Consider the following 104,352-nt stretch of genomic DNA (forward strand, 5'->3'; position numbering starts at 1 on the left):
TTGACAGCCACACTTCCACTGAGACCATTTCTGATGAGGCTTCAGTGAACAGTATGAGATACATATTTTTCTTCCTATTTCTTATTAGGACACGTGACGTTCAGATACTGTTCATCTGCCGTAGGTAGCTTTTGAGTCAGCAATGCCTTCTTCTGTCCTCTATTTGTCGAGTTTCCTCAATGTTTTAAACACATTTGACACCATGCTGAGATATAGCAAGTTTCTGGGTAAAAGCTCAGCTTGTTGGTGCAAAAATACTATTGTACACCCGTCAAACTGTGTTTTATCTTGGACATTTTTCATTCAGTGAACTAAAGAAATGAGAACAGATTAAAAACAAACAAAAACAGGCTGCTCGTAACAAAATGCCCAGAATCTACAAGATTTTGAAAGTTATGTTATGTTGTGTAGACACGACACTGGCCAATCCTTTTAGTTTCATAGGTCCATGTTAAGTGGCTTAAACAAAACCACTCTTCTGAAAATGGTCAGGTATGAGGACTGGACTGGAAATGAGTGATCAAGCAGCCAAGAAGAACCCTGCACAGTATTGAAAGTCTGCAAAGGAAGAAGTCTGAGACAAAGCAGAGTTTCTTTTTTACTATTTTATTGCTTAAACTGCCATCTGGAACAATCTATACCAAAAGGATAAACATCTTTGCACATACAGGAGGTCAAACTAAATACAGGACAGAATAGAAAAAGAATGGTCCTCTTATAATCTGCAGCTCTCTGTGCTGCAGGCCTAACAAACTCACTGAAGGTCGGGCTAGCAGGAGTGACTGACTTCTACTGTAAGCCCAGGTTAGGTAAGCTAAGGCAAACTGGGACGACTGCAGTGTGGCTAAAAACGTTTTGGACTCAAACCAATGATGCAGCTATTTACACGAAAACAATATTCTGACAGAAAGGTGAAACCCTCACCCCTAACGGAGCCATTTCCCAGATGTGTTGTCAGTGGACACAAATCCACAGGTAAGCCACATCCGCAAGGTTTAACCTGAGGGTTAGGGGCATGATGATCAGATTTAAGCGTGAAGAAACATACACTCACATCCATGAGGTCTTCTCACCAACCTGACTACCCTGCAATCGGCACATAAAACCAAACACACATCTCAGCTGTAAGCGAGTACAAACGCTCTGAATGAGAACCAAAAGAAACATGATTACAGGTCATCTCTGCTAACAGACAGTGATGCAGGAATGTAGAGTCCAGAAGTCAACATCATGTGATTTGGTAAAGGTTTTTTTTTTTGTCCGTTTGTTTGTTTTTTTTAAAAAGAAATATTTCATTTTATTATGGCATCTAAATAGTTGTGAAGCAGTTCAGCTAAGGAGTAACAAACCAAATATTCGACAGGGTTCCTGCGTCTGCAGGACTTTTTTTCCTTTCTTTTTTTTTTTTAAATACACACTTCCATTCATACCAGATCACTGGATGCCTAAAACATCATGCCAGGTAAGCATAGAGAACAGGTCACAAGCTACTCTGATGAAAAGACAGCCACCTTTTCAAATAGGCAATAAGCAATGACACTAGTTTTAAATAAATATCCGCTCGCTCTGCCTGTCAACTCGCCTGTGCCGAGCTGTGAAACAGAAATACTTCAGATGTCCTGAAAAGTCCTTTAAAACCGCTTTGTACTCCCCGCTTCGATAAACCTTTAATTATCCCTTTGATCTATTTAAAAAAGTTTTTACCCATGACATTTTACACAATACAATTACATACTGTTTCATCAGTTGACAAGAAGAAGCATTTATTTTTACTTTGTGGCACTGGACACCTAAAATAGAATTTATGGAAAAATAAGTGTTTACAAAAAGACAAAGTTCAACATATTTTTTTTTAAACAATCACCATCACTCCAAACCATAAGTTTATCATTTAGTCAATGATAATAATATAACTAGGATCATTTTAACTATACTATAACATTTTGATTACAAACCATAGCAGAAGAGTGACCAAGTTATTTGGTATATACTAAAGAAACTGAATACTGAAATACACTTAATACTCTTTTTTTTTGTCTTCCTTTCTTTTTATTTATTTATTTATTTTCCTCAGAGTAGTCAAGGCAGTTCTTGTATGGTCGTCCTATTGATTAAGATGACTACAGGGTGATAACTACTTCCTGTTTGGAACAGAGCACGCATTGCATTCCCACGGCTATGCATCTTTGCATTGAATGACAGTAATCAACATTTGGCACTAGCCTGGTAGCTGCACAATAAAAAATATTTGTTGTACAAGCTCTCTCGAACTAAAAGAGACATTGTTTTCTCGTCGTACCAATCAAACGGTAACCAAAGTCGAGCATTAGATCTTCACGCCCTCTACAGTTTCTCAGTTCTGCTCTCTCTCTGTGTAGTCAAGCTAATTGATGTCCAAAAAAAAAAAAAAAAAAAAAAGCCCGACAACAAAGGAAACTTTTCTTCACTTCAGTCTGCAACAAAAAAATAATAATTTTACTGAAAGCGCAATGTAAAGTCTGATTGTCTGTCTCATCAGTCTGAGAACCTTTCAGATCTCCCGCTTCGTATCGAAAAAAAAAGAAGCTTAATCAGCAAATATATATATATAACATAAGTTACATGTGGTGTAACTGTGCCTACAAGGTAGCGTACAGCAGCTGGTACAAGCGCTGGTGAATGGCTTAAAAAAAAACAACAAAAAAACAAAAACAGTCACAGCAGCGTGACCGGTGGGAACAATAAAATGATTTGTGTGTGAAATTAAGAGTGGGAATGGGGGAACTGAAATCAGAAGAAGGTGACAGAAAGCAAAAAAAAAAAAAAAACTAACAAAAAAAGAAAAGCACTGGTGGACCCCTGGGTCTGAAAGGAGAGAAGAAGAGGTGGAGAGGGTGCGGCGGGGGGCGGAGAAGTGAGTGTGAGGAGAAATGCTCCCTCAGACAGACAGCGACACAAAGCTGTTGTACTGTTGGATGTTGCGTTTGAGGATGTCTGAGCAGGGACCCAGGACACGCTCAAAGCGAGGCCGATCGAGCTTGACGCACTTCAGGGGGCCGCGGGCAACCACGGTGGCGGCGCGGGGGCGGTTCATCAGCAGAGCAATCTCACCTGGGGAAAAAAAAAAAAAAAAAAAAAACAAGTGTCACAGACTTAAAATTCAAAATTCATGAAAACATCCTTCAGTGTCACACACAGAGACATGTATACAGAAATAGTGTTGGTCATAGTCACAAAGATCTGTTTTTCCACCATTTTTAATGCTCCCTATCTTTTTTTTGTTACTTAAAATAAAAAACTACTGAGTTAATGGCATGACACATACTTACATACATGCATATGGGGCTGCTCAATTATGGCAAAAATGATAATCACGATTATTTTCACTGAAATTGAGATCTCGATTATTTGACGATATTTATTTAACAATAACAATGTATTGAATAATGACTTTAAAAATTGTCAAAAAATAATATAAAATAGTGTGCAAATACTGATAACAGTGCAAATGTTTGCAGTATAAAAAATAAATGAAAAATGTAAAGATCTATGTTTAGTGAACTTTGCAGTGTTGCTCTGTGGTGCAGCTACGACACTGTAGCAAAGTTTACACACTATGTCTACTTGATCCACGACTGACTCCGCGAACCCATAATGTTTCCACACCACTGAAGTTTTTTTTACCTCTCTTTTTAACCAGCAGCAGTCACTTTCCTCTCCAAATAACTTCTGCTTAGCTTTCCGAGCTTCCCTCGGGTCCTCTTAATCAGCTGTCCCCAACCCCCGGGCCTCGGACTAGTACCGGTCCGTGAGTCGTTTGGTACTGGGACGCGAGAGTTGAGGCTCAGGTGTGAAATGTATAGTTTTCAGGGTTTTTATCGGTTTTCAGCGTTATTTTGTTATTGTTTTTATCGTTTACTCGGTTTTCCTTGGTCTTTTCACTTGTGTTATGCATAAATTTTCTTTTTTTCGGTACCTGTACTAATTTTATTTTGTTGTATTTATCCGCGACATCTTAAAGGCTGGTCCATGAAAATATTGTCGGGCATAAACCGGTCTGTGGCGCAAAACAGGTTGGGGACCGCTGCTCTTAATTGTTGTGACACGTGTTCGAAATGCAGAGAGGTGCGCTCGATTTGCCACACGGAGCAGCGCGAGAGTAAAGCACGAGGGAGGGGCTAATAATCGGCTCAGTCATTTTTAATGATCGTTGAAAGCCCAGATCGTAATCGAGATTAAAATTCGATTAATTGAGCAGCCCTACATGCATATATATGTAAAAGACTCCTATGTAACACTTTAGTTCTTACCAAAGTAGTCTGATGGTCCTAATCTCCCAACTTCCACAAACTCCTCATTCTCTGAGCGACGCTGCAACACAGCTGCAGAGCCCTGAAAACACACAAACATCAGCTTATCATAAAAGTGCTTTTAATACATTGATGAATCAAGACTGCGACTAATGAGGGTTTCAGTTGTTTAAACCAATGCTTATTTTGTTCAGTGGTACATTTTTATAAAAACTACAGTAAAGAAAAAACAAAAACGTTGTAACAACTTCATAACAACCTTAAAGCTAAATATGTTCATGTTGGAATAATGCAGATAAAGAAAAACTAAGCTGGAACTGAAATATTCCACAGTGTGGGATTATTCCATTTTTTCCTGTGAATTAACTTTCTGACACTAACCGATCATCTGTCAATCACATGCATGACCACAAGAGGGAGTGTGTGGAAAACAGAGGTCAACAACTGTAGAGCAGCTTTGCATGATTCAGTTTAAAATTAGTCATATTTATGTTATTTTGTAGCTTTGTGCGGCTCATTAGTTTATGTAAATATGGCAGAAAACCAGGAAAAGCAGAGCAGACAAGGTAATTCAACTCATTGACAAATGTTTGATAAAGTAGCCATTTACATTTACAGAAATGTAAAATATTGCTTGCTGCCAGCATTACAAGATCTAGAAACCAGGTAACCAAAGGAAGCTGAGCAAAAATTCACCTATGATCCTACCCTCTCGCTGCTGGCATGCTGCTAACACTAATGCTAAACATACTGGTGTGCACTACCAGCAGCAAGACATACTTTGGCCAAAAAAAAAAAAAAGAAAAAAAGATTTCAACTGCTGGATATATTTAAAGTGTTGTCTGGGCGTACGCTGCTGTCACACAGCTCTTTCTGAAGAGGAACTGAAGCCTCCATCTCTCTTAAAGTCGTCAGACTTTGATGAAAAAGAAAGCAGTAATTTAACACTGCTGAACACAAAGCTGCTGAAGTTTGTTTGTGTGACTTTAAGATATGAGCACAATTATTGAGTATCGCACTAAAAGCTGTTAAACATCAGAGCTGCACAGGAAGCCAGTGTTTGCCAAAGTTAGTTTGGGTCATTTCTGGAATCTGGTTGCTTAAAATAAAGAAAATATGAAAAAAGTCTGCGTGACACCAAGCAAAGCGTTGAAAATACAGCCCACAACTAACCAAACTAACACTTTCATGTATTCCTGTCACCTTAACAACTGAAAGCTCAGTGAATTACATTCAGCCAATCATGTCACCATAGGAAAAGGAAATCCTGTTGTTTCCTAGGGAGGGCTCATGTGACCTAATTAGTACACGCACAGGTCAGAGGTCTGGGGGCAACATAACGATGAGAGACAACCACAGAGTGTAGAAAAAGGGCTGATTCATAACCAACAGAGAAGTAGAGAAGTGCGTGTTCATGTCATTTTACGTGTTTCCGTTACATTCAAATGCTGAACAGAAATCCAGCTGAGTGTGTCTTCTCCTGTCCTGCACTTCACACTCATGTACATATTTATCTGTTTCCGTTTCCAGAAAACATTGTGATCAGAAAATATTGAGTTTAAAGACACTAACTACAAGGGGAAACTGCTAACATAGTAATGCACTGCACTGCTGAAATTTAGATTTTTATAGCTGCGAGGTAGTCGAACAAACTCTGCATTCACAAACACTGTGCTGAGAATTTAGCTCTATTCAAAAGTGAAATATCCACACACAAAGAAAGAAGCCACAGAGTGTCTCGTGCATGAGTGTCAGCAGCCGTGCACTCTGACCTCACTGAACTGAATGAGCGCCAAACCACAGATATACAAACGTGTGGCTCAAAAAACAAAATGACACTTTGAAACTTGAAATATTCTGGAGACAAGTGAGACTAATACTAATATGTCATAAAGCAGTACAACACGAGACCTTTAATGTGTGTAAAAGGAGACGAATGAATCAAGTGGATACCTCTAAGATGATGAAGAACTCATCTCCGGGCTCTCCTTGCACAACAATCTTTTGTCCATCCTCAAACTGGACAGGCTCCAAGGCATCGGCGACTGTCAGACGCTCCCATTTGTCAAGCGACTCTGAGGAAGGAGAGCAGAGCAAAGTTTAATAATGAGACATAATGATGACAGAATAAAAAACAAACCAAAAAAGAAAAAAATCTTCTGAAGGCCTGAACCTGTTACTGTTTTTCTTTTAAAAGTGAGATATTTTTAAAGTTCTTTTCAGGTTATTTTAATCTCAGCAACAGACACAGGTAATGTGCTTCCCTTCCTCTGCTTTAATTTCTGATATGGTTAATTTAAAAACAAGTAACCCACCTAAAATGGAGACTTTTCTGAGGAATTCCTCATACATCTTCCTCTTTCTCAAAGTGCTTCCCTAAAAGAGAAGGACATTTTTTAAAAGTGTAAATGCTTAAAAAGAAAAAAAACAAACAAACATAGTGTCAAGAATATGCTGGTGGATTAGAAGTGTGAACATGAGAACGATGGCACACCTATAAGAAGAAATTAGCTCAATACAACAGCAACAGAAAAAAAGAGCAAACAGTGAATCTACAGTACAAGAATAGATCAAAAACATTTCAACTTCAAGCTTTAGAAACGCTGGTCTGCAGCCGCACATCTCCTCACCATAAGTATTCTCCTGTAGCTGTCTCTGTCGATGCCCCACAGTTTAACGTTGGTCTTGGCTCTGACAGTAGCCGCTCTTGGGGTGCCGTAGATCAGTGCCAGCTCTCCAAAGCTGCCACCTTCCCCTATGCTGGTCACCCATTCATTGTTCACATACACCTACCGGATTGGAAAAGGGACAAACCAAAATAAATACTTGCAAATGTTAAATGTGATTTTAAATGAGTCATTTAACAGAGCTACTTGACAATCCAAACACTCACATCCATCTCTCCTTGGTCGATGACGTAGAAATTGTCACCTTCGTCACCTGAGGGCATAAAGCCGAGTCAGTTAGCATGACAGAAAGCAGTGCTATGATTTTGGTTAATGCTTTTTTGTGATCAATGCTGACAAGCTGTAATCATACCCTGCAGAATAACTGTTTCCCCAGCAATGTAGGTGACTGGAAACATTGCATCAAATATGTCACTAAATAAAGAAAAGAAACAGAGAGGTGAGCCAGTCATCCAAATCATCCCCACGAATATACTTTTTGAAAATTATAAAAAATATTAAGTCTGGTACCTCCGCTCATTGTCATCCAGGTGTGAGAAGAGAACATTCTTTTCAATAGCTTTGGCCAAGGCAGCCATTGTTTTGTAGTCTTTTGGAATGACCTTAGGAATCAAAAAGAAAGCAATGTCAGGATGCTGGCACAAATAGAAATCATATGTGCCATAGCGTCGTATCTGCTGTATGCATTTACCTTTCTGACATATGAGGCGGCATCCTCCTCTGTGTAAACCTCTGCGCTGAAGGCGCCTCTCCGCCGGCGGCCCTTTACCACGGGGTTCATGGGCGGAGACACCTCTTCATCACGAGAGTCTGAACGGGAACTGCTGGCCTTCTGCTGGTTCTGAATCTGCTTGGCCTCCTCCTAAATAGGAGGGACAGGACTGAGTCAGTCAGGGAAACAAGATTTATACAGTCACAACTAATTGTATGATAGAAAGCAACGCATCCTACACTCAGGACTCATGGTAATGTTTTCCTCCAGCATGCATCAGATGGGTGTGTTCCTCTATTGCAGACACTACACTTTTGATTTATATGCAATTTATTTGGACAGCAGTTCACATGAGGTGAAATCAGTTTGTTGCATTTGGTTGAATCTGAGCACACAAAAAGCCACTGTGTACCCCTACACTCATCCTGTTGTTTCTATGAGCAGTGAAATGATCAATACGTTTTATTGTCCCAGTTCCACTGGCAGTCACATGTGCACAAGCCACACTTTCCCCTTTCCATCGTTCTGAGGTCGATTTTTGCTTCATCACTCCATATAACACTGTGAAATCTATGAGTTCCACTCTCGCCCTTTTGTTTTTGTAATCTGGACTGTAGCCTTTATGTTGTGATGATTTCACTGGGTCTGAAAATTTTAATAAATCCTGAGAGGTTTTGGTGCAGCCCATTATCCAGTTGTTCCTGTGTACGTAACAAGATTTTTAACGTTTTTTGTTACAGGCAGTACAACTTTGAAACATATGCATTTCAATAGGAAGTATGTTTCCTGTTTGCACCATGCATGCTGCTGAGACTCTTCAGAAGGAATTCATGAAACCACATTCTTTTTATAACAAACACTAAGTATTTGTATTGCCCAAAACTGAGGCCCCTAGTGTATAGAAACACACAAAAAAAAACCAGACAAACAAATTGAGTTTAGAAAACCAACAAAAGTAATTAATATTGTAACTATTTTATGAAATTGTGTTGTCTGGTCTTATTTTAATCATGTGCTGGACAGAAATCTAGACTAGCCATGGAGTTATTTGAAAAAATAAACTAAAAAGAGTCGTCTTTCCCATGCAAATTACATCAACAGTTTCTCTTTTAGATCTAATAGTTTATTTGCATTTGGCTATCATTATTTTGTTACTCTTCATATTGCCAAGACAATTAAACTCATTCTAGGTCGAATAAATCATCTCTAAATCACCTCTGGGCTACTCCTGAGCTCTTTTCAGCAATGAAAACAATGAAATGACACGGCTCAAGAAACACTTTGGAGCCAAGCGTCCGATTACTTTTTAACCTTTTATAATTCAATATTGACAAAAGCCTCATGTGACAGACTGGCGACCTGTCCAGGGTGCACGCTGCCTCCCACCCTGTGGCAGCTGAAATAGTCCACAGCCACACTGCCATGGTGATTTGGATAAGCAAAAGAAAATAGATAAAAAGATGGACGAAAGCCTCAAATGTTCTGAATGTTGAACGTAAATAACTGCAAACCTGAAGAAGAAAAAACTCTGAAACTGTCCATCTATGTATGATCATGACTACAGTTGAAGAAAATAATAATATAAGATAAACAAAATAGTAGCTAAGGTATTATTTCATTTTCCTGTCTCTGGAAGATAAAAATCTGCAAAAGATCTGACAGTAACCAGACTACTAATTAATTGTTTTACTTATTCTCTGTTCCTTCATATGAGCTATTGCTGACTCTGGCTGGCAATATTTTACTAATATTTAGAGTAAACTATAGCATCCACTTCTCAAAGAGTTTTCTGGAAGTCTGTTCTCCAAGTGTGCACGCACATTTGGTGGGTCTAAATATTTTTCCACAAGATGTGCTTTGAAAAAAAGAAAGAAAGAAAAGAAAGGGGAAAAATGTATAATATAGGGCTTGTCTGTTTTCCCCCATTGCATGCTGAAAGAATTAAAAATCAAGAACCAACTGTAAATAGAAAAAGGTCAATGTGGGAGGTTAAGTGCTGTCAGCCTGCTGGACCAATAGCTAATCATTCTGCTTTAAAGTGCTATGAATTTTGGCGTCACTGTAAGTGACACAAATCAGAAGGTAGGTTACAGTAACTGGCAGTAGTACAGTCCAATACAAGGGTATAAGATGCCCACCCATCACTGACAAATGGCTTGCATTTGTCCAAGACACAAACATACATTAGCACACAAACCTTCTCCAGCCTCTCAAAGTACTCCCTGAGGAAAGCCATGGGCCTATCTGGCCTGGAGGTGCACAGCTGGACAATGCAGTCCTTCAGCAGCTGTTGAATGTTGTGTTTCTGCACGTACTGCTCACACTCCCTCAGGCTCCGCTCCTCCTCGCTGCTCGTACTTCCAGATGCCATGACGACAGCCGCAACCCTGCTCTGTGACCTCTAACCTTTGTGCTGAGAGGAAAGGAAAAGAAGCATGGTGTCAGATCATCAGCGCACAACACTGAGGACAGAGAGTGACACGGGGTAAAAGAGCCTGAGCGTCTCAATGTGAACTGGACACACAGAAAAATGTGAGAATGTGAGAAAAATGGAGCCGGAGTGAGAAAGCACAGCATGTTGTTTTTGTCACTATGGAACCCGAGTGCTCCTAATTGTCTGGAGCGAAAAATGGTCATATGATGTGATCACACACAGGCAGACACAACAAAACTAAAACAAGCACACCGTTTTTCTTGGTTTTATTTACACAAAACAGTTCAAGTTTTTTTCCCCCAGACTGAATTAAGCCCTCTATCAATGACAGAGCAGCTGGCTAGGGCTGAAACATTATCATAGACAAGGCCTAAATTTAGACGAATGGTGAAATGTGAAACAGGCCAAAAGCAAGCGCACATGATTGAGGTTTCAACATTTCACGCCACAATACTGGTGCTGAGCAAGACAGCCTGACAGCTCCTTAGATCATCTGATCAGCCTCTGTGATATAAGTTTCTTCAGACAGCTCTGAGCTTGATCTGGCTATGTAGTCTAAATCAGGAAGGCCTCTAAAGTCCTGATGTAACCCATCTCTGCCATTTAGAAGGATAAATGAGTAAACAAGTCCTGCGGAGTGAGAGTACAATCTATTCTGTGCCTGCAAGTGTATCGTGCATGTGCATCAGTATAATAGGATTCGGATAATTTCTAATCTGACAAGGCCCAGGGGAGATTACTAGCCATGTTATCAAAGATGAAGCTCGCACAGCCGTTATGCACAACTAACTACGCTTGTAGTGGAAACTTGGCAGGCTTGCTTTAATCTAAACCCAGCACAGGAATAACTATGTGGTAAACGATACTGTTTTCGGACCAGGTGGTATAAATTAAGAGCTACGGCAACCTCTACTAGGAAAGCTCTCCTGTCTTATGCAATAAGAAAGTCTTACTTTATTTGAAATGTCGTAAAATAGTTATTTATATTTAAATGTCGATTCTTTGAATCAGCTACTATCCTGCAGCATCGCCTAAAACTAACTATGCAATTAAACAAAACAACAGCGAGGCACAATGACCTTGCTAAACAGCAGACAAATGAGCATAGCTGATGATGGATTGTAATAACGCATTTAATGGTTTAAAAAGTGGTGAAATACTACCACCGTTAGAGTAAATATGAAGCAGATGCCCTGTCTGTAACACTGTCTAGGTCAGGAAGGCTTCGCGAGAAAGCTGACGGCTGCAGTCAAGTAACTTACACGAGCAGATTAATGCTAATAAAACGAGCAACCCGACATATGAAGAAGCAGCAGAAAACTCCTCAAATGAGCAACACGCGTATCAGAGGATTGCTAAACTACCTTCGGCCTAGTTTATGTATGTCAGGTTTGATGCCTAGCTCGCTAGCTCCGTGCAAAGGCAAAGCGCTCCTCCAATGACGCCATCTTGAGTTCTAGCATAAACAAACGAGAGACGGAGGAAACAAATTTCACCTATACAGAGGTCATATGTTCCGCGAACCAAAACAACACGAATACTCACAAGAAACGATAAAATCCTGCCGAGCCTTTAAACGGTGACTCGGAATGTAAGATATTTCTCAAAGCGCACCGTTACCAGATCTTCCTCCTCTTTTCGATTTTTTTCCCCGAGCCCTGGACCGCTGCCCCACCGGATACGGCTGAGAACCAATCAACAGCCGTCACTGACGTCAATTCTCTTCGTTCTGACATGTGAGCCGGTAACCCGTGGCAACCTTAAAGGAGACCGCACGGAAATCGTGACGTCAAGGAAAAGGCAAAGAAATTGATTAATATTTGATTTCAAAAAGTGGTCGTGGTGGCAAAAGCAACAACACTACGAACCCCAACTACAAGAACAAGTCTTTCATTTAACTTGTAACGGTAAACAACTTTAAAGAAGTAGTATCAGAAGCTGAAGCAGCTACTCATTAGGGAGAAAAATGTCTCATATGAATGTCATTCGTTATTTTTTACAGATATAGTGTTATACCTTATTGGGTAATTCAGTAATACTGCATGTATCCACAGATGATATTGTGATAGTGATCTATGGTGAGATTAGGGAGCAGGTGGAAAAGAGCACGGAGAGGTGACCATATAATCTGGAGGAAAGGGGAATGAAAGTCAGTGAATAAGAGGACAGGTGTAACAGTGAAGCTGCAAGGAGCAGAGATAGTGAAGGTAGAGTGAGTTTAAATAGCTGGGGTCAACGATCCAAGGCAAAGGACAGTGCACAAGAGAGAAGAAGGGCAGGGTGGGGTGGGTGGAGATGAGTGTCAGGGATGATTTGTGACAGAAGGAGCAAGAGTGAAAGGGAAGGTTACAAGATTTCAGTGAAACCTGCTGTGATGCATGATTTTGAGATGGTGACAGTGACAAAAAAGACATGAGACTGAGCTTGATGTGGCAAAGGTGAAGATTTTCAGTGGGAGTGATCAAGATAACCTAAATTAAATGCTATTATATGCTGAACATGGAGGTGCTGCTGGGCAGGAAGAAAAGGAAAAGACTTCAGAGGAGGTTCATGGATGCAGTGAAGGAGAGCATACACAGGGTTGGTGTGACAGGACGCTAGGGATAAGGTACAATGGAGGGAAATTTATTTTATTTATTATTTATTTAACAAGATTACTGCATGAATACATTGCCCTGAAATAAAATCAGTGAAATGTTCATACATGTTTGGGTACTGACATCACTTTCAGGTCACATTTGTATATAGGGCTTTGGAGTTGAGGTCACGCAATGCATTGTGGATATAACCCTTATTTCAATGGAACCGTGTGTCACTTTAATGCGGTTTTTTTTTTTTAAATAAGAAATGTATTAATTAATAGGCTTCCTGTTTCTAAACTCTGTTGCTGTTTCTTTTGCAAGACTGGGCTATTTATTCACTATTTCAACATCAGTTAAGTATTTAAAAGTCTGAAACTGATGCCAAGTGTGCCACTGAATTTGAAAGCTATTGCTGTCAAAAAGAAAAAAAATCCCTTATTATCATATATTAAATTAAAGCAGGAAGTCTGCACTTCAACTTCATCTAGACGTGGCTCACAGAGCCAACAATAATGACTCAGTAATGTATTGCACATCCAAGTTTTTAATTTACATTTTTATTTTTGTAAGCATGACAAACGAACATAGACACGACATAGATGAACAGCCACCGCAAGTACGAACTGAAAGAGGAAAGACTTTCTTTGGGTCACAGTTTTAGCTTAATAGTAAAAGCTTTAAACTACTTAATCTTTTGTTTGTTTTTATGGTTAATTAGTTGTTTTAAAAACCTGAATTCACGTCAGTGCTTTAAACCGAAACTTTGAAATAGAAATATTTTCGTATACGAATAAATTAAAAATGTTCTTACATAAAAATATTTTTACATAGATATTATAGTAGTATATTTAATTTCATATTACTTTGTTTAAAAAAAAAAGTAAACTATTACCAAAAATTGCGTACTGTAATTTAAGCTGTTTGCGTGTCACTGGGTTTTCATCCAATCAAATCATCAAAACAATTCCTCATGACAAGACTGAAAGCAAAACTGGCCAATCACCAGTTTTTCCTCTTAAACAAGCCGCTCGGTTGATTGATAGCTGTTTGCTAAAACCATTCTTGGATTTTATCAACTTGACCAATAGAAAAGCCAGAGAGGCGTGCAGACGTATGGTTGGAAAGCCAATCACGATGTACCTCAGGGTGACGCATCCTCCCATCAGCTGTTTTTGTTTTCCTGTGTGGACACTGGAAGTTAATAACACAATAATAACAACGGGAGTGTAGCCTCTCCGAAGTAAAACGGTCGTCAGTGAGCTGTTCCTGTTTATCTTTGCTCCCGTTCCGGTTAGCCATAGCAGCTCACGCTCCTGTTTACGATGTGCACCATCTGAGCCAGCCTGCCCGGACATTCCTGTCCCCGAAGAGTGTGAGCGTGGCGCTTACAGTCGGGGAGCAGCAAAAGGGGAAGCGGGTTCCGGCGGTGATCGACCCGGGCCCAAGGCCTCCGACCTCTAGAGGAGGGGGAATTCAGCTGCTGGGATGGAGTCACCGGACTTATCCGACGACCCCGGAGTGCATCGAGGTTTCATCTGTGCCTCGTTTAACCAGGACACCACGTAAGCGACCTGCGAGCTGGGCCCTGCATGAACTCAATCTCCTTATTACACCTGACCGTTGCATAATTATTTTCAGCTGCATTTCTATAATGTGGTTTATTTTCTGATGGGACCTGCAAAGTGAGCGCATGCAAAATGAAGTAACCTTTTTGTGTGCACCATTTAAACTTCTAGACGAGAGTCCCATAGAGCTGGATATGAAGTAGGCCACTGTGTGGCCTATTGCACTTTTGAGTAGTCTTTTAGTATTCTAACCAAACTTGTAGTAACACAGTTTAACAGTCTCTTGACAGTCTCTTGCTTACACTCCCAGTCAACGTGCAGTGCTATTTGTTAATAATGAAAATAAAGGAGCTTTAAGAAAAATCTGCTTTACAGTATCTCATACTGAACCAAGAATTCACAAACTCTTGATTTTAATGTGTGTTTCCTTAAACAAACAACTCCTTTGGGTATGCTTCAGGATAAACAGCCAAATAAGCCTGCTGACCACAATGCTCCTCTCATCTCCAGCTGAGCTAGGAAGGCAGGCATCTTTATGGAAATTAACCGCTTTTAATGGTAATTGCTTTAAGGCTTTGTTGCCTAAGCATGATAATGACTCAGGTGCCAAAGACTTATGCACATAAACAGATGTTTGCCTGAAATTCTTTGTGGCAGGCTTAAGCTGCCCTAAGCCTAACAAAGTAGTTCTGTGATCTGATAACCATGTCCTAACCCTGTTGTCAGTTATGGTCATGCTACTATTGCATCATGGACAATGATGGGTTAGTTATCAGTAGAGCTGTAAGGAAGTCAACTGAGGCCACAGTGTATTATTTTCTTGCTTAGAAAGTAGCTATTACAGCATTGGTATCTATGATCCATTATAACCATTCGCAATGGTTTACAGTATTATACTAGTGACCATATGTGTGTGTTGGTGTATAATACTAAAGACATTATTTTTTTAAGGTATTCCAATGTATCCAACTTAAATTAAAGGCCGATGGTATACTATGTAACTACAGTGTTACTAAAAAAAGTATTTGGGTGTGCTTCCATTGTAGCTCTCTATCAGTGGGCACTAAGACCGGCTACCGGCTCTTCTCAGTCACAGCTGTGGACAAACTGGACTGCATCCATGAAGGGGGTAGGAGTGACACTGTTCTTCACTCTCTTTAATCAGCAAACAAACCAACCTGCATTCTGCCCCCTAAATATGACACGAGTACACAGTGACAGAGGTCTGCACAGCATAGTTTGAGCTGTGGTCATGTTCAACTTAATTTAGGCTGTTCAAGTCATGTTTAGTCTGATGTGCAAGGTAGGTAAACGCAGACGGAGGCACTTCTTTTTTTTTTGTACCAAAAGGCTGCTGCGAAGACTGGCAGCAAGTCTGCTACAGGTCAAACCATTCTCACAGCTCACAAATAGATGGGATACTGTGAATGTACTATGAATGAATTTTGACATGAGGTACTTTCCATAACTTCTCTGAGTAGAAGTACAGGGAGTGCAGAATTATTAGGCAAATGAGTATTTTGTCCACATCATCCTCTTCATGCATGTTGTCTTACTCCAAGCTGTATAGGCTCGAAAGCCTACTACCAATTAAGCATATTAGGTGATGTGCATCTCTGTAATGAGAAGGGGTGTGGTCTAATGACATCAACACCCTATATCAGGTGTGCATAATTATTAGGCAACTTCCTTTCCTTTGGCAAAACGGGTCAAAAGAAAGACTTGACAGGCTCAGAAAAGTCAAAAATAGTGAGATATCTTGCAGAGGGATGCAGCAGTCTCAAAATTGCAGAGCTTCTGAAGCGTGATCATCAAACAATCAAGCGTTTCATTCAAGATAGCCAACAGGGTCGCAAGAAGCGTGTGGAAAAACCAAGGAGCAAAATAACTACCCATGAACTGAGAAAAGTCAAGCGTGCAGCTGCCAAGATGCCACTTGCCACCAGTTTGGCCATATTTCAGAGCTGCAACATCACTGGAGTGCCCAAAAGCACAAGGTGTGCAATACTCAGAGACATGGCCAAGGTAAGAAAGGCTGAAAGACGACCACCACTGAACAAGACACACAAGCTGAAACATCAAGACTGGGCCAAGAAATATCTCAAGACTGGTTTTTCTAAGGTTTTATGGACTGATGAAATGAGAGTGAGTCTTGATGGGCCAGATGGATGGGCCCGTGGCTGGATTGGTAAAGGGCGGAGAGCTCCAGTCCGACTCAGACGCCAGCAAGGTGGAGATGGAGTACTGGTTTGGGCTGGTATCATCAAAGATGAGCTTGTGGGGCCTTTTCGGGTTGAGGATGGAGTCAAGCTCAACTCCCAGTCCTACTGCCAGTTTCTGGAAGACACCTTCTTCAAGCAGTGGTACAGGAAGAAGTCTGCATCCTTCAAGAAAAACATGATTTTCATGCAGGACAATGCTCCATCACACGCGTCCAAGTACTCCACAGTGTGGCTGGCAAGAAAGGGTATAAAAGAAGAAAAACTAATGACATGGCCTCCTTGTTCACCTGATCTGAACCCCATTGAGAACCTGTGGTCCGTCATCAAATGTGAGATTTACAAGGAGGGAAAACAGTACACCTCTCTGAACAGTGTCTGGGAGGCTGTGGTTGCTGCTGCACGCAATGGGCGATCGTGGCTCAAGAGTTGGGAGTTCGCCTTGTAATCTGAAGGTTGCCGGTTCGAGCCCCGGCTTGGACAGTCTCAGTCGTTGTGTCCTTGGGCAAGACACTTCACCCGTTGCCTACTGGTGGTGGTCAGAGGGCCCGGTGGTGTCAGTGTTCGGCAGCCTCGCCTCTGTCAGTGCGCCCCAGGGTGGCTGTGGCTACAATGTAGCTTGCCATCACCAGTGTGTGAATGTGTGTGTGAATGGGTGGATGACTGGATATGTAAAGCGCTTTGGGGTCCTTAGGGACTAGTAAAGCACTATATAAATACAGGCCATGTTGATGGTGAACAGATCAAAACACTGACAGAATCCATGGATGGCAGGCTTTTGAGTGTCCTTGCAAAGAAAGGTGGCTATATTGGTCGCTGATTTGTTTTTGTTTTGTTTTTAAATGTCAGAAATGTATATTTGTGAATGTGGAGATGTTATATTGGTTTCACTGGTAAAAATAAATAATTGAAATGGGTATATATTTGTTTTTTGTTAAGTTGCCTAATAATTATGCACAGTAATAGTCACCTGCACACACAGATATCCCCCTAAAATAGCTAAAACTAAAAACAAACTAAAAACTACTTCCAAAAACATTCAGCTTTGATATTAATGAGTTTTTTGGGTTCATTGAGAACATGGTTCAATAATAAAATTATTCCTCAAAAATACAACTTGCCTTATAATTCTGCACTCCCTGTAAGCAAGTATTCAAGAGATTCATCTGTTTTTCTTTCCCCAGTGGAGTGTCCAGATGTCTATATAGTGGAGCGACTGTTTTCCAGCAGCCTAGTGGTTGTGGTCAGTCTGTCCATGCCACGACGAATGAACGTCTATCACTTTAAGAAAGGCACGGAAATTTGTAACTACAGCTACTCCAACAACATCCTCTCTGTCAGGCTCAACAGACAGGTAAAGACAAGAGTGACAGCTTTGCATACCCCTTTATCATCCCAGTTTGTGCTGATAATTACATGTCCTTGTGCTCGTGTCTCTTTCAACATCAGCGGCTCGTGGTGTGCCTCGAAGAGTCGATCTACATCCACAATATCAAAGACATGAAGCTCCTTAAGACGCTGCTCAACACACCCACCAACCCCTCAGGTAGACTACAGCTTTTGGAAGAAATTAAAGCTTTGCCTGCTGAAACATGACAAAAAAACCCCCAAAACTCCCAACTGTTAGAGAGACAGCCTGATGCCCAGATGTTGCCAAGTTGTTCTGTGGGCTAGAAGACACTGAAGCATTAATAATAGTACAGCACCTTTAAAATCTCTTTAGAAAGTTTTTTAATGAAGGCAAAAGAAGGATGCTTAGAAGGTAAAGCCAGTCTGCAATCGCAAACAATAATAGATTAAAAAAAAGAAGATATAATTGATACAAGGAAAAGGGGCATAGAACTGAATGCAAAATGTCAGTAGAAAAAGAACAAAAAGCAAAGTAATATCAAAAAGACAAACAGACACATCGCATAAAACCTGGTCTATAAAAACATGTTTTCAGAAAAGATCTAAGGGAAGTCAATGAAGCTGCGAGCCACAATAGCCGAGAGGCCCTGATGGCAGACACATGGTCACCTTAGAACAGCCAGAAAGGGCTCAGCTGAGATTTTAAGGTTGCCATAGTGTTTATGAGGGCTGCATACAGTTCAGATGGGATCAGCATGTCTTTTACGTAGCCTGCCGGAGATTCCAGTTGGCTTTAAAGGTGATTAAGTGATTAAAGAGAGAGTTAGAAGTTACTGTGTGCAGAGAAAATAAATGCAGCTACAATTTGATTTGACATTATGCTATCCAATGCAATGAAATTTATGCATTTTGTGCATTTGGGGGACTGTAAGGAAAAGTAGTATCATATACATGTGTGTTAGCTGTGTATTTAATCATGCAAGTGGAATTTACATTACTTTTTTGACTGGAAGCCACTGTGGATACATTTTCAATTTACAAAACAAGCAGACAACAATCATAAAGTCAGCAAATGGACTCTGCTATATCAATACTGATTAAATGTGACAAGGCGCTTCAGTTCCTGTAACAGTGATAAGAATTTTGCATTTCATAGGCTTTCCAAAGCACTGTGTTTAAAAAAGCATGCAACAGTTGCTTGATCCAATGTATTCACAGGCCTAACACATTATTCTTTATAAGTAATAAGTCAGATTAGATAATGCATGTTAACTCCAATAGGCAAAAAAGCCAAATCAGTGATTATGAAAAGAAAAAAAAAAGATAAAATAGTAAATAATCCTCTTGTCTCCTTTATAGGTCTCTGTGCACTCTCCATCAACCATGGCAACTCCTTCCTGGCGTATCCTGGTAGCGCCACCATGGGAGAGATCACAGTCTATGATGCCAACAATCTGGTGAGGCAACAAAGGAAAGAAATGCAGCTGTTTTCATTTCACCTGGAAACCCCATGGGGGAAAAGAGCAGCCTTGTGTTAAAGAGCATTGTTGCCCCTTTAGAGCACTGTGACGCTGATCCAGGCCCATGACAGTCCCCTGGCAGCTCTCACATTCAACGCCTCCGGCACAAAGCTGGCTAGTGCTTCGGAGAAGGTGAGGGTTTGATTTCCTTTTTCACCTTCCTTCTCTTTTATTACACATCAGTCCCTCCTGACCACGCTTTCCTCCACAGGGTACTGTCATCAGAGTTTTCAGCATCCCTGAAGGACAGAAGCTGTTTGAATTTCGCAGAGGCATGAAAAGGTTATTATTATTCTTTTCACGTAGTTTAGGCATTAAGTACTGACCAGCAGTCAGAATTGAAAAGAAAAAAAATCATTGAACAAACATGATTCATAATGTAGGAAAGAGGTTTAATAAATTTCTCGTGACATGAAGGTGAGCAGTGCAAATAAATCTGGTAATATTCACCACTTACATGTTTTGGTGAGTAAGATACTTTACTGCTCTTCCACTCAACAGCCAATGATACATGGCTGTGAATGTGCTGAGCAGGTTCCAGTGTCAGTGACTGACTAACAGTAATGTGAGTGGTGGGGTCATGGAAACATTACACTGTAAGATAGCATGGAGGCTGTCATACACAGCATTTCAACACTCACACTGCTGTGACCGGACTGTGTCCAAAGGTTTGCAGAGTCATTTCTTATCTCAGACAAAAATCCTTAAAGGCAAAGTCGTGCACGGGCTTTAATAATACATCACTGTAATGTTAGTTTTGGATTACTTAAAAGAAATTAAATCTCACTGTTTTGTTTCTCTTTCTATTTCCTGTGTGTGTTCCAGATATGTTAGTATCAGTTCGCTGTCCTTCAGTGCAGATGCACAGTTCCTGTGTGCCTCCAGCAACACTGAGACGGTCCATATCTTTAAACTGGAGCAGCACAGCCCAAGGTTGACTCTCTCTTCCTTTTTCAAGCTTCTTTTTTCAGTTACTCACTATCTAATTTTGAAAAGAAAATTGTGTTGAGAATAATATTAATCCTATTATATAAAGTCATATGTTAATTAATGTAAATATTCACAGTCACTTATTAGGTGCATCTATAAAAGTAGTTGGCACTGGATTGGACCCACTTTTTCTCTTCAGCATTAATTCTTAATGGCAGAATTTCAACAAGGTGTTTCTGTGTGGGGTTTGCATGTTCTCCCTGTGTTTGCGTGGGTTCTCTTCAGACACTCTGTCTTAATCCCACAGTCCAAAGACATGCAGTTAGTGGTTAATTGGTGATTCTAAATTGTGAATGCAAATGGTTTTCTGTCTCTAAGTGTTAGACTGGGGACCCTGTCTCTTGCCCTAACAGCTGCAGCCTTGTATTGGATAACCAGAAGATAATGGATGGATGCTGAAAATATTCCTTAGGTCTTTTGGAGCATATTGACATAATAGTATCACACAGCTGCTGCAGATCTGCCTGCTGGTCAGCTGTAAATCTCCTGTTCATCAGATCCCAAAACGTGTGAGGCTGGAGGCCATTTGAATATAGCAGACTCCCTGTCATGATCAAGAAAGGGATGGCTTGAGCTTTGAGATATAGGGTGTTATTAGACAATGGTGCACCGTGTATAGGGATGTGCATGCTCAGTAACAATACTTTGGTAGGCTGAGTAGCATTTAGATGATGCTCTGTTGTTTCTAAGGGACCCAAAGCTAGCCAACAAAATACTCCTCCACACCATTACATGTGTGGAGGAGTATTTGGCCAACTTTGCCTAAACCATTGATAAAAGGTAGGAGGAATCAATTTTTTCATGTTGTTTATGCCAAATTCTGACCTTACCATCCAAATATTTCAGCAGAAATTGAGACACGTCAGATTATACAATCTTCTATTGTCCAGTTTTGAAATGTAGCCTCAGTTTCGTGTTCTTAGCTGAAGGAAGTGGCACCTAGCGTGGTCTCCTCCTGCTTCATGGTTTGATGTGTTTTGTGTTCAGAGATGCTCTTCTGCCCACCTTGGTTGTAACAAGGGGTTATTCGAGTTGGTTTTTTTCGTCCTGTCAGCTTGAAGCAGTTTAGTAATTTTCTCCTGACCTTCTGACATCAACAAGGCATTTTCACCCAGAGAACTGCTGCTTACTGGACATTTTCTCTTTTTCAGATTTTCTGGAAATTCTAGAGATGGTAGTGCGAGAAAATCACAGCAGATCAGCAGTTTCTGAGATGCCCATCTGGCACCAACAACCAAGCCTCATTCAAAGTCACTTAAATCATCTTTTTTCCTCTGATGCTCGGTTTGAACTTTAGTAGAACTGGTGTACCTAATAAAGTGGCTGGTTATAACTGATAATAAACCATTATTTAGATGAGTATTATCCTGCTTCACCATTACTATTATTTTATTTTGCACGGGGGACTCACTGACAGTTGAGATGCTTTTGTCTCAAACGTTGCTCTTCCTAACCAGAGTAAATGAATGCCTCGGCCTCTCTGCTGTGTTATTATTAAAAACAGCACTTTTTTCTAACTCTCATTGCTCCATTATATTATAAAACTGTTATCTTTAGTAGTCTTTTATTCATGTTAAATGTTTTCTTTCTCTTTAACTACAAAGCATCTTGTTTGATTCCAGCCAAGAGGAAGAGTCCCCTACATGGTCAGCATATGTGGGGAAAATGTTCACAGCAGCCAGTACCTACTTACCCACTCAGGTATCTGACATGATGAATCAGGACAGAGCCTTTGCCACAGTGCGACTCAACATGTTCGGTCTGAAGAACATTTGTGCCCTCGCTACGTAAGAGAACTACAACTATACAGGTATATTGAAAAAACACAAGTCTGTATCTGTGCAGGTTCATTTATATTGTGTGTGTGTTGTTTTTGTTGATGTTGTTGTCAGGATTCAGAAGCTTCCTCGCCTGCTTGTGGCATCTTCAGATGGGTTTCTTTACATCTATAATGTGGATCCACAGGATGGAGGCGAGTGTGTCCTTGTTCAAAAGCACAGGTGTGTATATCTTAGTGGGATGTACAGGTTATAAATATGGCAGGAAATCCTCATTCTAAATTAAAATGTATACTTATTTTGGTTCCCCTTGACTTACTCTAACTGAAAAGTTAGACATCTTGAGGCAGATAGAAAGGTGAAGATGAAGATGTAATCATTAGAGATGGACCGATCCGATATTACGTATCGGTATCGGTCCGATACTGACCTAAATTACTGGATCGGATATCGGAGAAAAATAAAAAATGTAATCCGATCCATTAAATATCACGAAAGCACCTCACAAAACTTGCAACACGCCGTAACTCGCCTCAGAACGTTAGCACGTCGGAGCAGTATGCATCACGTGATAGAGCGGCTGTGGCATGCGGGAACTGTCGGTGGTCTGGATAGCATTTGGAGCTTCGCTAGCAACCCGGCATTTCATCTCCGACAAAGTTATCCCTGAGAGCAGTAAAGCAAGTGTGTAAGTCCATCTCTGAATGTTTGTAAAGCATTCCTGCGTTAAGCTTAACAAACGATATATGGAGCAACTGCCTCTTCTTGCTGCTACTTCAATCATGAAACTGCTTAATGATCAGCTGATCGGCTTTTCTGTCGCAATTCCGTCTCTCTGGTTTGTTTTTAGCCCACTTCGCACCAGAAAGAGGAAACCAGTGGATAAACAACAGCAGCACGTTTAAGCTTGATAAGCTGTTGTTAGAATTTATTTAATATTACTTTCTACACCAGGATCTTTTTTTACGTAGCTGACGCTGGTAACTGAGCAGGGGCGGATCTAGCAAAGTTTAGCCAGGGGGGCCGATAGGGCATTAACAGGGAAAAGGGGGCACAAAGACATACTTTTCTTTCTTATTCTCATTTAAAATGTCGAGCTTTTAATAAATAATTATCTGACACCCAAAGTTTTAATTTGATGCAAAATAAATAGAAGTCAATTACTGTATATAGTAACTATTAAGTCTAATATATATACCCTAGTAAGCTATAGTACTTTTTCCTTTGGGAAGGTACCATCTGTGCAGTCTGCAATTTTGTTGAAGAAAGATGTTGAATCTATTTAATATTTCTTGAAAAATAATTGATTTCTGTGCATTTTTTTTTCACACTGCATCAAATTAAGGTTGATTACGTCGATTAAGCATCATGAGGTGGAGCGTGAGGGGTGGTTCCCTATTTTTTATTTATTTATCTTTGTTGTTGCTGGGAGTTGGAACCCTATTAGTTAGGTTGCTTAATATTTACGCTAAGTACTCTTTAAAATACCAGAATAGGGAGGATGGTGTAGGTTTAAGTTTATTAGATTGATCAGTATTGCTGAACTATGAAATTTATTTATTTTTTTGCATACAGGTATAACAGAATAGCTTTAGTGTAGTTGTTGTTTTAAACTTGAGTATGAACTTATACAAAATGCAGCAAGATATTTAAAAAAACAGTTTTGTTGATTAAAAAACACTATATCGGATTCATATCGGTATCGGCAGATATCCAAATTTATGATATCGGTATCGGTATCGGACATAAAAAAGTCGTATCGTGCCATCTCTAGTAATCATGTGCACTATAATCACATGTAGGAGCTGAAAACGCTTGAATGCTATTTTTTTGTATCTGTATGCATTTAAACAGTTGTCCATTTCCTTACTTCCATACTTTTCCATCTTTTGTTGCTGTTTAGAAATCTCACATTGTTGTGCATTCCTGTTGTCGCATTATCTTAGGTGTTAAATCCTATTCAGCCCATTTCTTCCATGCTTCCTCAGGCTCTTTGAGTCCAATGAGGAGCAGGTGGACCAGAAGGAAGAGGAGAACCCCGAGAATGTCCCTCCACAACCACCTAGCCAAACATATGCTGCCACTGTGGCTCTCCCCACGACCGCACCCTCCTCCACCACTCTAATGGGTAAGATTTAAGGCTGACACTTTAAAATGAGCATAGTCAGTATACTTTATGTTTAATGGCTATTAAACACAGCTGTAAATAGTGTGTGTATGTTCAACTCTTAGTATTGTTGTCAAGCGACTCCTGTTTAAATGAAGCTTGTTTCTTTATAGTTAAAACCCTAGCCATCCAAATATGATCAGAAATATTTGAAATTTTAAAATGCTCTTTCTTTGCTTCTTTCCAGGCTACTCCGAAGACGGTGGAGCCCAGAAGGGTGAAGTCATCCCTGAGCACGAATTTGCTGAGGGCCCCGTTTGTCTGGATGATGAGAATGAGTTCCCTCCGGTTGGAAACCAGAATAACTGACCAAATTCCCCAGGGTACCCTCCCTGCCCCTGCCCCTGCACACAAACCAGACTTACCTGTTTCTAGTAGGAAGGTTGGACAAAATATTCCTAATGTGTTGCGACATTGTGGCTTCCCAACCCTCTCACAAGTTACCCTGCACACCTAAAGTTAAATCTTGGAAGGATATTACCTTCTTGTATTTCTGTATTTTGTGCACCCATTGTTATTTGTAAAGGATATAGAAAAAAAACACTAAAACAGAGCAGAAGGTCCACTCATTCTAAAGAAAAAAACATCAACAGAACATTTGTTCTTTAAGTCAAAGGCTGTCTGAACCATCCTAATGTTAACTCCCATATACTACCACTAACAACAGTGTTAAACATGTTGAAATAATCACTGTGCACAGCTAGAAATTCTGACTTTTATACTACTGTTGAATATATGTATTGTCCAACGACAAATCATTACTATGGTAGCAACCTAAAGAGCAGGTAAGTAGTATGAGCTGACCGACAATACTTAAGCTCAATAATATCCAGGGGTTAAAATAACAAAAGTGCTCCTATGGCCTCAGTCACACTAGGAAAAAATTGGCAATTGGCAAGTTTTTTTTTGGGACCAAATACAAATTGTTGACCAACTGGTCACCCAGAGGTTGAGTGTACAGTGCCCCCAACCTCTGAGCGATTGCTTTTGATTGCAAGGCATTTGCACAGGTCATCTGGGGGGAAGCAACCTGCCTCCAAATTATTTCAGTTATTTCAGATTTCCAAATAATTGCCAGCTTATTTATAAATGCAAATAGAACGCCAAAATGTTGCAGTAAGTTGCTGCAACCCGGAGTCAGTCTGCGTGGATGAGGATCTCGTCTGCACCATCATGTTTATTTCTCCAAGTGAGGATACAATGAATCACGTCAGTGTCAGTTACAAAGATTTGTGGTGGGCAACTCACTGCAAGCTGCACTGAATTCAATGCTGCAAAGCATGTCTTATGTTCAGACTTTCAGAAGGCTGTAGGAGAACCACATATGAGTATACAGCTTGTCATCCTTTTTGCAGTGAGTTACAGTGTTTAATCACATTTCAGCGTTGCCTTTTCTCAGCAGCGTGCACACAGAGCAAGATTCATTTTTCTTTCTTTCTCTTTCTTTCTTTCCCTCGACAGACACTAATACATACATTACATGTGTCTTTCAAAATTGAGCTATCAGTGGGACTGTGCTAGTGTATTATAGCAGTGTCTGAATGTTATAGTATGTTAGGATTAGTTAAATTAATATTTTATGCTTAACAGATGCCTTAATTCAAGGTTTTCTAACTGTGGGATGTGAGACAGCAGCCCTGGTGCATAACTCCAATTCAGGTTCACAAAGTGTACATAGATTTCAGGTATATGAAGGAAGTGTTTGCAGTGAAGTAAATCTCTGGATAAAACCTGGGCTCCGCCTGAACCTCAGTTCTCAGGGCCACACAGTCCCCAGTTATTCATAACAAAATAAGAGATCACCGTTATCCTTTTAAAGTCTGAGCAATGAAATTAAGACAGAAAATTGAGTGTTTATTGACCCTTCTAACGCTTTAAAATTAATTAAATATTAATTTTGATATATGAGTTTTAACTTGTATCATGCTTACCACATCTGTGTTTTTCTTTGCAATTTATTTCTTAAAAAATGTGTTTTGCAATTTTTTCAGGGGGGAAAGAAATCACACTGATGATGTAAGATTCTCTAAAACTCATGTATCAAGTTTGACACACTAGAAGTTAATGTGTTGTAGCATAAACATGTTGATTCTCCTTCCGCCTTCTCTCACTTTTCTCAACTGTCCCACTGTTTTCAGAGCAGAACGTCCCTGAAACCTGAATTCAAACTGTATCGTGTTGTTATTACATTTCTGGTATCCTCATTTTTGAGCCACACAGTTACGTTGCTCTTGATATAATGTTGGTCATTGATGGAATGAATTAGCTGCAGCTGTTTGTTTATAAATTTATAAAGTTTTCCCAGTCCACTTGTGCTGAGTCCACCCTTGGCTCTGGTAGGACTGACTGAGGACTGAGGTAGACGGCAACAGATTTCAATTAGGGTATTATTGCATACAGCGCTTAAGTGCCAACTTAACCCTGTTTAATCAAAAATTTATAGCAGACTGACTTCGTCTTATTACCGTTTTATCCCAGTTTTATTGCCAAATTGACGCACCAAAGTTGGTTTAAAGACAGCAGCTGAGCATTGCTTCAAAATGATCTGTCTTTGAAGAGACCATTTCAAAGGCAATACCACTGCAAGTTAATTGCATACAGGCATAATTTTTTTTTTCCGCACAGCAGTCTCCGACCGCTGTTTTCCCTAGTGTGACTGGTCCCTGGGAGGTATGCTTAAAACTCACCTAAGATTTTACTTCTTAACAAGCCAAGTGCAATGTTAAGTCTTAGGACATTTATCAGGGCCATTCCTGTGTATGGGGCTCCAGAACATTTCAATCAGTGGTCATAAAAATGTATGATACCTCAGGAGAGACAAGCAGTAGTTCACTCAGAAAGAAATTATACATAGATATTATACAATACACTATTTAAATCACGATACATGCCATAAGTATCATATGACTTGCCGATGCAGCTGTGATACTAATTATGGTAGCAATACACGAGACTGAAAAATCCTGCAGAGTCACAAATGTAACCTGATGAAATATTTTGCTCTGTAGGTGCAGCAGTCGACAGCTAAATGCAAATCCTGGGACGAGCTGTACACGACAAAGCTACAGGTCCATTGTTTTCAGTGCAAGCCTAAAAAACGTGTTATTTACTTAATAATTCTGAATATGTTAACATATACGTCAAGTTATTTTTACATTAATGCATTAAGTATCCTTTTTGTGTAATGTGTTACACATCAACACATAGACTTAACATTCGTAAAATATATGTTAATGGGTTTTTACAGTGTATAATGTGTATATAACATTTCTTTATAGTACTGTTGTAATAAGTAACATAGTAATATGACTTGCCAGAAGGTGGCGCTGTTAGGGCACCTGTGAGCTGCATTGAGCTGTTCAATACTGGACATTTACACCAGAGACTCATTAAATCTTAGAAATGATTTGACCTCTGCAACAAGTTTTGTTTTGTTTGTTTTTTATTTGTAATTATATTATAAATGTTTGAATATTATAATAAAAGCCATCAAATATTCAACAAGATAACAATAAGGATCTATTTTCAGATGTTTGGTCTCCAAAATTTGATTGTCGCAACAAAAGTCTCTGCCCTAAGCCCAATCCTATCCACTAAATTTAGTATGTCTTATGATCTGATATAAGATGTGTTATTTTTCTAAAATTACTGAGAATTACTCCAGCCACTGTTTTACTAACAGGCCAAAGTTCATCCACCTACTTCTCTTTGCCCTCTCATCTTGTTTGTACATGTCCTGTAGCCTCTGGCCATTGAACCCCTTCACTAATGGCTTCTTCTACAAACAAAGTGCTAATCACATTTTTTTAAAGAGTGAGACTTGTTTCTCCAGCTGTGAGCCTGTCTTATCAGCCTCTTGTGTGAGTGTTTACATGTGAATCCCACCCTCAACCCAGCCTGGGGCAACGACAAACAGTCTGTGTCAGGTCACAGCACGGTGCTGCTGACTCGTCTGTCCTGTAATCTGCGATGGACACTGACTTGTCAGTGGCGATGTCCCATAATAGCTTCTCCCTCCTCCGAGCGATCCTCTCCGCTACCACCTGGTATTCAGTTGTCTTGACATCCAAAGGTGTTTCCTCAGCCTCATCACGCTCAAGATCAAATATTAGTGGAGGATCGTGGACCTGCTGCTTTCCTGTTTCTCCACCGCATGCTTCTGCTGCACCTATAAAGAAACAGGAATACATGCATTCCCCATAAGCCCCTTTTCGCCTACATTAAATTGAAGAGTGTTCTGAAACGCTGCTGAGTTACTACTTTAGTTCAGGGTTTAGAATTATTTAAATAAATGCAAAGATTTTTGCAAGATGATGCTTCAGGATGAGAATGAATCTGCTACAATGTAGCCTTTAGGGTTGTTTTTCTCTTTTAAACATCTGTCTGCAGAGCAGGGTCACCAGTCTGGTACCACCATGATGACATTATGTAAACCATCCACCACAGTGGTAGGGCATAACAAGCAGCACTGCAAACATATGTGAATAAACACGTCATCAGCATTAGAGAAGTTTGTTTCTCAAGCTGTTTTAATAACATGACATCATGCCCGACTGTAGTGTAATGGATTGTGGATGGTGGGCACGCGTGCCCTCCATTTGACCAGTACCTGTGATGTAGAAAGCTTTGTGTCTCCCACTGCGAACTGTCTGAAGGTCACCAAACCTCCCTGCAGCACCACTGTTAGGGTGGAAGAGAAACTACAGAAAAGAAGGATTGATGTCTGCAGGCAACTCAAAAATACAACATCACTGTGAAAAGTACACTCGCAGGCCACTTGGTAATACAACTTGCTAATACCAGGCTAAACCCTCTTTGGGATTCAGAACTGCCCTAAATCTTCACGGTATAAATAATCAAAGCATTCAATAAGTTGTCAAAACTCTCAGAGATTTTGGTCCACGTCGACACGATAGTGTCAAATAGTGGCCCAGATTTGTCATCTGCATGCCCATGATGCAAACTGCTTGTTTCACCACATCCAAAAGGTGTAAGAGATTGTGAGGTTTGCGACATGGCATTTTATCCTACTTGAATGAGCTATCAGAACATGGGTACATGTGGTCATAAAAGCATGGATATAGTTAGCAACAATACTCAGGTTTTGGCATTTAAACGACTGGTACTCAATTAGTTCTCAGAGAATATAAGAAAGCATCCCTCACACTATTACACTACCAGCAGCAGACTGAACCATGGACACAAGCCAGGATCGTTCAATGCTTTTATTCTATTCAAGCCAAATTCTGACCCCGCATTTAGAGATGCTCTTCTGATAACCCCGGTTGTAATGAGTGGTTATTTGAGTTACTGTTATCTTCCCATCAGCTGGTCATTCTTCTTTGACCTATGTCATCGACAAAGCAGTGTTGACCAAAGAACTGTCGCTCACTGGATATTATCTCCTTTTCCTGGACCATTCTTTGCAAACCCTAGAGATGGTTGTGCAGGAAAATCCCAGCAGATCAGCTGTTTCTTAAATACTCAGACCAGCCTGACTGGCACTAACAACTGCTGAACAGGTGTACGTAGCAAAGTGGCCAGCAAGTGTATACAGCTAAATATAAATTCAAAGTGAATTTTTTTTTCACCTCATGGCCCAACTGTTCACCATGTAGGAGGATATTTGTGGCATCAATGCCATCATAACGTCTGTCAGAAGGGAGTGTTACCCCCGCCAGAGACAGAACAGTTGGGAAGATGTCCATACCACTGCACAAAGAGATAAGGAGTGAGTAAGCACTGTTTTTAATGGCTGGTAAAAGACTGTTGGGTGAGTCAGTAAACAAGGTTCTTCTGTACTCTTTGGCTTTATGACCGTGTAGGGTAGTCATATATTTTATAGGATCTATAAAATTGCTCATTTATATTCACAAATATATTGTATGCATACTGTATACCTATTTAAATGATATAAACTAGCCTGTGCACGCTACTAAAGTGGTGCACCTGAGCAGGGACGAGCTGGTGGTATTTGCAGGAATCCTTCCAGGCCAATAAGCCACTGTAGGCACTCTGTGACCACCCTCCCACGTAGTCTGCTTAGCTGAACCGCCACCTAGTACACAGGCAGAAAAAAATGTAAATATGATGATGCAAAGCAATAAAGTGGACGTTATACTGCTCAGGAAGCTTATTTTATTTACCTTTGCTGGTCTGCCATTTGCCTCTGAAGGGCCCTACGCTTCCTGCATACTGGCATTTCTGTTCCCATGGACCGTTGTCACCTGTAAAGAGTGTGCACACAAGGCAAGACATTCAAGACAGTATTACAGGCTTTGTCAGAATATCAGACATGAATCCAGGTGACCAACCAGTGAACCAGATGAGTGTATTGTCTCTGTCTGTGGCCTCAGAAGCATTCTTTATTGCCCCAACCAGACTATCCAGCTCTCGCAGACTGGCAGCATACACTCCACTATTTGGGTGATTATCAGTGGTAGGGGCATCTGGAGATAGTGGAGGGGCCAAGGGGACGTGCATATGAGCAAGTGCTATGTAGAGCAGATAAGGTTGTCCTCGCTCACTGAAAATACAATTAATAAAAGGAAACTGTGTCAAAAAAATAAGGCTGGCGGATGCTGCATTGAAAAAATAAACTATTGGCTTACAAGCAGATTTGTATTAAAGGTAAATGACCTGACAAACTCTTCATTCACTGACTGCCAAATACTATTTCAGACACTTGTCACAGCAACATAACAGTAATCCTGGACAAACACAGTTATGGGGTACTTGGAGAGCAGCCATCAGCGGTGTATTTCCTGCTGATGATGCCTCAGGATATCTGCCATGCTATTGTGCTGTATTGTGCTTCATTCAAAAGCTCCAAACCAGCTTCTACATCAGAATTACCCATTTTTACTCATGCTTAATCTGAAACAAAACCATGTCTGTCAAAAAACAAGCAGTTCTGTGCTTGCAATTAAAATTTTCCATCCAAAACACAGCATTATCAACTTAAAAGAGCTTCACTGATAAAAAACAAACAAACAAAAAAACCCTTCTATGTCTTTACAGCTCATTACTTACAATCACAGCTACACTCGTTCAAATGATGCAGTCATGTAACATAAAGGCATGTTTTTTGTTATGTTTGTAAATTTAATATAGCATATTTCAAAAATATATACTCTACTGCTCTGTTAGCAGGCTATATTCTGTTATTAACAATTTCCATCAGGAATGGTTCAGAAGTCATAATGCACACCACAGAGCCATACTAAAACATTGTGGTAATGTTCTTTCATTACGATAAACATAGACAACTGTGTAGACTGCAGCAGTTTCTCCTTTTGTCATCCAAGGCAATCAACTACAGATGTCTGCAAGAGCTACCTGGTTTCACCCCCCCACCATGTGTCGACAGAGGATCCACAGTACATGCATATCCTCAGGCAATAAAGCAGCATTTTGAAACACTGTTCAGATCAAGCCGATGATAAAAGCCTCACGTGGAATCATTCAAAGAGAATCATATGCACAGACATAGTAACAGACAACAGTTTCTATTGTTGTGGAAGTAATGCGTGAAACTCTAAATCACATCAGATTTCACTTCTTAACTTTCACACACACGCATATTGTCTAAAGAAAGATGTAACATACCTGGCTGTAGGGAACTAGGGCATTTTTGGCTCTGACACATGGTTGCAAAATAAGGCTCAGGAAACGCTGTGCTGCTTTAATGTACATTTTTTTACAGCATATTTGCACTACAGTAACCTTTCTAAACTTAACACAGGTAACTCAGGAGGTGCAAATATGTTTTTAGCTCATACAGTTCTGTACTGGGTTCAACCCAGTACTAGGAAGGTGTAAGGTCTGTGTAAATTAGTGCAACCTCATTGTACCTTGCATTGTGTATAATCCGGAGTGCAGCAGACTTGTATTGCTCTGTTAGTGTCCACAGGTCAAGCGGCTGCTCCACAATAGTGCTATTTTCAATCAGAGGAAGGCCGATTCTGGAATAACAACCTCCATGTATGTTCCTCTTCAATCTAGAGCACAAAAGCAATAGATTGTAATAAAACTACATTTCGCTTGGTGAGGCCTTGGAAGAAAGAACTGGCATCCATTCATGGTTGTTATAGTATAGTAAAAAAAAAAATACTTCTAATAAATAAATAGCTACTTGCAAAGTATTGCTAGTCACTGTGCAACCTATACTTTCATTATTGTGTGACACTGTCACAGTACTACACCTGATCACTTGTGGTCCATGTGAGTCACAGGGGAGGCACTGGGGCAGGTTATATCCTGGGATATCAGTACATCCCATGTCATTACTGAAGGGAATACCTAAGTAGTAGTCAAAACCTGCACAAGAGATATAGAAAATATTGCAAATATTGATCAAAGTATCAGCATGTTATCACCTTACCATAAAAAAGGTCTTATCTCTCAACTCTCTACACATGTCCTTATGGTAACTAGAGTAGTCAGGTATTTTTCCCTGCACTACCTGTTTATACCTGCCTGAGCACAAGGCTAGTCAGTGCTTTAAAGATGCTGATGTGAAACTTTTGTGGTTGTGGTGCAGGGAAGGGGATGGGACAGGGGCAGTTGTAAGTCTGTCCTGTGTGTTGTCAGGTGCAAATATGTTGTCTCACTAGACACAGCTGGTTGGAGGACGTGATTAGTGACCCTGTGCAGTCTGCTCCCTGCAGTGAGGTTGGGAAATGTTTCACAGATACCAAACAACAAAACTTAAGTGGAAAGATACAGCATTGTGCAACAGGAAAACTGTCTACATTAACCCACTGATCACTGTTTTATGTGAAACACACAAAAAGTATCGAATGCTCAACTGCTAGATAAATTCCTGCACATTAATTTTTTCAGCATTTCTTCTGGCTGTACTGCTGCCGTTTTGCTAACTCTTAGCAGCTCTTAGCAGCTGACTATACACTCTTATACTTCTATAAATTCTCAAAGTATAGAATAGCTTGTGGTTTCCAGTTGAAACATACAATTTACTGTGATTTAGAACAGAGTTTTTGAAACCTTATCAGTACATTTAAATAAAATTGCGTATCAAATTGTGTATCAAAGGTTTACATATTGAAGTGACAAAAGCAAAAGTCTAATATACTGTCATGGTAAAAGAAAGCACAGTGTGTGTCGTTTCAAAGGTTTTAAAGGTAGAATGGTTTAGTTTTGTGATGTTAAATGTGAACAAAGACTTCTGCATTGATGTACCAAAGTATTGCAGAGTGAAATGTGAGGCCATCTGTCTGACAGCTTGTCCAACACATTACAGTGATCCCACATGTAGCAGCATATCCACATCAGAATGACTGACAAAGACAAAATCAAGATGTTATAATGGCCCAGTCAAATTCCAGACCTCAACCTGACTAAAATACTATGTTGGGGCATTAAAAGAGCTGTGCATAAACCTCAGCAACCTTTGAAAGCGAGGGAAGACAACATGGGGGACAAAGTCACACAGAAAATGAATATTTAAAATTATTGCTGCTAAAGGTGATTCTATAAGCTATTAAACCATGGACTACACTTATTTTTTAAACACTGCTTCCACATTTTGGCTCAGTTTTTGTTAAATGAATAATGACACAGTGTAATATATCATTATATTATTTTATTATATTATATTATTATGCTTATATTTTGCACTTAAATAGTTCTTATCTAAAACTAACTGCTATTTTTTCCACTACATGAAGTTGACAGACACTTTGCTTAAATGTCCCACATACCTCTGTTAGTTGGACTGTATAGTCCATTGTGTCCAAGATGCCATTTCCCAATCATGGCAGTGTGATATCCTGCCTTGTGTAGTAGCTGGGGTAAGGTAACTTCAGACAGAGGCAGGCCAGCTAGAGACTTCACCCCGAAGTTGTGAGTCACCCCGTTTCTTAGGCCATAACGACCTGTCAGGATAGCAGCACGGGACGGAGAGCATGTCGAGGCTGGGGAGTGGAAGTCGGTCATTCTAGAGAATTAAAAACATAAAAATATTTTATCGTCATACCATCTTGTGGTTTTGTGTTATTCTTGAATTTTTTAAGTTTCTGTTTAGTTTTCATTATTATTCTAACCACATCAAGCTTCACTTTTTCTTTATTTCACTGTCATTTTAGTGAAATTTTCTTGCAAAATCACTGACTTCTGATTTTATTATTCTATTTCCCAGACTGTGTTCCCTGTTTTGTTTATGTATCTGTGCTTCATAACTTTCATTGTCTCTTTCATCTTGGTTAATGTGCAGGAGTCTTCTTGTCTCAATATTATCTGACTTTTGGTTGTTGGCAGGTTTACAATGGAGAGTTCTTTTTAGTGTCTAGTTCTAGCTATCCTGCATGGCTTTGTGACTGTATGCATCTCTCATACTGACTCCTCTTGTTATGAACCGTTTCCTTGTGTGTTCTGCTCTGTGTTATCTGTGTAAATACATGATCAAGATGCTTTTATGTCCTGTGTTTCACGTTTTCTGGATTTCTGTTTGTTCCGGTGTTGCCTGATGCCTTCTGTCATGCTTTCTTGTTGTTGTGCTTCCACTTTTGTTCCTTTTCCCATGGTCTGTGTGAGAACTTTGTCTTTAAAAGGACTCACAAATAAAGGCTCCACTTGTAACTTAACTTCCTGCCTCAAAGTCTTCCTCTAACATAATATCCCATATATTTTCTCTATGGACTTCAGGTCAAGCAAACTGGCTTGCTAATCAAACAGTAATAACATGGTCAACAATTTATTTGGTAGTAGTTTTGGCATTGCTGCTGTGACGGCCAAATCCATGGCCACACTCTAAAGTCGGTAACGCTTGTGTATTTTCATTTCTTCATTTGAACACAATAACACATTTTAGTTTCCAATAAGTTTATTGATTGGTTTGGATACATTTGTTCCATTTGCAAGCGCGCACATTTAGGTTATGTATTCATACCAGTTCATTATTTTGTTTGACTTCTGACTAACTACTTACCTGCCATCATCCCTGGGAGTTGCCGGACAAAAGGGGGTGGACATGGTTTGAAACCACTAAATACAAAGAGCGATAATTGGACCGCACCACCACTTCCTGCTGAAGGGGAGAATGTGTATTTTCTTTAATTTAAAAAAAGCTTTTGTATTTGATTAGATATTTGAGTTTAGGGTTCAGTGGTTTTGATTTTCTTCTTTGGTGTTTAGTTTATAAACAAACCACGCAGTACTGCATCATTTTTGTGGTTTATAATTGTGTTTTGTCTAGTTACCCCTCGTGTGTCATAGTGGTCTGATCAGCCATTATATATACCCTTGTGTGTCATTTCCTGTTAGGTCAGTTATGTTTGTTTGGGCAGTTGCTTGGTTTGTTAAATTTGCAGTCTTTGCCTCAGCTTCGATTTGTTTCTTTGATCTCTTTTATGAGCTCAACATTTGGTATTTTTGTAAATATGATTTTTGGGGTTAAATAAATGGAAACCCTATTTTCTATTCATTCCTTTGAGTCCTCCTGCTTTTTCAACTTGGTCCATCACAGTTGCCATGTGCTATGCCTTGTTGGAAAAGGAAATCAGCATCTCCATAAAGAATGTCAATAGATGGAGGGCTCAAAAATGACTAAGCTGATTGTGGATTTCATCAAACACACTGAACCATCCGCCACCAATATGAGAAGATAGTATGGCACTCAAAATCACAGACTCCCACCGGACTTGTATTCTTAATCTCTCTGGTGTTCCTCTAGAGTGCAGGTCCTCGATTTCTAAACACAATATTGACTTTTGTCTAAAAAGAGAATTTTGGGCCACTGAACAACAGTCCGCTTACTTTTCCCCTGAGCTCAGATAAGATTAGACTTAATTAGAAATGCAAAGGTCACAGCTCTTTTTCAGAAGACAGCAATGTGTGCTACCTCTTGATGCACTGACAAAATCTTCACTCCACTCCTTGTAATGCTCTGGAGGTTGGAACCATCCCTGTTGCTTGTACATCTTTTCCTGTGACACTAATTATTAACTAATTGTGGTAGTGTGGTTAATAATAATTACTTATTATTAATCTCTAGCTCAGTTCCAGAGCATGCCTTCATCCTGTGTTGCTCACCTCAAACCCAACCGGCCGTGACAGATGGCTGCCCCTCCATGAGCCTAGCTCTGCTAGAAGTTTCTTCCTGTTAAAAGAGCATTTTTCCATCCCACTGTTGCCAAAGCGCTTACTTAATTGAATTGTCCCCTCCAGTCCACCTTCCATTAATATTCTTTGATACAGTACCCTGTGAACACCAAGCCTTTTTAGCCTTAATGACTGTCAAAGCAGCAGTATTCTCCATCACTGAGTTTACTAGTACTGAACTATACAGTATATGCTGGTGTACTGTGCCTCAGATAATAGTATTGAAATACTGACATCAAAAACACCCAAGGGTAGAAACATCCGTCTGATACATAATGAATATAAAATAAGAAAAGGTTCATAGATCTGAATCAAATTCTGTACCGTAGTCCTTGCAGGGCCATCAGGTTGAGGTAAGGTGTGTTGTTTGCCCTCTCTTCGAGCTGATTAGCATCCAGATCACCCCAGCCAATGTCATCTGCCAGTATGATGATGAAATTGGGTTTTTCTTTGGGTTTATCAGCTGTGGGTCCATGCTGGGACACTGTGTGGAGCAGCAGCCCGAATAGCAGCATTGCAGCAGGAGGAAGCTGGGGTGTGCCCTCCGCCATTTTGAATCAAAACCTGCAAAAGATTACTTGCAATTATAACCTTAATTCCCCAAAAAGGGATGCTTTGTAATAATAAAAACAGAAAGCAATGATCTACAAATCTAAAAGCCCATATTCTAATCACAATAGAAAAAATAGAGCAAAGAAAACATAGAAATATTTCACAAAGACTGTTTGTTCACTTTGAATTGTATGGCAGCAACACAGAAACTGAAAAGGAAGGAACAAGACTGAAAATCAATATGCTCGTGATAGCTCCTCCGTCATGGTCGTGGATCTTTTCACTCAGCATTTTCAGTTATGGACTAAGATTTATATTGTTTAGTATTCTGAGTTATTAGTTCTAATTTTTTTATCCATGGATTGTAGATATCAATGGTGTGCTGCTTTGTTTTTATCCTTAGGCTGTAGTTTAGTTCTTGGTTTTAGTTTGTTTACGTTCTCTTCCTTTTTGTTATGTCTCCCTCTGCATTTCCTGACACCTAACACAGAGAAGTCTCCTTTTCTGCGTTCAGTGTTCTCCCGTTTTAGTTACTTCCTGTTTTATTTTGGTAAACTTTGTCCCAGGTGTTTAGCTTTCGGCTTTACTTTCCCAAGTCTTGTTTCCGTGATTGGTCCCAACTATGCTCCCACCTGTTTCCTCTTCTTTGTCGTCGTCTGAATGTCCCCTTGTTTCTTGTCATTTCTTTCCCACTTGGTAGTGTGTTGTCCTTGTTCCACGTCCACTAGTGATTATCGGTTGTTGATTATTAGCTCAGCTTTTGATGTAATAGTTCCATAATAAACCTGCCTCTGGAGCTTATTTTCTATCAAGAGTCCTACATTTTGGTCCACATACTTCCCACCACACTGCCAAATCGTGACAGCCTCAGGAGGAAGTGCATTAAAATCTGCATATGCAGGTTAAAGCTCTACTGTACAAAGTAGAACCAGTGTTTGCACATGATCCAGAAACGCTGCTGTCTGCTCTGGGCAAAAGTGAAATTAAAATGGACTCAGGCAAAGTGAAAAACTGTTCTTTGGTCAGACAAATCAAAATTTGAAATTTTTTTTGGAAGACATGGACATCAAACAAAGGACTATCTGGCTTGTTATCAGTGCTTGGTTCAAAAACCTGCAACTCTGATGGTACATGGATGCATCAGTTCTTATGGAATTGTCAGCTTACACACTTTAAAAAGCAGCATCACTGCTGAAGGGTATATACAAGTTTTAGAGCAACATCCAGATGACATTTTTTTCAGTGAAGTCTTTGTATATTTGAGCACGATGAAGATAAACCACGCACTGCAACGATTACAGCAGCATGACTTCATAGGAGAAGAGATCAGGTGCTGAAGTGAAGACCTTTCACCAGCTGAAAACATCTGGCACACCATGACAGGAAAAATGTGACAAAAACGACCCAGTACAATGTGACCATATTTCTCTCTCAAATGTCCAGCAGCTGGTCTCCTCAGATTATGAGCTGTTGTTAAAAGAAGACTTGATGCTACAGAATGGTGAAAATGCTAGACATCCCTGTGTATCAACACAGCACATCAATAATACAGCTTTATTAACTATCAGGCATTGACCAGTGCTACTAGTTTTAAATCTGAGTGTTTGTGACTGTTGTGCAGTCTAGGATCAGAGTATTATAAACTAGCATGGACCAAGATGCCGCTATGTTTAAGCTTCTATGGAAAATTACTAACTACATTTCAAGATTTTGCAGAGTAAGCTTACACAGAATAAAGAGATCAGTCGATCCAAATTACCTTAAATCATTTCAAAACCTGTTACATATCCTGTAATAAGAGACGCGATCTCTCTAATCATGCAGGTAGTGTTCCTGTTGCAACCCACTTTTTATCAAAGCAGCCTAGTTTGTTGAGGGCAAATCAGTTAGCCTCTGATCACGACCCGTGCTCAACTTTCTGCTTCATCACACCAGCACGTGTGATGTTTGTCTAGTTCCTAACAGTTTTAAGATGGTGTCAGCATTTGTGGTTAAGAATTAATCAACAAAAAAGCTGAAATTTTATAGGTGCATCAAAAGAGTCGTCAGTAAGCCCACTGGGTCAGATGTCAGTGAGTAAAATCTTTTGGCATAGAGCAGCAGAGTTAGTTCCTTGGACAGTATTTGTTTTTTAAAGAATCCTTAAGAAAAAAACAAGTATTACATTATGTATGAATGGACAATGTAACTGTAGAAGGATACCCTAAAAAGTGCAATCCTTAATTCAGGTAAATGGCAGTCATCACTTTTTAACCAAACAAAGTTTAGGGATTTAAAAAACAAACAAACAACAAATCTGTACTTTTCTGATTTGACAAAACGTTTTTCAAATATTCAAGCCTGAGGTTGGGCACAAACTCCCAGTCTGTCTCTCTCTCTCTGGCCAGCTATTAACTCAGAGCACCGCTCAAACAACACCCCAAGTTAAAGAACTTTGTGTGTGTATGTGTGTTTAGTTTGCCGGTGTACTATGAAGAACTGGCTGCAAACAGATCTCTTTAACCCCTTCTTCCACCCCCCACCCCGTTCTCGTTCATGAATGTCAGCTTTTATCTGATACAGCATGCTTGTACACGTGCTTACATATATGTAATATATGTCAGTGTGGGTGTCTGTGTACACGTGTGTGTCCTTGTGAGAGAAAAAAAACGCCTGTGGAAATATGTGCACCATAAGTTAGCTTAAGTTAGAAAGACGTCGCTCGCGCGCCACTTACGGGACTATAGCAACGAGCGAAGACAGGACCCTCTGAAAGTAGCTTCTTACAGGTGAGACAGCTCACTCCGACTTATTACAGCCATGTCATTACAAACGAATACGTTCGCTTTTAATTAGCTACTTCAAATAATTATCCGGCCAACACGCGACGCACAAATACTTACAAACTATTTGTGAGCACTTATTTAGACGTTATTGCCCAAGGGTATCACGCGCCCCCGCAGACGGACCGGATTGCGTCAGTCGCACGAGAACGGACCGTTGGGGTGGGGCACCCAAAGGTTAACATTACCACCCGCGTCTCTGGCTCTTAATTTAAAGTTATTTCTTTACAGCTAAATATTGTTCAGTGGTCAATTTCCGGCTGTAATTAAACCGTTCTATTTTATGTTATTTAATTTTAAAGCACATATATATCATATTTCTCTATTAATTTGGATCCACACAAAGACGATAAAGGTAGAAAAATTTCAAACGCCTGAAAAAACCCCAAAAGAAAAAAAACAAAACAAGCTGCAGTCTGTGGTTGTCAGTTAGTATTTTTCAACGCCTTAAACATGTCTATTATATCCTTCGGGATTAGTTTCGTCTTGTGACTACTTTCCTTGATGCATTTGATAATATTTAAGAAACGGATCACTTAGGTTATGAAATGATACTTTTAAAGAGCCGAACCATTTGTGCGTACTGATTAAACATTAGTTAATTTGTTAGTAAATTAGTTAAATGTTGACCTTTAAAAAACAGTTTATTAAAATCAGTTTTATTTATATATCACCAAATCACAAAAACAGCCCCCTTGAGAGGTTTTATATTGTAGTTTACCCTACAATATATATATAATGTATATTATTACAAGAATAACAGAGAGAAAATCCGAACAGTCAGACAGTGGGAAGGAAAAACTCCCTTTTAACAGGAAGAAATCTCTGGCAGAACCAAGCTCAGGGAGGGCAATCCATCTGCCACAACTGGTTGAGGGTGACTCACCAGCTATTTTATTAGGTACACAAGACCAAAAACCAAAAACTATCCCCCACACCATTACAGTACAACCACCACCAATCTTTTATGTTGTTTATGCAAATTCTAACTCTACCATGTGAATCAAGACTTATCTGACCTGGCAAAATTTTTCCAATCTTCTATTGTCCAGTTTGGACATGAGTGACACCCAGTGTGGTCTTCTGCTGCTTTAGCCCATCTGCTTCAAGGTTTGATGTGCTGTTCATCCATAGATGTTTATTTGCATACCTTGGCTCTAACAAGTGGTTACGTTATTGCTGCCTTCCTATCAGCTCAAAGCAGTCTGGCCAATCTAATCTGACCTCTGTAAAGCCCAGAGATGATTGTGTGGGAAAATCCCTGCAGACCAGGCCATCTGGCACTAACAACCATGCCAGGATCAAAGTCAGTTAAATCAACTTTCTTCTCCATTCTGATGCTCAGTGACCATGTCTACAATCCTAAATACACTGAATTTCTGCTATGTGATTGGCTGAGTTAACAGCCAATCACATGTTCTACTGCTTGAGTTAACAAGCAGTTTATCTAATAAAGGGATGTGTAAGCATATGTATAAAATTAAAATGTTAATGGAAGATTCACTGAACAGCTTAGTAAGTGTCACAAAATATATGTTAAAATGTTTTTATTTTATTTTATTAGTCCTTTATTTATCCAGGTAAAAAATCTCATTGAGATTAAAAATCTAATTTTCAAGAGAGACCTGGCATCATGGCAACAACAGTCAAAATGTGATCCATTGATGTGCTTGTGTGTGTTTGCTTTTGCATGTAATAATAAAGAATATGCATGATGACAGACTTTTATCATTCTGGTCATTCACTGATATTTACATGTTTTACAGAAAAGAATACAGAGTAATTGTGTGGCTCAAGAGTTGGGAGTTCGCCTTGCCGGTTCGAGCCCCAGCGTGGACAGTCTCGGTCGTTGTGTCCTTGGGCAAGACACTTCACCCGTTGCCTACTGGTGGTGGTCAGAGGGCCCGGTGGCGCCAGTTTCCGGCAGCCTCGCCTCGGTCAGTGCGCCCCAGGGCGGCTGTGGCTACACACATCACCAGTGTGTGAATGTGTGTGTGAATGGGTGGATGACTGGATGTGTAAAGCGCTTTGGGGTCCTTAGGGACTAGTAATAGTAACTGGCCATTTACCATTTAACTGAAAATTTACAGCAGGTGTACAGAATGCCATAGTTGTTTGTTTGTTTGTTTTTCAACAATATATGACATGTAATATGAGAAGCCTGTATATCAAAAACAGGATTTACACTATGCTTAACATACCAGCACAGCTTATGAAGGCTAGGTTCAGAAATTTTACAAAATCTGGTAGGAGGGGGATACTTACACAACAGGTTTGCAGCTCTGGAGAGTTATGAGGTCAAACAAACCACGCTGGAGATTATAAATCCAAACACAGGTAGATTGGGAGACCTGGGAATCCCATAAAAAATACTCAGATGCATGGAAAATGTATAATTCCTGCACATAATTTCACAAAGGAGCTGTATTTCTATATCACCTGGTGGTACATTTAAGGATTTAGGATTTAATCTGTCATTATTGCTTCACTTTTTTCTCCCGTTCTTACAAAAATAAAAACATATTTGCTCAGCTTCATTAATAATTGATCAGGGAGAATGGAGAGACTGAACTTCAGCGGCTGTTGCCTTTCCCCCTCCTGACCATCTTTTGTTGCAGCACTGCCAGTGTTTGTACATTAAACAGATGTCCGTAAGAATGTACAGAGAGACTTTATTTAAAAGGCAAGCAGCTAAAGAAAGACCGATATAAAAGAGGGTGTAACACTATATGAACTTCTACTGGAAACACCAGCCAGTTATCAAGTCAGCTGATTTGAGTAATTTGACAAGGATCAGGCTTACCACCTCTTACTCAGACTGTCTGTGATCAGAAGAGGAACACTTCAAAAAGCTGTGACTCAGTCCTCACAGAGCTGAAGCTGGCTTTTGTGCGGCAGGTACCTACAGCACCACAGCAGCGCGTGCGCCCCCTGATGCTGGATCGTTTATTGCTAGAAGAAAAAAAAAGGCAACTCGCTTCTCCTTACATTTACCGCTCAGGCTGCCGAACGAGAGCAATTTCCAGTTTAAGATGAATTTTCCCCGAATGCGTCATTAAAGTATTCCTGCCGGTTTGTGTGAGCGAAACGGAATTGTGGGTTTGATCTGTAATTACTTACAGCGAGTCCCGGCCAGTGTCCTGCGGCTATGGGCGCATTCTCGTTCCGCTCGTGTTGACGCGTCAGAGCGCCTCTACAGTAACAGTCCAGCATTTGTTGCCACCCTACTTTGTGTTTTTGTCTTAATTCGATCATCCATTCAAAGTACTCACATTTGATTTATTATTATTATTACTTTTTTTTAATTGATTACTTTGCAGTTATGCTAATCCGCTGTTTTTCTTTCCAGGGCATGGGATTGAGTGGTTTCTTGGGGCCCAATGTGTACTCGGAGGTCCCCGACGGTGGCTGGGGATGGGTGGTGGCTGTGGCATTTTTCTTGGTGGAGGTGTTCACCTATGGCACCATCAAAAGCTTTGGCATCTTCCTCCAGAACTTGATAGATGAGTTTGGAGAGACCAACAGTCGAGTCTCCTGGATTGTTTCCATTAGTGTGTTTGTCATGGCATTCAATGGTAAGCACATGTGTTGTTGCTATGTGGCTGCAGCTTTAAAAAACTTAACATTACATGCGTACAAAAATAACATTGAAATAATGAGAATCGCTGTACCACTTAGCACCTTTTGCTTCCATGATGACCAACCGCTTTGGCTTTCAACTTGTTGTCATGACTGGAGGACTGCTTATTACTTCTGGCACCATCGCCACCATCTTTACCAGCTCCATAAACCAAATCTACATCACCTACGGATTAGTTGCAGGTATTCATTTAGTCACTTTTTCACTACTTTTCCACTTCAAAAAACTTTGCACACAATGCTGTTATTCTTTGAATTTCTTGTACATATTTATTCAACTGTTCAGGCATGGGTTACTGTCTGACCTTCCTCCCCACGGTGACCATCCTTTCTCAGTATTTCAACCATCGGCGATCTCTGGCCACTGCTGTCGCTTCTACTGGAGAGTCCCTGTCAATGTTTGCTTTGGCACCAGGTGGGATGTTTTTTATAAAGATGCTTTAAAGACAAGTGTGAGTGACAGGGGTTAGAAAAAACGTGATTAATATTCCCAAATAATATCAAGAAAAGATTACAGTTTGCAACAGTTTCAACATCACATTTTCATTTCATAAGCCAGATCTTGAACATTACATACTTAATACTCATGCAGATTTGTTTGTGGACACTCATGGAATGCCTCTTCTTCCCTCTTAGCCTTTGCAGCATTAAGGGACCATATTGGCTGGAGAAATACCATGGCAGTATTAGGAGCTTTGCAAAGCGTCATCATCATCTGTGGCGCATTGCTTCGGCCAATAATTATTAAACCCAATGAGGCGCTGAAACCAGAGGCTGACACCTTAACCTTAAAAGATCTGAGCAAACATAATGACTGTACAGAGGGCACAACTTCAGGGGTCTCTGTGACAAACAAGGCATTCTCTGATCAAAATACCTTCTGCAGTTTGACTAACGAGCTAACTACAGGCTCTGTGAGCACTGCAGACTCTGGTGTTCAGTCTCTAAGTGACACTGACAGCGGCAAGCAACAGGAGACATCTTTACCTCACAAAGAAGCAAAGGTGGAGATTGAACGGGAACAACTGGAAGAAAGCAAGGGAGAAATAAAAACATCTGAAAAAGAGGAAAAAACAAGCAGAGATGCAGAAAAACAAGCGATGAAAGAGGAACTAAACAATGCAGCTGACAAAAAGTTATCTGAAAACAATTCCAAACTCTTGGACTTCTCCATCCTCAAAGAGTGCAGCTTCATTTTCTATTCTCTCTTTGGACTGTTTGCCACTCTGGGCTTTTTCGCTCCACAGCTCTACATCATCCAGCTGAGTGAGAGTCGAGGAGTCGAAAAGGACCACGCGACTTACATGCTCTCCACCATAGCCGTGGCTGAAATCTTAGGCCGATTCTCTATTGGATGGATCCTCACACGGAGGCAGTTTAGGAAGAAGAAGCTTTTGGTGCTTTTAGCCTGTGTGATTACACTGACTGTGGTGCTGGTGGGATTTACTTTGGTCACAGAGTTTTACGGCCTAGCTGTGTGCTGTGCTCTCTACGGGTTCTTCCTGGGAACTGTGGTGTGCACCCACATTCCTCTGCTGGCTGAGGATGATGTGGTGGGCATAGAGAGGATGACTTCAGCTGCTGGCGTCTATGTTTTCATCCAGAGCTTTGCTGGGCTGGCAGGACCACCACTTGGAGGTACTGAGGAATGACATATTTACTGGACATAACCTCCAGGATCAACTTTACTACAAATGATACTATATCTTAAAACAATATATATTTTAGTAGTGAAAAACACACATGTTCATTTATGGGATTTATGGGAATCTTACACTTGTAGTTACAACTCATAATCTTGCAAAATACACACAAACCAAAAGTATAAAGTTTGGCTGGATCATCTAGATCAGGATATTTGATTCAGTCCCTGCAGAACATGACAAGACACAATGCAATTGCTTCCAGCCTTTGTTTAAGATGAGTACATAGACCTTTTGACAAGCTGGCTTTTTAGTTCTTACTTCTACCTCTATTCTCCTTTGCTCCTCAGGCATGCTGGTGGACATGACCCATAACTATGGATCAGCCTTCTACTCTTGTGCAGCTGGCATGGCTCTGAGTGCTTTGTTCCTGGGTTTGGTGAAGCCTGCTAAGAGAGGATTTTCCTGTATGAGGAGAAGACGCTCTGAAAGCAATGCAGCCCACAAGGAGGAGAGTGAAGAGCAAACTGAGGAGAACTAGAGATCCAAATGATTTCTCTGACTTTGACACTAAGTGATGTAGAGGGTGTTTTACCTTTTAAGCTGATGTAAAATGAGAGTAATAAAGGGTTCAAGCCATAGAACGGTAGTTAAAGGCTAATGCTGATAAACTGTAACAGCATGAATACACTGAAGAGAAAGACGCTTACTAAGTGCTTAAAATCTGCCTTTGTAGGTCTGGTTTCTGAGAGCAATCTCAAAAATTTTTAGACCACAGTATCTAAGTAATAATTGTGCCTTAATTACCTGATATACCAAACAGTGTTTTTAACAGTGTCAGTACCTTTAAATTATCTTTGAAGAAGCTTCATTTAGTCTTGCACTTAATGGATGGCAGTGACAAAGGGTACACTCAGAGTGATTAAGCGTTAAGGGAGGTGTCTTAGTTTGACAGGAGACTTTAACACTGACGCTCAATAATTACCTCAGTGATCAGTTCAGTAACAATAGCCAGACAAAATGTGATGCTAATGTTGCAGCAAGAACAATCAGTTGCACAGATCTTTGTTACACTTGTTATGGGAAATACCTGAAGCTCAGGACAATTTGATTATATGTGTTTTACTTGCAATCAAATCAAACTGTCACTTAGTTAACGGTGCACTGCTATTTAATACGGGATGTCAACCCGCAAACAATTTTTGTATCAAAAACGTGTTTGTTCGTAATAAAGCAACACTGTGAAACAGACAGGTGAATGTGGTTTATTCTCTAAAACCCAGCAGACAAACTGACAACATGTTCATTCACTGAACACAACATTTATTTGAAAACATGCAAATTAATCCCAGAATGCACAGATACACTGACAGAAAAGAAATTTGCTGGCTTAGTCTTCCAAAACCTGTAAACCTATAAATGCTAACATTATATGATAAATCTTATATACATACTACATGTTTAATTGAATTTACATTGTGCAAACACAGGTTTCCAAAGTGCTACCATCACGTTATTAAGTAAAATAGAGTTGTTTAGTGTTTTAGTCTATGATTTTAAGTGCTTTCTAAGCATCACATTGCACTGGGGGCAATATTTTTCAGATTGAAGGAGCTGAAAAATAAACCACTGACCTTCTGATCAGTAGATGACCCACTCAACCACGCAAGATGCCCATTACATATGGTTTTGGGCTTTAATCAGCACAGTTCAGTAGACCGTTTACAGTGGCTAGCCAATACTTAGACTTTTGATACATAAAATCTACTTTGATAATCAAACAGCAACACAAATGTTAAGAACAGAAAAAAATTGGATGGAGGGTGTAAGAAAGCACTCTCAAGTACCTTCATCAAAACACCAAATGACGGAGGAGGTACGGCTTTCTATTACTCCAGTAGTGTTAGACCTGAAGAATAAACATTTTTGGGATTGTAAAAAGTGCTTGTATGACTGAGTGGATGAATGCAATTTATAAAGTGCTCAAATAGAGTAAAAAAGAACTATTATTGATCCTTTTCCAGTATTTCCAAACACCTGCAGACCCAAAGTTTGGATGCATTAAAGGCTTCGGTGGGTTTTGTAAAGTGAGGTGTGGTATGACTGGCTGATGCCTTCACTGATGTTTGAGTCTGATCCTCGTCCATCCAGTGAAGTAAGGCCTGATAAACAGTAAAAAAAAAAAAAAAAAAAAAGGTTAACTGATGTTTATTATATTATTTTATATTATTCAAAATATAAATATTATAAATATTAAAAATAAATATTTATTTTTTATGATTTTTATTTGATGTATTTCTGTGTATCTTTCCATTTTTTATTTTTATATGCATTTTCAATACTGTGTGGGAGATTCTTGCATTCTTGCTTTGACAGTGACTGTTACCAGATGCTTCATAAACAACAAATAAGTGCAGTGTGATGACATTTCCACAAAACGTGGAAAACAAAATAAAGTACGAGAAAAAAAACGCCAAGTTAAAAATCAAGCCGGCACTGTGAAGCAGCCTGTGTGAAATATGTTTTTTACTATCTACTTGCTCAGCGCATTGGGGTCAAAATTCAGTCTGATTTAAAGGCCCACTGTGAACTCAAGCATGTCAGGTAGGCTGAGGACACAGTGCAGCGCATAGATTTAGCTAGAAATCTGAAATAATCAATATTTTTAACCCATGACCCCACATCAAATAAGTACTCAGATGAACTCTCACTATTCCAGCACAGAGTATACAAAGACTATATCTTTGTTAAAATACTCCAATTAATGTCTTGCTGGTGCTGTATTTATTCAATAACCAAATAGTAAAGAGAGTAAAGGGATTAATATTGTAATTATCTCCTTGTCTTCAGCAATCAATGTGTCATTACCTTGTATCTTTCAGCTATATTGAAGCCGATTGCGAACTGCAGTTTGCGAAGGCAGATGGGACAAAAGTCCAAGGGCCTTCGATCAGACTCATCGAGGTGGTTGGAGCCTTGCATGACACAGCTCAACCACTGGCAATGTGAGATTCCAAACATGTGGCCGATCTCGTGAGTCATTGTCTGGAGCAGAAACACTAAAGTTACAATGAAGACTAAAAACAGACACAAGAGTGAAGGTTTACAAGGGTCTATGGAAATAAGTGCTTTGATAAGATATGTTGATACAAGTGGGCAGATCATGACCACTGGCAAACCAACAATAACTAAATACATTAAGTAAACTGAGATGTTTCTTAGTAACCTTGCAGGATCGAAGCAGCAGAGAGCTAGTGATCGGTGGAGTGTAATAGCCGTCAAACACAGAATAATCCTTCTGCCTTGGCTGAAGATGCTTCTTCAGCCTTCCAGCATAACTTCTCTTATAGAAGTTGTCATCATATCTGGCAAAACTGAAAACGCCCATTCCTGTACACATTTAGGAAAAATTTGAGGAAAGGAAACAGGAAGCTATCTCCCCTCTAATGTATTTCACTTTAGCACTATCTAGTGGCTACTCAGTCACATTGCATCACACACAAAAAAACTAAGCATCTCCTCCCCAATGCTCATGGAACAAATTGCATCAAGACGGATTTGTGTTTGAATAACCTAGTGCTTTGCTTTTAGAAACCTCACCCTCTGTCAGAGAAGCTTGTCCAAAGACAAAGTTCCATGAATCTTTGGGGTAGAGGTCAATCATTGTGATTCCAACAATACAAAAAGCATCTTTTGGTTTCCTCTTCTTCAGAAATTGTAGCAGATCGCCTTTAGTTAAAGAGAAAAACAGTACTGACAAAGAAAATTGCACCAACCCAGATTGACACTGCAAGGAAAATGTCCAAAGTCACTAACTGATATGGAAAAATGTTAAATGTACGTTTTTTGTTTTTATTTTTAAGTCATTACCAGTAAGGATTTGAAGGTTGTAAGAGTTACTGTTGACCCTGAAAGAGCACTTTGTTTCAGACACTGCAACTGCTGGAAGCAACTTCACAGAAAGCCCGTAGAAGAAGGCTTGGCAGTAATCTCGCAGCCACTCCATATACTGGTCTGTCTGGGCAGCAACTTCTCCAAAAGAACCTACAACAAACAAAGTGCAGAATTAAGCCTAAGCAACCAAGTGGCATGCTGAATTTGGAGACCACACCCTTTTGTTGCACACACTAGACATACTTTACCCATTTGTAATGCCCAAAATTAACTGACTATAGTTTTTTCTTTCTCATTTTTTCTTCTCATGCTCTCTATGTCCACTGCTAAGGGCATCAACTGAAAGCTACTGAATCCTGTAAGAAACATTTCACAACACATACTCCGCTAGAACTGAGAGAAATAGAGATTCTGAGTACATGATATGCAGATATGCACACCTATGGTTTGAATATAAATAGTACTCTGGCTTTCATTTGGGGTCTTGCGATAAGGCTTTCTGTAAAAGGCCTCAAAGTCTTCGGGCTCCTCGGGGTGAGCGAGGATCCAGTCAGAGTCAGAGTGCACGGTGAGGAGTTGGAAAAGGGAACCCGGCTGCCCAGCGTGGAATCCTTCCTCCAGAAGGCGCTTTTCTTCTTTTGTGTACTTACTATAAACCTTAGTTAAATACTGAGAATTGGAGACCAAAGCTGTATGGAGTTTCTCTGGAGTGTACTGGATCACCTTCATCTGCAGGAGAAATGCATTGCATTAACTTGAATTACCCTGCAGACAAGACAATGTTTTTTCCCATCTTTTATCCCCCCATCACATAAATTGATTCTTTTTACTCCTTTTACATGGATGTCTTGCTCTCTTTGGATGCATGTGGCAAGGAAAAGTTTGACATTTTGAGAAATGTATTTGTAAATGTTTTTGCTTTCTTGCCGAGAGTTAGATAGGAGGACTGATCCACTCTAGTGTTTTGTGATAAACATTAAGCCACCAAGAGATCAAAGTAAGCTAAACTAAAATTAAAAGGGAGTGACTGCACCTGGCCAAAACAATTACAATTACGGTCCGACTACTTTGGATTCTCTGAAGGGAGGTACTGTGTGTAAAATGGCTGTACTTCCTGAACAGTTATTCTAACTCTTTTGTCAAACCCCTTCAATATAAAAGCTAAATACTTATGCACTAATTGTAGGCTAATTATATCAGGTCAGTCCAGTTCTGTCAGCAGCTAAATAGCGGAGACTGGAAGAAGAGAAAACCATTATCACACATTAATAGCAGCTACATTACATTACAGTAAATATAAACTCACAAGCTAGCTTAATGCTATATGATATTTTCTAAAGAATAGTTAGCAAACGCGTTTTTGCACTTTTGTTCGACACACAATAAAAAAACACTTAAAACACTTAAAAGTACAAATAAGGCAAATGGGTCAATAGGGAAGGATACAATAATGAGAAAATACCTTAACCGACACTTCTATTTGTTCACACCGGAAGCTATATTTACGTCATGTAAACAGAGGGGCGGGGTTAAAGAAAAAAGAAAGCTCGCAGTCGCGATTGTCTTCCAAAAGACTTCGGAGTATCACGTATTGTAGTGCAGACATTAAAATCAGATTTATCGTAAACTTGCCGGTCTGGTTTCTCGTAGCGGACTGTTGCAAACTAAAGAGAACAATTCAACACGCTTATTGGCAAGTAGACGTCATACGAAAGCGGAAGAACTTTCGGTTAGTGCAGCTAAAGTTAGCTAGATAAGTGGCTACTCAAACGGTAGCAGGTAGCAGCTAGCGGGCTAGCTTGCTTCTTTGCTGTCATGACCGGGGCTCCTCGAGATTTCACAGCGTAAACGAGAATACCTAGCAACTTGCTTGTTAGCTTTTATTCGTTCGGCTAAATTTGTGGCCCCGCCGAGACGCTGGCAGAGCGGAGATTTTTTGCTTTCCTGTGGCTACCGGTGCTTCTTCAGCCGGCTGAAGATAGCTCGTTTTACACACCCTGGACTTCCCAGTGAGATGAGAGAGAGCAGCATTGCCAAAGCATTTAAATAAGACATCTTAACCCGGCTGACAAGGAGTGTCAACCTTTCTGTTTGCCAAAAATAAGCATCCGATAAGACTGGAGAAATGCTGACTGACAGCAGGTAAAGACGAGAACATACATTTTCACAATATTTCACAATTATTTATTATAGGATCATCACCATATGGAAAAATACACTGAGTTATTATGTCATTGTAATTCAATGTTATGACTAAGTCACATTTTTCAGGCATCCAAGTTCTAGTCATATAATATAGCTTCATACAGACCCCAGTAAAGCTGTGTAAGTCTGTATGGTCTCATAGTACCAGTGCCACATGCCTGTTCATATAACTGCTTCAGCCTGTGTTGCTATTTTTGGTTCCTCGTCATGTACTCTCTTTCTGATACTCTTGGCTTCCTCCGCCCAATCTGTCTCCCCCTCCCTGCATCATTTCTGTCACACAATCTCTCTGTTCCTTGCATCGCTGTTTTGTACAGGAAAAGGCACCATAGCTGCGACAGCGAGGAAGACCAACAGCTGAGGCCTCAGGCCAAGAGGTCAGGAGGGGGTCCCTCGTTGCTTGTATCAGATTTGGACTCAGAGGTGAGACACATACATAGATTGTGGATTTGCTCCTGATTGTCTATAAAAGTTGACGTCTTTTACCTTATAATGTAAATCTTGCTGCATTTTTGCAGATAGAGCACGTGTCTTGGGATCACATACAGTGCGCCGCTGTCAGAAAGAGCTTAGACAGTCTTTATTCACAGGCTGTGCATCCATCTGTGAAGCTGCTGTTCAGACTCCAACTCTGTTCTGTGTTTGCAGTCTTCCAGCAGTGACAGCAGCAATGGGATCAGCAGTCCAGAGAGAGCAATAGTGGCCACCACCAGACCATGCATACACAGCCAAAACAGCTGCAGGACCCAGGACCCCGTCAGCCCAAAGCCCGAAGTCTCTGCCAGCTCCTTGCCGCACGGTTTCCATGGTGACGGAAGAAGTGTCTCATATGACTACATCAACAGAGTCCTGAGGGAGGCGCACTTCAGCAGTCTGCAGACCAGAGGACGACCAGGGTCGACATGACCGTGACCTCCGGCCCTCGCCCGACCTTGCCTCCTGACCATTTTGTCCCTCACCTATCAGTGTCAACACTGCTGGCATGATGGTGCCTCCCAGAAAGCCTCAATAACACCATGGGGTCAGGTGTAAGGTGATGATGTGTAGGGAATAGGGTTGCAACAGTATGAGATTTTCACTGTCTCTGAAAATATTATGGTATTACAAAGTTCTTATCATTATTATTATTAATAACAACTTTTTTATTGATTGAAATGTATGTGGCATGATAACTTTCAGTTGTCGTACCATCGCACACGACATATTATGAAAACAGCATACAGCTGCAACCCCACTGGGGAGGTTTATGGATCCTGGGCTCATCCCCACCTCGACATGTACCATTTGTCAAGATCATAAGCACATCCGCCTTTCCATGGCCCAGCCACTGTGGTTTTCTGTGCAGTATCGATGTGTACGTGTGGATTTGTGTGTATGTGTGTGTGTATGCATGCACCCCGTGCACTTTATGAAGAGGTCTCCTTCTCTTTACATGCGTGCGTCGATGCGTGGACATTTTCATTGGTGCTAATCACAAGAAAAGTGTGATGATGATGATGATCCAAAGTGCTTGCAGAACTAAATAAAGCTAAGCACTTTACTCTGGAAGTCTTTCTGTTTACTCTTGACTGGGACAGTCGGTCGCTTGTTTCCATCAGAGAAGTGGGAGTTATTGTGATCCCATATGGAGAAGGCCAATGGATTCACTCCTAAGGAGCACGATCAATACAATCCATTAAAGAATATTTTAGGCTTTGTTTTCTCTAACCAAAGCTATAAAGTTAGAGCATTCTACTTTTTGCAGTCACTGGCTAAATGAATCTAAAATGTCTAGGTGTGGTTGGTCAGTGGGTTTAAGAGGATGGAACAGAGATCCTCATAGACTTTTTGGCTGAAATCCAACCTTAGATTAAACCCTGGCTAATTATAGGTCCTTAAGAAGGCACTGTGGAAAGTGCAGGTCAGGCAGCACTCCGCTCGGCACAGCGCTTCTAACAAAAACAGACTCTTTAAAATAATTTAGAACCCAGTGTTTACTTGTTCCACATTTTCCACATTGTGTATCTGTGTGTCATAAGCCGGTCAGCCATACTTGTTTATGGGTGGTTTAATATGACCAGTACACTGTGTTTGGAATAAAATGAAATGTAAAAGTGATTCATATGTAATTTCCCTGAATCATTTGAAATAAAGTGTTGCCAAAAGTGATGTGTGCAAACATGTCGGATAAAAAAAACAAAACAAATCACATCAAGACTGCGTAGTGGTTAGTGCTGTGACAAAAATACAGCATGCTTTATTGTCCTGCATGTTGAACAGCTTGGCTTGTGTTCACTGAACTGAAACACATCAGTGGCGTTCATTATAGTACAATTACGCTGAATTACGATTTAGGCGTGTAGTTTGAACTACATTCCACTGCAATAAATATGTAACTGAAACAATGAAGGCAAACCTTTGCTGAAATGAGAAATCCTTTATGACTGCTTACATATGATCAAACAGTCGAGACATTAGTTATGCACACACAATAACCCAAAAATATTAATTCCCCCAAGTTTTTTTTTTTAAATCATGCACTCTACAAGTCTCATTTTAGTCAACAGAGCAGACATAATAAATAAATTTCTAAATTTACACTTGGAACATTTACAATGACTTAATAGCTTAGTACCAAAAATAATGGAAGACAACTCTCTTTTGATTTGAGTTCATAAGAAAAGCGACTGTAGTGCAAATTTCAAACAGAGGTTCTCCCCCTCAGAGGTTCAGGCCGTGCTGCAGAGGTGGAAGTTGTTACATAAAAGAAATCCTGAGAAAAAGCAACCACCAGTGTGCCCCGCAAAGCCAAAACACAGTAACTGCGTACTTTATTAGATTTAAATTTAGGCCTACATCTGTCATTTTACTATTTAAACATTATGATTTCACAGAAGTGTCATTTTTAGGGAAAATGGAAAAGTAGCAGGTTGGAGCATTTTTGTTTGCAAATGATGCAGGAACTAAAACTGGTGCTGCTGAAGACTAGCCTCACTTAGACTTTGGTTTGGACTTTTATTTGATCAGCCTTCCAGATATTGAATAAGCCTTTTCATAAACCATGATTTTTTTTTTTAAAGAAGTATTTATTCATTAGTTCTTTTTCCCCCTCATAACACATGTCAAGGCTGTGCTTTCCTTGCACTATGTAGAAAGGGGACCCATTATGTTTTTTATTTGCTTAAACAGATGGAAGTTTCAAATAATGAGGTCAGTGTTTGCTCAAGTAATTCTTGTAAACTAAAAGCTCAGGCTTCAGATTGATCGAAACATTTTTTTCCTACCCGTCTCTGTATGACATCAGTGAGAGCAGATACCCCTAATGAGACCACCTCAGGTACACAGATCTGGCCATGAGCACAGAAGAGTAAAAGACAGCTCGTTTCTGACGGTGAGGATGAACTGATGAGCTGCACTGAGGCCCAGTATGACATAAATAAATGTGATTTTGAACTGTAATGTCATGCAAAGCTGCACAAGAGTCTTGGATTAAAGATACGGAGGTGGAAAAACAGCTTAAGTTTTCTAAATTAAATGTTACAAAGATCTCTCATTTCATGTTTTCTGCAGTTATTGTCCTGTAACTTTGTAAGGCAGAGTAAAGACCTCTTATCCAAGACAACTTCAGTCATTAAATACTTTTAAAATACACTGCAGCAGACAAAGACCTGTCTTTAAGAAGACAAACCATCCATAGATGGACATGATCTGCAGGCTCTATTTATGAGTCCCAAATCTCACTCTTGGCCCAATTTGCTGTTTAAAAACAGTTTCTGAAGAGGCACACAGATAAGAAAAGAAACTGAATTAGAATCTGCTATCCACTTACAACTTAACTGGTTGGATCTTGGTTTGGAACATTAAACAGGTTTCCAAAAGGATCAACGCATGATGACATCATTGGTTTAAAGTAGAACAGCTCTAAACGGTTGCCTGCAATCAAAAGTTGAGAAAGGAGAAAGCTGATACTGACTGGCTGCAATTAGATGCAGAGGAACTGCAAACTGAGGGAACATCCTCACTGGTTTTACTGGTGATAGATGAGTTCACTGAACAATCGGACTTATGCACAGCGTCCATCTCCTTTATCCTGTCGCCTATTTTGTCCTCCACCTCTTCATGTGATGTTTCACTGTTACACAGCGGCTTTCCTTTGGTCACCAGCTCCATGCCACTGAACAGAGACAGTCTGCTCTGGGGGTGTGGCTTACTCTGAGGTTCACATGAAGCAAGGGTGCTTTTATCTTGAACAGTCTCGGAATCTTCAGCATGCAGTCTCACCTCGCCTGTCCTTACTGGTTGGACCTGATCTTCTGCTAATTCGTGGCTCTGAGCCAGATCCTGACTAGGAGGGGGAGATGGGTGCTTTGGTGGTTGAATGACACCTGCAGATGAAGTGTCCGGCTGTTGAAGTTTGAAACTGTCAAACAAGTGTGTTGGCAGTAAATTGCTGCTAGAGGTGTGAAGCTGATTCACTGTTGCCTGATGGCTGTTCACTGCATCCTGCCTGGTAGCATGCAGAGATCCGCCCATCAAAGCCTCAAACTGTCGCAAGATCTAGTCAGAGGAGATATGCAGATTAAAAAAAAAGAAAAAGAAAAAAAAGCACAAATAAGTATTATTGGGTTTACTACTTGTCCTTAAGTAGTAAAGTAGTCTCCCTCTGCTTCGTTTACCTTGGTGGCTTTATTTGCCACCGGTCCTGGAGGGCCCTCGCTCAGCTGGCGAAGTCTGTGCTGTGTGGCTCCAAACATTTGTTCCAGAGAGAGGAGGTCAGAGGTCATCAGGGATGCGACAGCACACAGCGCCCGCTGCAAGAGTAGACAAACAACACTATAATCAGAGTAAAGTTGAAACAAAGAATTCTGATTTTCGATGTCTTCTCATTGTTACCATCTTAATGGTGTAGGAAGGATCTTGAAGCTTGCAAGACAGCAACTCCACCACAACCTCACAGTTAAGAATGGAGCACCTGACAGAGTTTAAAAAAAAAAAAAAAAACAAAGAAAAAAAAAAAGAGAGACTGAAATCGTGCCACAAGTACCAACAATTTACTGCATCACAGAAACCAAAACAACCAATAAAAAAGCTTAAAATAGAATAGAGTAAAATAGTTGAATTAAATAAAAATAACACAAAAGCAGGAGCACAAAAATGTATAATAAGATGAAAATAGCTCAATTAATAATATTAAAAAAGGCAACTGAATACAATCAGGAGTTTACTAAAAAACTAATTAAAAATGAGAAACCAGCTTGTAGAAAAGAACCAGCCCAGGCTGTTGTGTTTTAAATGGGATTTTGGTGCACTGACTCTTTGATGAAGTGTTGGCTCTCCTCTCTGGAAAGGAAAACTTTGGAGCCTTCAGTCAGTTTATTGATGAGTGCCATCTCCTGACCACAATCCCCTAGCTGCAAGGCCTCCACCCTGGAAACCACACAAAGTATGAGAGGAAAGTAACAAACTTAAAGAAAACACAGGCTTATAATGCTCAGGAACATGGCTTACTGCATAGAAAAACTGACAATCCTGGCAAAAGGTTTATTCTTAGGTGACCAGTAAACAGTAAATTGTACAAACTGCACACAGAACATTTGGAGATTATGCTACAAGCTCCTAAATGTGACTGCACTGGAATAAAAACAGCTGGTTTAACAAACTACAAGCCCTCTTCAAACATGAACAATTTTCTGATGTTTCCTTTTCTCGTGTGTCACACAACAGGAGATTAAATGCACTGTCACTGTACAGGCATTGGGTAAAGTCTGTTTAAAATCCAGTACTTGCTCTCAGCTAATGCATTAAAAAGAAAAAAAAAAAAGGCTCGAGGGCATGATGTGTTAAAAAGGTTAAACTTTTTTGACACTGACCGATCTGATAGGTCCCCACTGCTCTCTCTGCTGGCCCCTGATTGGCTTCCTGTGCCAGCTGACTTGCTGCCCACCGACGCCCTGCTATTGGCAGCGATGTCCTGAGAGGAGTTGTGAGAGGAGCTGTTGCCACTGTCCGTCTCTTCCCAGCCACCTCCTACCTGCCCCGGACACCACTTAGTCACTGGTGAAGTGAAGACACATGAGGAAAACCTTAATTTATAAACATCTGTTCGCTACTAAGGCTTCAGTTGATACTTTTTCCTCAATCTTGCCTCAATAAAATGCGTAATTGTGCCAGCTTCATTTCTGACCTTTCGGTCTACAAGCAGGCAGATTATAGGCACACGCTGGCACGGCCACCTCTATGGGTGCAGAAGGCGCCACCACGGCCCGGTAATGGTTGTCATGGAGACGGATCCCCTGATGCTCAGTAGGGGGAAGGACAGCGCTCGCCACCACCTCAGCTGCTTTCTGAATCTTATCCAGAAGTGAGTCGCTGCCTGCTGCAAGGCACAGGTCCAGAAATTTACACACACAGTAAGTTTGATTTGTATGTACTGTGCAGCTCGGCTTCCCTCACCTGTCCCCTGCTTTCTTGGACTGTATCCAAAACCCTGCATTCCTGATCTGTGGGAAGTGGCCGATCCCATACCTAAAGAGAATGAAACAAATTAACTATTGTACACACAATGCAATTTAATGACTACTTCTTTCATCCCATCTACAGATACCCATTCTCTTCTATTACTTGTTTATTACATGGCGCTAAAGTCAAACCTGATAGCAAAGTGATGTACAATAGTTTGGCATACAGGACGTAGTACATATATTTGGGTCTTTAAGTCTTTAAAGCTTATATCTTTCATCAGGAAAATTATACTTTCTAATTCATTTTTGAGTTATCACTTTCACAAACTTTGGTGTCCACGTCACCCGCCCGCCTGCCCATCTTTGAAAGATGAGTGCCGTTTATGGTCATAATCAATGTGTGTTAGCACTTACCCATTGTAGGGGGGGCAAGGTTAGTTGAAGTGATACTGTTTTTGGAGGGAATGACATCTGTGAAAAGTAAGCGGGCCACTTCCTGTAAATGGATGAACGGCAAAGAATAAAAGTTCTTATTCAAGCCACCTTCCCTTTCTGTGTAACTAACTATATTGAGATGAAAATACAAAACAACCCATGTCGTACCTGTGCTGTATTCCTCACTTTCTCATATAATGCTGTGCCATGGATGGGATCAGGAGGGCCGCTGTAAACTTATCAAATAAAAATTACCCAAAGTGAATATGTATGAACGATGGCAGCAGCAAAATAATGAAAGTTGAACGCACAAATGAGAAAAATCTAACCGGATGCTTGCTGGATGAAGGTGGAGTTCCTTCTGAGTTCTGTGAGGAAATGGTTGGACCCATGACCACAGAGGTGGACAAAAATCTTCAGCACCTGATACACCAGAAGCAAGAACAGAACCCACACTTACTCGTAAACTGCAATCAGCAATGTACAGGTCCTTTAAAGAGACAGAAACAGTAGCAAAAGCAATTCTCTCACCTTCAGTTTGACATGACAGGACTCCACTTGTAGCCTCTCCAGGAGGTATTCCAACAAACACTGACCACAACCTGAAGACTCATGGGAGATTTCTACAGTGTGCTTAGAATTAAGGATATAACACTTCATCACACAGATATTACTACTCCCATGGTTTAGCTGGTATAAACATTTGACTGATAACCCACGTGAGACCTTTTCTTCACACACACACAAAAAATATAATTTTAACCTATCCTATCCTAGCCATGCTCAAGGTATGTACCCATCAGTGATTATGTAGAGTCATGGCCACAGCCTACTTATACAGCTCTAAGATGCAAAAGAGGCCAGCAGGAGTAGGAACTTTTTGCAGTCAACAGCAGAAGCAGCTAAAGGATACTTCCAATCTCCTGGAAAAGGTAGCCAGGACAGGGGTTTTCATCATCTGCTGTAGCCTTCATCAGGGTGGGCACCTTGGATAGTTAGACGAAATTGTGGTTTACCACTTCGGTTGACCGCAAACTGACCCTTAAACCAGTGTGCAGCATTAAGTTTTAACGAAACAACCTGACACGTCCAGTGAAAAACAGAAAGTAAAAAGCCAAAAGATGTTGGTTAAGGATGTTAGCTAGCAGGCTAAAAGAAAGCTATGGTTTCGCAAAAGCTAATAGATTTAAATAAGTACGTCAACGTTACGTGACATTTAACATGTTCGTTTCGGCTTCTCTGTGTTCTTTTTTTTAAAATAACGACTGTCGATATTACTTACTTTCTGAAGAAAGGCTAATCGTTCCATAAATGTTGCCATGATTTAGCAGTCCCAGCTGCGGGTTACTCATCTTCCTTCGAGGTGTACGATGGAAAGGCGGGGCTTGAGGTGACCGCTAGCCAATAACAAAACACTAAGCAGCAATCCTCGACTCTATTGGCGTTCTGGTTAAACCAGGAGTTGGAACATGACGAATCAACCTTCAGAAATGTTTTTTCTGACAAGGAAATGAACGAATCATAGTTCAGATTTTTTTATGGGCGTAAACAGTCGTCAACATGGCGCTGCCCAGGGTTTTCACCGGAGCTCCGTCTGTTAGTTGTATGATAAAAATAATTTCGGTTCTTTTGAGTTGTCAGAGGTTTTAAGAAACTATTTGACACGAAAATATTGCTGCTTCGTTTTTTTTAAAATCGTTGACTTAAAAAATTTACCAGATATTAAAACAAATCTATTTACGCCTGAACAGCATGTCTGGGTCAAATGTCTGGAGTCGCACTAGGGAGAAAATGAGACTTTTCCCGGAACTTTTTGCACAGTGTGCGAACGAGGTAAGTACATGGTGGAAAAATACTGCTTGGTAGATTATCCTTTGAACGGGTTCAACTCTGGAACCTCTCTTCTTCTCATTAGATATGAATAAACTTAGCTGCCTCTCCCATCAAAGCCAGCTGCCATCTCTACAGCAGCTCCCAGTAGGGGACATCCAAAATATTTCCTCATTTAAGCTTTTAACAATATACACGTGCTGCCATGTACTTTATTATCTCAAGATGTAGTTTACAAAAAGACCTACCAGTTAATTATTCTTTAAAGCACACATAAGCACTTGTTTGTATTGTATTATTATTTTTTATTACTAGATTTACCTAGTTAACATTTTAGAGCATGGTTTAGCTTCTGGTGAATTTTTGGCAATAAAGTTAATGTGCCAATTCTTAATAAACAAACAGTGGAAATTAAGTTAATAAAAATGGGTACATTTGTTAATAAAACATTGGTCCAAGTAATGCAGTTATTTATTACATTAACAAATGTGCTTCATGTGACGTTTTAATTTGTGTGTTATTCAGGCAGCAGTGTATGGAAAGTGTGTAGCTGCTACCACAACAGGCACACAGGAGCTGAGGAAGGATCTGTGTGCCAAAGAGTTTGAAGCACTGAAGATCTGCTTTACCAATGCAGTAAGTGCCAGTGTCAGCAACTGTCACACTGAAAGTTCTGTTTAATGTTATCCATTTACCTATTTATATATTTGATTTTATTACAGGCCAAAAAAAGAGCCAGATGAATGGAAATCATCCAGGCTTATCTGGACCAATCTCAAGAAGACCAAGTTGACTGACTTTTGATGCTAAGAAGTTTTTCACGTTGGTGTGGTTGAGATAAGCCATTAAGAACTGCCGTAGTCTTTAACGTGAAAACCTGTGCGTGTCTGTGTGTAAATAAATAAAACCCTGACTTTGATGTTTCGATATATGATCTTTATTAATTTTTATCAGCAAAATGTACAGAAATAACATGCATGTAGAAAAATAGTCACAAAAATAGCCTCTTTTATAAAGCAAAGGTCCAATATGTTGAAGTGCTAGGCAATGAAAGACAATACAGAAGTCCAAAATACCTTCCATTATTATATCTTCAAATAAGATCATTTAGTGGAAGAAAAAGACCAGATATTGAGGGGAAAAAAACACATTTTGTTTGAATAAAATATACGCTGTAGAATGTTAAGTGAAAGGCACTAATAAATCAACCTGGAAGAAATACTAGGAATAAAGATGGAATGATTAGAAACTACAGGTATTGATCCAGGTTGTCTGGTTCGAGCTGCTCTGCTGTCCACAGTTTATGGAAATAGTAAGGCTACTCTATATCTCAAAACTCCAGCGTGTAGTTAAATACCTCATTTTGAAAGCATGAAGCAAAAACACTATCAAAGGGCCTGAAGCCACAGTACATTAAATTTGGGGTAACTGGGTTCTATAAGAAAATACATGGCTCACATTTAAAAGCATTTACAACATTTACAAAGACCAAGGAACAACTGAATAACAAAAGGAGTACATGTGACTCAAATACGAATAGCGTCCTTTTCAAAAACACTCCACAGAAAGGTAATTGCATAGATGTATGTACACTTTAAACAATGACCTCTTCAAAATTTTCTCTGGAAACAAAAATAAGTTAATATTTACATTCACTTTTGCTCTTTGATAAAGACTTTGGCTTCCTGGCAGATTACACAGTATCAAGAAAAACAACACAGTCCACTTCTTAACAACTCCAAAGGCAAAAGAGAATGTAAGGCAGCAATATCACGGTCCACAGTATTAGAGGTTCTGCAGGTCTACAGTATGTGTTTGACCGCTAAATAAGAATGTGTGTGTGTTATTTAGCTTCTTCATCCTCTGAGGCCTGTTTAATCTGCCGTGTGTGTAGCCTTGCCCCAGCCAGTAGCTGCCCCTCCAGGGCTGCGTGCAGATCTTGCCCCCCCAGCTCCAGCAGGGGCTCCAACCCTGGAACCCCCCTGGACGCCTCAGTGTCCTCCAGGGGCCCTCTAGCCTCTCCAAGTGACCTACGCCTCCGCTTCAGATCTATCTCTCCCTGCTTCCTAACTTTCTCGTGGGAGCCCTGGGGGTGAACCTCGCCATCTTCCTCCCCTTCTCCGGGTTCTGGCTGAGCAGCAGCTTTCTCTTTGAGGTCTCGTCCTCCTTTCTTCAAAGCCTCACCATCATCTGTCTTGCCCCCCTGTGCAGCTTTTCCAGCATTTTGAGCTTCTATGGCCTGCTGCAGCTGAAGCAGCCTCTCCTGAGCCTCCTGCAATGCCTCCTCTTTCTTTGCTTTATCAAGTATTTCATTGTCCGCTTTCTGCAGCTCCTGCTCATATCGCTCTTTTGCAGCTTTGTCGCGTGCAAGTTTCTCTTTTAATGCTTTTTCTTTCTCAAGCTCTTGCTCTCTGATCAGATTCTCTTTTATTTCCCTTTCCAGTCGTTCTTTTTCCAGCCTTTCTCGAACTTCTTTCTCTATCTTTTCCCTCTCCAACTCTTGTTTGGCCACCACTTCCTGTCTTTCCTTTTCTATCCTTTCTTCCTCTAGCCTTTCCTTTTCTTTTCTCTCCATTTCTAGCCGTTCTTTTTCTAATCGTGCCTGAACTTCTTTCTCTATCCTTTCTCTCTCTGATCTTTCCCTCTCTAACTCCTCTTCCCTGGCTAGCTTCTCCTTCATTTCCCTCTCCAGCCGTTCTTTTCCTTGTTTTGCCTGATCTTCTTTGCCTACCATTTCTTTCTTAAGTTTTTCAATTGCCTCTTCTTCTGGTAACTGATCATTCTGAGCTACAGGTTCAAGTTTTTGCTTCCCCAATGGCACTCCCCTCGCCCCGACCTCACTTTCCTTATGTGATTCTCCTGCGAGCGCAACATTTGCATCCTCCTTGTAAGCTGCTGGTACGGCTACTTTTGCAGGGTTAGCTTCAGCACCTTTATCTTCAACCTGAGCTTGATTCTGGGCCAGAGCATGAGCCTCATTTCCTCCAGCCTGTGGAGCTCCAGCTCCCTCCTTGGGCTGCTCCAGTCCAGACTCCTTAGGTTTTGCTGCTCCACCTTCCATCATCTCTGGTTGTCCTTGGATGCCTTTCTCACCATCGCCTTCAGCAGCGCCCCCTTTAAATGCAAAAACATTACATTTAAGTTAAGGGCCACCACTTAAATGTGGCCCTTAACTTAAATGGGCCACATTTAAGTTGTGTTTTCTTTACAAGTTGTCATGACTACAAAAAAAAAAAAAAAAAGAAGGTATATACACACCAGCAGGTTGTTTCTGGTGGATTTCCTTGTGTTGTTCTTCTATGACAGCCAATAGTTTTTCCTGTTGGTCCAGAAGCCTTTTCTGTTGTTCTTGTTGCTCCTTAATGACCTGCAGAAGCACCGCGTGGTCCAGCTGACCCTCTACATGGAAACAAACCATTCAAAAACATTTAATTAAAATAAGTAACGACCTGTTCAGAGAACAGGGCATTAGTTAGGAGGCTTAATAAAACTAGGGCCAGACTCTGGGGGTGAGGGGGGCAGACAGGAAACAGTTAATAATCTACTACTTCCAGTTAACACGCTCTTCTAGACTGTAGCCTTAAACAGGCAGGTGTGGACACAGATTATGTTAACAGGCAATGTGAGTGGGTGCTTTTAGTTTACTAGTATTAAGTTTAAATATAAACACACACAAACATAAAACACAACTGTATAAGCAATAATTTAAAAAAAAAAAAGATGAGCCATTTTGTAAATGTTTAAAAATTTGAGTGACAGACAGATTGAGATAACCTGAAGAAGAGGCAAGAGGGAGTTCATACCTGCAACCAGCTTTTTTATCACTGCGACAGGAGTCCAGCAGAGACAGAAAGAAAAGATGGAGAAAAAAGGAAGAGAAGGCAAAAGTAAACAACAGAATAACAGAATGAGAAAGTCAACAAAAGCCAAAAAAGAGGATCGAGCTAAGTCAAGAAGTGAGAGGAAACATCTGTACTTCTTTTTCTTTTTTAACACCATCAAACAGGGAATAATAGGCAAGAAGGGATCATTAAGATAAAACAAGCGAAGCAGGAGAAAAGAAAGAGGAAGTGGGCTACATAGCAGTCTAAATTAGCCAATAAGAGGAATACTGCACTCTCCCACCCAGAAAACAAAGAGGTTAAATTAAGTGTTTGTTATTTATTTATTTATTTATTTATTTATTGAGCCTTTCCTGTAACCTGACTTCATATTTGGATTTTTTTTTAAAGTCCAGCATTTCATTTTTAAATAAAGTCCTCATATATCACTTAGTTAAAGTTTCACAATTTTACCAGTTTGACATTTTTAATGTTCAAAAACACATTTTTTCACATGCTGATTTTCCTGCAGCAGGAACTCTGAAACAACGTTTTACCTCCAGTCTCTTCAAATCCTGCCTCTGGAAAGCTCAGTCTGCTCTGATTGGTCAGTTGATACCACATTAGCGAATCAACATTGGCTACATACCTCCAGTACAGCTCTCTAAGAGCTGGAAACTGCTAAAAACAACAAATCGTCTTCTAAATATAACCAACACCAACACACCTGCTGCCTTAAACACGTCTTAACTTCAGCAAAGTGATTTTGTAAGAAAATATTTGATATTTGAAAATTAGAAGAATATAAATATAAAGATAAATGTACTGGGATTTTCCCATTAATGTTGGGACAATGTTGTGGCCATAAAGGTGATTCACTAGGTCTTCAGCTTGTCAGATGCAGTGAATGCATGGAGACTCTTGTATTGAGTCTTGCTGGAAACAAGAGAACGTCTCGTATGTGTTTCTCATAGCGGAAGCAATTTAAAGTCAGAGTTGGCGGAAGTGGCTCTAGTGGGACAATTAGGGTGCATCTGGATTCCATTCAGGCAGCAGCTCTTTCCATGCTTAGCAAGCTCTGCTACAAACTTAGTATGTCAGTGTTACACAGTGACACAGATAAGGAAAGCCTGGACCACATTTTAGCAAACTATTAATATAAAATAAAAACCCAAGTCTGTGTCTGCACAAATGTGAGGGCATTTCCCCCGACCGAGAGCAGGTCATGGTTTACAAAAAAAACTATCAGCCACTATAAATGCGAGTGCAAATTGATTTAGGCTGATTTTTAAATGTGGACGTGATTAAGGTTTTTCACAACATGCTGAAAAAATTGGCAGCTACTAAATAAATGAATTTAACTTTGAATTTTATTGAACATGTCTACTCCACTTACCTTCCATCTTGTCATCTGCTGCATCTTTGCCTTCAGCAGCTGGAGCCTCTTCTCCAGCAGGGCGATGCTCTCCTTCAGCAGGTGGAGCTTAAAGGTCATTACATATCACAAACACTCTCTTAGAACGCCTTTTTCATCATTTTGCTTAACCAACAGTTAAACAGCTTGAAATGCTCACCTTTCTCTGCAGCATCTGCAGCTTTCCCCACTTTATGGACTTGGGCTGCTGCATCCTGATTGGCTTCTGCAGCCTGATTGGCCACTACACCTGCATTATCTGCAAGGGGCTCTTTAACAGCGTTGAGATTCTCACCCTCCTTTAATGGGGCAACTTCCAACTTTTTGCCTGCTTCTGCAACAGGCTTATCAACCAGCTCGTTCGACAAGACTTCACCTCCACCCAGATCCTCTTCTTTTGCAGGTTTTTCATCAACCTTGTCATCTTTGTTTTCCACTTTCAAAGCATTCTCGAAATCTTGCTCGTTGCCTCTTAGAGGGTTTTCTTCAACACCTTCTGCAGCAACAGGTTGTTTGTTTTCATCTTTCAGCTCTGCAATGTTCTTTCTTCTGTCTACCATTACTTTGTCATGAGGAATGGGTGGTTCATGACGATGGGCCTCTCCCTCTGGCACTGCCACACCTGGATAAATAAGAAATGGTAATCCTTACAAGTTCGACATCCAGTTAATGTTCCGATTTTGGTTCAGTTTCCTTACCCGCATCAGGACGATCCAACTGCACCTCCTCGTCCTTCTTCTCCTTCGATAGATCAACTGGTCCTTTAATCTGGGGGGGCTCACCTGGGTCCCGCTCCACAGGCTGCACCACCTCCACAGGCAGATGATTGTCAGGCTTTTCTATCTCCACTGGCTTCTTGTTTGCAGGGTTGTCTGCATGTAGGTGCAAAAAATGGAACGTCTCATTAATGCTACTGTTCTACTGTTTCACTATGGTCAGCTAATCTAATGCCAGATATCATCCCAAGATATCCCCATATTTTCATCACAGTTTTCTGACACAAACAAGACGATAGGTAAACAAAAATTTATGCAGACAAATATATGAGGACAAAATCTGTGATCGAATGTATTGACACTTTCGTCAATGATTAAAAATGAGTTGAAAATTTTCTGGAGAGACGAGATCAAATCAGAACTAATTAAGTTGCGAATAAGGCTGGGACGAGTTTAGTGATCCAATTAGAAGTTCTCTTTTTGGAACAAGGCTAAACAAAAATTTGATCTGCCCCCAGGTAACAGTACAGGTTCTTTTGTTTATTTCCCTGATTATATTCACTTGGGAGGAAAAGAAAACACGACACATAGCCAGATTTCAAAAATAAGAAAAATAAGCTGCTTTGTAAACTGTGTGGAGCAACCATCACCGGTAAAAACATGACAAACTTTACACTTTATCTTTTAGTCGACCGAATCAACTTTAGATTTTAGCCCACTATAGTCTTATGACATTTAGTTGATTAAAAGTCTAAGATTAAAACAGTTAATCTTAGACTTCATTTCTTGGTGCTATAATTCTCATACCAAATGCCATCTGAAAATATGGACATTTTTGGTTTTGGACGTGTACAGCCACTAGGGGGCAGCAAATACTGAAAATGGCAAGACTGGCATCAGTGATGTGTCGAATTAATGAGGGTGACGGGAGAGAGAAATGATATCAGAGTGTGGCAGAAAGAAAACAAGTTTTTATCCTGGCTCTTGTGAGTTTAGTGTGAAGCAAAGCTGGGAGGGAAAAACAAAAATCCACAAATGAGAGTTTCTGGATGGGAGTGAACAAGAAGGAACTGCACAGTAAGAAAAGACCACGAGAGCTGAGGATGATTAACTGTCAGGACTCCCTCCATGCTCTTCTTCTTTCACCCTAAAACTGGAAACATCAGCTCAGAAGGTTTCCTCTGGGTCTCGTCTCCATTTTTTTTTCATTTATCCCCAAACCCATATCATCATCACCCCACACCCCATTTCCTTTTATACAGCCAGCGCTTGCAGGCATTTTATAGCTGCCATGTGAGATATGCAGGGAGAAAGGGGGTGTAGACAATGTATTTTGGGGGGGAAGAGGTTCGGAGGGGGGTGGCAGGAGAAATGAACAGAGGTAGAGGGGTGGAGAGAAATTGCTGGAGTTTGAAGGGCATCAATCTCGCTTCATCAGTGTCAAGCACTCAACACTGCTTTCAGATATTATCAAGAGGTTATCTCCTCACCCTGCCTGTCTGTCTACCAGTCACTCTGTCTGTCTCCATCTTTTCTTCTCCGAGAGATAAAAGAAAGCCTTTCTTCTGCCGTGGCTTTGTGCTTTTGTTTTAGTCTCACTGGCCCTTTGCTACTGGTTCACATTCTCTTTACAATGCGCCTTCAAGGTGCTGCGAGCAGTCTGTGACTTTAAAAATAAGACAAGAAACAAACATGTCTCTTGTACTGCTGGTGCATTTTAAAGGAAATAATTACATGCAACTCTGCTGTCCAATCTCAGATGCTACAGACAGCTCCGGCTCTGGCCCACTGAGGTAAATGTTTCCATGGCTCATTAGTAAACCACTTTCATTTACAGCCCATCTAGTTCCTAAGTGATTGCCAGCCATTACAGAAACTCGCGATCTTTACCGTGCAGTTCAGGGATGTCTGGTAGTTCTTGCTGGCTGTTCTTGCCAGGTGCAGGAGGAGGAGGTTGGATCCTTGGACCGGGGCTACTGGCCGAAATTGAGAGAGTGGTAAAGGTGCTGATCAGCAGGATGCCCAGACCAACAAAAAGCACCAGCTACAGGACAGGAAGTGGAGAACAACAAATTGTCAGACAAAATATTTTCCCCAAATAAATATACTGGAAAAGTGCAGATTCAAAGCTTCTAACCTGAGCAATGATGCTGTTCTTTTGGATCTTTCTGTAGATGAGAGCAGGACAAATGAAGCAGATGAGGCTGCCCATGGTGGCTCCAGTCAGACCCAGAATAGTTTCCACTAAAGACCGGAAAACCGGTTTAATAAAAAATCTGCGGGCCTGTAGTGCACTAGTTCCAAAACAGAGGTGCTCACCAAATGTTAATGGATAGAGTGCTGAAAGAGTTAGCTTAAATGTCTGAAATGGTTATAACAAACTGGACAAAAGTTAGCTCGACAAGTGGTACAACAACTAAACTAACAGGAAAATGATCTGGAGATCCAAGGTGTGCCTCCCCAGATGTTGCAGTACAATGAAAACTTAATTAAACCAACCTAAACACTGTTAAATCAACATGACACCAACGTTACCAGAGCTGAAGCGTTTCTGTCTGTTTCAGTGCACTGGTTCTGTTTCTTTGTGCCAAAAAAAGACTGGGTGAAAAAAGACTGCTAGAGTCCCAGATCTGGGCTCCTCATTACAAACTGGATTCATAACGGCCCCTCACAGACGCCATCCGTGGCACACTGCTGCTGGCAGCAGCGAGCCGTGGCCACACCCAAGTCACAACGAATGGGCCTACTGGGCGTCAAGCCCGGAAACCCATCGTTCATCTAGAGGACGGACACCATATTGTTTCCCTCAGATTTAGTGCCCATTCCCCCCAGGGTCCTTACCTCCTTTCTCCGCAGTCTATTAGCCTGATTAAATACACAAAGAGCCAATCTGACCGGCTCTGTGTGTGTCTCCGTGTTCACCCAATCAAAACTTTAACAAACAGTGGGTGGACAAAACACAAAATAATGCTAACCTTTACATCTATGCAATTTTGGAGCGTTTTGTGAGAGAGACAAGGACTTAAGGAAGCTGACGGAGAGCCAATACTGGTGTGTACTGGACGTTTGTTTGTGTGCGAGTGTGTGAGAAAGAGTCCGGGAGAATAATAGCCCTATCTTCCTGTCTGCCCATCTAAAAGGAGATAAAAGTAAGGGCCCTGATTTAAGGACTGTGTTAGAGTGTGACAGTCACTGACTCGTAAAGTCACATTCACACACATCGTAAAGCTCCCCAGCTACGCCCACATAAAGGAACACATGCACCTTAAGACCTCCAGCGAGCAGCACACATACACACACCATTTTATTTTAGTCCATGCAATCCACAACCAATTTTTCTCACACACACACACACACACACACACACACACACACACACACACACACACACACACACACACACACACACACACACACACACACACACACACACAAAAAGGACGTACCGTTGGGGATGAGAATGCCCCCCAGCATAGTGCCAAACACAATGCACAGGGTGATCATCTTGAAGCGCAGAGGAGGCATGTAACCCCCAGCGGCAAATGTCCCATCCTTCTGCTGTAAGACAAAAATGGTAAGATAGAAAAAAAAGAGCTAAAGAGGGGATTTAGTGATGTAACAAATCTCACATTTACAAACTGATTACAGATTCAATACATTTATGCTGCGCACAGCAGGGAAACACCTGCTGTTTGTGTTTACACGAAAAACTTCTAAATGCATCTTCAAACTGCATGAAAGAAAGAATGGGAGGTCCTCTTTCACAATCTAATTTGTATCCAAATTCTCATCCCTCTACTATTAACAATTCAGTAAAGTGAGAAAACCATCAAGCAAACAAGCATTAAGACTTTCTTTTTTAAAATGTAGAGGACAAAGGGAGCGTCTGAGTATATCTGAACTCACTTGCTGCTCAAAAAGCATAGTGTTGATGGCCTGGCGGCAGGGCAGGATCATCATGGGAAATCCAACAGCTACAGACATCATAAAACCAACGCGTATCATCTCTGTCACCAGGTTGGATGGAAAGTTCATCAGCACGTTCCCTGCGATGTTCTCTGTAAAGCTGACGTACCCAAAGAAACCCACCTGGAGACAGAACCAAGCATGGTGTTTGGGGAAAAGCAAAAAGAAGGAGGAATTTTTATAGTTTCTGATGCCAATATCAGCCATCAAGACTGTTTTAATATCAGGATAAAGACACATTTCTGCCATAAATAATATAAAATACCAGAAACTCCATCAAGAGTGTGTACTGTAGGATGCTAAGCTCAGAATACACATTGTTGTTGTTTATATAGAGGTCATAAAATCTTGTTGTTTCATGAGTGAGACCTATGACAGACTAAATGTTGCTCTCTGATTAATCACGCTTACCAACTTACATGCAGGACAATGTCACTGCTCTTTCTCTTCATCATGTTTCCCTCACAGAAGTGACAAAACCATCATGAAAGACTGCAAAAATCTAACATGCTAGTCTTTCTCTCAGGACAAGATACAGTGCAAGTTTTGTCCATAAAGACCAGAGGCAGTATGTACAAGACTGATGTAGCCTCAGTGTCTGAAACATGAAGCCGGTGTGGAAGTGCCTCAAGACCTAATTTTTTTTTGTCACATCCGGTTTTAAAAACAGCAAGAGAGCAATGGCTAAAACTCAGCGGGTCTTTGGTAACTAGTGAGTGAAGTTAAGGTAGCTGTTTGCATCTTTTATATACAGTCTATGAATAACTGACTGATTTGCAAGCTCCAGATTCAAATCAATGCCTTACACCATCCAGATTAGTCTGATATTGTGTAATCTAATCCCATTAAAAGACATTAAAAAAAGTGAACTCATGTCATTAGCTTTTTTGGCAGTGACCTGTTAAAATTTTAAGATAAGTAAACTCAGATACTCTTTAATATTACAAAATAGGAGTGATGTGAACACAACTGAGAAAGAGTGGTTCCACTCACTGTGATGTAGAAGATGGTAACAACGTTGAGAGATGAAGTGAAAATGGTGCTCATGCGCTTAACAGACGGCTCATCGAGGCTGTCGTAGGTTGGTAGCACTTGCCTGTAAGAGATAGTAAGCCAAAAAACAAAACAAAAACACCCTGTATACTGCATGGCACAACACTATTGTTGCAATGTGATCTTATACTGTCTGAATTATCAGACATACAAATTCTACAATGCAACAGTTCTAGCAGGGAGATCGAGGAACGTAGTCCTACAGATGTTTCATTTGATTTTTGTCCCCCCAAACAGCTGGCAATATGACAGTCTTCACGGCCACTTACTTCAAATTTAGAAACCGCTCTGTAGCGTTCCTTTATTAAGCAGCCATATGGGGGTCCATTTGCGATGCTCAGTAATCAAATGATGCATCTCTTCCCTCATGTCCTTGTCAATATCCAACTAACACTGGATGGTTTAATCTACACGATTTCATCTTCTTTGTTTAGCCCATTAAAAATATATGAATGCAATGCAATTATCAATAAACATTTGAAATTAATACTTCAATCTTCTACTTAGATGTAATCAAACTACTTTAAAAAGTCATTCGACTCAATCAATCATACAACATCATATAAATGAAGGTTTTTCAACAATTGGAATCTTCATATTGAGAATATGAATCTTAATTCATATTAATATCAATTCATGCTTAAAGTTTTATTTTTTTATTGCAGTCATTTCTCACGATGGCAGTAGATGAAAGTAATGTAATGGGAGTGGTAGTGATGTACGGTATGCACAAGTGTTTGTCTAGATACCACTGCATATGTGTTTGTGTGTGTGAGAGACACAGTATGGGTGACAGTAGTGAAGGCCGGCTGAGGCTGAAATGCTCGTCTATTAACACAGGTGTCGACCTCCTTTCATCATTTCCTGTCCTGTGCTTTAAGGCGAGTGTGGGAGTGTGGAGGGGACCATCGGCACATTAACCAGTGAATTTACAGGCTTTATATATAACTGCAAGTGGCTGGACAGGTTTTAGAGCATTATAAACTTTCCTGGCAGACTCTTTTTACTCGCCTCCTTTTTCTCTCTCCCTCCCTTTCTCTTATACATGTGAGAGGCGAAAGACAGAAGAGAGAGAGAAACCATAACTTTCACTGGCCTTTGTTCTCCCTTTGCCTGACTCTCTGTTCACACACTCGGTTTTATTAGCTAGCATGATGCCATTCCTTGTGCTTGTTTAATGTGGAAACCAGTTAATGTTATAACCAATGTTAAATAAAACGTTATACTGCAAGCGCAGTGCAAAAGCATCTAATGGTTGCTCAATAGACCTGACTCGGAGGCTAGTCCTTAAACACAATGAAATCTCATTGACTGACTGTGGGAGAAGTGAGTGTGTGGAAGACAGTGTCATTAAATGGGACTGGAAAACACACCAGCAGTAGCATCATAGAAAGATGTTTCTGCCATACATGTTTTTCTTATGTCCCTCTATTATGAGCTAACTGCTCCTCGCTGTTCAGACGCTCAGCCAAAAAACAACAGGGCCAGCTCCCATTCCATCATAATGGTGATGTTAAGTAATGTTTTAACTGAAAGTAAACACATTTCATGAATGTAATAAAAATCCAATGTGCTGAGAGCTGTTTAATCAGCCTGTGAATACATCAGTGTGTCTGTGAGATGGCGGCAGTCCAATGTGTTGATTAGTGGTTTGGCTTAAGCTGCCTGCCGCCTAACGGAGCGCTTGCCTCGCTCAGCCTTACCACAGGCCAAGAAATCGCCATGCCAAATATCACTCAGCACTACTAGTGGGACGACGGAGGAAGCACACATAAACACATACAAGCTCATACTTTCTTCTTGTTGGATCACATGCACACCTCGCTTGCTAATGATCACGCCTGTCTGCCATACCATAATGTTATGTTAGCTTTGTGTGATTACATTAATTAAAAAGTCCTGTTTCACTCCCAAGGCTACAGTCGCCCACTTCTATCACTTACCTCACTCTTTCTCGCACAAAACAAAACCATACACTGCCACCACCCAAACATCTGGCCCCTGATGACCTCACCGTAACACCCTACAGCCCTCTCCAGCACCAAAGATTAACTTGCTCCTGTTAGACATTCATGTCTAACAGGATACTGGTGCAGTGAGCTGAACCACCCGCTCAGCTCACTGCACGCCCAGAGTGGGCACTGAAGCGTAGAGGACAGGACAAAAAGAGGCAGTGACAAAGCATGCAAATGAGTGAAAATGGAGGCAGTAAAGAAGAAGAAGCTGTGATCAGTGAAAATAAACCAGTGAGCATTGTGAACAGCATGCAAACGCTGTGTTGGAAACCTTCCTATTATTTACTGTTAGTAAAGACTGCAGCACAGCATTCATTATATATAAGAGCCCAACCGATAGGACGCTCAAACTTTGCTAGCTCTTTTGACCTAATAAATACATTATTACCATTACATGTAGTGGTATAGCATCACAGCTGGGCACACAGCGGTCTGGAGTCAAACAGGGTCTTTACACTAACACGTTTCTTAATAAAACATTGCTGGGAAGTGAAAAGAACACCTCATTTTCCCCCATCATTTTTCACTTTCGCTAATATTAGGGTTGATATCAGATGTTCACCACATGAATATCAAGGCCAACAGAATTCACTTTTATCCTTAACCACTTATCCAATTCCGGATCACTGGGGCTCCCCGAGTCTACTCCAGCTGTCATTTGCTAAGAGGTGGGGTACTTTATTTAAAGTGCACTTTAACTAGAGCACCAGACTGCTGTGACTCGATCAGGTGAGTAACAAACTGAAGAAACCTGCGACTTAAAGCACAATAACGGAGTCTCGTGTGGCGTTAGTGTTAGCTGACGAATGCAGAGGAGAGAGGAGGAGCAGCGGCACAAGAAGGCAACAACGCGGAAGCTAAATTAAGAATTAATTCCTCAACAGCTTAACTCTCCCTGTGTGAGCATCGCAGTTTGATTTAGTGCGATTGTTGTGGAACGTGAATCTCTCTCTGCGTGTAAGGGAGACGTTATCACAGCTACAGAAAAATTCATGGATTATTAAAGTAAGGTGACCACCTCACTTTAAAAATGCATAATATGTGTAGGCAAGAAGAAGCTAGTGATGGATTGCTCACATATATTATCAATTGCTTCTTCTGTATGTCATGATTATCATCAATAGCCATATATTTCAACACCTCTGGTGCATATTTATAGACAGCAGCTAATGCATAGTCAGCTTCAAAAATCCAACATGCCTTCCCTCTCAAAAAGCATCCAGTACTTTGCAGCTTTTGCAAATCTAAACCATCCACTTGATTTTATTTTTTCTTATAAGTGTCCGCTCAACTTCTGTGTCAGATTCCGTCATTTTCTGGCTGAATTAGAAAACACAAAGCGAAAAGTAAGCGCAGATGGTTAAAACTAAAGAAAGCACATCTAAGCAACAAAAGCAGCTTCTTTTTACAAATAGCGATGCCTTATCAACCACCTCCACCACAAATCTGTTTCTTTTTACCCCAAATCCTCCACTGTGGCTTTAAAAAAAAATGCTGTGAGTATTCATGCACCAATTGTGAAATTTTCTCTACATGCAGCGATAAAACATTTAGTTCCCTGTGTGGAAGAGCGGAAAAGCCCACGTTTTGGGAGTTACACTGCACATATTTATAAGACTAATATCGAACGTTCACTATAGGTCACTGAGCTTCCAACGTCAGAATTCTATTTAGTCGTGGTTGACATTACTTTCATCATGTGATCCTGCACAGGTGGAGGAGTACTTACGACTGGCAGGCGAAGGCCATCCCACAGATGGGGAGACAGCGAAACACACCCTCCCAGCGCACCATATTGATGTGCCCTAGCCACCAGCCGCTGAGCAGCCCATGTTTGAACGAGGACAGCACCATCTGAGGGGAAGGAGGCGGGGGGAAGGGGGAGTTACAGCCCAAACCAAATGGAGAAAAGTTGGGGAAAGAGTGAAAAGAAGAATGGGAACAATACCCTCGCTTATGGCTCACAGACAGATAATGAAAGTAATAAATGGGGAGAGAAAAACCAGAGAAAATGAAGAGCTGGAAATAACAAAGAGACGTGACAGGAAATCCCACACTGAACAAAACCTGCTGTAGTGGAAAAACTGGAGTAATGAAGATGATACAAAATGAATAAAAGCAAAAATCATAAATTTGCAAGAAATAAGAGGCATATGAAAGGAATATGTAGACAAACACTAATTCATAGGTTTTCATCAGCATGTGCTCTGTCTTGCTCCTCACAGCACCTGATAAGATCCCAAAGGAAAACCTGTCACACCCACACAGACCAGGACTGAAGGTGGAGGGCAGCAAAAATGAGCCTGTCACTTCCCTATGTTCTCTGCCTTATTACTACTGCCACCAAAAACACACACACAAACACACAGAGCTCAAATGGCTCAGACCAGATCACAATCAAAGGTGAGATTGTGGATGATTGAAAGAAGGAGGAAGAAGGCTCAGGTAGGTCGGAGGAGGGAGTAAGGAGTGTCACACTGCGGGGGAAACATCGCGCTTCCTTCACTCACCCCCTCTCCGTCCCCACCGCCTTACAGTGGTATGTTATATTTTTGGGGAGGGGGAGGGGGGTGGATTCTATGGTTTACTTACGGGTGACAGCAGAAGGTTGTGGCGATAATAGGCAGGCACTGAATGACCCCCTTGAAGCGCCACAGGTGAACTCGCTCCACCCAGGAGCCCGAGATTATGCCGTAGCGCAGAGACGACAACACTATCTACAGCACCAGAAGCAGAAACAGCAGTGGAAAAGGAGGGGGTGGGAGGGAGCAAACAAAGGGTGCGGAAAGATGAGGAGAGTGGAGTGAAAGAGTGATGGTGGGCAGAAGGACGAGAGAGACAAGACGGGAAAGAAAGAAGTAAAGTAGTACAATGGAGAGAAATGAAAGAGGGGGACAATTAATGGTAGGATGAAAAAGGGAGGGAAGCAGGTACATCACTGTTAGATGGTTAGGGGTCTGGGCCAGGCCGGGCCTGGATCTAAAGCCGGACACACACCACACCACTGTTCCACCTTATCGACATGCCACAGAGCTAGAACTCACATCACACAGAAATAGTACAAACAGCATTTTGAAGTCTGTGGAACCAGTACTGCAGGTCAGTAAAACAGAGCTACCCACACATGCACGCACCAACTGTGTGTGCATATTTAAAGAGTAAATGAGTTGAATCACATGAGCCAGAAAACTGCTGCTGGATAGTTTCTACACTCAAACTTTTCACCTCTGACCACACTTCAGACTAAATGCATCTTGTGCAGGGGGCTGTGTGCAAATGCAAATGGCAGCGTGCTCCTGCGGTTCTATCAGAACGTGCTGCATAAAGCATCATTTCTGGTCCCACCAGAGTGCATGTCTGCATACACGTTTTTGCTTGGATGGGGTGCAGAGAGGTTTTTACGGACCACACGTGCTTCCGTGTGTTGTTGTGTGGGCCAAAATAGTGGCGTGAGCAACAGCGGAGGTTATCGCGAATGGGAGAAACATGAAATAACTTCAAAGATCAAAAAATAAAGTATGCAAAGCACAGATAGTGTCTCAAATGGACACTTTTCATTGTTTTTAACAGTTTGGCTTGTTGTATGCAAGAACTTTGCTTTTCTCTGAGTTGGCCTGATAGACCAACAACAACACAAGCAAGACTGGCCCACAGACCGGTTGTACCACATTCTCTGTTGTTAAAAGGAGAAAACGTGCATAGCTCCCTGCAGGCCAACAGGCCATCTCCGCCCTGCCAGCGGACTGTGAACGCGCTCTTCCTGCTGAATTTCGCCTTCGTGGCATACAACTGCACTTCTTTTAGAAACTGTTCAAAATTCTGAAATCTGTTGCAAGAAATGTGCTCCGTGCTGCACTGACGCCTATTTAGACTGAACTTCACATGCATGACATGCAGAAGTGAAGTTTGATTTAAACATTGGGCTTGGCCACAGAGCAAAAGTTGTAATTTATGTAACTTCACAAACTTGAAGGTTATATTTTGATTTCTTAAAGGAAACTATGTCCCAGTAGTTACTACCGCAGCCAGCTGATGTGGTGGTGCTGTCAATCAGTGCTGACTAGCTGCTCCAGAAAGATATGCACACACACTGTTTTGTCTTTAAAGAAAAAAAAGCATTTTACATGCTGCATAAACAGCCAAAAGTTTAAGTTTGATATATGTAAAATAAATCGGACATATGTGAGAGTTTCTGTTCTACAGTTGAGTTTGATGTTTATTGCAACTGACCATTTATTCTCCACTTACTTTCCATTTACACAACTTTTAATGTCTCCTGTGGCCATTTCCAAGTAGTGCCTTCCCAGGGCAGAGCCTTTTTTCAGTCTATAACGAGCAGCGCAGCAACTGTTCTCTGTCTCAAATGATTTCATGCAGATTTTCTCTTTAAAAATAGGAGCAAGACAATATGGCATTGCACAAGGATGTCACAGCTCTGTACAATGGTGCGCGTAAGAAAGAATTAACAGGGAAGACAACAAAACGACCACTTGGCCAAATAACATTTTGAAAATCAAATAAGCAACCATGGCTAATAAGCTGTGCTGCAACTTACACATGCTTTAAATCTATTTGTACTTTACTTGCTGTACTAACAGACAGGCAACAAAAACAATCTTTTTTAATCTTTTTTACTGATAATTATGCTTCAACTATTTGCTTCTCAAGATCTGCAACTAAAAAGAATTTCTGCTACAGCCTATTCACATGCACTGTGTAAAGTTTAGATGTATGTGTGTGTGTGTGTCAGTGGGCTAACCGTGAACATGAAGAGGGTGTAGAACATCAGCGCCATAGCTGAGAAGGACTGCAGAGTGGCCATCATGTTCCTCTGCAGACTCAGAGGGAGTACGATGAACAGCGACACTATAATCAGCAACAGCACGCGAAAACTGCCGGTCACCTATACACAACAGAGTGACAAAACAACACACTTGCTTAGTTTCAGTATTTTTCCTGTTTTCACAACATCTTTACAAGTGTTGGTCGCAAAAGCCTAAAATTATGAAAAAGTAGAAGCGAGTAGCAACAAAATCATGATATCAAACCTGTAAACCCAACAGCTGAGCAAAGAAATTTGAGCCCAAATCAGCAATGACAACATAGAAGGCAATACAGGTCCCCAACATCAAACCGATCATGCTGCAGGGACACAAAAAGAGAGAGACAAGAGAAACCTTGTGAAAATGTGTTTTTAAACATGACCTACAATGCATAATCTAAATATCCATTGTAATGGATCCATTGTTTCCACTGAACATCTAAAATGTTCCAGTGATCCAACAACTGTATTACTGATAGGCAGAAACTAAAATTTGTCAATGAACTTGCCTCGTTTCCACCAGTGCTTTTCCTGGTTTCCCGTAAGCGTGGAAGGCTGCGAAGAATAAAAGTGCCATCAGTGTGAGCAACATGCAGTGCACTAAAAATATTCCGTCCTGATAAAACTAACAATCAAACAAGATTAAATGTCCTCATTCATCGTTTGTAACACATATGGAAGCAGCTTAAATATTGTCCTTGTGGGCAGAGATTTGTTTACTTTACTGTTATTGACACTTCTGCACTTGATGTCATCTAACATTGTTATAAGCAAATAACATTCTGCGAACAGTTATAAGCAAATAGCGTTCTGCAAACAGTTATTAACTGTTCGCAGAACTAGTGACAAGTAACAACTTCTTTCGCCACTTTAACCAGGAATCAGCTGTTGCTTAAAATGGGCACCATTCAGGCTTTTCCACAAACATACTGGCGACTGAAAACATTACATAACAGAACAAAATAAATACAAGTAAATATTTCTCTTGTTTGCCACTTTAGCTCACCCAGTCCAGCATAGGTCCTTCGTTTGGTGCTGCTGGCCGTGTGGACCAGAAACATACAAGACTTGTGGGTCATCCATGAACAGAAGAACAGCAGGATAGTTCCCAGCACTATCCCACACTGTGAGAAGACAGATGGAAAGTTAGCAGGCGTGTCCTCAAGCCAATTCAAATGAGATCGTTCTTAAACTTTAAACAATATTTCTTCCTTCAAACTACTTAGAAGCACAATACGGGGGAGGAAACCTTCAGCCAGCTGGAAAACAAGTATACCCTGGAAAAGATTCTGATGCTAGGCCTACAGAAAGGAACAGCCAAAACAAATACAAGCTCCAAACATGTAGTTGTGCTAAAAAGGCATGACAAAGTTAAAAATTTGGGAATAGCTTCGTTGACTAAAAAGAAAAATCATGTAATAAAGCACTAAATGCGATGTGAAGGCATTACATGTTCATAGAAAGTGGAGATATCCTCCAAGATAAATCTGCTAAATCTGCTCCATCCCTGCTGTCATAGGCTGAGAACCTAACATTCGAGGAAACCAGAGTACCCGGAGAGCACTGATGAAACCGAGCACCACTGAGCTCCCCAGAGGGTGAAATCCTTCACATGAAAACACCTCCTAATTTCATATAGTGATAGTGATGATATAAATTCATCTCTCTATGAAAAGTGCTGCTGATGGATGGAGATGCTGCTTACCAAGTGCTCACTGACATTCTGAGGAAGCTGGTGATTCTCACAGTCACTCATTAATATCCCGTCATGCTTATTCACTTTTATATCTCATTTTGTTGTTATTCTTCTACTCTACTACCTTTAAGAGGCAAATAATGTACTTCTTATTCAATCACATAACCCTTTGACATTGATATATATTATATTTGTACTGGTAAAAATGAAGCTACCTGACAGTGAATAACACTGTTAATATGTTAAAAAGAGTTTTCCTTTTAAAAATTAGAAGATGAATGCAGTAACAGCAGATCTTTTTCCCAGCAGTCCCTTTCTTATGAAAGATGTATAAGTTACTAATGTTACTAATGATATTAATAAAGGCATTGTTCACTTCAGGTGCTTAGTAACACCTGTTTACCTGTTGTACCTTACTAAAACTTTGTGAAACAAGATTATGACCTAATATGACAAAAAGAGGAGAAAGGGATTTGAGCATTCCCTCTGATCCTGCAAATATTTTAACAGAGAGTGGGGATTTTCGGAGAGACTTAAGGACAAGTCCCGCAAGGTAAGCGTCGCAGCAGCAGACTCACCTGTTTGAAGCAGAAGGGCATGGTGAGCACACTGACTCCAACGATGCTGTTCACCACGTTCATGATGAGACCCGAGTTGGACGCAGTCATCTTTAATCTCCTAAGCGACGCTTCTTGCTCCTTCGGTAAGAAAATGTCAAGCAAAGCCGGACAGCAGCAAGCTGCAGGCGAACGGAGTTATAGGGGTGATGGCAGAAACGGCAGCGCACAGCTGGAACCAAACTCATCCGCCGATTAATGACGTGGCGCTCTGAGAGGAAACACGGAAACAACAGAGCTTAACCCGCGACACACTTCCAGTCTGTCTTCCTTTCAAATGTTACAGTAAAACCGATTCACACCGCCGAGCTCAATGTTTACAATGCGACCGGATAAAAGTATTTTAAGTCACAGGTTGACCCGTTAGTAGTGGCACCACTGTAGTCTCATTAGCTCACCTTTCTCTTCCACTTCTGTTCCTCGCCCTCCGCCTCGCTGTCCTGTTTATGTTATCATTGGTAATTTTGTGACATTAAAGGTCAACTGTCGTCTTTTTGTGTATATAACCTGCGAGTTGATTAAAAAAGGCAGTAAGTCCACCAAGGCTGTTTTTCTAAACGCGTTTCCAGGAAGTACAGATGGCAGCCGAGGAGGTGAGTGAAGACAAGTCAGCCTGCTAGTTTCAGTACTGTGGAAATGCTTGGGCGCCCACTAGTGGTCACTTTGTTATTTTATTTTTTCTTTATTTTTTCCTTAATGGATGGATAGATAGATATCTATCTATCTATCTATCTATCTATCTATCTATCTATCTATCTATCTATCTATCTATCTATCTATCTATCTATCTATCTATCTATCTATCTATCTATCTATCTATCTATCTATCTATCTATCTATCTATCTATCTATCTATCTATCTCTATATATATATATATATAGATATATATAGATATCTATCTATCTATCTATCTATCTATCTATCTATCTATCTATCTATCTATCTATCTATCTATCTATATATATATATATATATATATATATCCTATCATATAGTCCTATGATACATTTTTCCAGAGTGCTTTCAATACTATTTTTGTTTCTTTTCCCCTGAGTATTTTGGCATTGTTGTATTTGCACTTTTACTTAACTAAAGAACCTAAATAGTTCTTCCGTCACTGATGAGCTCTGTAACCACAACAGTGCCAACAACAGACACGCTTGAATCCTGTTTTTCCAGAGCCCTCAGATATTCCCGTCAGGAAAGGGAAGCAAGCAACAAAAGCCTAAAAGAGAATAGACCAAACTTGAATGACGTTGGAGAAAATATTCAGCCTTGCACCTGAAACATTGCTGGCAGTATGGGCGGTTTATTTCCGTTAGCTTTAGTGCCTGCCTGGTGCCCTCTCTGATAGATGACTATTGTGTTGTATGACCAGGAAAGAGAAGAAGGAGCCCCAGGTTGGACGGGGGGAGAGGTGGGGGTTTGACCTAAGAGCGCTTCCCCCCCACTCACCAAATTCGGGTGTGCTTCCCCCCGGGGACAAGGGATTTTCAGCAGCAGGGATGTGATGAAGCTTTAAGAGGCGCAGGAGGGGAATTTTGAATTGTAGAGAGGTATGTGTGGGTGTGTGTGTGTGTGTGTGTGTGTGTGTGTGTGTGTGTGTGTGTGTGTGTGTGTGTGTGTGTGTGTGTGTGTGTGTGTGTGTGTGTGAGAGAGAGAGAGAGAGAGAGAGAGAGAGAGAGAGGAATTTCCAGCCTTTCAGTATCACCTTCATCTGAAAACACACTTTTATTTGAATATATTTCTCCATTCTCCTTTAATTGTACTTATTTGTCTATTTTTTCAGCACTTTGTATATTTGCCGTTCATTTTTTAAAATTTAGACGGTCTAATGTTTATTATGTATACATGTGGATGAGTGCATGCTTGTGTGTTTATGTGTGTGTGTGTGTGTGTGCATATGTGTATGATCAGAGAGGTTAAGACAGGAAAACCCTGGCCATTGTGCGCCAGTGACCCCTCAAAATCAATGTGACAGACCGGCTGATTGGCTGGAGGGTCCTGTCTCTCTGCACATAATCCCTCAAGGTAGACCCTCAGCCAGGCCTCCTGCGCTTGTGTGTGCTGTGTGTGTGTGTGCTGTGTATGTGTGCGTGGCAATATCTCTGCTCGTATGTGTGTCTTTCTGCACCTAATCCCTCTAGATAGACCAAAGGCCATGGGATGGGGTATTAGTGCAGTTACAGCAGGTCGGTCCTGTGTGTGTGTGTGTGTGTGTGTGTGTGTGTGTGTGTGTGTGTGTGTGTGTGTGTGTGTGTGCGAGCGTGTAGGAGATAGAGAGCTTGAGTGTGGGGACTACTTCACAGTAGCCCAATTAGGCTGCAGAGTGCTTATGTATTTCAGTAGGGCGCAGTTATGTGTGGAGGCAGTAGTGGGTTTTAGAGGGAGAAGGGGGGGGGGCAAATTTTAGGGCAGATTTGGACGGATAACCCGGTTGGGGTAAAATTAGACGCAGGCCTCTGAATTTGACCTCAGGCCCTCAGCATGACCCCAGGTCACTTAAGGGTCACGGGGCACAAAGCAGAGCACTGACCCTGCACAGGTCAAGCATGCAGGCGGCTGAAAGGACGCCTTTGTGGGGCCTGGCATGCTCACTATTTCCCATGAGCACCAGGGGGACTGTGTCTGCCCAGGAAACTGGACCAGAGAGTGAGCCAGAAAAAGGTGTGTGCGTGTGTGCATGGAAACCATAATTGATTTGTGTTTATATTTCTGCTTGTTTGCCTTACGATTATCACCAGTGAAGGTCATAGTTAATGCTGATTTCTTATGAAAAAAATGTAAAAATTATTTACCTTTGCATGCTGTGGTATGTGTTTGTTTTTGTGCATTTGTAATAACACAACTCAACTAAACTTCATGTTTTAAGTTTCAGCTGAAGGATCATTTGGTTAAAAGAAACATTTTCAGTTTCTCAGCCAATTAATCCTTTGGGCTTATTCCCTGTTAAATCCAATGGTGCTTTTCTTAGTAGCCGGATGGTTGAAATTTTAGAATTAAGTGATATTTTACTTGTATTTGAGTTTGTGTCAGAGTGAGAGATGGCTGAGAATTTTTAGGTACGCCTGTGGTTGTTGCTCGTGTACATCTGTTAGCGCCTCCTTATTGAGCGCATGCACGCAGCCTCCAGTCCTGTGTGTGGCCCTCAGAGAGGGAGAGAGAAGCCCTCTGCTCCAGTAATCACATTTAATTACGCACCAGCATTAGACAGCCTATGAATAGGGTTTTTAGGCAGGCCTCTCACACAGAAATTGGCTGCATCCAGCTGAACATTGCCCACCTTTGTCCTGCCCGTCCTACTATATTCTATTAAGACTTTGTCATTTGACCATCATCAAAGCACCATGCTCTAGCACTAACAACTGCACGACTAATGCTACACATTAAAAAAACGGGAAGGTAAAGGGAACAATAGGCGTTTTCTTGGCTGAACGACTAGCGTCTGCCCCATTAATGAAGCAAATGGACCACACATTAGACTTCATCCACAATTACGTAGCACCTAAAATCGCAGATAAAGAACACATAGTCTCAAGAAAATTCTCCATGTCTGCTTATCTGAGGTTTAAGCAAAAATCTGTGGGTGCTTCTTTCAGACACAAGAAGTGGAATTTACTTTGTTAATCTCCAGGAGGAGGGGAGGGGTGGGGTGCGGGGGCTTCCTGCACTGTGAAATCAATTTGAAAGCAGAACAATTTTTTTTTAAGATGATAGGGGATTTTGTGTTGCAGAGAGGAAGATGCCAAGTCACCATCTGCACCGCTCAGCTCTGTTTGCATGCGTGATGCGTGTTTACGTGTTAATATCGACTTTAATCACTGTGTTTACATGCGGTAAGAATTCTCGGTCGGCGCCTGTAAACATCACAACTCAGACAGTTTGCAGCCTACATTAAACATGTTACTGTCCACTGTGCGAGGCTACTGTAGAATTAATGGAGAAAGTCTGGATAGCAATGCAAATTAAATATCTACGCATTAATACTGATAAACAGCAAGTCACTGTACTTGACTTGAGTCTCGGTCTGTTGCCAGGATCTGCTCATATATGAGCACAATCGTGTTGCATCACGTTGCACTATACCTCATTACCATGCAGGTGTACAACACTGCAGCAACCTGAGGAGAGTCTCCCTCTAATTATGGGCAGCTTTGTGCTGGCACATGCAAAAAACTTATGAGAGTGTAAATGTTAGATACAGATAGTTCATTTAGTAGTACCGTGATGGTTATGTGATTGTTGGGGATGTGTGATGTGGTTTTCAGTGTTTGTGCAGGCAAGAACAATAGGTTCAGACAGTAATTGGCCACCATGACCAAGACTCCTGGAGCCTCTTAATCAGAGCCAGCATTCATCCTCAGGGTGGGTAAAAGATGTTGAAAACTGATGCAAGGTTTTAAAGATTCAGATCTACAGGATTTAAGACATTTTACAGTATGAAACCATCTATGAAGATAAAGCTGGCAGTGTTACTGGGGCCTATTATAATTTTTTACAGCAATAAACTGTTGTGGTATGGGCACATTGTAAATTAACAGTTTTATGCTGCTACTTTTACTTTACTGTAATTTCATGGGGAAACTTGTTGGTGTATGGCATTAAATCATTTTAGTGCTTCTCTTGTACTCTTTTGTTCTTATCCCCTTTTTGCTGTTTAATATGTTGTTTTTTTAAGATCGGGTTACTATTTTTCCTGATTTTGCATAAATGAGAGAGCAGTTAAACAAGCATCCAGTTGCATCGTCTAATAATCCTTTTACTAAACCAGAGAAACTTCAAATTGTGATCTATATTGCAAGAAAATATAATATTCTAATAAGAGAAGGATGTAAGCACAAATGGCAAGTAAATGTATTCATATAGTCCCTTTCAAGATAGAAATAAAAACCAGAGCATTTATAAAGCAACATTAAGAAATAAACAGTAAAACGAAATTAAAGCTTCAGCTGTTTTTGAAAGAACTACACAATAAATTAAATATTGCACAAAATAATTATAGCTTTGCAACTTTTATATTTAAAAAATCCAACACAAAACATCTCTTTACTCCTTTTTCCCCCCTCAGTGAAACACGCTGTGGTGTTGAAGTAACACGTGGCGCTGCTAATGATCTCGCCACTTTAAATGTTTATGTTGTTAAATTCACTTCTCTTGACAGCAAACGAGACAAATTCTCTACTTGAGCCCCACACACCGTCTCTGAGATAGTGCCCAAACCTGCCATAAATCCAGTGTGTTTTTAAAAGGCCAGACTCATAAAGAGAAGGGGTGACAGAGCAGCACTGATGGGTCAATATTACCCCCCACCTCGTTGCACACACACACACACACACACACACGCTAAGATGTCACTTGCACGGTTAACGTCCACACATACAGCTTAAGTACACCCACACAGTCACATTTGCATGAAAACACCTTCAGTCAGATTCATATACGAACACTGTATATATATCCAACCAGCCCCCCACACACTCACAGTGCATAGTGAAGCGCATAATGTGCAGTATGTTCACTCCTGTATGTGTGTCTATTAACATGCACACACTGGCCCAGTGTGTTGTGAATGGTGTGTTTGACTGGAACAGAATGACTGTGGGGATTCATGCTGGGTTTCCTCTATTAAACTCTGCAATAAGGCTCACTGTGTATGAGAGTGCTGACGTCCCTGCCCACCTCAGTGATCTACAGCCTGTGTGCGCATGCTAAACTCTCTACCTGTTCCCAATGATCTATGGCTCCGGGGGATTTTATATAGCATATACGAACATTTGTGTGCATTTGTGTGTGTTTAAATCAATGTTTGCGAGTGAGCGTGTCCACATGGGCGTGCAGCTGCATGCTTCACAGACTCCGTTTGCAATGGTTTGGGGTTTGGCACACAGAGGGAGGGAATTCCTTTAGATTCGGACCGAAACAGAGGAGGGTCTCACTGGTGACTCCAAACTGCTCCAAACCTCGGATAGAGGGGGGTGATAATTTACAGTCCGAGTGGGCTGCAACTAAAGGGGACTCAGCAAAGTGGTTGAAACAGGCCGGCCCGTATATCTCCCAGTAATTGACGGCATTTAAGCCGAGTGCAGAGTTCAGAGCCAGGAGAGATGGTGTTACCCCAGGTTCTCTTCAGGTTCCTCCACTCCTCCTTTCTCTCTGGCTGCTTGCGGCTTGCTCGGCAGAAACAAGCTTTTCATTTGAAACGCTCCTTTATGTGGCTCTCTGGTGCCAGCGGCATCATTAGGATTTTAGGAGGGTACTTATCACATGAGCAGCCAGGTCCTTACCCACGAATATGAGGATTATTTCTGCTTTTTTTTTTTTTTTTTTTTTTTAAGTGCTTTACTGATTTATTACGGACAGCGATAGAATAGACAGGAGTCTGAATGGCCTCAACAAATCTAGTAAACAGCTTTTATGATAGGATCCAGACTAAAAACTTTGCTTGTTAACAAATATGTATGTGAAACCACTATCAATTTAATGGTTGAAGAGTTTATCATCACTGCTTTCAACTCTGTTGACCATTTATAAATCGTACAAAGGACTATTCACTGCAGAATATAGTAGGCTCACTGGGGGGTGGCAATCATGGAAAATATTCAGGGATGATTCCTTTAGAAGCTTTATTTCTGGTTTTGTTTATTTATTGTATTTGATTTATTTATTTTTGCATTTTTTGCTTTTATTTCGATAAATGCAGACAATCTCAGATCCCTGATTACTGCACTAAAATTCACAACAGCAAACCCTTCCACCAAAAAGTCACCTTCTTCTTACTAGCACATGACAAGGGGGAAAAAAGATTAAATAAAGATTAAACTAATAATTAAATAAATACACATTAGGAATGCATGAAAAGGAATGTTTTTTAAAAGGGAATTAAAAAATTGCTGTCTCTGGGTGATTTTAAAAGTTAAACTGGAGGTAATATTTCTTGTAGGAGCAATTCATTACTTTTACTTTCATATCTAAAACTTATATAACAACAAGCTGTTCTAAATGGTTGTTAAGTGTGGTTGTTAGTCTGTTTTGGTTTGGTTTAGTTCAGATCGGTTTGGTTGTCCGTCTCTGTGCGCGTGTGTTAGCCCTGTTAATGGGACCAGTCCAGGATCTGTCCCACCTCTCACTCTATGACAGCTGGGATTGCTTCCAGCCCCTTTGCAGTTCTCCTTCTAGGGTGCTGAGGCCTTAATATGAAAAATCTGAGCAAAGATCGTAGGTCACAGTCAAACTCACAACTCCAGATATGTGTTAACATCCCCAATAACATCACGCCAGGATGGAAAAAGAGTGACTGATGATGCAAATCTTAACTAACAGCTGCTGGGTTTGTTTTTTCTATTGTTTTTGTTCTTTTCTGTCTCTTAATACTTGTGTGTTAATGGATGCGGCTCCTCGCCCTATAAACAGGAAATATCTGTTAAATCCCAGCAAATAAGACACATGCACAGCCATTCATTTGTCAGCACAAACTATGGCCCGAGTCTCACAGTTATGAATGTCATCTCAGTCTTGCCAAAGCACACATCCAAACACCTCAAAACGCACTCACTGAGGTTCGTTTTCAGCATCATAATCTTATTTATTTAATTTTTAATTATTTCTTGCTCTATTTTCAGTATCAAGACTCGGAAGGGCCTACGCACCCTCGTTCAGTCCCCTACATACTTTTCCACATTCCTCCCATTTCTTTCTCTCCCTTGAACGATAGATATACTATCCTCCTTCCCTCTCTCCCTTTTCACATGCCTTCCCCGCCTCTACTTGTTCTCCCTTCCTCTTCCTTTCTTCTGCTCTCATCGAAATTCAGCGGTGTAATTCTCTCTCCGAGGACACCATTGATCTCTCCCTTCCCGCATGTTTGAGAAACACTGGGCGGGCAGAGCTGGGATTTTTAACGTATGAGGGGAGCAGCGGGGAAACGGTGAGAGGAGGAGGACGAACAGGAGAGGGGATGACAGAAGCGAACTAGAGAGGAACAGGAAACAGAAAGAGAAAAGGGGGGAGAGAGGAGAGAGTGAGAGAGAGAGGAGAAAAAGCAGTGGGGGGAGAAGGGGGAGGCAGAAGAGGACTGCCAGGCCCCCCTCCCTCACTCCCTCTATAGTGACTGCAGAAGAAAAGACACGGGCTTTCCTCGTGATCACATCTTCCGCCCCTCTTTTTGAAGCACAGAGAGACAAGAGAGCAGCTATTTACTGGAGCACACACATAATGGCCACTTTTATTTACTTTCGTCCATTTAGCTTCTGCCAAGGACTCTCTAGTGTGTGGGCCAAAAACAGAAACCCGAGGTGTTTTACAAAGTCCCCCTCCTCCTCCCCCTCCTCCATTTTCTCCTCTATATGCATGTATTTGGGTTCCTTATTTACTTGCTTATAGCTAATTCTTAACCACCCACAAAACAAAACAAAAAATCCAAAGCAGAGGTGATATCCAACCCCTGCTCAACATGTGGCCACATTTATATATGACCTGCCTTCAAATCTCCTTCAGGCCAGGCCACATCCAGACTCACACACACACTCCCCTACTCTGACATCAGAAAGGTCACTAGTACTACCCAGGCGGTGATGGAGCTGACCCTCTGTCCCGAGGCGGGCCGATGACCAACCAGCCTTCAGCAGCAGCAGTCGTCCTCTCTTCTAAGTTCACCGCTGACCTTTAAGAGAGTTTCATTGCTACCAGACCTCAGACAAACTGCAGCTCATCAGGCAGAAATGCGTAATCCCCCTCAGCCTCACGCAAGTCAGACTTTCTGTCTTTACACAGGTTTCGTTTTTGTGTTTGTTTCTTTTCCCCACCTTCATATGGAATTTATTTAATTCCTTTAAACTCAACATTAAGAAATAGCTACAGTTATTTATTTATTTTAGATTTTTGTAAAAGTTTGCTTCTTAGTACACCAAATCTGATCATCTCCTTTTATTTTACACATATACATTTGTTGTATTTATTTATTTTATCTCTGCACATATTGTACATTTTATTCTGTATGTTATTTATTGTGATCACTGCTTGCCTTTCTTTTAGCACCAGCATGGGAGAGTACTCTAATTCTGTTGCACTATTATACAGAGAATAACAATAAAGGGGTAAATATTTAAGGAAATTCCACATTTTTAAAATTTATTTTTAATATAATTTTAATATCAAATTTCTACTAGTCTGAATAGTTACAGTAAAATATTTTAGTTCAGGTCAGGAATAAATTATTTGAGCTTTTAGTTACCCTTTTTAAAAAAAATGAGATTTAATAACCAAGGAAGGTGACACTTTTTTATTTTAGTGCATCTACAGACTTAAAATTTCAAACGTGTCGTCTTCACTGGTTGAATAATGACGCAAAATAATTTAATATTTCATTTAATTTCTCAACTGCTGAACTGGGGTAAAGAGTTTTCTTTTAAACGTCTGAACAGCCTTCATTTATTTATTTAGAAGTGGTATAAGCGGTCTTAATACAAAGTGCTCGTTTTGCAGCCTGTAAACTGCCCTCACCCAAAATTACAGGTTTTCTGACCATATTTTCCTCTTGGTTTTGTAACCGGATCGCATCCATTTCTCACTTCTTACTTTTTTTCCCCACTCATTGTGTTCTTTATCACCGAAACTTCATCTGTTGTGTGACTAATCATCCCGCTCTTGTTTTCTCTTTCGCGAAAAAGAGAAGCCACTTTCTCTCAAATGAAGCTCACAAGGGGGCTGATCACAAGACGGAGCAGGTCGTGTGTCTTTCTCTCTTCCTGCCTCGTTGTTCTGTGTGTGTCTGTGTGTGCGTGTGTGTGTCTGCTGACAGTACAGTGACGGATGCCCCTCTTGCCCTGTGCTTGATGCCTTTACTTAGGGGCCTCTGAGCCTCCTGCATTCAAAAACAAATAAGCTGCCACATAAAGATCATCCCTCATTTCTTCTCAAGTCACTCAGAGCCTCGTCCCCCGACACAAACACACACAAAGATGTACCAATCACTAACGTACCAACTTCCTTTTCAAAAGTATCCCGCGTTCTCTGCATTGCATTTGTGAACCAGGCACACACGGCTCAACGCACACACACAAACACACACATACACACAAGCACACTAGGGGCTAACATCTGTAAGGGATTTGTACAGTGAGATGATACTCAATAATAAATAATGTGAACATTTGAAACTCATTTCAGTCCCCCTCTGTGCGACCCCAAACAAGGTCAGAGAAAAATGTGTGTGTGAGTGTGTTTTGCAGGAGAAAGGCAGAGAGAGAGAGAGACCCCCGCGCGCACGTTTACGCTATATCTGAGTATTATTCATGCATGTCTGCGATATGACGACTCCCAGAATCCCACAGGTGTTCCCAATTCCCAGTTACAGCAGTGACCTCGCCTCGGTGTCCCCACTCTCACCTTTCACCATTTCCTCTCAAAGAACTGGGGGAAAAAGTCATGTATCATGTTTTCTATCAAATCTCACCTCCTCTGCTAACTTTTAATCTTACGGATCCTTTAATTGGTTTACTTAACGAGGTTCAGATGATTCAGGATCAGACCCCTAGCCCCCTTCCCCCCTCACAGTGTGCTTTGGTATGTGGCCAGTAGGGGAGGCTGTGGTCCATCCTATAAGGCTCCACAGAGCACAAAAGCAGCTGATGTTGCTGGTCAGAGGTCAGCAGACAGCCTCTGAGAAGCACCAGGCGTTCCAGTTGAGCTGACTCAGAATTTAACAGGCCAAAGAAACCTGAAGAAAGGCAGAGAAGGGGTGTGAAGTCACTTTACACTAAGAGAGAGGAAAGGACTCCTCATCTGTCCTCCACCTACTCCTCCAGCCTTTGACCTCCTTGTCCTCCCTCCCTTCTTCTTCTTAAAGGACGGCCGCTTGCGTATTTTCTTGTGGCCGTGGAAGCTGGAGGTCTGCTTAAAACTGTGACGAGATCACCTCATCTGACCCCACTCTGAAAACACTCAAGTCTAATGTGATGTCATCTACAACAAGACCTCACCAGCATCCACCACCCTTAAAATGAAGCTCCGATTCAACGTGAGCGTTCATGTGTTTGTTGCACATGTGCGTGTGTGATTGCATCCTATAGAGGAATGCAGAAAGGCAGGAACTGAATGTGTGTCTGTGTCCAGTTTCTGGTAGGTGAGGCCGGAGAGGTGGGAGATGACGTGTATGTCAGCTAGGGGTGCAGGGAGATGGAGTAAATCTGACTCTGACACACCTCACCACGTAAACACACAAGGGTAAATGCACACACACCTTCACATCTGGTGTGGTCATCGGTCCACTTCTCAGTGGATGTGCCCCTCCTCCAACACACACACACACACACACATTAATTCTCCCTGTAGTGCTGCTCCTCACCCCTTTCTCTATCACTGGCAAAGTAAACCCACCATGTGAGAATGATGAATGGGCTATTCTGCACCGGAAGCACACGTTGGAAACCTCCTGCCACCCCTGCCCTGCTTCTCTCTCTCTCTCTCACACACACACACCTGCACACACACATGCTCCCCCACTTGCTTTCTCTTACCCTCTCGAGTCTGTTATCGTCTCTCCTCCTCTTTCTCCCCTGGTGACCTCACAGGCCTCCTTCCTTCCTGGTCGCCACATCTCTCTGCACACACAAGATCCTGATGTCTGTGTGTGTGTGTGTGTGTGTGTGTGTGAGAGAGAGACTAATACAGAGAGCGTAGTGTCTTGCAGACGGTGTCCAGTGTTGCACACACACCTGCAGGTCATGTGCTTGTTTATTGAGCACTTTGTGCAATTAGATGTCCAAAAAAAAGAACCAAAAAAAAAGAGTTAAAACATACGTTTGCTTTTTAAAATCTTTATTTGAAAACGTTAGCATGACTTATAAATTATTGCAGATAAAACGGAAAATAACAGCATGCAATCCGCGAAACACTATATGAATTTTTGAATTGCAGATTCCCCCCCCCCCCCCCCACCCCTTTTCATCTGTCTTTTCTTCAGCCATAGACGTCACATTGGTGTGAGGGAGTCTGAAATCAGCCAGGGGAAATGTTGAAACTCCAGGTGGTCGGCAACCAATTAAATAAAGCGTCACTGTGCTTCTTCTTCTTTTTTTTTTTTGAATTGCACACACACTCCTTTTGATGCAGAGACAAAAAGTAAAAAAAAAAAAAAAAAAAGTTAATGTAAAACACACACACACACACACACACACACGCACACACGTATGTATGTGTGTGTGTGTGTGTGTATATATATATATATATATATATATATATATATATATATATATATATATATATATATATATATATATATATATATATATATATATATATAAATTTCCTTCTACAAAACCTCGACCCAATGTGGAGGAAAAAGGGGGGAAAGAAACAAGTTTCATTTGCTGTCGAAACATTTGTAGTGGAATTAAACATATGGATGCCACAGGCAAACTGAGGGCTGGAATATATTAGAGCCGCACAATGTTACACTAACCCTCCAGTATCTTACACCGCTCTGAGAGATTAATGGAATAAAGAGGAGAGAGGAGGTGGGGAGGTAAGGGTGTGGGGGTGGAGAATTGGGGGGAGAAAGAAAAAGAGTGAGTGAGTGTTCGTCTGGCTTTCTCAGGCTACTGCAAAATCAATATTTTGCCATGATACACAGCTCTCTCCTCGCAGCTTTTTGGCTGAATACATCCAGATCTGCCCATCTAAACCTAAATATTAGGTATCCCGTGCCGCAGTCAGACTTCAAAGGCAATTACGCACATCTGTTTGAAATTGTAGTATTTGATTTGTTTATGAATCTGTTCATTTGAGGTTTTCCTTCTTTTTTTTTAAACAAAATAAAACAGAGGAAAACATACAAATAAAAAATAAATCCCGAGTCACATTGTCTCTGTGCATCTTTTCCACACGCTCCTGCAAAGTGTAAGTGGGTCATCATTCCTCACTTTACAGATAATATTTTGCATCCTGTTCCAACACGTTGGGTCTCATCATGCCAGCATGTTGGTGTCTGTGAAGAAGAAACCCAAGGAGCAAAACGCTGGAGTGGTTTTATTTTATTTTTTCCTATTGTTAAATTAGTGATTTTCAGCACAGCAAGGTAATTGAAGGGAAAGGCTTGTGTGAAAAAATGTCACAGAGAAGAGGAGGAGGAGGAGAAAAAAGGAGGAATGTGCAGATTTGTTCACAAATGAATAGTGTGCTTGTTGTTCTTTATACCTCGAGTAAGGAGAGAATTGAACTGTCTCAAGGGGAGCAGAGCCGGATGTGAAGAGCAGCTCAAATCTCGGGTTTAAAAAGTTTGCGTCATGAATTTAGGACAAAAAGTGTGACGTTTAAAGAAAGAAGAAACAAAAAGAAGTCATTATGGTTTTCACTTCTTCTTCTACTACTACTATAAGCTCCTGTATTTGACAACAGGGAGATCCCACTTGCTGTGATATGAACTATGAATATGAGTCAGACACCGAGTGTTGTGGTTTGACCTCAATGTATTTACTCGCTCGCTGGGAGAATCTGACTAATATCTATCACAGTTCATGCGGGTAGTTTCATAAACTGCTGTGAAATGAAAGTTCACCTATAATATGATACGTATTATATTTTAACATGTGATCTTTTTTGTGGTATTTTCTTCATATTCTGATTAACAGAAGGCTGTGAGGCTGCAGAGGAAGTGCTGAAATTTGAATTTCAGTTTTTATCTGATGGCGAAAACAGCTGATTGAAGGGAAACGTGGTGTGGAATTTTACACAACAGCTGGTCAGGGATCAGTCCAAACGATAATTCATCGTTTATTCATCACAGCTGATTTATATAAATGTTCCTTTTAATTGTTTGATCAAAATTAGTCTCTTATTTTATAGTTTAATTTACAGCGTAATTAGAAAAAAGGGGCCACACGTTCCTGCTCATATTTGGTTTCAGTAATAACTGACACACACCTTTTAGAAGATTTCAGTGCCATCTTATAATTATTAACAATCGACCCCGTTCCCGAATAGATAGCCATTCTTTCTATTTCTAGTTCTCCCCGCTGATCCTAAAACTTACCGCACAGTTTGCAGATTTCACACGAAGGACAGTGAATGCGCCTAAAGAATATTTTTAAATGAGTTCACGTGGTTCACACACAATCCACCTTCCATTCCCCTCTGACTGGGCTCTCCCTGCATTCGTAATTATTGTTTACATCGTTTACTGCTAAACCCTTTTTTTTTTGCCATGTACTAATTTCATGCTAGACAGCTGCAAAATTATTCAGCATTCTCACAATATGCAAAAGACGTAAATAAATACATTTTTATTTCCTCTCTCGCTCTCTGGGTAACAATGTGCCAGTTCTGGCCCCCATGTAGCAGTTTGACCTTAAACACGCGCTTTTAGGCACAGACCTGGCTATTGGAGCAGGAATTCCCGGACAAAAGGCGCAGACGGCCTTGCCGCCCCCTCCTGGACTAAATTTGGTAAACCTAGTCCCTGCGCATATTTTACACAACCATCCCGCCTATTACCGCAGCTCGTCCAGATCCTACAGTGTGAGAACGACCCGCCAATTTATCATTCATTGCGGCAAATCATGGCGGAGACTGCGTTTAATTGAGTTTGCATTGTATTTCGTTGCTGGGTGCCTTTCTCGCTATAGGGTGTGTGTGTGTGTGGAGCGAGGGGGGTGAGGGGGGATTCTGTCTCAGGCCGTCCCAGTGCAACTGTGGTGGGAGGAGGAGGTGGTGTGTATGGAGAGGAGAGGAGAAGAGAGGGCAACCTTACCCTCCCCCCCCTCTTTCTCCAAGAACCCCCCCCCCCCCTCACTCCTCTCCTCCCGCACCTCACCCCCTCCTCCTCTCAGCTCCGCCTCTGTCTTACAAAACAATCAACTGGTAGTGAATAATGTGCATTGCTCATGTAAAGCGGAGCAACAGCTGCATATTGACGTATCTAAAATAGATTTTATAAATGTAAATGCACTTACTGATAATCGCAGTGATCGAAAGAAGACGGTTAACAACTGTAAACAAACAAGGCTGAAAAGTTGCCTCCGCGTGTGTCTGATTTCTCCAAAGCAAAGCTGACCATGTAGTGGGATTTTTTTCTTTCCTCCCAGATGATCAGTTGTTAACATTTCACGTGCTGCCCATTTGACTCAGTTGTAGGCTTCTCCACTTCACGGGCCCACCACTTTGTTAATTTGCCTCTTAATTGTCTGCGATGCAATTACGGCGATACGGATGGGCTGCGTGACGCCCATCAGTGCCGCAGGAGGACCGCGCAGGGCCGCTAAATCAGCTCCTTGACACCCAGAACGTCTCCAGGTTATGCCGACAAAACTTGCTGTTTTTGGACCTCGACCGGCTGTTAAAAAGCACCTCAGCGGGCACACACCCCAGCATGCCCCGCTGCTGCTGCTTGCTCCTTGTGGACCCATCCCACCCTACAAACCCTCCACCCGACTGATAGTGGAGTCTAAAAGAAGAAAAACGGACATTTGCACTACATTCAGTTGAAGCCATCTGGTGCAGACTTCTTTTATTGCATATATTCAAACATACAGTCACGCAAACACACACACACAAAGCTGTGACGTTTGTCTTGCAATTTTTATTATTATTATTATTATTATTATTTTTAATAATTCAGATAGACCCGACCGGGCTACAACAACTACAGTCACACGCACACACACACAAGCATCGCTTTAAGGCACCCAGACTGCGGCTGACAATGTAACCCCCGCCCCCCTCGTTTTAATTACTTTATGAATATTCATTGTGACTCAAAGACAGGAACTGAACGACAAAATAAAAATGATAAAACGCTTAAGTCTTGGAGTTAGTCAGCTGTTTTTTTTTTTTCGAATAAACGTCAAATCTGCTCGTGTTCATTCTAGTTTTATGTTTATTTGTTTGTTTCTGTGAGTTTTTATGCGAGAGAGGAGAAAAGCAGTGATGTGCTGTATGCAGCCCAAGCAAATTTCCCCATAGCAGAGCAAAACGGGTATTAAGATACACGTTACAGCTTCGTGTAATGTAAGTACTGTAACTTTAAAAGAATAAGAATAGAACCAAAACAAGAGCAGAAAAAAATAACCATATTAAAAAAAAATTGTAACCTCAAGGTACACACACACACACACACACACACACACACACACACACACACACACACACACACACACACACACACACAGAAACTTCAGCTCACAACAATAAACAGCCTCAATTCTCGGCTCTGATACAGTAAATTGTTTTTCTTTTTTTGGTCAAGTTTTTTAAATTTATTAACAAAAAGAAATTAAATTAATTTAAAAAGCAAATAAACGTTATACTGGCTTGACTGTAAGCGTGTTACATTGACGTACCTTTACAGCTGCTTCATTTTATGTATTTTTTAAAATATCAACTATTATTATTTTTTCTTTTTATTATATATCTTTACTGTGTTTTTTAAATTCATATTATTAATGCAGGATTTTATTATTATATTTTGTATTATGAATTTAATTAATAATTTAAATGAAAATGGTCAAATATACGCTTTTATTTGAATGATATAGGTAGCTAGGCAAAAGAAAAGAAGAAAAACATTCACAGTAAATGCTATTATTATTATTTTTATAACAATAATAATAATAATAACGATTATTATTATTAGTAATAGTAGTAGTTTAGTTTTATTGGGATTTTGATCACTGTGAGGTCCACTTATCAAACACACTGTGAGGAAAAATGAAAATGAAATATATATATATATATATATATATATATATATATATATATATATATATTTTTTTTTTAAAGTCACCCTTCCACGACTGCTTGCTGTCTGTAATGTTTCCCTCAGTCCCCTTATTTCCCCCCTTCTCCGTGTTGTGTAATAGTTGTTATTGCTATTATCGCCTCATCGTGCTGCCACAGAAGAGCTGCCTGTCCTGCTGCAGTCACTTTGAATTAACTTCACCAACACGGAAACTCCTCACAGCCACAGAAACGCGCAGGTTACTCTTTTTTTTCTTGGTGCAAACTGACTGAATGTCAGCCAAAATCAGCTTAATGCGGATACGTGTTTAAAGGCGTTTTTCATTAGAAGAGACTCCTCAGCCAAACTCTCGGCGCTCGCGTGTGTTGACGGCGAAACAAACGATCGGCGAAGTGCAAACAAAACGCCGCCTTTTGTCAAAAATATTCAAACCCAACTGTAAAAAGTGCGAATAAGATAATAAGGATAATATCGGCGCATTTTAATGAGCGGCTGTTGCACGCGCTCTGATGATTAGGAGAACTAAAAGCGTGTTCTTCAAAGTGAGCAGACCGGTCCACCGTATGTAATTATGTAAAACGGGCTTACTCCTGCAGCCAGCTTGTAATTTTAGATTTTTTTCTTGCTTTTTCTGAGGACTGTAGGCTTTAATAAAAAGATACAACGTGAGATCAGAAGAAGCAGGGCGAGAGGAGAATTCCCTAAAATTAAATCTTTCAATGTGGAAAACAGACACACACACACCAACTCTCTCTCTCTCTCTCACACACACACACACACACACACACACGATGAAATCATCATTGTTTTGGGTGGGAAAATATTACTCTCTCACTGGTGTCAGATTTGGTGAAGGTTGTTGTGCGAGTCCTGCTCTGTTTGATGCAACTAATATCTTAATTCTTTCCTTTTATTTAGTTTGTTTTTGTATTTATACATTTAAAAGCATTATTAATGTATTTAACATGTTTATATTTTTGAGTTAACAGAAAGGTTAGACGCACTCACACACACTCTCTCACACACAAAGGATCTCAACATGGCGAATAAACCTCGGCTACAATGATCGATTTATTTGCCGGGTGGGTGAGGGGGTTGTGCCTCATAGTACTTAGTGAAACGGTAATATATTTAATTTAAATTCAGTCATATTTTATATATATTTATAAAGAAAAATTACCGTAAAATTACAGGTTAAATAGACTATAACCGATATAAATATAAAAATATAAAAATATTTTAAAGTCTGCAATAATATTCTATAGCTTTAAACGAGCTCAGGATTTTTTTTTATAAGTTTAAAAAGAGTTATTTTTTTCCATCTATAGCTTATACAGTTAAAGTCTGCTTAACTTTTTGTTTGTTTACGTCAGAAACGAACTGTATGGAAAAGTCAAATTCCACCTAACTCCAGCGCTGATATCACGGCCTTGCTGATTTGCGGCTGCTTGTTGCAAATAACCCCCCTCCCTCCCCAGAATGAAATCTTAAAGCTCCTCACCTTTTGCAAGAATAAAAACAAACAAACAGAGAAAGTGAAAAGAGTAATAGATGGCGTGGTGGAGATTCCGTCCACATTCCTTTGTTTTCTTCAGTCCGTGCTCTCCTTCGTCAGATAAGTGTGTAACATGAGAAGGCAGGACGGGCTGCAGCCCTCCTGCAGCAAAACACACACCTCGTAGGCAAAAGCAGGCTTTTGAAAATGGCGCCCCAGCAAACGCCTCCACCTCCCCTCCCGCCTCCCCTCCCGTCTCCTCTCAGTGTGGAGCGGGGAGGAGGCGAGAGGGGGCGTGCCATGTGTGCCGTGTTGCGCGCAACGGGGCTGTAGCCTCTGCTCCCTTGTCGGTTATAGAATCTGGATATAAAAAACCGTCCCCGGTAGGCTGTTCGCCCGGCACGGCCGCATACGTTGAGCCCCCCCTCCTCCTCCTTCTTCACGTCGACAGCGAGTCGTCGGAGCAATCAGGGAGGGAGACGCGTCGTGTCATTACGCACCGAATAAAAGCGCACTTTCGGGCATCCGTGGATTTCCAAGCCTTTCCCCACCCCCAACAGCCTACCCTCCCAACCCCTCCTCTCTCCCTCGCTCTCTTTTGAAAATCACAGAGAGGTTTCCCGTTTTCGTCCGCGGCTTTCGTGCGCACACGGGCTTTTCTTCGTCTCCTTCGTCTGTCCGATTAGATCCGTGGCCGCTTTGGCGTGAAAACGAGCCGTCCGCACGCCGCCATTCCTGTTCGCAGGCAAGCTGCTTGTGTAACCGCGCGGTCTAGCCAGCAGCTGAGGCTTCCAGGGGAGAGTTGTGAAGTGGGGATCTTTCTCTCTCTCTCTGGCTCTCTCTTTCTCTCCCTCCTTCCCTCAACGGCGGAGCAGCAGCGAGGGAGAAGAGAGAGAGAGAAAGGAGGAGGAGGAGAAGGAGGGGGAAGCCCACGCTGATAGCTGGAGGGAGCCCCAGCGCGTTGATCCTCTGTGTGTGCGTGTGTGTTGTGTGCGAGTGCATTATAGTCGTTGCTAGGAAATCCTTTCTGTTAGTGTGTGAGGGAGGACCTGCAAGCAGGATCAGAAGGCAGCTGCAGAAAAAATGAAATCTTTTGCAAAATGAAATAAACTTTCAGTGCTTTTAAATATAGATTTTGGGATTGTTTATGTATTTATTTTAAAAAGCATAAAATCTGGATCTGTTCAGGAATGAGTAGGAGCACATGCAGTGCACGTATGTATTTATAAGAGCAAGCGCGCAGCTTTGTGCGATACACAAACTGATACACGGTGGTGATGAAACAGACGGCTTCATCTATAGTGAAGGAATTGATTCAGGACATTGTTATAAGTGTGTAACAATGCGTGTATGTGTGTGTGTGGTAGTGGTGGTATTTTCAGATAAATCACTCTTGGCTTGCAGAACAGTCAGTCCTCACCTATGTAAACGCACCCCTGAGGGTAACAGATTTATCTGCAAGAGGACCATCCTCCTCCCTCTTTTACCCCCCCCCCCCCCCCCAGCCCACCCCCACCACACACACACACACACACACACAAAGACACAGGCACACATACCCTCCCCTTCACCTCTTTCCCTGTCTTTACCCCTTCTCCCCCCCACAGCATGGAGATGGATGGCCCATGTCCCCTTTGTCTAGATGCAAATGGACTTTAACCCCGAATTAATTGATAACTCCCCAAAAAGGCCTAATAGTGCTCTGCTCACATGATGTGCACACACGCTCACTGGCAGCCACTACCAGCCTTGTTAGACATGTTGAGTCAGTCTCCAGAACATTTACACTAAATACATCAAGTTTTTTTTCTTTTTCTTTTTACAAGCGGGGACTTGATGTAACTTGATGCAAAATGCACACTAACTACCATTAATTGCCAAACTTGTGTTTTTTTTTTTCTCCACTGGGATCGCTTTCAAATTTAAACCAAGCCCACCTGGGAGGAGGAGGAAGTAGGGGTGTGGGGTGGTGTGGGAGGGGGGAGTTCAGAAACCACACAACCACTGTGACCAACCTTTTCTCCACTAAAGAAATCCTGCAACCGTGCTCACCGGCAGGTCTCCCCCCTCACCATCCCAACCTTCCTGCAAGACAGAAATATCACATTGTTGTAAATCTATTTTTACTTTATGTGCAGACATCTGAACTTTCAGGCCTGTTATATCCTGTTCAGATTGCACAAGATGAAGTTGCTTGGGTTAAACATGTAGCTCGGTTTGGGAATGTGGGACCTATACATGATCCCCACTCTCTCCCTATTAACTGTGATGCCACGCTGCTCTGCGACATCACCACGGCACTAAAAAATTTATTCCAGCGCCTTGCTTTCTCAGGTCGATCAAGAAAAAGCGTGCGTGTTGGGGGTGGGATGTCAAAAGTGGATGTTTTGTGTATTTAAGAATGAGTGCATGTACAACCACTTCTTAAAATCTTGTGTACGGTAAACCAGCTTGGTGTTTGTATACCTATCAATCCTGAGCACAGGGAACAGTCTGCTTCATGTCAGGAACAGACTGCATTACCACGGATGTAAAAAATCATCTGGGGAAGAGGCCACTTGTTGCTGGAGATGACGATTGTCGGCTGAGAGAAGGGGATTGGGGGGTGATGAGAGAAGGAGAATAATTTCATCCGAGGAAGATGGATGGTTTAATGCATCTGCTTCGTGTACTTTCCTCAACAAGCCACATAAAAATATGTGATTTCATTCACTCGTCATCACAGAGGTCACTTCAGTATCCCTCCAACTGATACTGCTATTACATTACTTGTTTCTATTGCATAGATCAACAATTTTTTTTAACCTTTTTGTTGTATATTTGAGAAATGGACAAATGCATGTTGAAACAAAGAGCAAATCGCTTTTTCCCCCTCGTTTTTCTTAGAAGCGTATTTGGTTGAAATACAAGCAAATACAGAACATTCGTAATTGCAGCAACCAGAACACATAAACGATCCAGTTTTTCCAAATGTTGCTCTCTTGCCTCTCACCAGCACACTCATCATCTGAACTTTTCACTCATTCAGCCTCTGGTTTTGCCATTGGTTCAGTCTCATGATCGGTGGAGGGTGTATACACACATGCAGCTGTTATGGAGAATGATCGCTGCAGTACACGGAGGAGCTTTGTCATGGGCTTTACTTGTGCTTCCTGATACAGCGGAGTAGCATTAAGTTACAGTTGCATTGCAGCAGCACAAAAATGCTAAAATACACAGATTTGTGTTGCTTGTGGTGACCTGAGATTTAACTACCAGGGCATTCAGCGTTTGTGCTTTAAGCTGCAGATGTATGGTATGAACAAAGTCATGTGTTGTCTCAGTGAGTTCCAGTTTTGGAACATCTTAAACTTTAGGACTGGTTCCCATATCTTTTTCATCTGATGTACCCCCGCTGGCCTGTCAGAGTCACTCAGGAATCCCTTTGTCAACATCACATCTAACTTTCAAATGGGTTCATGTGACCCCAGTTGAAACTGGATCTAAGTTACTGTCAGCTTGGCATTTACGCTTATGGATTTCACTCAGTTTACCAGTTATCAATTATGGCAAGTGAACTGTCTCAACCACCACTGGCTTATTATTTCAATCGTCTATCCATAACTTTTAGCTATTTGAACTTCATTTAACAGCTGTTCATCAAAATCACCAGTTTACACACTCACTGGCCCCTTTGTTAAGTACATATGTTCTACTGCATGTAACACAAATATCTAATCAGCCAGTCAAGAGAGAAAATGCCTTGTTAATGCCAGAGATCACAGAAGAATGGCTAGAGTGCTATGAGCTGATAGAAGGACAACAGACACTCAAATAACCACTTGTTACAACCAAGGTATGCAGAGTATAAGAGCATCTCTGCAGGAGCAGAAGACCACATAGAGTCTGACGATCCCATTTGCATGTGCTCACCAAAACTGGAGAATAAAAGATTGGAAAAGCATCACTTGGTTTGTTGAATCTTGATTTTTGCTGTGACATTCGACTGATTTCAGGAGCTCAGGCTGCTGCCGATGGTGGAATAGTGTAGGGGATATTTCACTGGCAAACTTTGAGCTCTTTAGTACCAACTGAGCATCAATTAAATGCCAAAGCCCACCTGAATATTGTTGCTGACCATGTCCATCCCTTTATGACCACGATGTATCCATTTTCTGCTTCTCGCAGGATAACACAGCATGTCACAAAGCTCAGATTATCTCAAACTGGTTTTGAACATGACAATGAGTTCACTGTCCTCAAATGGTCTCAGCGTCACCACATCTGAGCTTGTGGATGTCCATTCAACAAATCTACAGGATTTGTGTGATACAATCATGACAGTATGTACCAAAATCTCTGAGGAATGTTTCCACTACCTTGTTGAATCTGGGGCACAAAGAATTAAAGCGTTTCTGAAAACAACCAAGACGTAGCATGGTTTAGCTACTAAAGTGACCACTGAGCATACATTCAGTCAACTAACAATTTCCTCATGCTGTTGGTAAACAATTTCGGCTGTTAGCTAGCTTTTAGTTAAAAATTTCAGGACGCAAGACTGCTAACTAATCGTTTTACTTCATTTAACTTTTCTCCTAATGGTAGTTAGCTGTTTAACTGTTTATGCATACTATTAGCAAATGATTTAACTCTTAATTTAACTCACTGCTTTAATTCTTTGTCTTCTCTTTTGGTGATTTATGTTTGTTTGCTTTGTTTAGTTTTTCTTACATTCCACATATCCATAATTTTTAGTTAACTGTTACAGGTCCACTCATTTTTGTAATTCAACTGTATTCTTTCTTTTTCAGATTAGTTGAAGTAACCTGTCTGTGTACTCCTGGGGATACTTACCCGAGACTGGGAACATCAGCTCGAGGAAGAAATGCACATGAGAAGTCTACATGACGTGTCTATCTGTTAACGTCCAGCTCCCGGACATGTTTGGCTGAAGTCTCTCATATTGTGTTGATGTTTGGTTTTGCTAGCCACATCTGTGCATCTTTAATCAAAGTCACGGTCAGTCTTTGAAGAGAGATATTTCGCTCAGACCGGAGGCCAAAAAGCTACAAAGAAATGAAAGATAAGTATTAACGACAGTGAAAAGAGGGGTAAGATAGCTCAAGCTACAAAACGGCCGACTCACTTTTACTCTGATTACATCAGAGTTGAGATGACCTGTGACCTTCCAGCTGGACCAAAAATGGATTTTGACACAAACTTGCCTTTTCTTCTCCCAGGCAACAGCCACCCCGGAGATCACATGACTCTCGAGGCCGGCCACGCCAGGCCGCGTGATGCTGCTGCAGATGTGAAGAAGAAGGAGGGGGGGATTATAAAAGGAAGAAAAGAAGTTTTTAGTGAAAGATTGGAAGGGGAACAAGGGCTAGGGGATGACATGGAGAACAAGCGAACACGTCAGCAGACAGTGAGGAGGGGGTAGGGGGTCACAAAGCTAGCTTTGTTTCTGCTCTGGCTGCTACATTAGCAGCTGCAATAAAAAAAGCTTAGAGAGATGAGGATGGATGGACGATGGCATGGAGGGGTGAATGGCCTGGCATGACATTTAAGAGATGTCTCTGTTTGTCACTTCAGCACACTGTGCTTTAATGCTGGAGCATAGAATATGCATACAGGCCAAACTCGTATAAAGACACGGAGACCTTCGTGGCAAATTCAAGAGAAAGGGACCACTGTGTGCCCAGTGATGTAACACACTTTTATGACTGATATGCATTACAATATGAGAACAGAGATGAAAGAATTTAGTGCTTTGGCAAGAAGTCATATCCCAGGATGCTTTGCTCTCTTAGCTCACCCGTTTGCAGCCATCCCGGTTATCCAGTTGGCCTCGCCTATGGGGTCACTAGGCCTCTATAAACTTGGGGGCTTTCTTTGCAGTCCTGTGTGTGTGTGTGTGTGTGTGTGTGTGTGTGTGTGTGTGTGTGTGTGTGTGTGTGTGTGTGTGTGTGTGTGTGTGTGTGTGTGTGTGTGTGCCTCTGGGGCAAACAATCTCCGTTCTCCAAACATCACATGACCATGTAAGCTGTTGAAACCGGCACCGTCTTCAGGTCCGGTGGCACCTTGAAGTGTTTTTCATTTGCCAGAGAGGAGCTGGCCTCAAATGGGAACCAGAGACAGGTTTAATGTCTGAT

The 104,352-nt window shown here is 41.0% G+C and overlaps 9 protein-coding genes and 2 long non-coding RNA genes across 30 annotated transcripts; 4 read left to right on the forward strand and 7 right to left on the reverse strand.

The window, feature by feature from the left end:
• Positions 1-1,271: 1,271 nt before the first annotated feature.
• Positions 1,272-11,853, reverse strand: prkar1ab (protein kinase, cAMP-dependent, regulatory, type I, alpha (tissue specific extinguisher 1) b). 2 transcript variants are annotated; one of them, XM_026178973.2, is made up of 11 exons: positions 11,668-11,853; positions 9,886-10,101; positions 7,668-7,838; positions 7,487-7,578; positions 7,329-7,390; positions 7,183-7,229; positions 6,920-7,078; positions 6,605-6,665; positions 6,243-6,364; positions 4,290-4,371; positions 1,272-3,090 (listed from the first exon to the last, which is right to left on the reverse strand). In XM_026178973.2, exons 2-11 carry the CDS (start codon positions 10,057-10,059, stop codon positions 2,918-2,920), a joined length of 1,143 nt encoding a protein of 380 aa, XP_026034758.1. In that variant the 5' UTR covers positions 10,060-10,101; positions 11,668-11,853; the 3' UTR covers positions 1,272-2,917. The 2 variants fall into 2 exon arrangements, with proteins under 2 accessions (XP_026034758.1, XP_080161695.1); XM_080305569.1 differs by having other exon boundaries at positions 11,737-11,818.
• A 1,863-nt stretch (positions 11,854-13,716) lies between these two features.
• On the forward strand, positions 13,717-24,872 carry wipi1 (WD repeat domain, phosphoinositide interacting 1). 2 transcript variants are annotated; one of them, XM_026178968.2, is made up of 12 exons: positions 13,717-14,266; positions 15,316-15,398; positions 17,673-17,842; positions 17,938-18,034; positions 19,198-19,295; positions 19,398-19,490; positions 19,570-19,640; positions 20,184-20,291; positions 21,971-22,135; positions 22,241-22,348; positions 24,115-24,254; positions 24,481-24,872. In XM_026178968.2, the coding sequence occupies exons 1-12, from the start codon at positions 14,190-14,192 to the stop codon at positions 24,600-24,602; spliced, it is 1,332 nt and encodes a 443-aa protein (XP_026034753.1). In that variant the 5' UTR covers positions 13,717-14,189; the 3' UTR covers positions 24,603-24,872. The 2 variants fall into 2 exon arrangements, with proteins under 2 accessions (XP_026034753.1, XP_080161701.1); XM_080305575.1 differs by lacking the exon at positions 15,316-15,398 and having other exon boundaries at positions 13,924-14,266.
• A 2,845-nt stretch (positions 24,873-27,717) lies between these two features.
• arsg (arylsulfatase G) lies at positions 27,718-42,959 on the reverse strand. 7 transcript variants are annotated; one of them, XM_026178959.2, is made up of 12 exons: positions 42,908-42,959; positions 42,053-42,138; positions 36,738-36,977; positions 34,016-34,251; positions 32,498-32,612; positions 32,147-32,293; positions 30,608-30,819; positions 30,440-30,520; positions 30,243-30,351; positions 29,885-30,005; positions 28,903-28,993; positions 27,718-28,461 (listed from the first exon to the last, which is right to left on the reverse strand). In XM_026178959.2, the coding sequence occupies exons 3-12, from the start codon at positions 36,962-36,964 to the stop codon at positions 28,181-28,183; spliced, it is 1,620 nt and encodes a 539-aa protein (XP_026034744.1). In that variant the 5' UTR covers positions 36,965-36,977; positions 42,053-42,138; positions 42,908-42,959; the 3' UTR covers positions 27,718-28,180. The 7 variants fall into 7 exon arrangements, with proteins under 7 accessions (XP_026034744.1, XP_026034741.1, XP_026034740.1 ...); XM_026178956.2 differs by lacking the exon at positions 42,908-42,959 and adding an exon at positions 42,591-42,625; XM_026178955.2 differs by lacking the exon at positions 42,908-42,959 and adding an exon at positions 42,227-42,259.
• On the forward strand, positions 39,596-46,320 carry LOC113028563 (monocarboxylate transporter 7). Of its 4 annotated transcripts, XM_080305572.1 has the most exons (7): positions 39,596-39,733; positions 41,554-41,724; positions 43,137-43,362; positions 43,466-43,609; positions 43,713-43,841; positions 44,063-45,064; positions 45,420-46,320. In XM_080305572.1, the coding sequence occupies exons 3-7, from the start codon at positions 43,140-43,142 to the stop codon at positions 45,608-45,610; spliced, it is 1,689 nt and encodes a 562-aa protein (XP_080161698.1). In that variant the 5' UTR covers positions 39,596-39,733; positions 41,554-41,724; positions 43,137-43,139; the 3' UTR covers positions 45,611-46,320. The 4 variants fall into 4 exon arrangements, with proteins under 4 accessions (XP_080161698.1, XP_026034738.2, XP_026034739.2 ...); XM_026178953.2 differs by lacking the exon at positions 41,554-41,724; XM_026178954.2 differs by lacking the exons at positions 39,596-39,733; positions 41,554-41,724 and adding an exon at positions 42,545-42,685.
• amz2 (archaelysin family metallopeptidase 2) lies at positions 46,315-50,508 on the reverse strand. Of its 2 annotated transcripts, XM_026178974.2 has the most exons (7): positions 50,426-50,508; positions 49,404-49,692; positions 48,940-49,113; positions 48,670-48,798; positions 48,296-48,459; positions 47,938-48,114; positions 46,315-47,231 (listed from the first exon to the last, which is right to left on the reverse strand). In XM_026178974.2, exons 2-7 carry the CDS (start codon positions 49,690-49,692, stop codon positions 47,076-47,078), a joined length of 1,089 nt encoding a protein of 362 aa, XP_026034759.1. In that variant the 5' UTR covers positions 50,426-50,508; the 3' UTR covers positions 46,315-47,075. The 2 variants fall into 2 exon arrangements, with proteins under 2 accessions (XP_026034759.1, XP_026034760.1); XM_026178975.2 differs by lacking the exon at positions 50,426-50,508 and having other exon boundaries at positions 49,614-49,825.
• Positions 50,477-52,708, forward strand: LOC113028581 (protein VCF1). Its single transcript, XM_026178984.2, has 3 exons — positions 50,477-51,105; positions 51,486-51,591; positions 51,817-52,708. Exons 1-3 carry the CDS (start codon positions 51,089-51,091, stop codon positions 52,072-52,074), a joined length of 381 nt encoding a protein of 126 aa, XP_026034769.1. The 5' UTR covers positions 50,477-51,088; the 3' UTR covers positions 52,075-52,708.
• Positions 52,709-54,212: 1,504 nt separating this feature from the next.
• tepsin (TEPSIN adaptor related protein complex 4 accessory protein) lies at positions 54,213-59,472 on the reverse strand. Of its 4 annotated transcripts, none has more exons than XM_026178949.2 (13): positions 59,326-59,472; positions 58,957-59,029; positions 58,575-58,666; positions 58,373-58,466; positions 58,212-58,279; positions 58,023-58,104; positions 57,601-57,672; positions 57,332-57,520; positions 57,018-57,201; positions 56,461-56,574; positions 56,041-56,119; positions 55,824-55,958; positions 54,213-55,704 (listed from the first exon to the last, which is right to left on the reverse strand). In XM_026178949.2, exons 1-13 carry the CDS (start codon positions 59,362-59,364, stop codon positions 55,087-55,089), a joined length of 1,839 nt encoding a protein of 612 aa, XP_026034734.1. In that variant the 5' UTR covers positions 59,365-59,472; the 3' UTR covers positions 54,213-55,086. The 4 variants fall into 4 exon arrangements, with proteins under 4 accessions (XP_026034734.1, XP_026034733.1, XP_026034736.1 ...); XM_026178948.2 differs by having other exon boundaries at positions 57,332-57,523; XM_026178951.2 differs by having other exon boundaries at positions 57,332-57,523; positions 58,957-59,123; positions 59,326-59,434.
• A 106-nt stretch (positions 59,473-59,578) lies between these two features.
• Positions 59,579-60,554, forward strand: ndufaf8 (NADH:ubiquinone oxidoreductase complex assembly factor 8). The gene is made up of 2 exons (XM_026178985.2): positions 59,579-59,876; positions 60,399-60,554. Exons 1-2 carry the CDS (start codon positions 59,796-59,798, stop codon positions 60,552-60,554), a joined length of 237 nt encoding a protein of 78 aa, XP_026034770.2. The 5' UTR covers positions 59,579-59,795.
• A 233-nt stretch (positions 60,555-60,787) lies between these two features.
• slc38a10 (solute carrier family 38 member 10) lies at positions 60,788-80,585 on the reverse strand. 5 transcript variants are annotated; one of them, XM_026178937.2, is made up of 18 exons: positions 80,392-80,585; positions 79,955-80,204; positions 78,687-78,804; positions 78,190-78,235; positions 77,907-78,000; positions 77,618-77,761; positions 75,451-75,575; positions 70,784-70,886; positions 69,731-69,913; positions 69,271-69,382; positions 67,962-68,068; positions 67,715-67,868; positions 65,807-65,980; positions 65,269-65,730; positions 65,091-65,177; positions 63,677-63,697; positions 63,132-63,272; positions 60,788-62,987 (listed from the first exon to the last, which is right to left on the reverse strand). In XM_026178937.2, the coding sequence occupies exons 2-18, from the start codon at positions 80,042-80,044 to the stop codon at positions 61,717-61,719; spliced, it is 3,432 nt and encodes a 1,143-aa protein (XP_026034722.2). In that variant the 5' UTR covers positions 80,045-80,204; positions 80,392-80,585; the 3' UTR covers positions 60,788-61,716. The 5 variants fall into 5 exon arrangements, with proteins under 5 accessions (XP_026034722.2, XP_026034723.2, XP_026034724.2 ...); XM_026178938.2 differs by lacking the exon at positions 75,451-75,575 and adding an exon at positions 74,588-74,712 and having other exon boundaries at positions 80,392-80,570; XM_080305571.1 differs by having other exon boundaries at positions 62,909-63,046.
• An 11,206-nt stretch (positions 80,586-91,791) lies between these two features.
• Positions 91,792-99,679, reverse strand: LOC145430438 (uncharacterized). Its single transcript, XR_013911011.1, has 2 exons — positions 98,225-99,679; positions 91,792-92,090 (listed from the first exon to the last, which is right to left on the reverse strand). It is a non-coding gene; the product is annotated as an uncharacterized LOC145430438 (long non-coding RNA).
• A 495-nt stretch (positions 99,680-100,174) lies between these two features.
• Positions 100,175-103,587, reverse strand: LOC145430439 (uncharacterized). Its single transcript, XR_013911012.1, has 3 exons — positions 103,344-103,587; positions 103,052-103,263; positions 100,175-100,303 (listed from the first exon to the last, which is right to left on the reverse strand). It is a non-coding gene; the product is annotated as an uncharacterized LOC145430439 (long non-coding RNA).
• Positions 103,588-104,352: the final 765 nt, after the last annotated feature.

This window comes from Astatotilapia calliptera, chromosome 8, assembly GCF_964374335.1.
Source record: "Astatotilapia calliptera chromosome 8, fAstCal68.1, whole genome shotgun sequence".
Taxonomy (NCBI): domain Eukaryota; kingdom Metazoa; phylum Chordata; class Actinopteri; order Cichliformes; family Cichlidae; genus Astatotilapia; species Astatotilapia calliptera.

Excerpts from the sequence above, each read along its gene's own strand:
- slc38a10 (XM_026178937.2), bottom strand. The coding sequence starts at position 80,044 with ATGACTGCGTCCAACTCGGGTCTCATCATGAACGTGGTGAACAGCATC. Across the intron at positions 65,731-65,806 it reads GTTGGATCGTCCTGATGCGG|GTGTGGCAGTGCCAGAGGGA; the intron begins GTAAGGAAACTG and ends TTATTTATCCAG. Across the intron at positions 62,988-63,131 it reads CCACCAGAAACAACCTGCTG|GGGGCGCTGCTGAAGGCGAT; the intron begins GTGTGTATATAC and ends TTGCATTTAAAG.
- tepsin (XM_026178948.2), bottom strand. The coding sequence starts at position 59,364 with ATGGCAACATTTATGGAACGATTAGCCTTTCTTCAGAAA. Across the intron at positions 58,467-58,574 it reads CCTGTCATGTCAAACTGAAG|GTGCTGAAGATTTTTGTCCA; the intron begins GTGAGAGAATTG and ends CTGGTGTATCAG. Across the intron at positions 55,959-56,040 it reads CTTCCTACACCATTAAGATG|CGGGCGCTGTGTGCTGTCGC; the intron begins GTAACAATGAGA and ends CTACTCTTGCAG.
- LOC113028563 (XM_080305572.1), top strand. The coding sequence starts at position 43,140 with ATGGGATTGAGTGGTTTCTTGGGGCCCAATGTGTACTCGGAGGTCCCC. Across the intron at positions 43,610-43,712 it reads CACCTACGGATTAGTTGCAG|GCATGGGTTACTGTCTGACC; the intron begins GTATTCATTTAG and ends TCAACTGTTCAG. Across the intron at positions 45,065-45,419 it reads GGCAGGACCACCACTTGGAG|GCATGCTGGTGGACATGACC; the intron begins GTACTGAGGAAT and ends TTTGCTCCTCAG.
- amz2 (XM_026178974.2), bottom strand. The coding sequence starts at position 49,692 with ATGAAGGTGATCCAGTACACTCCAGAGAAACTCCATACAGCTTTGGTC. Across the intron at positions 48,799-48,939 it reads CAACCTTCAAATCCTTACTG|GCGATCTGCTACAATTTCTG; the intron begins GTAATGACTTAA and ends CTTTAACTAAAG. Across the intron at positions 48,115-48,295 it reads TGCTGCTTCGATCCTGCAAG|ACAATGACTCACGAGATCGG; the intron begins GTTACTAAGAAA and ends TTTCTGCTCCAG.
- ndufaf8 (XM_026178985.2), top strand. The coding sequence starts at position 59,796 with ATGTCTGGGTCAAATGTCTGGAGTCGCACTAGGGAGAAAATGAGACTT. Across the intron at positions 59,877-60,398 it reads TTGCACAGTGTGCGAACGAG|GCAGCAGTGTATGGAAAGTG; the intron begins GTAAGTACATGG and ends TGTGTTATTCAG.
- wipi1 (XM_026178968.2), top strand. The coding sequence starts at position 14,190 with ATGGAGTCACCGGACTTATCCGACGACCCCGGAGTGCATCGAGGTTTC. Across the intron at positions 14,267-15,315 it reads TCGTTTAACCAGGACACCAC|CTCTCTATCAGTGGGCACTA; the intron begins GTAAGCGACCTG and ends CTTCCATTGTAG. Across the intron at positions 18,035-19,197 it reads CACACCCACCAACCCCTCAG|GTCTCTGTGCACTCTCCATC; the intron begins GTAGACTACAGC and ends TCTCCTTTATAG.
- LOC113028581 (XM_026178984.2), top strand. Across the intron at positions 51,592-51,816 it reads TATCAGATTTGGACTCAGAG|TCTTCCAGCAGTGACAGCAG; the intron begins GTGAGACACATA and ends CTGTGTTTGCAG.
- prkar1ab (XM_026178973.2), bottom strand. The coding sequence starts at position 10,059 with ATGGCATCTGGAAGTACGAGCAGCGAGGAGGAGCGGAGCCTGAGGGAG. Across the intron at positions 6,365-6,604 it reads CAGAAAAGTCTCCATTTTAG|AGTCGCTTGACAAATGGGAG; the intron begins GTGGGTTACTTG and ends CTCCTTCCTCAG. Across the intron at positions 4,372-6,242 it reads AGTTCTTCATCATCTTAGAG|GGCTCTGCAGCTGTGTTGCA; the intron begins GTATCCACTTGA and ends GTGTGTTTTCAG.
- arsg (XM_026178959.2), bottom strand. The coding sequence starts at position 36,964 with ATGGCGGAGGGCACACCCCAGCTTCCTCCTGCTGCAATGCTGCTATTC. Across the intron at positions 32,294-32,497 it reads CATGGACCACAAGTGATCAG|ATTGAAGAGGAACATACATG; the intron begins GTGTAGTACTGT and ends TTTGTGCTCTAG. Across the intron at positions 30,521-30,607 it reads TACACTCATCTGGTTCACTG|GTGACAACGGTCCATGGGAA; the intron begins GTTGGTCACCTG and ends CACTCTTTACAG.